The sequence below is a fragment of the Eschrichtius robustus genome, chromosome 14 (assembly GCF_028021215.1).
Source record: "Eschrichtius robustus isolate mEscRob2 chromosome 14, mEscRob2.pri, whole genome shotgun sequence".
NCBI lineage: Eukaryota > Metazoa > Chordata > Mammalia > Artiodactyla > Eschrichtiidae > Eschrichtius > Eschrichtius robustus.
In genome coordinates, this window is record NC_090837.1 from 86,087,688 (window position 1) to 86,231,866 (window position 144,179).

At 42.5% G+C, this 144,179-nt stretch overlaps 1 protein-coding gene across 5 annotated transcripts; it reads right to left on the reverse strand.

Annotated features, from left to right (window-relative positions):
- Nucleotides 1-36,738: 36,738 nt before the first annotated feature.
- RNF152 (ring finger protein 152) lies at nucleotides 36,739-115,583 on the reverse strand. Of its 5 annotated transcripts, none has more exons than XM_068563519.1 (3): nucleotides 115,489-115,583; nucleotides 114,230-114,353; nucleotides 36,739-44,842 (listed from the first exon to the last, which is right to left on the reverse strand). In XM_068563519.1, the coding sequence occupies exon 3, from the start codon at nucleotides 44,690-44,692 to the stop codon at nucleotides 44,081-44,083; it is 612 nt and encodes a 203-aa protein (XP_068419620.1). In that variant the 5' UTR covers nucleotides 44,693-44,842; nucleotides 114,230-114,353; nucleotides 115,489-115,583; the 3' UTR covers nucleotides 36,739-44,080. The 5 variants fall into 5 exon arrangements, with proteins under 5 accessions (XP_068419620.1, XP_068419617.1, XP_068419616.1 ...); XM_068563516.1 differs by having other exon boundaries at nucleotides 115,485-115,583; XM_068563515.1 differs by lacking the exon at nucleotides 114,230-114,353.
- Nucleotides 115,584-144,179: the final 28,596 nt, after the last annotated feature.

Consider the following 144,179-nt stretch of genomic DNA (forward strand, 5'->3'; position numbering starts at 1 on the left):
TCTCTTGGACAAAGAAGGAGCTGAACAGAAGTTATTCAGCCGACAATTTGTTTCCAGAATATGACACAGATTTGCTCTTGACCTCTGAAGCACATTTCCAAATTCTTATATGTAATAGGAATAAACAGCAGCACAGGAGGTTTAAGATAAATAAATCAAAGTGTCACCTTTATTTGCAACCAAGAAGGGTCACATGTATACATTTCGTTAAATAAAACTCCATGGTTATAAGAAAGCTTGCATGTGGTCAGTAAGGATATTTCCACAGAATCTTGACTTGTTTAAAGTCATAGGTGACTAATGGTAAAAAATGAGATTTTTTTTTTTTTCAAAACAACTCCTTGTGGCACAGCATATGGTGCCTTTGTATCACAAGGACCATGGGTTCCAGTCATTGGAATCGTTTTTGGAAATAGTGATCGTGTTGGGTTTTTGTTTTGTTCTTTTTTTAAAATACATTTATTTATTTATTTGTTTGTTTATTTTTGGCTGCGTTGGGTCTTCGTCACTGCGCATGGGCTTTCTCTAGTTGTGGTGAGTGGGAGCTACTCTTCGTTGCGGTGCGCGGGCTTCTCATTGCAGTAGCTTCTCTTGTTGCAGAGCATGGGCTCTAGGCGCGCGGGCTTCAGTAGCTGTGGCACGTGGGCTCAGTAGTTGTGGCTCGCGGGCTCTGGAGCACAGGCTCAGTAGCTGTGGCGCACGGGCTTAGTTGCTCCATGGCATGTGGGATCTTCCCGGACCAGGCTCGAACCCATGTCCCCTGCCTTGACAGACAGATTCTCAACAACTGTGCCACCAGGGAAGCCCAATTGTGCTGGTTTTTAAGCTGTTGCTTCTCTGCTCCACATCCACTATTCCGTACTCTGCTTTGTGATTCTAGGGTTGGGTTGCTGTAAATCCCATTTTCCTTTTTTTCTACTCTTCTAAAATAGCCTTTAACTGATACAGAGAGTTTCATTTTACTAATAACTATTCCAAATAAAAAGAGGATTTTGAAATCCATTACTTAGAGCATTTCATTCCCATCAAAATTCTCCCAAATGGGGCATTTTATGGAAACAAAATGTTTAATGAAGACTCTAGGATCAGAGATTGTACTCTCATTGGACTCCTATCGGCAGTATGGAGCACACAGTAGATGCGAATGTAGCAGATCTATCTGAGAAAGACTTCCACTGCTCATTCTACTAATTTCATGGTAGACAGATAAGTACACAAAATTGTTGCAAATCTGCAAGGCCGCATAAAACTGTCTATTCCCTGAGGTATCCACCTGTTATGGTCTGAATATTTGTGTCCTCCAAAATTCATATGTTGACACCTAACGCCCAAAGATAATGGAGTTAGGGAGTAGGCCTTTGGGAGGTCATGAAGAGAGGGCAGAGCCCTCAGGAATGGAATTAGTGCCCTTATAAAAGAGGCTCCAGGGAGATTTCTAGCCCCTGAACACAGGGAGAATTTGCCAGCTGTGAACCACGAAGAGGGTTGTCACCAGAACCCTGTCACCAGAACCCAACCATGCTGGCACCTTGATCTTGGACTTCCAGGTTCCAGAATTGAATGGACACTACTCCAGTTAACCATTCTGAGTAAGGAAGAAGTAACCACTGGGAGCTGTGGAAGCCTGCAGGGTCCAGAGGAATCTCTTTGAAGGTTTTGCACAAAGAGCACAACTGCTCAAGTTTCCATAAAAAGCGACCCAAGCCAGAGCCCTGTGCCCCATTCCTAAAGAGAGGGAAGAGGGCAGTAAAAGAGGATCTGGTGAGTCAAATGGCTGAGAAGACAAGAACCACTGGGAGATCAAATTCCAACTCCAAATCCCCAAATGGAAGTTGTTCATTTTCACGGGTTTTTTTTGTTTGTTTTGTTTTAATTTTTAATTTTTAAATTTTTTTTATACAGCAGGTTCTTATTAGTCATCCATTTTATACACATCAGTGTATACATGTCAATCCCAATCTTCCAATTCATCCCACCCCCACCCCCACCCCCCACTGCTTTCCCCCCTTGGTGTCCATACGTTTGTTCTCTACATCTGTGTCTCTATTTCTGCCCTGCAAACCAGTTTATCTGTACCATTTTTCTAGGTTCCACATATATGCGTTAATATATGATATTTGTTTTTCTCTTTCTGGCTTACTTCACTCTGTATGACAGTCTCTAGATTCATCCACGTCTCTACAAATGACCCAATTTTGTTCCTTTTTATGGCTGAGTAATATTCCATTGCATATATGTACCACATCTTCTTTATCCATTCGTCTGTCGATGGGCATTTAGGTTGCTTCCACGACCGAGTAATGGAAATAAAAACAAAAATAAACAAATGGGACCTAATGAAACTTAAAAGCTTTTGCAAAGCAAAGGAAACTACAAACAAGACGAAAAGACAACCCTCAGAATGGGAGAAAATATTTGCAAACGAATCAATGGACAAAGGATTAATCTCCAAAATATATAAACAGCTCATGCAGCTCAATATTAAAAAAACAAACAACCCAATCCAAAAACGGGCAGAAGACCTAAATAGACATTTCTCCAAAGAAGACACACAGATGGCCAAGAAGCACATGAAAAGCTGCTCAACATCACTAATTATTAGAGAAATGCAAATCAAAACTACAATGAGGTATCACCTCACACCAGTTAGAATGGGCATCATCAGAAAATCTACAGACAGCAAATGCTGGAGAGGGTGTGGAGAAAAGGGAACCCTCTTGCACTGTTGGTTGGAATGTAAATTGATACAGCCACTATGGAGAACAGTGTGGAGGTTCCTTAAAAAACTAAAAACAGAATTACCATACAACCCAGCAATCCCTCTACTGGGCATATACCCAGAGAAAACTATAATTCAAAAAGACACATGAACCCCAATGTTCATGGCTGTGCTATTTACATTTCCATGTTCATAAATTTTATTATATTGACATTTGTGATGGACAACACCAGAGATTTTTTCTTGAGTTCCGATATTCATAAATACTATTGATAATGGGCAGGCCACTGTAACATTTTCCCTATAAAATACATAAATGAAAACATAAAAAAACAGAGCCACATTGAGATGCAGATGCTTGGTAAGACACTCTGAACATGAGGAACTGGCCCCATACCCTGGTGTCCTAGGGAGGAGATGCAGATCATGTGTCAGCAACTTAAATCCCTAAATCATGGCTCTTCCATGTTATTTGCTAATGGTGCCCAAGAATAGTCTAGCAAATAGTCAAAGCCAAGAAAGTTAAATCCTCCAGTGCCAAAGGTCTAGTCTTTATATTGACTTTGGTTGGTCTCGTTTGATTAAAATCTAGTAACTAAAGTTCATTCAGAGTGAGAATACAACATGACGTATTGGAAGTAGAATGAAGTTTGAAGGGGGTAGGTTTTATGCAGAGGTCCTTGGGCACAGCATTTGGACTCCCTGAGCCTCAGTTTCCTCATCAGTAAAATAGAGCTAGTAATGATATTTACTTTCCCACATTGTTATAAGGATAAATGCAACATTTCATGTCAGAACACTCAACCACAAGGACAACTTTGATCCCAGGAAACACTTTAGAGCTCTTAATAACCCTTATGGCCAACATAGCGCCTGGCATATAATGTTCAAAAAATGTTCACTGACGACTGAATAAATGAATGCATTCCATGATTTACTGAAATATCCTGACAGTACCTTCATGCTACATAAGAGTTTATATAGCTCTTAAAAGAGCCCATATCAGGGAGAAGCTACACAGACATTGGAAGGATCTGGACCATTTGTTGTAATTTATTTAAATGTGATCCTTCTCCTGAGAAGCTTTAAGAACTTTCCAGCAATCATATCATTAATCATGAATTCTGGGAAGCTGAGTAAAGTGTATGCAGGAACTCTCTGTACTACTTTTGCAACTTCTTAGGAGTCTAAGATTATTTAAAAATTAAAAAAAAAATTTTTTTTAATGGACCAAAAAAAAAAATCATGAATCTTTCTGATAAAAAAGAGTGCAAGAAAAAAAGCATGCCATCTACAGCAGCTGTATGACAGCCATAGAAACTGAGGCAAAACCTGCTTCCCTGATCAGCTGTCCTGGGCCTTGGGCTTTCTGGTACTCAGAGATTGGCTGTTTCCAGAAATCAGCAATAAAGAATGGCAAAAATCTGCTGCAGATATGTAACCCAACCGCACTTCTGCTGGCTGACCATATTCTTGTTTCTTCTTCCCTCTTCTGGAAAGGAGAAAATAAATTGATGTTCTCTACTGATTCCTGGTATGCATAGCCTAGCTGTGAAATTTGCTCAGCAAATACAGTTGCAGGTTCTGGCTTTTCTAAAAAAACAGCCTCAATATTTAGATAGAATAGGGCATAGAGATCACTTGACCAATAGCCACTGAATTCTCTTAACAGCCATTCATTAGAAGCGCTGTGCTTCTAATGAGACAAGACCCCACAGCTTAGAACACTACAGAGGAAAGAGAAAGATTTTCTTGTGGCTGATTTCCTCCCACCACACCCCGTGCTCTGTTTCATTATCTGACACAAATACATTCCATGCCAGATGAATTTCCCAAATTCTATCAGTGAAAAAAATGTCCAGGAATCCAAAGATACTTATTATATTGCTTGATGCACTGGGGATTACATTTAAATGTTAGGCAAAGCCTATTTATATGTGGCATTATTCTAAAACACCAAAAATGACAGTACCACGAGGCCCCTCACAGCACCAAGAAAGGATAATTCAGTCCTATTGCCACCAGAGGCTATTCAGGAACATGAGATGCCATATCAAGATGTTGGCAATAGAAAGCAGGAAATAAACTGTGATAGCAGAATTTCAGAAAAAGATTTTTCCCGACCACCCAGGATGCAATTGAGGATGCTAAAAATAACAGTTTGGGGGTTGTGTCCTATAATCACTAGAGATTCCACCAATGTTCAGTGGTTCTTAATAGTGTACTAAATCTGTGACAATCTACCTTTGTGAGGCACATTACAGTGAATTGTCTAGATGCCTGTCATTCCCCTTGACCTTGAGTTTCTTGAGGACCTAACATATAGCAGATGCAGGGAGAATGAAAGAAACATTTAAGTAACTGCCAGAAGGGTCACACTAAGGAAGGGAAATCTCCATGGGAGCACCTCTTCTGAGGATGCAAAGGGCCTTCTGAAAGTCCTCTGAAGAGAGGACTCTAGGAGGGGCCTAGGGAAGCAACAGTTGGGACACATAATCATGTCAAAGGTGACCAGCCCCTTTGGAAAAGGAGCTCAGCGGTCTGCTCAGGATGGGGCAATAAATTACAGAAAAATATGTTTACATTAAACTAACATTTATCACTAACTCCAACATTGTGTTAGTACGTTCAGCCTGGGTGGCTTAAATATTTATTTGTCACAGTCCTGGAGGCTGGGAAATCCAAGATCAAAGAGCCGGCACATCGGGCGTCTGGTGAGGGCACGCTTCCTGGTTCATAGACAGCCATTTCTCACTGTGTCCTCACATGACAGAAATTGAGAAAGACCTCCGGGGTCTCTTTCATTAGGGCACTAATGCCATTCATGAGGATTTCACCCTCATGACCTAATCACCTCCTGAAGGCCTCACTCCCTAAAATCCATCACATTGGGGGTTAGGATTTCAACATATAAATTTGGGGGAGACATGTTCAGTCCACAACAACCATCCTTTTCAGGACTTGCCCGTTGATAACCAGTTCCCCCGGGCCTTCTAGACCTCGATGTTTCTTTTGCCTCCTCTTAGGCAGAGCAGTGAGTGAATCCCCGCAGGGTGGCATGGAATCCCAGATCTGCCATTTGCTAACTGTGAGAATGTGGAGAAGTTTCTACATCTGCTTGAACGTCATTTCCTCACCTGACAATTGGGATAGTAAAAACTACCTGGGGATTTTGTAAAGGTTAAGTGTCCATTGCAGTCACTATCATATTGTGGTATTCAGGCACTCAATCAAAAAGAAAAAAAAAACTATTGATTATGTGCTGTATTCTAGCAACTTCCTACTGCTGCAGGGCTGACAGCTGTCAGATTCTGTTACACACTTGGGATGAGTGGGAAGAAGGGTGGCCCAGAAGTGTTAAAAAACAAGGATCATTGCGGTAGAGTATATATCATCTAAATACCCATACAGAGCCACAGTTATCCCTCAGCGAGTATTTGTTTTTTCCTTTCTCAATGACAATAAATGATTATTGTCAACTATGACTTTTTAGGGTCACAGAGTGGTGATTCATCAAAGACTCATGGGCACACAACAGCCCCATCTCAGCCTGCAATAATTCAGATCAAAATCTGGCCAGTCTCATAGAAATATTCATGAGAAGCTTCTCTAATCTATATGCTCATCACTTATTTAAATAATCTCAACAGTCTGTTAGAAGCAGTGGGGAAGTACATCAAGGATCGGATGAGATCATGGGAGAATCCTTCTGTCAGAAGCAGGAAGACCAGAGTGGTACAGTGGGAAATGCATGGACCCTGGAGACCAGAGACAAGGGTTCCTCATCCAGCCCAGTTGTTACTGGTGTTGTGACTATAGGCAAGTTCCTTAATTTTGCTTCAGCGTCTATCTCTGTAAAATGGGGACATTAATGTATACTTTGCAAGGCTGCAGGGAGAATTAAATGAAATGAGGCTCATCAAGCCCCTGACCCATAAACATTTGTTTTTCTTCCTCTTGAATTCCCGTTATAATGGTATATCAGGTTTATGCCATATCATCAACAATTAGTGTATTCCATTCATTATAATATAGGCTGACAATATGTATTCTTACTTACAGACAGTGTAGACCATTATACAATAAGTAATTTGTCCAAAAGAATTAATGAGATCTACAATGGTCTCAACTGCCCTTCTATGACATAAGCTTCTGAAGGGCATGGTAAACGTCTTACTTATCTTCAGATCCCCCAGAGTGTCAGACCCAGTGCTGGTCACGTAGCAGTGCTCAGTAAGTATTTGTGGAAACTGGTCAGTTTGTCTCAAAACATTAAGATGTTCCATTTTACCAGTTCTACATGGCATCCCCCAAATAAATCAATATTTATAAGACACACATTCTTCACTGGTTCCCACCTTGAGTTTTTCAGCTCTTGGGTTTCCGAAGGGATCTATGGAAGCAAGAAATTTGGGAATCATGATGTCATTTGTTCGTTCCTTTTATGCATTCTTTTCTCCCGCATTGGGCAAGTCAGTGAGTAGACTCACCAGATGGTATCATGGTACCAGATCTGCCATTTTCTGTCTGTAGAACCGAGTGCATGCATCATCTCCTCACACCTAGATTACTATCCTGCTCGTAACCAAACTTATTGAATTAAAACCAAATGGCTGGATCTATTATTCAGGGATAATTGCAGTTTCTGCTTCTGGTTGTACTCTGCCTGGCAGAACAATTTTTAAGCATAGGTTAAAAAGGCAATGACTACAGCTCTTTGAAGTGTTCCCTCCAACCCACCTCACAAAAGAATATTTCCTTATTCTCACCAGCTAGCCTGGGATTCTAAATTTCCCTGCACAAAAGAGAGACTCATTCTCTGAGGTTAAGGCATTTTCCATCTACCATCCTCTCAGTCAATGTCAACAGTCAGTCTCTTGGCTTTGAGTTTCCACAACCAAGCCGTAGAGATCTTCCTTCCTTTAGACCTGAAGGAAGGTACCAAGCACTATGCGGTCTACCAGACTTTGAACTTCTTTCTCTCTACCTGGAAAACTATGTCCTGCCCATCCTAACTCCTGTCATCACTCCCTTTTCACTTGCTAAATGAATCCTACTTCTTATCTTACAGGTCCCCTCAGCTCCAGAAATCCCTCCCTTCCTTCCTATGTGTTCTTATAGCGTGTTTGTTTCCCCATCGTAGTCAATTAACATGCAGTGAAACAAGGGCTATTTATGACCGTGCATGCTCCAATACACTACAAGCCTCATGTGACCAGGGACATATCTGTCTTATTAATCACTGTTTCTCCAGTGCCTGCCCCAATCCCACTTACCGTCTATAGTACTCACTCCCATTCATGTTCCATTTTGAAAGGCAAACTGCAAATATTAAATGAAAACTTATTTTGTTTTTTGTATGTATTAATCACTGACATAAATAAATGTATACCAACCTCCAATAAGTACAAATTAGGTTCCTTTGGTTATAAGTAATAGAAATTATGACTCTGGCCATGTATTGGCAGGATATCTGGTGGCTCAGATACTAGAGAACCAAGTCTAGAAATTTGGATCTGGTGGGGATGGTGGGTCAGAGAGTCTAGATCACTATTTACAGTATTATCAGAGTGCTACCTCTGTTAACAATGTCTTTTTTTCATTCTGCTCAAAATTTAAACTCCAGGGTGGCTTGGGCCACCATCCTATCCCTCGGCTTGGGGAAAACTGGACAACTTGAGTAACAGTCTCGCCAAACTATATTCGATGGAGGAGAAATAATTTCCCACAAGGCACGTGAAGGCATATTACTAAAATATGTACTGAATTTGAGAGTCAAAAGTATTCTTACTTCAATAAAATATGCAGTGTTACCACATCCAGTCAATTAAGTTATAATCAGAAGCAAATAAATTTAACATTTTGGTTAGCCTGGATAAGCTTATGATGAATAATTTTCTCAAAACAAAAATCTATTTTAACACACTTTAAATTTAGCTTTGAGAAGGAGAAACTCAATAAGATGGAAGCAGAAAACAGCTCTATTCTTCTTCCTCACTGTCTGTTTGAGCTCTTTCTGCCCGCACTCTCTTGGATGAACTCTTGGCTAGATCCCATGTCTTTGTCAGGCACCCTTGGATAAGAAAAAGTTCTCCGGTCACTTTTAGAACCAAGGACAGCCTCCATTCAGTAACTAAAATTCTCTCTTCAATTTAACAAATAAGACTACAAACTTCATTAAAAGTTACCGCCTTTGCAGATGAGCTTTGTTTCTGGCTGGGAGTCTGCAGGGGGAAACGGTGGCAGGGTTGACTACTTACTGGTTTCTCTGCCTTTCCCTTCTTCTCCCCTAGTTGGGCAGCCTAGATTGCTGAATCCTTCAGGATTGTAGCTTGAAGGTGGGATTCAGGGGCCAGATACTGGGCGGGGGGAGGGGGGGAGCGGAAAAGACTGGAAAGAACTTACTTGGCAGCTACTGTCAAGATCTACTAACGTCTTCTGTGGGCAATTCCTTTGTTGACCCTCTCATGGGGGTCCTACTAGAAACATCCATTTGCAGCTCTCTTGACTGAAAATGTGAAGTCTCTCCTCCAGCTGTCTTCTTACGACATTCCGATAAGCTTCTGCGTCCAAAAGTGCACCTGGCAGGATGCCATTTCTCTGTGACCTATATTTAGCCTACAGTGTACCCCTGCCTTGTCACCAGCAGAAGCTCAGTCTTCTCCCAGTAGTGCCACGTTGGTGAAGGGAAAAATGCCAAAGCATGTCAACAACCACATCAAGGAAATTCTCTTGGCATCTTTGACCTCAATCTTTTTCTCTGCTTAAGGTCACAAGATAGGCTTATAGAAACCTCACTTGCAAGTCCAGCGTTAAGTGGTCTAGTACCCCACTTAGGAACATGAGGGTACTTACCTCATTTTGCTCTGAGTCTTTGAAAGAGTCCCATTTCAAAATGTTGATGTGTGAAACCTAATACATTTTCCAAAAGTTGATCATGCACCAGACACTGCTAATCGCTGGAAATCCAAACATGAATTAAGCTTCCTGCCCTCTAGAAGACCATAAGAAACATTTTAAGATAGGAAAAAGTATATTTTTAAAATGTATAGTAATCAAACACTCTTAGTAAGTATGATCTTGAAAAACAATTGGTCCTTTTTCATCCTTAGCTTCCTTACCTTTAAAAATAAGAGGCTGGTTCCTCAAAAGTTTAAACATAGAATCACCATATGATCCAGCAATTCTAATCCTAAGTATATACCTAAAAGAATTGAAAGCAGGGACTCAGATATCTGTGCACCAACATTCATAACAGCATTTACAAGAGCCAAAGAATGGATCTTTTGGCTCTTGTAAATAATGTGTCCCTCAACAGATAAACAAAATGTGGTGTATATGTACAATGGAATATTATTTATCCATAAAAAGAAATGAAGTTCTGATGCATGCTACAACATGGATAAACCTTGAAAACATGCTAAGTAAAATAAGTTAGGCACAGAAGGATTAAATTTCCTATGATCACACTTGATATGGTGTACCTGGAATAGTCAAGATCATAGAGACAGAAAGTAGAATGGTAGTTACCAGGGACTGAGTGGGCCTGGAAATGGAGAGCTATTGCTTAATGGATACAGAGTTAATGTATGGTATGATGAAAAAGTTCTAGAACTAGTTACTGGTGATGGTTGCAAAACATTGTAAATATACCTAATGCCACAGAATTTACACTTAAAATGGTCGAAATGGTAAATTTTATGTATATTTTATCACAATAAAAAAAAATGAGCTGGGCCTGAGAAACCCTCACAGTTCCATTGGGTCCTAACTCTCTAATTTCTCTGAGTATGGAAATTGCTGCTATGATGAAATTATTTTTGCTTGATTAGCTATAAATATTAATTTGCAAATTCTAATAGGAAAAAAAGGAAACTGCATCCACCCACCAAGTTGACCTCAGCCTTAAAGGGAAGAGTGTGAAAAGAGTCAGTTGACTGAGGCAAAATGATTCTTATTCTCAGAAACCACAGCTGGCAGGGAGCTCTTAATTTATTCATTTATTGACTGTGAAAACCATGGGTAAACGTCTGAGGTGCAACTTCTCATCCAGGAAGTCCAATTATATGCTGTGAAGCAATGAATAAAGTGAAGCAATGCTTTTTGTTGGTGGGGGGAGGCGGCGGGGAATGATAGTGAGGGAACCGAGTTTTAAATGGCTTTTGGGAAGTCAGCAGATCTTGGAGAATGAGACTTACAGACTGAAAAACTAAGAATGCCACCAAACTGCCACCTCGGATCTAGGGAAAGAAGTGGCTGTTTTATTTTGAAGGAAATTTTAGGAGACAGTAAAAATGAGGGCCCAGGAACCATAGAACCTGAGGTTTTTACCACCCAGATAATGTAGGCGACTAGCTCCTTGGAAGATTTATTTGACACTGAATATTTCACAAGTCTCATTTCAAAACCTAAGTGTGTTAAGGCCACGATTTTGGGAAATGTTACACCTCCCCTCCTCCGTGCAAAGCAAGTTTAGAAGAGGCGGTTATTGGAAGTAAAATCGGCCACAGAGGGAGAGGAAAGTGGAAAATGCAAACTACTGACAACATTCCATACAGAGTAAGCCCTGGCCAAAGGGAAAAGCATTTGCAAAAGTTATAGTAAACACACCACATCAGAAATCTCTGCTTCTTGCTGAATGCTTATGCCCTAAATCACTTCTGCTAAATTGTTTTTATTCCAGCTCACTATTGAAAGATTAAATTCTGAGAAGAGGTTTTCTCCTAAATGAGTCATGTTAATTGGCCTGGTCTGAAAGTAAGGGGGACGCCTGCATTGACTAACAGCCTTATCTGTGGAGAGCAGCCTCTCAGGACAGCAGGCAGATTTGTCGTCTGTCTGATTGCAGTGTCAGCTGGGTACACCTTTAATCGAGGTGTAAATTTATTTCCAATTCATCATTACCCTCAGGACATAGCCCTTTGAGTCTCAGCTTTTTGTATGGACCTCTATTCAAACACCCAATGGGTGGGACCCAGCTTTTGTCAAATGTTTTGTCAAATGTCCCCACAAGGCTTTGAAAACCAAGTTCAAGTTCACTCAACAGGAAATGTTGAATCAGTGCTCCACTTACTTCTATAGGTTAAAGTTTCTACTTAGATTTTGAGTATTCCTTTTTCTTGCTAGCTCATTGATGCATCTGAAAATAATTTTTTAATAGTTTCAGAGGCAGAGTCATTATGGTACCAAGTCCAGCATACTGCCAGAAATGGAAAGGTTCCTTTAATTTTTACAGGTTTCCAAAGAAGTGGAATTAATTTGACAGTGTTCACCCATGTATCTCATAAAATAATTCATAAGACTTTGCCTTAGTAACTTCAGGCTGCTATAGCAGAATACCATAGGCTTGGTAGCTTAAATAACAGAAATTTATTTCTCACAATTTGGAAGGCTGGGAAGTCCAAGATCAAGGCAACAGCAGATTCTGTGTCTGGTGAGGGCCTGCTTCCTGGTTTGCAGATGGCCACTTCTTGCTGTGTCCTCCCTCGCATGGCAGAAAGCAGAGAAAGATAACCTCTCCTAAGTCTCTTCAATAAGAGCACTAATCCCATTCATGAGGGCTCCATCCTCATGACCTAATAATCTCCCAAAGTCCCCACCTCCTAATACCAACACATTGGGGATTAGGGCTTCAATGGATGAATTCTGGGGGACATAAACATTTAGTCCATAGCAAGCTTATTGCTTTCTCGTGACCTTTATATGGTTTGATCTCAAGCAGCTGCATGTGTAGCTCTAAATCAAGAAGATGCAAAAGGTGAAAGAGAGTTCAATTGTGCTTTCTTGTCATCTTGAGTAAACTTTTAATAAGACATCACTCCTATTCCTCAGCCTCATCCCCCATCCATCCCCACACAGAGGAACTATTAAGATATTTTCAGACATCCTAACGTGGATGGAATGACTTTGAATTTCATTGCTTTGCGAGAGATGAATCTATCTATGAAAATATAAAAGATACTAATCTAAACGCCTTTTTTTCCCAGACCCACTAGTCTAAACAGCTTTAGACAGCTTTTCAAGAAGCTTGGCTAACTACATCATCCTCATAAAGCCCCTTTACGTTATGAAATCATGGAGGTTTAGAGTTGGAGTTTGTTACTTCAACATCTCATTCAATAGCTAAGGAAGTTGAGGTTCCAATACCACAGCTGGGACTAAATCTGCACCTTGTACATTGCCTTGCTCATAGGAAGCAACTTGGTTTGATTCAAGTGGCCTGAACCCCAGTCCCAATCTCTTTCCTCCACACCCCACTGCGAATATTCATACAACCCAAGACTTGCTCTCTGAAGCTAAAAGGGCTTTGTAATACAAACATCCCCCAGAGAAACTTCTTTCCATAACCTAATAAGACACATAGAAATATTGTTAATTTATGCTTTAGAGTGAATTTCAGCTTCTATTTTAGCTCACATCTCTGATTTGGCCACTCATAATTTTTATGTGCAATTTGTGTACTTTATAGCCCATTGAGAGCCTGTTGTAAAAATAATGTGCACCGTGCATTTATGACCAATTCATAGGCATTACTATTTTAATTAATTGAAGAGGTTAATAGTTTTGTATATTTGATTTTATGGCACATATTTTGCATATCCATTATTTATTTGATATTGCATTCTGGATAAGAGATGGAACCCCTAATTATAACATGGTTCCCGAGGGAAAAGATAACTTGTTTTATGACAATTACTTTACGACAACAATTTCTAGAAATGAATTATGGTCTACATATAATTTGTAACATCAAGTTTATGAGTAATGGGATTAGAACAAGTGGCCTGTGTGCTATAATTTGAGAGGCAGTGTCAATAGCAGCAGGATCTTGACAATTTTCCATGGGATAACCAAGATTTTGTGATAATTTGGTGGAGGAGAGGGGATTGGTTGGAAATAAAGCATTTAAAGAAAGAGTGCATATTATTAACTAGTGTGATATAAAATTGTCTCATCCCACTAATAAAGAGTGCTGAATTTGTTATTTTATAGCAGGCTATCTGTCTCCTAGGGAATACAATTATTGGTAATATTTTTAATGGGAGAAAGTAGAATGGTGGTTGCCAGGGGCTAGCGGGAGGGGGAAGGAGGGTGTTATCGTTTAATAAGAAGAGTTTCAGTTTTGCAAGATGAAAAGAGTTCTGGACATGGATGGTGGTGACGGTTGCACAACAGTATGAATGTACTTACTGCCACTGAGCTGTATATTTAAAAATTGTTAAAATGGTAATTTTTATATTAAGTGTATTTCACTACAATTATTTTTAAAGGAAAAAAAAAAAGATGACGTGACCTTATTCCAAGGCTCTGAATCCTAACATCTCCAGTCTTCTCAGGACTTTAACTCCATTCATCATCCTCTTTCTCTCTGGGACTTTCAAGGGCTTTTTTTTTTTCTTTTCTTTCTCTCTCTCTCTCTCTCTCACCACTTTCCAACCAATATTATTCAATATTATTCAAATAAGTGTATTATTTGTACACTTTGTAGAAGCTATTTTTTCATTCCCCAACCATTATCTTCAGACTTGCATCCTCTCCACTCAGTCAACAATCATTCCTTCTCCTAAAATGCAATGCATGCTTTTTAGTTCTTACTTGGCTGGACCACTGAGCAGCCATTTATCCTATCAATCTCCTCCTCTTCCTTTAAATTGTTTCCATCCCTCTGGTGTCACACCAGACTCATCTGCTACCTCAAGGTCTCACTCCCCTCCCTCCTCTTCAAGGTCCTTTGTAGCCATTCTTCCTGTGTGCATAAGAGCTGGACACCGGACCCCCAGTCCCATCCTGGGTACTTGTTTATTCGCACTTTGCACACTTTCTGGGTGGTTGCGTCCATTCTGGCCTTTTCTCCTCATATGCTGATGATTGATGCCTAAGTCCACGTCTGCAGTAGAGATTTCACTCCAGAACTTTACACCCATAATTCCTGGCCTTCTGGACCTCTCCACTTGGATGTCCCACATACATTTCAAACTCAGTGTGTTTAAATTTGAACTCATTTTGGCCCCTCTCCACCACACACATACCAATTCTCCTCCAATATGCCATTGGTTGAAATGGCAGAATTACCATTAAATACCCCAACCAGAAAGTTCACATCATCTTTCACTTCTCCCGCTCTCTCATGCCCATTTCTCAACAGTTATAATCAGGTCCATTTCACCTATCCAGGGAAATTAGAAAATCCCCAGGTAGGCCAGTGCCCCTGAGAAGAAACTTTATAATGCTCTGCCCATCTGGGAGGTCACTGATAAGTTTAATAGTGTGCCAGAAAGACATATTTTAATGGTGGTCTGATCTGTGTATTTGGAGAAAGGATTTGAATCTTCGAATGAATTGACAATCATTGGTATTAGGTATTTCACAAGGATGTAGTAATCCCCGTGCTGAGGATGCTCTCTACAGTCTGCTTTTGAAGCACTGGAATTGTATTTGTTGTAAAAAGTGTGTATTCAATATCGACAAGCATGATAAGTTACTTTTAGAAGCCCTGGGAGGAGCATCTCTTGCTAGATGATAAGGCATCAGTTTTAAAGCCCCAAGACCCTGATATGTAGGAAGGAGGCAGTCAGCTGACGTTTGCCAGGAAGGACTGGTTGAGGAGTCCTTGGCTCCCCCTCTGAAGCCTGCTGGAGGTTTTCAGAGCTCCTTTGAAGTTCAAACACTTGGCTCACTCACTTCCTGTGGGAAGTTGCATCATCCTACCTGCTCAGACCCTCCTTCCTTCACTGCTTGGAGGGAAGAAGGCATCTAGGGGTGATGGCAATAAAACTCATGAAAGTGAAACAACACTGTCGACTACTGAATAATCTGTGCTGTGACTGAAACCTCTTAGAGGGTGTTGGAGATTGAAATGTTTCCCCCCAAAAGATGTGTTTCTAGGATCCATGCCTGTGAACATAACCTGATTTGGAAATAGGTCTTCGAAGAGGTCATCAAATTAAGATGAAACCATTGCATTAGGTCCTAATCCAAGGACTGGTGTCCTGATAAGAAGAGAGAAATTTGGACACAGAGAGACACAGGGAAGAAGGCCATGTGAAGACAGACGCAGAGATTGGAGTGATGTGTCTACAGGGAATGCCAGGGGTTGCCGTCAGCCATCAGAAGCTAGAAGGGAAACAGGAAACAGATTCTTCCCTAAAACCTCAGAGGGAGTCTTGGTTTCAGACTTCTAACCTCCAGAACTGTGAGAGAGTAAAGTTCTGTTGTTTTAAACCCCCAGTTTGTGGTACTTTGAGGCAGCAAGCTTAGGAAATGAAAACACTGGGGAATCCCTGGATGGGACAGAAACAGGAGCCAAAAGGGAGGCCTCCAAGACCTCCACCACAGATGTAAACGGCAGCCGAACCAATACACAGTGTATGTTAAATAGCTCTCAGGTCCACCCACTTCTCTGAACTAGGCCATCATGCCCCCTTGGCTGGATTCCAGAATGGCCTCCTGACCAGTCTCCCTGCTCTATTCTTACACCAGTGCATCAGGGAAACCCCTACAGAATTGCCACATTTATTGAGAACTGTGTCCTCGACACTGTCTGAAGAGTTCACATAGTGTGTGCAAGTGTAGGCAGGACCCTAATGAGGATCCTAATCCTCTATCATCTTAACCTTCGCCACAGTCCTTTGTGATGTGCTGTACTATAAACCTCATGTGGGAGCGTGGGGACCCTCCAGCCCAGGGAAGTTGAGTAATTAGCCTGAGGTCACACAGCTAGAAATTGAACTCAGGTCTAGCTGCCTCTTTATACTCTATACTGTATTGCCTGGGGGGAAACCACAGTTCAAGGCTCAAAGGAGCAAGCAGAGCCCCTAAAAAAGACAGAGCACCCATCTGGAACAGTCCTTTGAAACTGGGAAGAAGAGACATCATCTTTATTTGTCAGTGGAGACACTGAAATCTGAGATTTGCTTTAGGTCCCCGTTGCAAGTCAGAACTTGGACCAGAAACACCAATTCCTACACTTTCTCTTCCCCCACCAACCCCCAGGCCTCCCCCCAGCCTCTCTTCACCCACCACCCCACTTCCATCCCCAGCCCCTCCCTGGCGCTTGCTGGCTCTATAGCCCGCGTGTTATCAGTAACTTTCCCAAGAGTGCAGTGAGAGTTAATGTTTATAAAGTGCTCTGAAAGCCTCTGATAAGAGACGTTAAATGGTATTAACAGAACACATTCTACAGGCCCCGCGTTTTGCTGGGCTTGATTGATACGCGTCCCTCTTGCAGAGGGTGGACTCTGCTTCGGATGACCTGAGCTCGTTAATTAGGATCCTGCCTGCAGTTTATTGTGAAGGATGCTTGGATATTAACGTAATTAGGATCCTCAGCCACCACTATCTCACTGCTACACGTGTCGGGAGAGGGGGACCGTCTCCTTGAACCCATTGTGCTCATAGTTGCTAAATTCAAGCCCATTATCTTGTACCAACAGGCAGCTGAGACTCTAATATTATAAAAAAAGGAGATCGCTAATTTCAACCGTGCTTTCTTTAGACGATTGGCATGTAAGCACAACAGTGATAAATGCATCACTTAATAGTGCTTCCCTATTTCCAGACATGAGCTCAATTCTGGACCTGTAACATCTCTCTACAGCATTTCCACTCAACATCTCATAGACATTTTAAAGCAAAATCAAGTTTCTTTACCCATTTGCAGTCAAGGGGCTCTTTGCATTAGCCAGAAAACTGCAGTACTTTTAAGGCAATTCTTTACAAAACTAGTCGCACATTAGAAACCTCTAGGGAACTTTTAAAAAATCCACATACCCAGGCCCCAGCCTCAGAAATTCTGATTCATTTGGTCTGGGGACCACGCATAAGGACATCAGTATGTGTGTGTGTGTGTGTGTGTGTGTGTGTGTGTGCGTTATTTCTTTCTTTCTTTCTTTCTTTCAATCAATAGACTTTATTTTTTTAAGAGCAATTTTAGGTTTACAGAAAAACTGAGCAGAGTCCAGAGTCCCCATATACCCATATGCATAAACCATATAGAATGTTTTTCAATGCCCGGAGTGATTCAGATGTGCAGGCAGGGCTAAGGATTCAGTTGTAGTGCTATCATTGCCTACACAGCTGGAATTCAACAGCCTTTTAAAAAATAATTTCTGATTAAACCACAACCCAAACACTTCCGGGTCTTCTCAACACCTCTCCTTAATGTAACAGCCCAAGCTTGAGAATGTGCTTGGCATTCACTCAGATGAAAATGACTCCACTCACCACTGTGGTTTGTGCTTTCAGATTGCATAACAAATGGCCTTATCAGTTATTACAGGCCTTGGAGGACTCTCTTCCTTGTTAGATTAAAAGAAATATAAAGAGATAATACAACAGAGATAATACAGTGGGCAATCTAGAACTCTTTGAAAATGGTTGATGATTTGCAGAACTGAAGGAAAATTAACATATTACTTCTAAAAAGAAGTTATTTAAATATTTTAACATTAGTAGTCTTACTGGAAAGATAATTAAGTAGAGTGAAGGCAACAATCCATTTGATAGAGAATAGAAAATATGAAAAAGTGTTTTACACTATCCAAAAGGCAGCTATGCACTTAACCAAGTCTTTTGGGTCCATATTCATTCATTCGTTCATTCATTTATTCATTAAACAAATATTTATTGAGCACCTACTATGTTCCAGGTTCTAGGTGCTGTGGATAAATAATGAACCAAACAGGAATAGAATTGCTGATGGCGTATTAGAATATATTCTCTTCCACTTGCAAAAGTATTGTTGAAAATGTCTAATTATCCAACTGTTGGATACTTTTGGAAATGTGAAATATGTAAATTCTAAACTTTATTAATATTGACGTCACTATGGCCTTTAATCACACTAACATCAAGATACAAAGGAAACTAAATTATGAAATACGCTTAATTGCTGAATTTTGACTTTAGAAAAAGCTACTATGCTTTGATATTGGTATGTTGTAATAATTGGATTGTTGAAGTATAAATCACAAATCATATAAAGTATAGAAAAGAAATAAATTCAAGTTCCTTTCATAAGGTTAACAGCTCATGCATGTGTTGGGTCTATTTAAGCTGATAAACATGTTTGCGATTCTTGTTAGGAGGAAATGGTATCTTTATTTATTGAAGGGGACCAGTATCTACCAGTTAGCTTATGCTGCATAATAAACTTCCCTGAAATGAAGTAGCTTGAAACAACCACCATTTTTTTTAGCTCACAGTTCTGTGAGTCAGCTGGAAGTTTCTTCTTGATTGGCTCAGCTGATCTTTGTTGGACATTCACATGTGCTGGGGTCAACTGGTGAGAGGACCTCACTCACAAGACTGGTGGTTGGCAAGATGGTTTGTCTAGGGCCCTGCAGCTGGGATGGTGCATCTCTTCTCCATGTAGCTTCTCATCCTCCAGTAGGCTAGCCTGGACATCTTCACATGAAGGTCTCAGGGTTCCACAAAACATAGGGAACAAGTGCCAGTGTTCAACTACTTTTCGAGTCTGTGATTGTGTCCCATTGATCAAAGCAACTCGCATGTCCAAGCCCAGAGTCAGTGTGAGAGGGAATGACTCAAGGGAAGAGAAGGAAATTATTTGTGCAAACAACTACCCCAATATCCCATTACTGGGGTACAGGTTTTTAGGTGAGAGTCCTCCAGAAATTGCTATTTTATAAGAGAAGTTCCCCATTGGTTCCGAGCTCCACATACACTCAGATCTGACTGTTCCCAGTGAATGCAATCCAGGGAAGATGGCACCTTGCTGCATCACTACCCATCATGCAGTTCTGGGACCTAGAGATGCACACTTCCTTCATCCTCTAGGCTGTCCTACATACATTCTACCTCTGGGGGCTATGCTTTCCTATCTTAAAGTGGCCTCATAAATTTCATATATATCCCTAATCTCCATGGGGACCAAACCCCTGCATCTTTAAGAGAAGAGAAAGATGTTTGTGATACTGTTGTGAATCTCTCTCTCCCAGGACTCAAACCCACACTATCTTCCTCTTCCTTATGCCAAAAGTATGAGTGAATCATTGTTAGAACCAGTTGTAGGGGATTGCAGGCTTGGGACTCATGGGGACCAGGTCAAAAAAGAGGTTCAGGAAAAAGAGAACAATATACCTCCTGGGCCAACTCAGATTAGAGCTCTTCCCTCAGAGACGAGAGCAAGTGTAACAAGGTGGAAAACCAAAGAATCTCTTTTAGCATCTACAGCTCTTAATTTGGAAAAGTCATTAAGAATTGTGTTTCATCTGGGCTTTGTTATTGAGTTTGAATATAATTTTCATGAGTAACTCTCTATCCTTGGGCAGGAGGAGAATAGCCTACTCGTTAGGAGGGCAGACTTCCCTGGAGTCCTGCTTCTACCAATGACTACTTATCACCTGTGTAACCTTGAACAAGTTAGTCCATGTAAGCCTCAGTTTCTCCATCTGTATTAGATATGGAAATGTGGATATGAATATAGGTATAGATACAGATATTTTAGAGAGAGAGAGAGAGATTTTGAGGAATTGGCTCACACCACTGTGGGAGGTGGCAAGTCTGAAATCTGTAAGACAGGCTGGCAGGCAGGATTCTGATGAGTCAATGTTGCAGTCTTGAGTCAGAGCTCCCCAGGGCAGCAGGCTAGAAACTCAAGCAAGCTTTCTATGTTGCACTCTTGAGTATAATTTCTTCTTCGAGGGTGACCTCAGTTTCTGCTCTTAAGGCTTTCAACTGACTGGATAAGGCTCACTCAAATTATGGAGAATAACCCACTTTACTCACAGTCTACTGGTTTAAATGTCTAAAAAAGTAACTTCAGAGCAATAGCTAGACTAGAGTTTGACCAAACAACCGGGCACCATGGCTTAGCCAAGTTGACACATAAAAATTAACTATCACATCACCCATCAAAAGGAAGAAAAATAGTACATACATCATAGAATTGTGATGCAGAGAAGCATACAAAGCAGGGAGAATGACTCCTAGCATTAACCTTGGTCGTCACTGTTCTTGGTCGTCACTGAACGTCTTACTGTTCATGGATACAGTAAAGGCTGGTCATTCATGTAAGTCGGGGCTATCTAGTTTGAAGAAGGGGTGAGCACGAGGTTTGGTGGATTTATGACAGGTTGTTTTATTCCTTACAGAACCAGAACAGGGCCTTTGGGGTTAGTTTTTTGTTTTTTTCTTTTGTTGTTTTTTTTGTTTTTTTTTAAATAAATAAATTAATTTATTTATTTATTTTTGGCTGCATTGGGTCTTCGTTGCTGTGCGCAGGCTTTCTCTGGTTGCGGTGAGCAGGGGCTACTCTTTGTTGCGGTGCGCGGGCTTCTCCTTGCAGTGGCTTCTCTTGTTGCAGAGCACGGGCTCTAGGTGCGCGGGCTCAGTAGTTGTGGCTCGCGGGCTCTAGAGCACAGGCTCAGTCGTTGTGGCGCACGGGCTTAGTTGCTCCGTGGCATGTGGGATCTTCCCAGACCAGGGCTCGAACCCGTGTCCCCCTGCACTGGCAGGCGGATTCTTAACCACTGTGCCACCAGGGAAGTCCTGGGGTTAGTTTTAAATTGATGTTTATTTTCAAAAGAAAAGGAATTTAAAAAGAGCTCTGATCCTTTAAGACTGAGCTATTGCTTTAGAGACCCATCACCTAGCAACAAGAAGATAATACTTTTCTCCTCCAACAGGTAAACCTCTGGCTTATCTAATTGAAATTTCAGGCTTCCTGCCTCACTCCTAAAAAACTATCACTTTAAAGGAATCAAACCTTACAAGCCAAACAAAGTCAGATTTGAATGCACTACTCTTCAAATGGCAGGCTAATGAGATTTTCTTTTGGGAGAAGAGATTTGAAGCTTTGCAGCTCATAATTTAAGTAGCTTTGTTCCACTGGCATTTGCTGAATTTCACAAAAAGAGTCTGCAGTAAAATTCCTTTTTTGACTCCTGTCTGGCGATCAAAGATAAGTGTTAAGAGAAGAAACAAAATATAAATTTTAAGAAAATAAAGAATTATCTAGACTTTTCACCAGGTTGAGTTATCTTTTATTCTTCCCTCCTGATCCCCTCCCCTCCCCTCCCATATTCATTGCAAATGCTATCCATTCTGCTCCTAAAATGACAGCTCCTTTCATGCTTTTCCATTCCACTGACCCTGCCATTGTCAGGGCTCCTAATCCATCTTCCTGACCAGACTGCCCCAATCTCATCTAATCTTCACATAGCTGGCTGGTTTATTTTGTTTAAGACACAGCCTTTCCTCTTTCTACTTTGCTCAAAAGTTTCAATAGCTACTATTGCTTCTTTCAACAAATTCAAACTCTTTTGCCTGGCATTTAAGAACATCTGTGATCTGACCTCAAATTCTCTTTCCAAGTTTGTTTCTATTCTTTCTATTCAGCAATTCTAGCCAAATACAAATGTCTTGTCCTCCCCAGACATGGCCTATGCCTCTTTGACTCCACACCTGTTTATACTAGAACTTCCTCAAATGCCTCTCCTTGAATCCTAGTGCAGTTGACCCTTGAATAACATGGGTTTCAACTGCATGGGTCCACTTATATCTGGATTTTTTTTCAAGAGTAAATGCTACAACACTACACAGTTGGCAGCTGGTTGAATCCACAGATGTGGAGGAACCTCAGATATGGAAGGCCGACTATAAATTATATGCAGATTCACCCCCATGTTTTTCAAAGGTTGACTGTAAGTCACCTAGGCCTTGGTCAAATGCCACTCCCTCGAAGAAGCTTTCCGTGATTTCCCTTCTCCTAAGTAGTAGACTCACCTTTTAGTTACAACTCTGTTGTGATATTATAACATTTAGAGAAGTCAACAGGGCACGGCAGTTAAGAGCACAACCTTGGAGGCAGAGAACTGGGTTTGAGCCCCAGCTCTGCTGCTTCCTAGCTGCGTTACCTTGGACAAATCGCTTACCTTCTCTGAGTCACACCACCTATGATTGTCTTTTTGCAAACTGAGGTAGCCCGTGATTGTGAAAGTTGAATAAGTTAAATCATAGAAAGTGCTTAGCACAAAGCCTGGCATGTGGCTGATAGTCAGCAAATATTAACTCCTATTTTATAAAAATCACATTATAACCTTGTAAAATTTGGGGGGAGTACAATAGATACCATAATCCCACCCTGTCCCATTTCCCACAGCGTCTGCCATGTACTAGTACTCAAAAAAATTTTTATTCAAAATCATGGTTCCTGTGGCCTTCCCTAGGCACCCTACCCCACACGCCAGCCACACTATCTTTTCAGTGGGCCTTAATTTCCCCATGACACTCATTATCATCTGAAGTTATAGTATATACTTATTGTTTTTGTGATTTGTTAATTTTATTGTCTATCTTCCCCACAAAAATGCACTTTCAAGAGGACAGAGCCTCTTCTGTGTGTTTTGATTATTGCTGAATCCCAGCACCTAGACTGCTTCACCAGGACTGAGGGATGGATTTGCATGAGTCCATAGTACTTTCTGCCCTTTTCGCAAGAACAGATAATTGGCCAGAAGATGAGACAGGATCCATGACCACAGGTTATGGCAAATGGCTTGACTTGCCAAAAGATGAAGTCCATGTCCTTGGCTACATGAGCCTGATGCTTTAACCAGCTGAACTTAAGAGTCACCCTTAAAGACATTCCCAAACCTATTGATTCATAATTGACACCAATCCAACCCATCCTTGATGTTAGAAAAATCAGACGTTTTAAGGTGTAGTCTATGTACTTGAGGGTCTTACAGTCTAGTTGGGGTCCAAGTGACTGTGTCTTCTGAAGCAGAAATAAGAGAGAATTGTGCAAAATAATTTTCTGTTTCAAAAAGTCTGGAAGTTTCTGTCATGTCAGTATTACATTATAAAAGGTAACACGTGATAATCCAAGAGTATTGTGGACACAGTAAGTGGTACAGAAATGAAGAGCTGCCAAAGGAGGGACTGGGCAAAATTTTATCGAGGAGGAGACAGAAAGGAAAACTAAGACTTGCATCTGAGATAGGAACTCAGACGTCCACAGGGCCAAGCAGAGAACGTGAGCTGAGTGACACTAGCACAGGAGAGAAATATTAATTCCACATGTCCACCTGCTGTGTGGGAGTGCGGGGCCCGGGTTACTGGACCTTCAGATTATTCAAGAAAAGGTAGAAATCCAGATATTTGTAAGAAATACCAGATTTTAAAATATTGACAACTAAGATAAACAGGATTGCAGGTCAAATAAAACGGTTTCTGAGGACTTCCCTGGCAGTCCAGTGCGTAGGATTCTGCAATTCCACTTCAGGGGGCATGGGTTCGATCCCTGGTCGGGGAATTATGACCCCACATGCCACACGGTAAGAACAGTTTCTGGCTGACCTGGATGACTGTTGTGCACTCTGACCCAGTCAGCGAGGTGGGCAGCTTGACGAAAGTTCTTTCTTCTCCTGTCCCCCGAGCCTCTGCATTTCAAGTGACTCATTTTACTCTATGCAGAATATATTTAGCCCTGGTTAAATTGATACTAGATGTAGTGCGCTGACTTTGCATAATTCCTTAATTTTGAAAAGGACATTTAAGATACACATTCCCCGCCCCCCATGATTTTGCTCTGTCAACAGTAATCGTCCTGAGCCACCACGCCCACCGTTCAGAGCTGTGGAAGAGGGGTTGGCTGTGATTAATTAAACTCTGTTTGCTGAGAGCAAATGGCAGCACCCTCAATCACGCTTAATGCCTCTTCAGCTGCCTCCAGAGGAAGCTCTTGCCCAGGATTATAAAACTGTTATGGCATTCCTCCCCATTTACTTTTTTTTAAAAAATTAATTAATTTTATTTATTTATTTTTGGCTGTGTTGGGTCTTCGTTGCTGCGCGCCGGCTTCCTCTAGTTGTGGCGAGCAGGGGCTACTCTGCGTTGCGGTGCACGGGCTTCTCATTGCAGTGGCTTCTCTTGTTGCAGAGCCTGGGCTCTAGGTGCGCAGGCTCAGTAGTTGTGGCGTGCAGGCTCTAGAGCGCAGGCTCTGTAGTTGTGGCGCACGGACTTAGTTGCTCTGCAGCATGTGGGGTCTTCCCGGACCAGGGCTCGAACCCGTGTCCCAGGCATTGGCAGGCGGATTCTTAACCACTGCGCCACCAGGGTAGCCCCCCATTTACTTTTTATTTTATTTTATTTTTTTATTGTGGTAAAACATACATACTATTTACCACTTTAACCATTTTAAGGTGTACCGTTCAGTGGCATTAAGCACATTCACAGTGTGGTGCAACCATCACCAGCGTCCATTTCCAAAACTTTTTCATCATCCCAAATAGAAACCAAGTACCCATTAAGCAGTAACTCCTATTCCTCCCTCCCCCTACTCCCTGGTAATCTCTATTCAACCTCCTGTCTCTATGAACTTGACTGCTCTAGGTCCCTTATGTGAGTGGAATCAGACAATATCCATTCTTCTGTGTCTGGCCTATTACACTAATCAAAAGGGTTTCAGATCCATCTGTGTTGTAGCAAATATCCCATCTACTTTTTATTTTGTTCCTTTCCTCATGTTTCCTTCACCCCTTTTCATATTTTAGTGGTAAATATTTACAAAAAGGATAATGCTATAGCATAAAACCCACCAAGGATAAAACATTCAAAGTTTTAATTCTCTTAAAGAGAAAGGATCCTGATTTATCCAAATCTATGGCTTTCAGACTGCCTGGATTTGAACCCTGGCACTACCATTAACTACTCATATGGCTCCAGGAATGTTATTTGACCTTCCTGTTCCTTAGAATCCTCATCTGAAAAACCAGGATAGTAATAATTCGTACGTATGCTAATATCTAATGTTATATATAACATGAGTATACATGAACACAGTAGCACCCATTTATTCAGGAAACTTTTAGTAATTTAATTTTCTTGAAACATAACTAGGACTGGTTATGTATATACATCATATGTATATTCTAAACAATCTTAAAATAATCTAAATAATTTCTTTAAATAAGTCCTTGTTAGTAAATACTATTTACTAACCAGGGACTGACAGGTGATCCAGGGCTACTAGAAGTAGAGAAAGAGCCCAGGCACATCTCCCTCTGAGATAGACGGAAGGTTGGGAGCAGAGGATACGGTACACAACAAAACCACAGTGACAAGTCTCAGTAAGAAAGTCAGAAGTAATACTTGGAAGGAATGAAGAAAAGGAGGGGAAAATGAACAGAGGGAGGAAGGGGAAAAAAGGAGGAAGCCAATCCATTGAATGGGGGCAGTAACCCTGACATCCTTCTTATTAGCCCCTGAGAGCATCAACGGTTCCACTAGCCAAGCACTGTACAAGGAGTCCAGGTGAGACAAAAGATACAACTAAGAACCCTCTCTACAGACCCCTTATACAGACCGATCACCATCCCTAGGAAAGAGAGGTGTGTAAGCCAGTGAGTTCTACAAGAGTGATGAGCACAGAGGAGAAGTACGTAAGATACTGGTACCACAGAGGAGGAATTGATGAACCCTCTCTCATACGGTCAGGAAACCTTCCTTGTGTCTATAACATCTACACTGGAAAACTGAGTGGGAGTTTCCTAGCCAGACGAGAATGGCTGGGAGGGAGAGACAGTGTGTGGACAATTGCATTCAGGGAACATTGAAAATCCTTTAACACTGCTGGACCTTAAAAATAGACTAGAGAAGTAGGGAGGGAGAGGAATGAGGAGCCCTGTGTGTGATGCTCGGGTACCGAGACCCTGGTCTTAATGATGAGACGGAGCCGGTGAAGGGCTTATTCAGGAGAGGGGCGTGCTCAGAGAACACACTAGCTTTAGTGAAGAGGATACAAAGCTAGTGACAGAGATAGAGCAGAAGACAGGGACTTTAGCCTTGGCTAATGTCGATTGGAATCTCCTGAAAAGCATCTAAACTGGGGCATTGGTGGCAAGGATGTAGAAGAAAAATAAACAAATGTGGTGCTTCTTTTATCATTCTTTCTGGTCTTTATAGTCATTCACTTAACAGGTGTTTATTGAGCATTCACTAGTAACCGAAGTATTTCATTAATACATGACCTATTTTTAAGCTTATTTAATCATTTCCACAAACTTCATTATCTTGTTTGATCCTCAGGGTAAGTATGTGAGGTAGTAAATAAGTTTTATCATCCCCATTTGACAGATGAAGAAACTGAGGTTCAAAGAAGTGAACTCAGTTTTCCCAAGGCTACACAGAGAGCAAGCTGCAAAGCCCCAGCTTAGACCCAAATCTTCTTACTCTGGCCCAGGTGTACCCTCCAACCCCATCCCATGACATCATAGTCCAAAACAATTTTATTATTTGTGGATCCCCAGGAAATGAAAGTCCACTTGGCAATGGGCTATCCTTCAGGGGAATGGAAAACTTCAAAGAAGATGAAAGTTTTAGCAGTCTGTAGAATTCTCTAAGTCATTGATCTAGACACAAATGGCCCAGCAAATGGGAAGGAATGCAGAGCTCTTTCTGGTTTGTTTTTTAAATAAGCAGTGAATCCACTTACCCACACACACCTCTGGCACAGTTAATAACGACAATTTATGGTGTGCTTGACAGGATGCTGTCACCTCCTCCTTGTGGTAGGGGTAAAAATCTGTAAAATCTCTGCGTTAGATGAAAAGACTGATCAGGCCATGAAGATCTGTCTTGATCACTAAGGAAAACCAAAAAGCATTTGGTGACCCATTTAGGCTTAATTTGCTTTCAGTCTCCTCTACCATCTGCAGAGCTGGGAGGTGAGCTGTGGTTCAGCCCATTTATACACACTAATTGTGTCTGGTGTCTCCATTCACCTGCATCCCAAACATGAGTCCCTTCAAAAAGGCAAAGTCACATCTTCCACCTCTTGCTCAGTTCGTCATTTATTTGTGGCTCCCAGACCTACCTGTCAAAAAATATTTTCCATTCGGAGTCAAATCTGGCTGATTGCGCCTGTGTATTTATATGAGTGGGTCTGTGTTTTATTGCTGTGAAAAGGGATTAGTCCTGCTGTAATAATATTTTCCATTTAGAGAGCACTTTGGGCTGAGAGCCCCATTCGAAGGCGTGCTGTTCTGATGCTGCTTTTCTAAAACCAGCCGCTTTATCGTCAAACTTTGTGAAAATGACAAATAGCCTCCAGGCGCACCCCCCCCCCCCCCAGTCAGCTGGCAGATGAAACAGCCTTAAACAAGGTTATTTTGGCGATTTATGTCCTGAAGCCCCATGGGAAAGACTGCCAAAACCTTGAGTTCAGACCCAAATCAGAGTCAACTGAATTAGTGGGAAAAGCCTGGCTGGAGAAAAAGTAGCCAAAGACTGGAAAGCACCTTAGAAATCACCCAGAAGAGTGATTTCCAGGTTTATTTCTCCAGCAGAACTCCTTTTACCTGACAAAACAGACGCCTGCTGGTGAGTGTGGCCATCCTCACCTTGGTCCTCCCCTGCTGGCTCCCAAGGGTCCCAGGGAACATTTTTGAAAACCCGTACTGCAGGTCAACTTCTTCATTTTACAGATAAGAAAATGGAGGTCCAGAGAGATGACATGACCTGCTCAAATGCTGACAGCAAGTGACAGGGACAGCGTGCTGTCCTAACGGTCTCCTCAGCCAGGGAGGGACTGAAAAGGAGGAACAGCGACAGCATCTTGGTTCCTCTTTGATGGTTTTGATGTCAGTGGTTTTCTCCTGAATGGGAACCTTCAGTAGAGCTTGCATTTGGGTTCTCTCTGGTTTGTTCCTTCCTGACCCCCTGTAGTGGGGACCAGCATCTTTCTTTTTTCCCTCCTTGAACTCAGATTGAAACTACTAGAGACCCTTCAAAGGCACACAGGTTCATCCACCCCAGAGCCTTTCCATTTGTGAATCATAAAATAAATAGACCTCTAGGGACAGAGCCCAGGCCTTTGTAGAAGGGTTGGGGACACCCTTCACTTCCGGGTCCCCAACTTTGCCCTGCACGGGGCCCCTCTCTGACTGCTCCACCTTCACCCAGGAACTTCTCTTGTTATGTATGTCAAATAAAAAGGCAAGCAGTGTGAACCTAAAATGTCAGGATCCAAGAAAACTGCAAGACTAACCTGCTTAACCAAGCATTTCTGGAAGGGAAGAGTCCTTTTGACGAATGCTTTTAGACTGTTTGCTCACTATCCATCCATCACCAGGTCTTGTTTGCCGATCCCAAGCAGATCATCTATACGTGCTGAGAATCCCTGGGTAACGGGCATGCTGTAAAAATAAATGGAACAAATAAATTAGTGCTTGAGCTTCTCAAATAAATCCAGTTGAATTAGACGCACCTAAAGTCACTCAGTCTTGAAGAGCAAAGTGGAGACGGTAATGAAATGAGAGACAGGCTTTTTGTTTCAGAAAAAGTAAGGAGAGCAGAAAAACCTCACTCAAAAGGCATGAAAAATTTCAAGAAATAAAGGGAGTCATATCTGCACAGAGAGTTAGTCATTATTATTTTTGAGGTTTTGTCTCCCAACTGCCTTTTTCCATAGCTTCAACTCACCTTATATTTCTAGAGCCCTCCACTGAGGTTTGAATGCGGGTCTTTTTAAAAGTGACAGTGACAGTTACTTGACAATTACTGTATGTGCCCAAAGAGAAAATACGGTTGTTACACCTCAAAAAGTTACCCCTCAGAAAGGAGGAAGTAGCCCAAATTTTCACATCCTTATTGTCTTTCCTAATATATTTTGAGTAACAAGTTTCTACTTGGGTTAGACACATGAGCTAGAAACACTCACACGTATATAACCATCCTTTGTTTTGTGTTTTTTTTTCAATCTAGGTTGAATATTTGCACTTGGAATGAGAAGACCCTTCTTTTTTTTTTAATTAATTAATTTATTTGTTATTTATTTATTTACTTTTGGCTGCGTTGGGTCTTCGTAGCTGCACGCAGGCTTTCTCTGGTTGCAGCGAGTGGGGGTTACTCTTCGTTGCGGTGCGTGGGCTTCTCATTGCAGTGGCTTCTCTTGTTGCCGAGCATGGGCTCTAGGCGCGCCAGCTTCAGTAGTTGTGGCACGTGGGCTCAGCAGTTGTGGCTCGCGGGCTCTAGAGCGCAGGCTCAGTAGTTGTGGTGCACGGGCTAAGTTGTTCCACGGCATGTGGGATCTTCCCGGACCAGGGCTCGAACCCATGTCCCCTGCATTGGCAGGCGGATTCTTAACCACTGTGCCACCAGGGAAGCCCCTAACCATCCTTTGTTGAGACCCCACAATATACCGGGCACTGTTCTAAGTCCAATATTTGCATTAACTGTTTTAATCCTCACAACAATCCTATAAATCATGCACTATTATTATCAGATGAGGAGACTGCTAGTTTTAGATTCTCACCCGATAGAACTGTTCTTTTAAGAGGCAAAAGAGAAAAATCACCTAGGATTTCGAATGTATTGTACAATTAAGGTAAATTACATTTAAAGTAAACATTTGACATCTATGCTTATAAAAGTTTATATATTCAAGTTGGCCTAAATTGCATTTTTCTTTTTTAGATCTTTCAACTGGGAAGATAAAGTATGACCTTGTAATTTGCATTATTTTCTACGTCGTCATATGCAGTATTAACTGAGCACGTACTTCGCTTGGAAGACTACCTTGGCAGCTGTGGGGGAAACAAGTGAGGTGTATTTGGATCTTACACTCAATCCAGTCACAGTCAAGACTAACACACACACATACACACACACACACACACACACCCTCCCTTCCTCCTCCCAGAGCTGGGACTAGGGTGAGGAGAGGGAGGCCTCTCAGAGAGCGTCTCCTTAAACAGTCTGCCCTAGAGGTCTCACTTGCATCACCCTAATCCAGGTCTTGTCCCCTCCTTCTTAAGCACACACCGTGTACTGCAATTCAATACAACAAAATAGAGCGAGTTCATGCATTCAAGCAAACGGACTATGAGGAATGTACAACATCTATAAGTGATCAGAGTGAGAGGGTCGGTGCAGACTTCACATCAGTGAATTCTGATTAACAAGCGAAGTTGCCAAGCCAGTCAGCCTTGAGCAGGAACATTTTGAGGAGGAGGAAATGACTTCATTGCAGGAAGACAGCTGAACAGGAACAACTCGTTAGAGTGGGTTTGATGGACAGGATGGAGGAAGCAAACTATTCCCCACAGCAATAGCAAGAATCTAAGTCCAGGAAGTGATGAGATCTGCAAAGAAGAGAGCTCCAACCACCCCGCATATCCCAGAATTGTCAGTGCACCAGAGCTTAGCGTTACTGAGTTATATCAGCAGACAGGACGACACATACACTCATTCATTCAGCGAATCCTTACAGACCATCCATCACTCCACTAGGCACTGGATGCAATGGTGAGTGCAAAGCATGGAGAGAGCCCAGCCTACCAGGGATAGATCCCAGGCAGGATCTACAGGATCTCCTCTGTCAGTGGTACCAGGACCTGAATCATCATCCCTTTGACCATCGTATCTCGCCCGTTGGTCACTTAGGAGCCATCTCCGTTATGGGATCAACTGTCATGGTGTCATATTGCTTGTGTTCAGGTAACCCTTATGCTAGTTAATAATGGCTCCAAAGGCCAAGAGTAGTGATGCTGGCAATTCAGATATGTCAAAATCAAGCCATAAAGTGCTTCCTTTAAATTCGCAACTTCATAAGGAAAGAAAAAAGCATATGCTGAGGTTGCTAAGATCTTCAGTAAGAATAAATCTTCTGTCCGTGAAATTGTGAAGAAGGAAAAAGAAATTCATGCTAGTTTTGTTGTCGTACCTCAAACTGCAAAAGTTACGGCCACAGTGCTTGATAAATTCTTAGTTAAGATGGAAAAAGCATTAACTTTGTACAATAAGATATTTTGAGAGAGAGAGGGAAAGACCACGTTCACATAACTTTTGTTACAGTATATTGTAATTGTTCTATTTTATTATTAGTTGCTGTTGTTAACCTCTTATTGTGCCTAATTTATAAACTCAACTTTATCATATGTATGTACAGGAAAATACATGGTATATATAAGGTTCAGTACTATTCATGGTTTCAGGCATCCACTGGGGGTCTTGGAATGTATTCCCTGCAGATAATCAGGGACTGCTCTATTACACTATTGCTTTCATTCCATGAAATTTGTATTTCTATTAAAATGATGTTCTATGAAATGGAAAAAAGATTTCTTTTTAATTTATGTGTTTTGAATATGCTTGTAAATTCCTTTGTTTGCCTAATTCTCTATGCAGTAGTTCTCAAGGTATGGCCCTCTGCCCACTGGGGGCATACTCTCCAATCCCAAAACTTTTTCTTACCTGCCTGAATGAGATCAACTCATTAATAACTGACTACATATGTTTTGCTAAGTTCAGTATTTTTAAACTAAAATTAGTGCTTTTGAGAGCTGAGAGAGTTTATGTCTGCCTCCAATTTAGTATTTTACTAATTCAGTGTTTTATTAACATTGCAAGGCTCCTACTGCACATGTGCATATGCAAATAGCTGAATTCCTACAATCTGGGGGAAGGATCCGTATTCATTATCAGCACTGCCTTGAATGATCATGTTCTTTAATTGCTGCTCTTCTTGCTTCTTAATAGCAAATTATTGTTGGTTTTGCTCATCATTATCAATTTAGTTTGTTGTGGGTTGTTTTTAACCCCACAGTAAGTAGTAATGAATATTTATGAATTTTTAGGCTATAATTTTCCAAAACCTCTCTGGTCTCTATGCAACGTGTTCAAGTATGAACCATCCATACCCTTATGACTACAGCAGATGTATACATACTCCCCCCCACCCCCCGTGATTTGCCAATGTGAGAATATTTCATTGGTAATGTGGGCAGTACATGGAATTTTAGCATGCAAACTGCTCACAATATACCATCAAGGTAACTCTAATACAGGTACTGGATTATTTTTACATTTGCATGATGTTGATTTAAAATAAAAAAGCAAACATGAGCTAATAGTTTAATTTTATTACATAATAATAAGCACTTAATGCATTTTGGAGGCCAGATTTTGATGATGTGCGGTAAGTCATAATTGTGAATCATTTTCAAGGTCAGTATTCCCCAAACTGTGTTCTACCAGATGTTAATAGGTATTCTGCAAACAATGAGTTTTTTACTCAGATAAATTGGGGAAAAGTGATGTGCATTATGCTCCCCTTTGACAGATTTGCAAGGGTCTTGAGCATATTATGATAGTTAATTTTATGTGCCAACTAGGGTAGGTCACAATAACCAAGTATTTGATCAAACATTGGTCTGGATGTTGCTGCAAAAGTATTTTTTATATGACATTAACATTTAAATCAGTAAACTTTGAGTAAAGCAGACTGTTCTCTGTAATGTGGGTGGGCCCATTCAATCAGTTGATGATCCTAAGAGAAAAAAGACTGACCACCCCTGAGGAAGAGGGAATTCTGCCAGAAGGCAGCCTTTGGACTCAAGCTGCGCCATCAACTCTTCCCTGGGTCTGCAGCCTGCTCTGAAGATTAGGGACTTGCCATAGCCTCTACAATTCCTTAAAATAAACCTCTCTCTAGATGGTACATACATACTTGCAGATATGTGTATATACTATGTATGATATATCTGCATATATAATCTATATGCATAGATATATGTATATATACACTCTCTCTATGTGTGTGTATATATATATATATACAGAGAGAGAGAGATCTCATGTAGATACATACACACTTATATGTTTGAACTGCAAGTGTTTCGATTTATACGCGGATTTTTTTCAATAAATGTGTACTACGGTACTACGTGATCCAGTGATCCAGGGTTGGTTAAACCCACAGATGGGAAAACTGCAGATATGGAGGGCCAACTGTAAAGTTATAGGCAGATTTTTAATCGAGTGGGGAGTCAGTGCCCCTAACCCCTGTGTTGTTCAAGTGTCTATATCGAGAGAGAGAATACACACACACACACACACACACACACTCTACTGGTTCTGTTTCTCTAGAGAACTAATACACATGTTAAAGTCTCTGAAAAGTTCTACAGTTAAAAAAACCCCTGCTTAACCAGTATTTTCCCCGTTTATTCAAATCATAAAACATTTTTCATATAACACCTACTAATCTCTCAAAATATAACTTGGGAAATGCTTTTCTCAACACTTACTTTAGACAGGTTGTCAGCAATATCAGGCTCTGAACCTGTTTGATTCTGAAACGAATAAGTATTGGGACATAAGATTCCATGTCCTCTTCTTCTGCACATGGCGAAGGCAGAAGAAAATAACTGCGTGTTGTGTGGGCACAAGGAGGTGAAATGTCCACCGTGGAGCCCGTTCCACACGGTGATGACAGATGAAAATATCTACCAGTGAAATGGACCCCATAGCTGTGCTTTTGTCAAATGTTCCTTTGTGGACGTTCTCGGGGACTGGGGAGCCATACTGAAATATCATCAATCACAGTGTAACACGACACAAGGCAATGCATGAATGGCAGGGGGCCTAACAAGAAAAGCCAACTCTGTCTCCATAAAAACCCGCATACCTCCTTTGTCCCTTATTGTCCCTTCTTGAAAGTCTTTCCACAAATGGTCCTCACTGACCCCAATTTATCCTTCAGATCTTATCTTAGAAGACACTTCCTCCAGAAAGGTTTTTCTGACTACATGCCCTACCATGAACCTACCAGGTCAGCCCACCTGCTTCCCTGTTACAGCATGTACATTTACACTGGACACGAACGTTATTTATTAATGCCTGTCTTCGCTACAAGGTTGTGAGGTTCATGAGGACAGGGCCCGTTTCCATCTTGTTTGTCTCAGCAGCCCCAGTGCGTGGCAATCAGTCAGTGGGAACTCGGAGCAAAGGAACGAGGGATTGCGGGGGAGCTTCCTTCTCCCTAATTTCTCTCATGATTCTACCCAGACTAGCCTTTCTTTGTAGCCAAATCTGAGTACTTTTCTCTACTCTGATCTTTCTTGAAAGATCTTCACTCTTTCAACCTTGAAAAAAAAACTATTCCAAGAGTCTATGAAATGTTCATATATATGTGTGTACACACACACAAGCTTGCATGCACACACGTACATCTATACATCCACTTACTCCTGTGAATAATAATGATAATAAAAACAAACATTGGGACTTCCCTGGTGGCACAGTGGTTAAGAATCCGCCTGCCAATGCAGGGGACACGGGTTCGAGCCCAGGTCTGGGAAGATCTCACATGCCACGGAGTAACTAAGCCCGTGGTTCACAACTACCGAACCTGTGCTGTACAGCCCCCGAACCACAACTACTGAAGCCCGCGTGCCTAGAGCCCGTGCTCCACAACAAGAGAAGCCACCACAATGAGAAGCCCGCGCACCGCAACGAAGTGTAGCCCTCGCTAGCCACAGCTAGAGAAAGCCTGCGCGCAGCAACAAAGACCCAACATGGCCAAAAATAAATAAATAACTAAATAAATAAATTTAAAAAAATAAAAACAATCATTTATCAAGTCTAATAGTGTGAAGAGAGATAGGAATGCAGGGAGCTGTAGGTTTGGGTAACGAGAGAGACCGAACCCAATTACAGCTGTATCACTTCTGGGTCAAGTAAAATTGTGCAAAAGTTTTCAAACTTATATAAAGAAAAGCAGAGGCTCAGTCTAATTCTTGGATCAGTTCCTTCCCCCCACCCCCTCCCGGGCCACTATTTACCTCAGTCTGGTGCTACATGGTGGACACTGGACAAGGGTTTCTCTTCCCAGAATTATCACTGGAAACAAAAGCATTAAGAAAGACAACGCATTGGCAGATAGACAGGCTTTCATGTCAGGAAATTTGGCTGGTATTTGGAGGGGTGTGTATGTAAGGATTGAGGGTGAGGGTGGAGTGCCGTGGACACCGGGCCTGGCTCCACTCACTATGTGTGCACCCTGCACCATCCCCATGGGACCTTCAACTACTCACACTCAGCCCCCCCTTTGCAGGGAGGGGCCAGAACGGTAAAGATCTTGGAGCTGACACAGGCTCACCCTCTCCTTCCAGCCCTGCACTACAAGCAGACCACCTGTGCCATCCAAACTGTGTCGTCTGAAGAGGTTGCCAACGTGGGTTATCCCCAGGCAAGACTGGCGTGTAGGGCTCTCCCGTGATTTCCTTCTCCTTCGCCCTGGCCCCCATTAAGTCTACAGAGAAGCCTCGAGATCAGACTATACATGGGATCCAGTCCTGGCTAAGCTCCTGGAGGAGCTAAGACCATTTAAAGGCCTTAAATGCCTTCTTCGAGTCAACTCTTCCTCTAGCTGACAGAAAAGCTCTGCTCTAACAGTAAGGAATCCCTCCCTGGCCCCCCAGCACACACACACACACACAGACCCACACACACACACCCTCTATTTGAGATCAGGGAAATCCACACCAGAAATCCTAAAAAATACTAAATAAATTTCACACTTTCAAAAATCTGGACTCCCTAAAAAAGGCCTGCTTTTTTGGTACAAGAAATGAGTATTGAAGCACAGTAACCTCTCATGTTTAAAACTATAGGGATCATTTTTTAAACTTCCCAGAGAGAGCCAGAGCACACTAACACTAGCGTTCATGCATATCCAATCATTGCTAACCCCTTAATTAGGATTAGGGCACCTGTTCAACTGAAATGCAATTCGCCGATGTGATCCCAAGTTATTGAAAGACAGAATGCTTTTACCCAAAAAGGCTGCCCCAACGCCCTCTGTCCCGCTGATAAAAACATTTGTTAAAAGATTCTTTTCCAGACGCAGAGCTAAGAGACCAGGTCATGGTACTTCTCACTACACAGGGACCTGAGAAATTGTTTTGCACAAGGTACTTAGAGATGGTCCACACAGCATCATTTCTAAATGGTAGAGGATAAAGTTGGGGCCACCAGAAGCCACAAAAACCCAAATTGCAAAAGCACACTTGGACTTACTCATTACAAATGCGTTCTTTGGCTTCTCAGAGGAGCCACTTGAAGGTCAACTCCACTTAAAATCCTTGGCTCAGAAGCAGCTTGTTGCTTTATGACCCAAGTCTATTAAAATTCTTAGAGTCTCTGATGATGAAAATTCCAGCCAATTTTTTTCTCTTCATGGGGTGGGGGGGGGAAAAACCAACACGAGTCTATTTGAAATCGTTTTATGAATTTTAATCATAGCAAATGTGTTTTAACAGTAGTCATAAAATCAACATTACCACATATACAAAGGACAAGACACCAGATTGGCATACAAAAATACCATATATTAAAATCGGGTTCATTGGAAAAACTCAGGACTTGCTAAGACACCACCTACAACAGAAAGAGCAAGCAAGAATGCTTTTAAGACATTCAGATTTATAAACAGCAGCTTGATACCCCCCTAACGAAGTCAATATTTGGCAACATTTGGACAATATTTTCTACACAGTCCAGCAGCTCATTTATATGTAGGGCTATTTGGCCCTTTAAAAGATTCTAAAATAAATAATCCATATAATTGTAAGTGAAACATGTCAAGGACTTAAGTTAACAGCCTCTGAGCAGCATTAATCTAGCCATTTGACTGGAGTACTAGTTATCAAGAGGGCCAGGGAACCCACCAGTGGAGCCATCCGAATGGCAGGGACCCTGTGCAGCAGCTGCATGGCGTATGATGGGAGTTTGTAACCACCCCAAGCTGAAACCAGCCTCCCCACCTGCATCTGCCAAGGGAGCAAAACAGGAACAAGTGGTGGAATAAAAAATATAATAAATGACCACAACCTGGATAGAAACTGAAATATTCTGAATGAGTCTTCCCAATAGTCTTAACCTACTCAAGTCAGGATACATCCACAGGCACGGGCGTTGCATTCCATGGTTAAGAGGATGTCATTAGTTTGTCTGCAATGACTCAGCAACCAGCTGCAGAGCAGGTTCTGAAATTGTCTTGTGTGCTGACACCCAATAGGGCCTCCTTGGACCCTCTCATCAGCTGACCATATTCCCTGTTTGTCTTCAGTTTAAACATCCTGAATTGAATTTGGTGGGCCATACTGGAATGACAAATTGTGCTTGGCTAAGTTATTCCCAGTTGTCCTGGGTTCCTTTCTTCAGCTGGTTTCTGCCACGATTGACCTTCATCTTCTATCTACTTTGTTCAGGAGTTATCATCTCATTATGGATTTCCCTCCCTTTATGCAAGTGTTTTCTCACTCTCTGAGGATATCTTCCTATCTGTTGCCATAGACCCAATGCCACATCTCCACCTCTACCATACAGGATCTACCTAAGAGCTGGGTTTTCTCTCAGCCAGGAAAATCCAACCAGGAATTTTCTGGAGCACAGGGTAAGACACCAACTATTGTGTCCTCCCACTTTTTAAATAGGGATGACCTAAATATCTCAACTTGTTCCCCTTTAAGGGGCATCTGCCTCATCTATTTCCTCCTTCTTACAGCCCATGCTCCTTCACAACCATCACATCCAACCATCTACCTCTGGATTCTCAAAAAGCAAATGTCAAATTAAAAACTGAGCTTCCCTTTGGAAAACTCTTGTTAGAATAATCCAATTAACATATCCCAGGGAGACCACAGAAGACTTTCACATGGGCTACTAGCCCTACATCCCATGGAGATGAATTTAGAGCAGTGTTCTAGAAGAACAGGGACAGCCATAAGAGAACATCCCCCAGAAAAACAAAGAAAATACATGCTGTTGCAGACTTCAAGAGACCCCTCAGTTCTTTGCCCCAAATATTACTGATTGTCTCTAAAAAGATCATAATATGAATAGTATCAAAAACCGTAGACTAGAATAATAAAGTCCAGCTAACGAGATGAGTGTTTTCAAGCACCACTACATCATGAGTGAGATTGTATATAGTGGGGTACCCCAGGCAGTGAACCCTGGAAAAAAAATCGTTGGCCTGACTGTGCAAGGAAACTTGTGCAGAAAAATCGGAGCCATTATTGCAAGAGTTCAAGAATAATGGTGCTCTACCCTCGACCACTTGAGCAGAGCCAAAAAATAAGCCATTTGGAAGACAGAAATTAAATGCCCCACCCACTAATATTCTTTAATGATCAATGGCTTTCCAACAAAATGTATATGGTAGAACCCGCCCCTTCATATATTTGAAAAGTCTCAAGAGCTTAGTTATATAGACACTCCCAAATATAGTTGGTTTGACAAAATGGATGCAGCCTATAACATTTGTTGAGAAATTAACATCTAAATTCACCATTATATAACCCACATTGGAAAACATTTTACTTGATCTTTTTAGCTTCAGTTATAGCTAAATCGTGTGTCTACATATATATTTATATCTATATGTATAGATATAGATATATATCTATATACAGTGAATCAATTGTGTCAGGAAAATAAATGGCTTGAATTTCCACTTATTTTTTTAGAAGACTTTCATGTTTAACAAAATTCAGCAACTTGTCATCACTTGTGAAATAGACTACCACTTTCAAAACAGTTGCTGAATTATCTTGACTCATTCTTCTTTGGAGTTTCTCTTTCAGTACGTATTACTTTGTGGGCAATGTTTTACTGAGAATGGTGGAAATGGTAAGGAACAGCTTCTCCTTCTAGGTCAAGGATGACAGATTGACTGACTGATGACACTTGTGTGAAAACAAAATGCTGACTAGTTGGCAGCATAATTTCTAAGAGAAGATAGTAATTCAAACCATTGGCATACCACTCCTCTCATACCAATAACCTTTAGCCCTCTAATTTCCTCATAAGTCTAAAGAAAAACTATCATTGGGCAAAAAAAATTTTAATCATTTTTAAGGATGAACTAAAGAGTCCTGTCCATTGATGAGTTCTCTATAAAAAAAAAAAAAAAATCAACCCAATTCTGCTAAATTGAAGCAAATGCATTTGGTTCACAGTATTTTTAGACAATGAAAAGCAGACTAACCAATTTAGACACAGCATAGCTTTTCAAATAAAACTATGAGAACTCTATAAAACCAAACCTAGACTGGAATAAATACTGGACTATCAGGAAGAGTCTGATCTTTCTATGAAATATATCTCAAATTCAATTTTCTGCTTCCCTTTATTCACTTAAAAAGCAATTTTAGTAACTTTAATAACCTTCAAGCCTTTAAATTCCATGGACAATTTTTTTTAATGTAAAACAAAGTGTCTTTGTGCAAGGCTTCAAATCTTCGATTCTTTCAGTGATAACTAAAAAAAAACAAACAGGACGAAAACAATGTCAAATCTCACTCTAAAAATAGTACCTATGTTTTTGTCTGGCATCTGAAAAATGATGCCCACCTATGCCCACCTCAAATACAATGACGAGCTGGCAGACTTCAAGGGCAAACCAAAACACTCCCCGTGAACACTGCAAAACCTGCTTGCTCTTTTATTTCATACGTTACTAGTGCAATGATGGCGTTTGGGTAAGACCCTGAAAGTGAAAAGGGATTTCATTAGGCTTTTTTTTTTTCTGTAACATTTACTTTTTGGTCACAAGACCCTAAACACAATTTTACAGTACAGGTCATGCAAGTCAAACGTTTTAGAGCTACTGTCTAACTACTATTTTTGGACAATAGATTCACATGCAGCTAATGATCCCAGAAAAGGGGGCTTTATCAAGCACTCTTTAAGCTTCATTGATTATTCCTTGGCCCAGAGTATCTAAGTAATAACCCTGAAGAGCAATTGATGCATTTTTACTGTCATACTTGAGATCATATATTTTTGAAGCCAACTGCATGTTACTAAACCACAAACTGTCTTCTTCGCCTTACTCTGTTTACTCCATTAATATTTTGATGCTAGATTCCATTGCACAACCCTCCAGAAGTGCACTGTCCAATATAATAGCCACTAGCCACATGTGAGTGGCATCTATTTAAATAACTTTAAATTAAATAAAATACAAAATCCAGTTCCTCACTCAAGACTAATCCCATTTCAGTTGCCCAGCACCCAATGTGGCTACTGTATTGGACAGCATAAGTTACAGAACATTTCCATCATCACAGAAAGTTCTATTGAACAGCGTCAATCTAGAAGATCCCAAGGTTGCACCAGCACACGGTTTTAACCTTCAAGGGACCCACTCAAGTCATGTGCAAAATTAAACTTAATCATATTCCTAAAGGAAATGCCTTATAGCTTTCTGATTGTAAAGTATGACTGGAACTGAGAACCCATTTGCCTTTTCACAGCTTATGCCCCAGGTCATTATACAAAAATGTTCCAAAGACAATGCTTTTTGACAGCATACTTGGCTCTACTTAGCATATTTGGCATTCTCTTGCTTATGTCAAGATCATTAATAAAGATGAAAATTCATGCTTCTTATAGTTTACTATTTACACAACACTCACTGTCCTTTATAGCTCAAGTGGGAGGGGGGGACCAATGTTTTGCAATTAAAAAAATTCAGATCACATGGTTCTCTTTAACTGTCTATACTCATCACTAAATCAACCCTCCTTTCATTTCCCAGAGAGGTAGATGCTAACTAAAGTGAATATATAAATCTACAAAAACAAAAAACTTAATAGTTGAGTTAGTAAAGGGTATTGATCCTCCCTGAAAGAGATCATAGACCAACAGAGAGGTCGACAGGTCTAGGAAGGAGGAAACTGCAGTACAAACTTCTGGTCCCCCTTTTGCTGTAGAATGACAAACGGGCTCGCACCTCTGGGGTCCCCAGCAGACTCAACTACAAAATGAAGCCACCAGAGGTTGCTTTCAGCTCTTTCTGTGCTTTCAGTTGTGAGTTTTTTCATTGATGTGCAACTGTGAATTCTGGCTGATTGTGTCACTGGACTTGAGTCACATGGGGTAGATGAGTTGTTAGTATCATGGGTAAAGGCCAAAGAGGCCAGAGCAATGGGATGCCAAAAACATTAAACATCATTAAGCCTATAAAAATCCTACCTGGCAGGCTGAGACATCACATAGATATGTGCACGCACAGGATTGCACACCCTGACAAGCAGGTACACAAATAAATAACTGCAGGCAGAATCCACATAAACAATTGTTCTTACGTCAGTAAGACTCACACGAAAAATTCTGATTTTGGTTGTTATTGTACCTTAAAATGTAACGTCAAGAATCTATCATAGAGCCGATTAATTTTGCACTGCTTAATTGCAGCTCTAGCACAGGGTTGTTTTTAAGTAAAAGGTACATGGACATTTGTACTCTACAGCTTTGCACTAAGAAACACAGGGCACTGTATCATCACATGTGTTAGTGTCTATATATAACCTACAGACCATGTAGAATTCTATCACACACTACACTCCAGGGCTGGTCATTTCATACCGGACATAAACATGTGTAGACATCATTCACAAAATTAATTTGAAAATGGCATGACTTAATACTGCAAGGGTAAAGTCCATTTGAAATGTCGAATTCTTAATGTAACATTTCTGTGGGGTTTTTTTTCCAAGAGGAATAGAAATTAGGTCAGACTTGCATCACGGCAGCCTGGGAGAGTTTGAGAAATTGAAACTAACCCAACAGTATATTAGGTTACATAATAGAGGATAGCATTCAGCTAATGGGATACCTAAATTATTAATACCAAATAAATCCTAGATTATTTGTTGTATAATGCCCAATAGCTTACACAATAAAATGGCATTTTAACCTAATTTCTAGTTTGAGCTTTCAAATACATTTCCTAAAGGTCTAATGACAAATTTGAAAGATTTGAAAAACCCATGTTCATATTTTTATATCAAATCCTCATGTCAATGAACAGGGTTAGCTTGGGATTCTATTCATTATATTGTCATTTTATCTCATTAACTCCATCACTTTAATGTGCATATTTTGTGCTGCTTGAAGGTAACAGTTAGCATATAAGTAAATTAAATTATCTCAGTCTTAAGGGCTTTTTCTAGCCTTACTTTTTGGAGCCAGTCACTGCTTATTTTTCTGTCCCTTATTTTCAGGGATTCAGTGGAACACAAACAGACATATTTATGAGCGGAGACCTTGGCACATACCACTTGCTTCATGAATTCTGTAAGAGAAACTAGAAGGGAACTGTAAAGCTCACAGCTATGTCCGAACGCACACACATTCAGGGATAGAAATTTATCATTTAAGACCAGCAGATCTTTCTTCATGAGCATCTGCAGGCCATTACACATTTAAAAACGTCTGAGAATTTATGATGAACTGGTCCACTTAAACTGGGAATGTGAGTTGCTACTTCACCTTGCCATTTTTCTCAATGAAAACATATTTTGAAATACAAGAGATAGTCTCACTTATACCAACAAGAGGAAACTGGAATTCAAAATGAGTTAACTCTCATGGAACAATCTCTTTCAAAAAATAATCATGGACTGTCTTAAAATGCCAGTCCAAGTTTGTTACTGTTTACCAACACTCATGGCTGTTACAATACATCAAAACTGGGAGAAAAGACAGGATCTTCTGTTCCTCTCCCTTAGTGCCTTACAGAATACAGGACTTGAATACACAGAAGAGGAGCAAGTTTGGAAGTGACGTGTCTGTGACACCTCGCTGGGTGGGTACCGGTGCCCTTGAGGTGGCCATCATTTTAGACCCTGGACTCATTCATGCCCACAAAGTCTTACTCCCGGGATTCTTCTGAAAAGATTCAAAACCTGAGGTAAATCAAATTACACCCACACCCACACACCCACACACACACACACACACACACATGCACACAAATACACAATATTTACATTTAAAATTCTTATTTTGTGAGATGGCTTGAGAAAAATTGGCATGTAGTTTTCCTGTGGGATTAGGCATTTCTCATTATTACTCAGTTTATTGCTCCCCTGTTGGGCTTTCAGTTTAATAAACACATAGCGAGCTCTAATTACAAGGGAAGAAAAATGGAGGTACGTGACAAAACACAACACACTGGAAACCCTTGTTCAAATATCCTCCTGAAAAAACAACTGTCCACTTCACTTATTTTAATTTGGGTGCCATTCAAAAAGTATAAAAGGCCTTAGCCACTAAATGAAGACTGGGTTTCATTTTTTTAAATAGGAAAGAAACCAGCACTGCATGTCATCACTGAATTTTTACATGGATTCTCAGATTTAATTCTACTTGTATACATAGCATCTTTGTTTTAATCTACCACATTTAGAGAAGATCACATTGTATGCACTTCCACAGTTTAAAATCTAAGTAGAATAGGTCTATCTGGCAACATGATTTTGAGAAATCATCAATTACAGTCCATTTAATACATGATTATGAGGATGCATGCGATCGTCTTGGAAGCTGTTGCCACCAATAATCAGAGCGCTCTGCCTGGTATCTTGCTGAGACCTCACATTCTGCCCTTCGTGTCTGTCGTGGGTTAATCAAGTGGCAGCCCAGAGGCCAGCACTCGGCACCCAATGATCAGCGTGGCCCCCCATCTCCTCACCGCGATCCATCACCAACACCTGCTCAACCCCTAGTCGGCACCCACAAGAGACTTCCGCGCGGCCCTCTTCAGCCACAGGATATCACAGTGAAGCGCTTAGAAATGCAGGACATGTTGTGGAGCACGATGCCGAGAAGGAAGACCAGGACGCAGGCCACCAAGATCACAGTGCACACCCCGGACCAGGTGGAGCTTTTCGCCACGCCCCGCCTGTCTGGCTCCTCCTCCACCTCCTCGGGCGGAGCCCCGCCCTGCAGAGGCTGCTGCTCTGCCGGGATGGTCACCACGGTGACGGCCTTCTGCTGGCTCCCGGGCAGCAGACGGCAGCCCATGTCTCCGGGCAGCAGCGCTCGCTCCTTGGAGATGGGCAGGGGCAGCATGTAGCACCCATTGCTCGGAAGTTTGATGAAGACTGGGGTGTGCTCGGAGGCGTGCGGGATGGCGATGACGGCAAGGACCTCGGGGTCGTCCGGGAGCTGGGACACGGAGAAGCCCGGGGGCAGCTTGGTGATGCCCCTGCACCAGGGGCACCTCACGTCCTTCTGGCTCGTCCTCATCTGCTGAAGGCACACCGAGCAGCACGTGTGTTTGCAATCCAGCAACTTGGGCCTTCGCCGGGGGCTGTAGTAATTGAAGCAGATCTGACATTCCAGCAAAGACTCTTGGGAGAGCGTCTCCATGGTGGACTGCGGGCAGGAAGGCCAAGGCCGAGGGGAAGGAGCTTGTTCTCAGAGCCCACCACTCCGCCAGCTTCTTTCTTCCAGTCTTTCCAAAGTCGCCGGGGGGTCGGGGAGTTCACAGGCATCTAGCATACTCAGGCGTGTTCATTTCTGAAGGAGACAAGAAATGCAAACCAACTTAATTACCTCAAACAAGTTGAGATGGATTTATACAACTGCTCAAAAGTCTTGACACCAGGTCAAAAGGGTAGAGTTTCCCACTTGTGACACTGTAGGATTCCCGTAATGCCCAGTGGGCAGTGACGAATTGTCTCCGCGAATACTTTGCTTATTTCTGAAGAAACAAGTATCTCTATGGGGTATACAGAGGGAGTCTGCTGTTCTTCTGGATTGTTCTTCTAAATACACTGCAGAAGTTCTCTCATTTCCAATAAGTTTGTAGCATTTCCTAAAAGTAAATTTCTTTCCTTAGATCCTCTGACCTTCTTTTTCTGACTCCACTTATCTTCCTGTAAGTATTCACTGCCAGATACAGGCAACTTTACAAATCCAGGTATTTCATGTAACTAGCTCGCTCACTTGATATGGGTTAGGACTGTTCCTCTCTCACAGGTAATTAAAATGATGCAACCAAACAAGCATCCAAATTATGTGTCTCTGGATGGAGCCATGATGACACTGGAAAGAACTATTCAACCACTATTGCAGAAATAATTGTCAGTCCTAGAACCCCACCTACACCCAGAAGCAGGAGCTAATAACACAGAAAACCTCCTTCACATTTTTCTTAAAAAGTGAACCTACTTTTTCTTTCCAATTTCCTTTGTGAAATTAAAAATGCACCCCTCCCCAATGATTACGATTTGTTAAAATCAAAATTAAACATGCAGAAAAAGTTTAAAGTCAAAAATAATCACTGATAAAAATTAATGTTGACAATCAAAAGAGAAACATTTTAAAATATTTTAGCTGTAGTAAGAGCACTTAAATTACTGAAAGTAAAAATTTAGTAACATAGCATTCAGAAAGCTCATATTATTAATATAATCAACTACTCATCTATCCACTAATTCAAGAAATAGTTATGGAATAGTTGAAATTTGCTAACCGTAGAACTTAAATGTTCTCACCAAAAAAAAAAAAAAAGATAAATATGTGAGATGGTGGACATGTTAATCAACTAGATGGGGGAATCCTTTCACAATGTAGACACATTTCAAATTACCGCGATGTCAACTTTAAATGTCTTACAATTTAATATGCCAATTATACCTCAGTAAAGCTGAAAAAGGAAATAAAAATAAAAAAGAAATATCTACTGAGTATCTGTTATGCACAAAGCTAGCCATGGTAGGATATTAAGATGAATCAGACCCAAATACTACTCTTAAGCAATTTAAAGTTAGGCAAGAATGAACTAGTGAATATATTTTCTCTTCCATTCATTTATTCATTCAAATTCTCATTGAATATTTACCATGTGTCAAGCATTATGATATTTATTTTTGTCCCTTGTAACAAAGACCTTGTCACCACTCATAAGAAACTCCCAGCCTGGAGGTACTTAAATAGTTATGCGGGTAAATAGTTATAATAGAAATACAGTGGTGCATGTCTTACTGGAGCTGGAGGAATAAAGGACGGCTCAGTGAAGAATCTGGATTAGGGAGAGGATTCAGACATGTAAAATCAGGGACAGGTTATTTTCAAGTTCAGAAATCAGCATGAGCAAAGGAAAAGGGGTGAGCAATTACAGAATTATTTTTATACTCTAGCTGTGACACCGGCTAGAAGATTTTTTTTAATCCAAGAGTAACTTATAGATGCCACCTCTAAGAGTTTTACAGTTTTAGCTTGTAAGTTTAGGTCTTTGATACAGATGCCTTCTAAAGAAACAGAATTCTCACAGAACTGGCAAGCACCCTCCCACAGGCCCAGTCAGGGAGAGCAGGGCCCACAGGAAGGGGAGAGGTGATCAGACCCAGGCACGGGCCACAGACCACAGACCACAGACCGTGGACAGCCTCGAGTGCCAAGGATGTGGGACTTTCTAGTGAGCAATGGGAAAACATCAGAAAGGTTAAGAATATGAGAATGATTCATCAGGTAGCTATATTCAGGATAGACTGGAAAGACCTGCTGGGAAGCTATTACAATATGAGACAAGAGATAATGAGTAGCTGAAGTCAATAGTGTTGATGAGACTGAAGAGCTGAAAAGTGCTGACAGGGCAGAGCAAGCAAGTTAGTGGGCTCACAGCCAGATGGTCTGGTCTGTGCTGTTCAATACGGTGTCCGCTAGCCACAGGTCCAAGCAGAAGGTAGTGTTTGAAGCTCAGAAAGGAAAACGCGTATGGACACTGAGGTGGGGAATGTGGAACGGAAGCAGAAATCCCCAAAGTGTCAGCAATGAGGGTGGAATTCTTCTAATTTTATACCCAAGGTACTGAATTTATTTTTTCTTAGAAAATAAAAACCGAACGCAGGGTTTGCTGGTGAATCTTAACCAATGCTCTTATCTATCCTCACTGTTAAAGCCCGCTGACAGAGAGCAGGCCATAATATTATAAATCATAGGAAGATGTGAATGTTAAAGGGAGGGTGGGGGGCAGAGATTGATCATAATGAACTAGGGTGGCAGAAATGACAAAATTGGGGAGGGGTATACAATAGCCAAGACATGAAAGCAACCTAAATGCCCATTGACAGATGAATGGATAAAGAAGACGTGGTATATATATACAGTGGGATATTACTCGGCCATAAAAAAGAATGAAATAATGCTATTTGCAGCAACACGGATGGACCTAGAGATTATCATACTAAGCGAAGTAACTCAGACAGATTAAGACAAATAAAATATATCACTTATATGTGGAATCTAAAAACATGATACAAATGAACTTATTTACAAAACAGAAACAGACTCACAGACATAGAAAACAAACTTATGGTTACCAAAGGGGAAAGAGATGGGGAGGGATAAATTAGGAGTTTGGGATTAGCAGACACAAACTACTATATATAAAATAAACAAGGAACTACTATATAGCACAGGGAACTAGACTCAATACCTTGTAATAAAGTATAATGGAAAAGAATCTGCAAAAGAAAAAAATATATATATACATATATATGTATATATATCTGAATCACTTTGATGTACACCTGAAACTAACACAACACTGTAAATCAACTATACTTCAATTAAAAAAACATTGGGGAGGGGTACAAAAAAAAAAGCACAGATTCCTGCCATTTTATGAATTTGGAGAAAGCTGTCCTTAACAATGGCACTCAGGGCAACCACCTTCTAGGTAAAGAGAGCTGGGAACAAAAAAATACTTTGTGACACCAATACAGAAACAGTGACCACCAGTTCCTTTCTTACCCTCCTCTACTTCCACATTAGTTACCTTCTTTCCATAGAAAAATGTGGGAAACAGCTTAGCAGAGTGGGAAGAATAGGGGCTTTGGCTTCAAAGAATCTTGGGTCAAATCCCTGTTTTGTCACCACCAGCAGTGCCACTGGAACAAGTCCTAAAGCTTCTAGAGCCTGCTTCCTCACTGGCTAATGAGGGGTGATAGAGTTTGTGGCTGAAGGTCAAGTGTGTTCAGGCACTGCCAGGTAGTGAAGGGCTCGGGGAGCCCTGGAGCTAATCCCTCCTTCCTTCTGACTTGGACTCCACAGGGTGCTGGGTGTGGTCTAGAGGCACTTCCTGGCTCTCAAAGTATGGCCGTGTGCAACAGCTTGGGCGGAGGAAGGCGAGCACTCCTCTTGGCCCTGCCCCAAGACCTGCCACACCATCATTTTTCAACAAAACCAACATGCAATTTTATTCATGAATTTATGTTCCAAGTAATGTTCACTTAATTGGTGTTGAGTTCCCTTAAAATTAGATTATACAACTCAATTTTCAACTCTATCCAAGTAAGTGTAGGCCTTACAACACAGGCTGAACACAGAGGCAGAAGGGGAAAACAGTTCCTATCTTCTGTGCTCAGCCACTCAAGTCATTCTGACAGCATGGCAGCTCTCTGATTTATACACTGATTCTGCCCATACTGAATTCCAGTTTATTTCCTGTAGCATAATTAGTAATGATGATGACTGTTTAGGTAAAGAGAAGAAAATTTATGAGGCTCTGGACCAAAGGTAGTGATGAATCTTCTTTCTCCCTTTCATCATAAACTCAAAAGATATGAGTCAACTACAGAAGAAACAAGTTCCACGTAAGCTAAAAAAGAAACTCGGAGTTCCTAGTCAAACACAGGATACACAAGCACACACTGGCAGCTGCTTTAGAGACCTGTCTTTGGAGTTAGTTTTCTTACAGGAGCAAAACATGATGCTCAAAGTAAATACTCAAATTCAAAACAAAAGAGTATTTTGGTAGAACGCATAAGAACAGGTGTAAACTGAAATATATTGGAACGATTTTTAACAGTTTATTTTGAAAGAACCTAAAGTAAAAGTTAAGAAAAAAACACACACAAAAACAGACTACAAAAAGAGGAATAGCAGCTAAGGGAGGACATTCTCAAACTAACTGTGGCTTACGATCTAGAATTTATGTTCAAACGTATCTTCATAAAACAGTAGTTTCAGGAATTCCCTGGTGGTTCAGAGGTTAGGGCTCCAAGCTTCCACTGCAGGGGGCATGGGTTCAATCCCTGGTAGGGGAACTAAGATCCCCGCATGCTGCACAGCACGGCCAAAAAAAAGACAATATATATTACCTTAATTAAAAATTACTTTAAAATAAAAAAAAAAAACAGTAGTTTCATAAATAATGTCAATTGTACAATTTACGAATTAAAGGCCTTGAATCATCCCTGAACTCAATACTAATGCACACTCTGGTTTTAAAATAGTTAAAAAAACTGAGATTTGTATAAATGGAGGAAGGTGTGACTTGGAGGGAAAATGCCAAAACCAGAGGGGTGTGTATATTGTAATTGTTGTTTAGGGGCAATGGACATTTGTTGCTTTACCACATCGATATATTTTCATAAAATTGGCAAAAAAGCAAAGGTCTCCAACACTGAATTTTTATAGTTCCAGTTGCTTTTAGAAGTCTCAGCACATGAGGATAGAAAAGCTGATGAAATATATCCAGTCGTCCATTGGTATCTGCGGGGAATTGGTTCCAGAATCCCCTCTCGAATACCAAAATCCAAGGATGCTCAAGCCCCTTATTTAAAATGGCCTAGGACAGCTGGCCCTCTGTATCCTGGGATATGAAATTCTCGAATATGAAACCCGCCGACTATAATGCAGGTAGTTTTACTGTGTTTATACTATAAAGACTCTTCATACGTTCTGATTTAGATCTGCATCTGTGACATCAACTATGAAGCCTCTCCCCACTTGTGACACGAACTGATATTAATTACATGTGGCTGACCTTGAATCATTCCATTTGATGGTCTACACAACGATCTTAAATTCAACGGTTGTGTTGAGAAAAATCTCTAAGTCAGAGACTAAACTAGTCACTATACTGCTCTTCTTATTCTCTTAAAATAGCATGTCTTTCTGACGCAGGTCATTCACTTAATTTTTCAAGAAAATGTAAATATTTGAATTGAGATTGAAGAAATTAATTACAATTCCATTTAATCTGGCATTTCAGCTGGCAAGACCGTTTAGTTATATTGGATCTTGACAAACACTCCGATTAATGGCAAGAATAGGAATGGCTGGCAGTGACAAGATGTGTGGCTGACTTTTGGTCCTCTGGTAACAGAGAGCAACCCTTTCAGGACACAGGTGCCTAATACGTGTAAAGTCCAATTGGTATAACTACACTCTGTTTTCATGGAGAAGGCAGTGGATTCCAGGACTCTGACAAATTTCAAGTGAGAATTTTATGGGCCCAAGCTTTAATAGTTGCCCTGTTTTCTCCTATGAGCATCATGGTTTGTGTATTTGAAGATGCAAAAATTCTGGAAAGTGAGAATGGTTACTTAAAAGTCTTGAGTGACCAAGGGGGACGGGGCAAAGGACGGTGACGGTGTTGGAGGCCGACTGGCCCCGGTAGCAGACGCAGGCAGGGTAGAGAGAGAGGTCATTGGTTAAATGGGCAAAGAGCAGCAGACCAGAACGCCATGGTTAGCCTGGGGACTTGCCACACAAAGGGCTAGCCTTGCCAGCACTGCCCAATGGGACAACCACGAGCCCGATGGACCTGGACACAGAGTAGGGGCCGTACCTCTGCACGTGCCAATCCTTTCGCTGCAAAAATGCAACTAACCAAGCACCTGAAACCGAACCACAGTTTCCAGAGATGTATTTACATAGGAGCATTTCATTTAAGTCAAGGTAGGGAAAAGATGAATGCATTTGACCTATCCACAGCTTGGTGATGAATATTTAAAATCAAAGTATATTGGAACCAGGACATTTTTAGGAAGTAAAGCCAAATTTCATTATTGCCACGACTGATAATAACCACTGGTTTTTGTTGGTTTGCTCGTTTTAATATCTATCAGATAATCATTACTATTAGGAATCAGGAGGTAAGGATTTTAGCTCTAATTCTGCCTATAAGTACTTGGGTTACCTTAGGCAAATCACCTCTCCATAAGCTGCAGTGTCCTCACCTCCAAGGACACTGGACTAGATGATCCCCTAGAGTCCCTTCTAGTAACAATAGTTCTATGACCTAAATAACTGCTAACCACACTCCTGGGTTTTCAACAACATGACAGAGCTGTCAGGCTCTTTGTTCTATAGTCATTACATCTGACAGATCATTTATACATATTAAGTGTCAATGATCTCATGCAGGTTTACGTGAGACAGTGGGCATCTAAAATAAATGGGAAGCATCTTACATATTAGAAGTTTCTTCCTTTAGGCCTTAGGTTTAATGAATGAGTCTAAAGAGAGCTAACACCCTAAAAGAAACAGCCACAACCTCTATTTGCAGCAACTATCAAAGGAATAACTATTTATGTTTAATCAATAACCCTCTCAGCTCAAGCCAAGATATTCCCATTATCCAAACTTGCTACTACGTGAAGGTGGTTCCAACTGTCCCTTGAGCAGAAGCCTGCATAACTGTCTGGCTCATAGAGAGGCCAAGGTTAATGCTGGAATCAATCAGACACACAGCTTCACCTTCACTTGCTCTGATCACCCAATGACGGCAAAGAGAAAAGTTGCAGATGGTCATAAAGGTAGAGAAGAGATATAAAGGACTGTCAGGGAATCCCCAGACTCCCTGGAGAGAGGGGATGATAAAAGATGCCATCAGACAGACAGGCACAGCAAAGGGGAAAAGATCAATTACCCCAACTCTTAGAATTCTGAGTAGAGCTGAAGGAGCTGACAAGCCAGGCACATAAGTAAAGTAAAGGAATGGAAAACAAACAAAATCCTAAGTCTTCCCAATGGCTGGACATCTACTAAGATAAAATACGTAGTAGGAGGTAAACAAATATCTACTGGGAATCCACCAAGTGCCAAGCATTACTCAAGGCACTGGAGTCACCATGGCAACAAGAGTCTCTGCCCTCAAGGACCCTGACTGTGCCACCTGATCTGTGGAAAGAGAAGCAAAGGCGAGGGGAAGGGTAGACAAAGCACTGAAAGGGAGACTCTTCTTCAAGTGATCATATGAATTCAATTGATCGTGCATAGGGCTTAGACAGAACCACTAAGCAGAAAACTATCATTGCCTGTTAGAGCCAGAAAGGATATTGGAACCCAAGGAGCCTAAGCTGGCCCACTGTTCTTTCCACTTCAGAGACATTGGAGAGCAAGAAGAGTTAGAGGGAAGGACACCGAAATTTCCTTTATTTGATTAAGCATTCCATCTGACCCATGTCAGCATCATCCCAGACAGCAAGGTGGCTCTGAGCTCACAAGTCTCAAGAGATGCAGGAGTTTAAGATGGTATCGCAAGGCAGCGATACCTTGCGATATCTAAAGACAGCCCAATGCCAGGGAAGCACATTAAATCGTCACTGGGGGGGGATGTTTGAGGGCCAAGATTGTGAGTTAAGGACTGAGGGGCTGTCCGAGTAGGCAAGTGCTCTGGGGAGCAGAGGCCTCTCTCTGTGGAGGGTCCCCTTTGCCCCTGCTCTTCATGTGCAGGGGACAGAGAACCTCTGAAGGCCCCTGACAAACTTCCTATGTAAATATTTGCATTTTCATAATATGAACCACACACGTGCATCCCCACTCCTATTTCTTACCCAACCACAAATTCCACAAAATCCAACCACTGAAATCTTAAGGCAATTTGTTTTTTAATGTTTTCCCATTATATTTCATCTACTTCAGGGACCCACAGCCTTCCTCTGTAAAGGGGCAGATGATAAATCTTTTAGGCTTTTAGGCTTTTCGGGTCATGAAGGCTCTCCCGCAAAAACTCAACTCTGCCACCAAAGTGTGAAAGCAGTCAGGTCATATGTCAAGGAGCAGCAGAGGCTATGTTCCAATAAAACTGCCTTTATAGAAACAGGCCACAGATGGGATCTGGCCAATAGGACATCATTTGCTGACCTCAGATCTACATCATTTCTCATCATCTCTGTCCTAAATCCCAGAAATTCAGTGTATTACTCCAGAGATACCCATCCTCAAATCATCTTATTGCTCTAACATGAGTTATCTTAACTGAGCTTTCTGTCAAGCTAGAGAATGCAAAATATTTTCATAGTTATTTGGGAAGACATTAAGGGAATATCAGCTTTACAGATGCATTGTCTTTTTGAATGACTATTCCCAGACACCAGGAGGAAAGAGAGTTGAACAAAGAACATTAACAATGACAAACATTTGCTTCTCTCACCAACAGCAAGTACCATTAGTGAGAACATACAGATAGGGTTCCAAACTTCCTTCACACTTAAAAATATGGATCCACTGCTTCAACAAAATAAGCAATGATTCTAGAAGTCATTATGACAGCACCAGATTGAAGACAAGCCTTCATCTGATGGAATGTCACAAAGACACCATGACAATGCCTCCTGATGGTCTGAACTTTGGATACAATTCTTGTGTTCATCTGCATAGTCATTCAGTAGCTCAACAAATTTAGATTTGGCCAAGTGAATCTCAGCCCTATACAGAAGCATCTTCTGATGGTTCACCTTTACCAAGAAGGGACAATGGGTACATTTCCCAAACATGTGGAGCATTCCTTCAAAGTGCCACAGAACATGGATGATTTACAATGAGAACTTCATTAATTTGAGGCATCTTAAGGCTGGAAGGGCAGGAAAGTCTTGGCTCAATTTTTTAAAAACCACCTAATTGTTAAGACTCACCTACTTTCACACATTAAAAAAAAATTTATATATATATATTTCTTTTTTTAATTAATTTTTAGGAGTATAGTTCCTTTACAATGTTGTGTTAGTTTCTGCTGTACAACAAAGTGAATCAGCTATATGTATACATATATCCCCTCTTTTTTGGATTTCCTTATTTCTTAAGAGTTCTTCAGGTTACCTGGAGAATATTCTACATTAAACATTTGAAAAAAGGATGGCACATTAAAAACCTGGTGGGTTTTATAGCTATCACTTCAAATAAGCCTATTCAAAAGGCATTCATGAGATTATTTTCTTTGAGCAGAGAGTGTTCATTGCTTCAACCTCCCTACCTACCCTCAATATCGATGATTCATCGCACGAGTTAAGCCTCAAACTGAAGCTGCAAAGAATTCCTAAAGGCATCGGTACTAAAATTAAGCGCCATGCGGAGTCAGCTGTCAGTCTGCTCATTACCTCTGCTTTTTCTTACTTCCGGCTGCAGTAACTCAATGAGGGTTGATTTTCCATTTAGGCAAGGTAAGAAGAAAAGAAAAAACGTACAACCTCCCAAATTAGATATTGAACAGTGCTGCAACCAAAGGCCATCAATCATTAACTCATCTTTCCTAACCAAACAATAAATCCAAAAGATTTTTCCTCTTGCTTTCTTATATTTTTAAGTCAACTTTGAGGTAAAGTTTATCAATAATAAAATACACATATTTTAAGGGTACAGTTCAATGAGTTTTGACAAATGTGTGCAGCTGTGTAACCGCTGTGCCCATCAAGCTATTTCCACCACCAAAGGTCCCTTTTGCACCTCATCCAGTCCATCCTTCCTACCTCCACCCCAGACCCCCGTCCCTCCCAGCCGCTGCTCTGCTCTCTATCTTTGAATTCGTTTGTGTATTTAAAACCCTACCTGTGGGCTTTGACTTAGGGGAAAAGAGCAATACTCCGAGGTTCCTTTCAGATGTCCCAGGACCATGACATTTGTATATAAGGTGTTTATTCAACTTCACAGAGAAAACCCTAGAGTAGCAAATACTACTACAAATGCATTCATTCAAATATGTATTAAGAGGCACTGTTCTAGGTTTGAAGGATCGAAAGAGAAAAAGATGGGGCCCATCACTGCAAAGACAACCATGCTCACAAAACTACAGCACAAGTGTGATTTGGGCTTAATGCAGGGGATGGGCAGGGGATCCGACAGAAACGGAAAAAGGAGCACCTCTATCTGTCTGGGGAAGCCAGGAAAGATTTTTTTCAGAAAAAGACGGCATTTTAACTCCAAGGTAAGGACACAGCATATGCAGAAGCACAGAGTTCTAGATGTGACAGAATGAGGGGTGGTTAGGAACAGGGCCCAGAGCCCAGAGCCACCAGCAAGTGACTCCAGTATCTCTGTAAAAGGTGATAATAACAGCACCTACCTCACAGGTTGTTCGGACTGAAATACATTAACACACGGAGAGCACTTAGAACAGTGCCTGGCATCCAGTTGGCTCTTCCAGGTACGATCGCCATCTCAGGAGGCAGGAAGGAGAAGGCTGGGTCCCACGCAGGGTGGTGGGGTTGGAGCAGTGCTAACTAGTCAACCGATGAAGCACAGTCCTCCCCCCCTCCAGGCTCTGAGCTCAGTGGAGAAGCAGATGACGAAGCAGGCGGGGGCTAAAACATGAGCTCGGCCGCATCGCGCTAAAGCAAGACTGGAGGAAACAGCCGGGCCCCAAAGCCCAAAGGCACTTCTTCCTCCTTCCCCTTCTGGTCCTAACGATCAGAGCAGCTGTCCCCGCAGGCTGGAAAAGGCCAGGTCACTAAGTGGCAGCAGGTGCAGCGAACAACACAAGCCCCCAAGGAGGGTGAACAGGTCTGAGAGATGGGAGAGGGAGGAGAGGCGGAGGAAGGGGGAAGGGTGGGGTGGGGGGAGCACAGGCCAAGCAGGGCCCCGTCTCCTCCTCCTTCCCGCTCTCAGCAAGGGGCTTGGAGGAAGGCCGAGGCCCCCAGGAGAAGGCAGAAGTGGGAGTTCTTATTTTGTAGGAAGAGGTGGGATTCCAAGGAATGGAACAGGGGCCCCTCCCTTCCTGTTACCCAGAGCCTGGATTTTATCTGGGAGGTGATAGGGCTCGTGAAGACTTCACAGGAGAGAGGCATCCCAATCACAACTGCATTATCATTATTATTTTGAACCATTTTAAAAAATATAATTCAGTGGAATTAAGTACATAATGTAGTGGAACCATCACCACTGTCTATTTCCAGAACTTGTTCATCATCCCAAACAGAAACTCTATAGCCATTAAACAATAACTCCCCATCATCCCCTCCCCCAAGCCCCTGGTGGCCTCTAGTCTGCATTTTGTCCCAAGGAACTACCTATCTAGGTACCTCGTGTAAGTGGAATCAAATAACACTTGTCCTTTTGGGTCTGGCCTATTTCATTATGCATGTGTGCCAAGGTCTGTCCATGTTAAAGCAGGTATCAGAATTTATCCCTTTTTTATGGCTGAGTAATATTCCACTGTGCGTTATTTTTAACAGCTCCCCTGGCAGCAGAGTGGGGATGAATTGGCAGGGGTTCAGCTGAAAGGGAAGGATGGGCAAGGCTGGAATGAAGGCCATGAGGATGGAGGAAAAGGGAAGAGAAAATGAAGAGGACTTGGAGATAGGATGGAAGTAGAGAGAGAGGGGAGACCAAGGGAGGAATGAGGGAAAGATTCCCAGTCTCTGGTTCAGACCACTGGATGGAGGTAGCATTTTTGAGGAGAGTGGCTCTAATGAAAAGCAGCGAGGGGTCTGGAGGTTACAGAGATGGCCCAATACTCTCTGCATCTTGAAATTTTCTAACTACTGAAGTTCTGACTTCCATGTGAAACTTAGACAACTATTGGGAAACTAGCTTTACTGCATACTTTTATTTATATGAAGTTATATTTCACCTAGCCAATTATTAGACAACAAAGAAATAGGTATTTTCATTAATAGGCCCTCTAGAAAAAATGAAGGTGGGGGAAGAGCACTATGAATCAAAAATGTTTGTTTCTAGAGATTAAAACTTAGCAGTGTTCCCATTCTTCGCACCTCTGAAAAGCTACAGTAAAATGCTTGTAAGGGGTTGTGCGGGGCCAGAGTGATTATTATTAGATCATCACATTGTCAAATAAGGACCATCTCTGGGCCCACAGCCATTTCTTGCCTCGTAAATTCCTTTCTCAATCAACACCGGGCTGTGATTATAGAATCAACGCAGGGAAATGCTAGATTCACCACCTCTCCCTTGGTTACTTGTTCATCAGGGCGCCTTCTTCCTCTGTAAACAGACACATCTTTAGATGGTTCATGGCAGGCACTCCTTTATTAAATGACACCACATTAAAGTGTACACTTACTCTCTTTTTATCTCAACTAAAATAATTCAACTTTCCAAGGAGCCCCAAATTGAAATGTGAGGTTATGGATTATCCAAATCTTTATATTCAAGACCGTGCACAAAGCATTTAAGCTGGCTGCAAGGAAAAAAATTAAGCAATTTAGGACACAATGTTCCCCCTACTCTCACCAAGTACCCTCAAAGCAAAAAACACTGTAAAAATACAGGCTCTATGTCAGATAAAAAAAAACGATTCATTTTATTTAAAAACTTTACATGTAAATGACTTCTGTTAAAAAAAAAAAAAAAGCTTTCTTGTTTAATATTAAAGCTTAAAGGTCCCATCATCAAATAAGGAACAATTTACTTCCAAAAACTTTTTTTAAATTATGTAATCTTTTTAGAATATTAATACATATTCTAAATATAGCATGTGTCGGGGGGGATATATATGTGTCATGATCTGTTAGTATATTTTTATATGTAGGCCACATAAGATCCAATTCATTTTTTTGAAAATAACAGAGACAGACAATTCTTACATCTTAAACTGGTTTTGTTATAGAATTATTGCAATTTTATCTCCATCACATCCAATACATTCAATTTTAGGGGAAGTAAAATATTTAGTTTTTTAACAAATTTATTTATTTTTATTTATTTTTGGCTGCACTGGGTCTTCGTTGTTGTGCCCAGGCTTTCTATAGTTGCGGCGAGCGGGGGCTACTCTTCGTTGCGGTGTGCAGGCTTCTCATTGCGGTGGCTTCTCTTGTTTCAGAGTATGGGCTCTAGGTGCGCGGGCTTCAGTAGTTGTGGCTCACGCGCTCAGTAGTTGTGGCACACGGGCTTAGTTGCTCTGCAGCGTGTGGGATCTTCCCGGACCAGGGCTCGAACCCATGTCCCCTGCACTGGCAGGTGTATTCTTAACCACTGTGCCACCAGGGAATCCCGAAGTAAAATATTTAAGTCATATTTTTCAACAATTGATAGTCAGAATACCTGAATTAATCAGTAATGACCAACACTTAAGAATAATTTCTACCAACGCCTTTCGCAATATCCTTTTGATATTTTTTTTGGTTGGAATAAAGTCATCCTAAAGTATTTTGGATTTGAATAAGTAGGGAAGTTGGTACTGTTATTCACAATATGTGGATATTTAATTTTTTTAAGTACACATGTATAGACACATTACCTAACTAAAACTACTTAAAACATAAAAATATGTATCTTTTTTTTTTTTAATTTATTTATTTATTTATTTATTTTTGGCTGCGTTGGGTCCCCGTTTCCGTGCGAGGGCCCTCTCCAGTTGCAGCAAGCGGGGGCCACTCCTCATCACGGTGCGCGGGCCTCTCACCATCGCGGCCTCTCCCGTTGCGGAGCACAGGCTCCAGACGCGCAGGCTCAGTAGTTGTGGCTCGCGGGCTCTTAGTTGCTCTGTGGCATGTGGGATCCTCCCAGACCAGGGCCTCGAACCCGTGTCCCCTGCATTAGCAGGCAGACTCTCAACCACTGCGCCACCAGGGAAGCCCCCAAAATATGTATCTTTATAGTACAGAATACTTATTTTCCAAAGCTAGCAGTTCAGTTAAATAAAATAATTGATAAGTCTTACTTGGTGAAAACTGCTATCCCAATTCAGTAAGGCAAATACATTTCCCAAATAGCCATGTACTACCCTGTTAACTTAAGTCTATTTAATCTACCAATAACTTACTGAGCTTCAGCTTTCATTTGTGAAAAAATTTCTCAATAACTCCTCTTTCTTAGAATAGTCATAAATTGTATCTAAAAACAGGAAGTTAATATTTTTTACATTATCCAAACTCTATCTTTGAGTTTAAAACAGTCTGATTTAACAAGCATTCATTTTTTAAGTATTGATAGAGAACAAATTAAAATAGAGTCAGGCCAGCAAATAAAACTGATAGGATTTTAGAAGCCACCCTTATATGGAGCCCACCTATATTAGGTCATGCCTGGTATCAAGCATGTGTTTTCAATCACCAAATGCTAATTTTCTATGTCTCCCATTGCTGAGCTTTTGTCAGTCTGTTCTTATTTTATGAGTACCTTTAATAACACGGTTAATCTATGTCTGCTTAATTCAAGATATTTTAGCAGAAGAAATGGTAAAGCATATTTCAAATCTCTATGCCAGTTATACTATGGCAGCGAGCTTCCTTGTTCCTGGTTCTATGTTTCTACTAAACTCAATGACTCTTACCAACAGAGAAAATAGCTGTTTCCTTGCTTCATGCATATTATGACACTTTTCATAGAGACATAATAAAAGTAGAAATAAAACAACAAATACAGATTTAAATGAAAATGGATGTCTCATCAGCCATTAGCCGATGTAGGTCACAGGAATCAGATTACGTTGGTTTATTGAGATAGCCGGTCTATTTCGGAAAATAATTCTCTAATGCTCTCAAGACATTGAGTAACTTAAAATGAAACAAGGTTGAATTTAACCTACATTAAAGGAGGGAAGAGGTAGCAAAGCCTTAAAGAAATTCAAATCTAAGGTGATTCACAGTGGACCCACTGCTACAGCTGCAAATTCAATTCCAGCTTCCGCCAGAACTCCTGTCCTTCAAATGATTGCTTGAATTGTCGCAATTCCTCCGTTTTCCAGTCTAATTTGGAATATCAATGAAACCACAGAACCAGACTCACACACAACACAATTTCCTGAGGAAGTCATTCTACAGCTAACATCACTGAACACAAGTGCTGTCTATTAGCCTAGTCCGTTTGTTTTTCTTTAGCTGATGGGAAACATTCCGAGGGCTCTCAGGGCCAAAAGGACTACGCATTTTTAAAATGCCATCTATCCCTGAAGCTGGATTATAATAAGCAGATAAAGAGACAGGAACATTGTGAAAACAATTTGAAGAGATTTTTCTTTCTGTCCATCAATCCAGAATGGGGCAATACATCATCCAGGTGACCCTTCCCAATTATGGCTACTTTCATAATCTGATTGCCTTTTGCATTAAAAAAAAAAATCAGCTTTATCCACAAGATAAAATATCAAATACACTGGGAACACCAATTCCTTTTATCTTGAATGTAGTTAGCAAAACACTAATGCAAAACTGCTCTATTCCACAAATCAGCAAGTTATCATTCATGCGATCAATCATCCAATGATTTATTTAACACCCACTATGCACCAGGCACTGGAGCAGATGATGTGGCCTGTGGTTACTTATCCAATCTTTTTGTCATGCCCTGGCTCGAAGCCCACACTTTAGCCACTTTGAGGCACTTACACTTCTCTAAAAGCAATGTGCCTCTCTCACTGCTAAGCCTTTGCACGCACATCATTCTCTTAGCTTGGGATGCTGTCCCTCCCATTTTTAGTATGGAAAAATTCAGCCCAAATGTCCATCACCAACTCCAAGAAGGCTCCCCTCATCCCTCTAGCTGGGTTAGATGCCACTAGTATGTTCTCTAAGGACCCCTTTCTATAATGATCATATTCTATTTACTTGTGTCTCCCCCATTAGAAAGTGAGTTCCTTAAGGGCAAAAACCTACACACACCCCATATTTGGCCAACCGAGGGGTTCAGTGGCCTCCTCTTTACCTGCTGTCTCCTCCAACCAGAATGAATACCCTAAGGACAGGATCTGGTCTGTCTTGTAGTCTTTCCTTAGTACCTAAGCAATGACTGGCATCCAGTAAGTGCTCAATAAATGCTCATAGAATGAATGAAAACTGATAGAAACCAGGCCATTTTTGAAAAATTAAGGATATATGGTCACCAGTATTTGTAGGCAATTCAGAAATCATGAGCATGATTAGATTCATGCATTTAACAGTATGCTTTCATTTACCTCTTCCCAGAACAGTAAGTTCATTAAAGGAAAGAGTTACTATGTTGGTAACTAAACTTAGACGTTAAACTAGTACTTCGACAAAATCATTTGAATCTATGCCTCATAAAGTCCACTGGAGGCTGAGCAAATCAGTGCCTGGGGGGTTTGGTTCCAAGGTAAATATCTGCAAAAAGCTCCCTGGGTGATTGTCATGTCAACTGAGGGTTGAGAGCCACTGATAATTCCTTATTCTAACTAAAAAGGGCTCTAATAATCTACCCCCAAACAGGCACTCTCGAACACTGCTCTTGAGAGAACAAATCAGCAGGAGGGGAATGCGTCATTATCTAATAAAGCTACTTATGATTTTACCTTCTACCCAGTAATTCCACTTCTAAGTATCCACTCTGAAAATACACCTCCATAAATACAAAATAACATGTTCACAGGTAATTCATTCATTTCACCATTATTTGCAATAGCAATATGCTGGAGAACAAATAATCTAAATCCCCATTCATCGAAACTAATTGATTTCTATTCCCCCGATGAGTAGCATGTGGTCGTACAAAAGAATGAGAAAGGCGGCTATGAACTGCTTTGGAATGACAGCCAGATTATACTGTCAGGTGAAAAGAAAGCAAGGTGAAAGATTAAGAAGGGGAGTAAGAATATATATTTGCTTATTTCTACAAAAACAAACTCAAAAGAATAAACCAATTAATGTAAACGGTCATCAGTAAGTGGAGGGGTGGCAACGGAGAGGAAGGATGTGCAGGTGCGGCCTCTCTCAGTATATCTTTTATACAGTTGTGACTTTTGAGTCCTGTGAACATTTTACATATCCCCCAAAATAATTAAATCAGAGAAGTAGAAAAAAAATCAACCCTAAAATTAAATATAAACAGAAACAAGTGAACTGAACTCAGATGGACAACATAGCTCCATTCATCTAACTACTGAGCATGAACACTCCACACACGCTTAGTGGGATACATTTCTTAATAATAATGATATCTGCCAAGCAATCTTTTTTTAAAAAATATTTATTTATTATTTATTTATTTTGGCTGCCCCGGGGTCTTCGTTGTGGCACTTGGGATCTTCACTGTGGCATGCGGGATCTAGTTCCCCAACCAGGGATCGAACCCGGGCCCCCTGCACTGGGAGCACGAAGTCTTACCCACTGGACCAGGGAAGTCCCTGCCAAGCAATCTTGAACTTTACTTAGTTGGTTTATGGTTGGTATTCGTGCCAGTGCCGTCGTAATTCTGAAACTATTTTGTAATATATACTACATGCTAGAACAAATAAGCAACTATATTGATGTTGTTAGGAAACAGGGTTTTCCCACTGTGGGAAAAGGGAGGTAAAAAAATACTGAAATCAGGGAAGGTAAGAGGGAATTAGTTGTGCTGAATTTTAATTGGAACCATCAAAATACAATCATGATTTAAAATAATAGATATGTATTTCTAAGTTTTGTCCACTGAAAAAGTTTAGAAACAATGATAGTCCGGTAACAATGAGCATTCTTCATTCCTAGATCTTGGTTTCTAAATACTGTTTCTCACTAAAAAGAACCTGAAATCCTTGGGAAGTGGCTGATTCCAGGTCGGGGCAGGGAAAATACAAAGTGAGCCTGGATCATCCTATAGTGCCATCAGGTGAGAATGATGGGGACATGTCAGAGGCCACAGAAGTCAGCTTGAAGGTGCTCAAACTGCACTGACCAAACTCGGCAACATTTGAACACGGAAAAGAATGATCGTCTGAACGTTTGTGTCTCCCCGAGATTGAAGCTTTAACCCCCAATATGATGGTGTTTGAAGGTGAGGCCTTTGGGAGGTAATTAGGTTTAGATGAGGTCATAATGGTGGAGCCCTTATGATGGGATCAGTCCCTTTTAAGAAGAGGAAGAGGCCAGAGCCCTTTCTCCACCAAGTGAGGACACAGTGAGAAAGCAGACACCAGCAAACGAGGAAGAGATCTCTCACCAGTAACTGAACCTGCCCAACCCTTGACCTTGAACTTCCCTGCCTCCAGAACTGTGAGAAATAATTGTTTCTTGTTTACGCCACCCAGTCTATGGTATTTTGCTACGGCAGCCCAAGATGACTAAGACAAAGGTAGTATTTTTATAAGACATTGAATTACAAAAAGGATCTGTGACTCCACAGTGATACTCAAAGGGAAAAACATACAGGAAGAGAAGGGGGAAATTAAGAGAGGAATTGGGGAGGGGGGGGTACTTTTTACATTGACAAATGCTGGTTTATAGATGAAAAAAACGATCGATTAAACTTAAAAAACACTGTTTTGCCATCTCCAATGTAGGAATGATTTAGGCAAAGATCATCAATGGATACTAAAAATCATTGGATGAAAGCTTATTGAAAGGCAGGATATTTACGTGCCTCACTCAAAGTATCGGCTCACAGATTGCTTATTAAACGGTGAAGAGGAAAGTCATCCTTACAATGTGCAGATCAGGCAGATACCACCTTAACCAAAAGTCTAATTTAGCACACCCATAATGGAACAGACTGATGTGTCATCGTCCTCCTGCAGTGACGCAGTGAAATATTGCTAAATATTGCTGTGCCAAAATGTTCATCTTGAACTTCACCATGAGGGAACAAGACATGTAGGGCTGGTACGGGCTCCTCAAAACTGTCAGTGCTGTGGAAAGGCAAACAAAGGCAAGGAGGCTGTTCCAGATTATAAGAGACTAAGGAGACATGGTAACTAAATCCAGTGCATGATCTTTGATGTGATCCAGGATTGAGGTGGGGGAAAACTCGACCGTGATAAAGGACATTTTTGAGCATGGACCGTATATTAGATGACATTACTGACTTAATGGTGAATTTCTTAAGTGTGATGATGTGACTTTGCAGGAGAAGGTCCTTGTTCTCAGGAGATACATGCTGGAAGTATTCCAAGGTGAAGGGTCATGATGCTGCAAACGTGGTGAAACGTTAAAACTCATCTCCATTCCACCTGTTTAGTTAGTCCTTCTATTTCTAAGATTATAGGTGAGAGAAAGCCTCAATACAGCTAAAGCAAGTCTCTCACACTTCTAGAAAAGCTGTCAATTGCCCTTTAAAAACTTGCATGAGGACCTACAAAAATAAAATTCCTTGACTGTTACGGGCTGAACGGTGTCTCTCCACCTCCCTACCCACCCCAAGATTCCAATGTCCAAGTCCTAACCCTCAGTACCTCAGAGTGTGACTGTATTTGGAGACAGGCCTTTAAAAAGGTGATTCAGGTAAAATGAGACCATTAGGGTGGCCCGAATCCAATGTGACTATGTCCTCAGAAGAAGGGAAAATTGGGGCACAGACAGATATTTTGAAGACCATGTGAAGACACAGGGGAAAGATGGCCACCTACAAGCCAAGGAGAGAATCCTCCAAAGAAGCCAATCCTGTGGACGCCTTGATCTTCGACTTAGCCTCCAGAATTGTGAGAAAATCAACTTCTGTTGGTCAAGCCACCCAATCGGTGCTTCTGATTATGGCAGCCTGAGCAAACTCATACACTGACTTGGTGCTTTGCTTGATTAATTTTCTCTTTTGCCAGGCACAGTTCCTGGCTCACATTGCCCAGATGCACTCTTCTCTCCAGGACTCCTCAGAGGTGGTACAAAAGGTCCTTCGATCTGGCCCCCATTAATCACACAGGCCCCATCTCCCACCCCCACCCCCTCCCCCAGGCTCCAGGACACCCTCCAACTCCTGGTTTCTCACCTCTGTGCCTTTCTTTGAAGAAACACACACACTGTTCCTCCTGACTTGAAGGTGTCTCTCCACAACCCTTACAAAGTTGAAGGTTCCCTCCTCCCCAGTTCCTCGGTCCTTTGTCAGCCCTTATTAAGCTCCTTCCCATGATGCATTAAAACTACTTGTTCACTCACAATTCTCACCCCAAGACTCTGGTTCCTCTAGAGCAGGAAATATGTGTTCTTTATCTTTGTAAAGCACAGCATTTAAGCACGTGCTAGGCATTCGTATCTTCTGTGAATTAAGTTACCATGAAATACAAACAATCCTATACAGTCAATTTCAGACTCTTTTGGCTTTTCACTTATTTGGCATGTTCAAGGGACCAGAGCAGCCTCACAAAAAGGACTCGAAAGATCAGCCCTGTCACCAAAGGCAGAGGAGTAATACTTAAATCCTCCCATCAGCCTGTACTTGGAGCCAGCCAGATTTTCATTAGCGTTAACAGAAATGAGTCTCAGAGAACTGAGATTAAGTGAAATGTACCTCAATGTGAGCTTAAAACCACCTCTCTTTCTAGAATAAACTGCTGTAATCCTTCTGAAGTCCCCAACAAACCACCTCTCCTGCCCAACTTGGCCCCAAAGCATCTGTGGATAGCCGCGGAGCGTCCCCAAATGGCACTGACATTCATGGCGAGGAAGAGGTGGAAGAGCCACCATTTACCAGGATGGCATTGGAGGGTCCAGCAAAGGACAGCACATAGATTGATGCACGTGTGCTGTTCAAAGCCCCTCTCGAGGTCCCTGCTTTCACCTCCACATCCAGATCTATCAAAGTCTTAGACGCACCCTTGTCTCAGGACTCAACTCCTTGCCTCCCATTTACTCCCCTCCTGGGGAACCCTTGGCATTACATAGCCTTTTATAGGCTGATGCTCCTTTATCCTAAACTGACAATTTCCCATTTGCTCCTTCGTCCTTGTCCCTACTGGAACCTGCTTTTCTGATAAAGACAACACAGTGTCCCAATCCACCTTCAACCTCCTCACTTGTCTGCAATCCGAGCTGAACTTTGCACCATCTTACACAACATCAATAAACATGATTACCCATAGGACCTCACATTGTTGCAAAAAACAAATAACTTCCCCTCTCCCCAAACCACTTGAAAGTAAGTTGCAGACCTGAGGTTCCATTACTCCTGTATACTCAAAGTATTTCCTACTTAACTGCAGTAGGACCATTAAAATCAGGAACTTAACACTTGTACACTACCACAGGCTTCATTCAAATTTCACCAAATATCCTAATAATGCAAAGGGATAGAATCCAGAGTCACATGCTGTATTTACTTGTCATGTTTCTTCATTCTTCCTCAATCTGGAACCATTCCTCAGTCTTCCCTGACTTTCATAAACTTGACAGTTTGAAGATTACCATAAATTATTTTGTAAAATATCCCTAAATTTGAGTTTGTCTGATGTTTTCTCATGAAGAGATTCAGGTTTCTTTTTTTTTTTTTTTTTTTGGCAGGGGAGAGGGGAGATATTACAGAAACAATGTTGTAATTTCCTCCTTGTATCTTAGCAAGTGATTGTGTTACAGTAACTTGATCACTTGTGTCTCCCAGGTTTCTCCAAGGTAAAGTTACTCTTTAATCCCTCTCTCTTTTGTATTTAACAAATACTGGGTTGGCCAAAAAGTTCGTTCGGGTTTTTCTGTAACAGTGAACCAAGAACCCGAACGAACTTTTTGGCCAACCGAATATTTTTGTGGAGATAGCCTGAGGCTATGTAAATCTTGTTCCTTATCAAGCTTTCACCCACTAATTTTAGCACACTTTAACATTTCTTGCCTGATTTAACCATTACATGATGATTGCCAGTGATGATTTTTAATTCTACCTTTTATTCTACATTTATTAGTGGACATTCTACTGAAGATAGAATGTTCTCTTCCTTATTCATTTTATTCACATTCGTATGGGTTCACTGATTTTATATTACTCAATGAATTACGCTCAATGGAATATTACGCTCAATGGAATATTACGCTCAATATTACTCAATGAATTACTCAATGGAATTACTCAATCCATTACCGCTATATTTATTTTGATGCTGAAAACAACCCAGGTTTGGCTGTTGGGAGCTTCGTCAACCTGGCTGCTACGTCCTTTTGACACGTCCCCGCCACTCTTTGAGCACTTCCTTACTTTGTGGCACAAAAAGGTGTTTTAGGCTCATCTTATAGTTCCCCTTCCCCAGGCCCAGAATCAGATTTCTCCAAGGAGCCCATCCCTTTTAGTTGCAGAATGGCATCTAGAAACCAAGATCTGGCTTATAGATGTGCTCATGGCCGTTGGATATTTCTACTCCCAGGCCCTGTAAGTGGACACAGCTAGGAAATATATGTAACCTCTGAGCTCCCCTGGAATGTCCAAAGTTTTGCTCCTATGAAGTAGACAAGCCTCAACATGAGTAAAATCTCCTAGAATCCTGCAACTTGAACTGGTCTGTATTTTCTTCATAACCCACAACCCCAAGGAGCTAAGCCTACAGAGTGGGGTCCTGTCTCTCACAGCTCTTCCTCCTCCTCCTCTTCCAAAGCCTCACACTCTGGTCTGGAAGCTCCTAGTTCCATCTGACGAGTCCTCCTTGGTCTCTCTCCTAGCCATATACTGTTTGCCTCTAACTTCTTGCCTTCATAGGTGAACTTTCAGAGTCCCTGGGTCCCAGGCAGCCCAAGAGCCAGGCTTGCCCTGAACACAACTCCATTCCAGCTCCCAGAACCCAGGACCCCAGGGACCTGTTTGTTCCAGTGGAGAACACCCCCAGTGAAAATCAGCACCAAAAAGTATTTAAATCCTTAATTGTAGTCCATCTTAGCCTACATTTATCTCTAATGGATTAAAAAATAGTTTTAGATTGTGAAGCAAAGTGATCTGTACCTTTTTGGGTTTGTGAGGATGATTATTTTTGTCCCAAGGTCAAAATATCTGTCCCAAGGTCAGACAGTCCTGCATTTCTAAGCTTTTCTTTCTCTACCTCTGACACCACGGTTTTCTAAAAGCACCATCGTTATTCCTCCCTCTACTGATCTGCACAACTTCCATCCCCAGAAGCATGTGTCCATCTAGGTAAACTTGACATGACATATAAATCGTCTGGTCCTAATACCTACTGTAGGAGCCTGATAGAGGGTAAGGAATATCCACAGAATACATGAAACAGCCATTCATAGGAAAGGTGATCAGAAGTCAGCCTCAGTCCATTTTAGATTCTGTCTTCTGCCTTTTAGAAATTCTTACAGGGTTCTATACATGATGGATATTTAATAACATTGTCAGGCTAACTAGCAGTGATTTCTAGTGGGTACCCATAAAAAGTCATTACAAAGTCCTATAATTTTGGACCCTTGGGCTTTCATTTCTCCAAGGTGGGAGAGGCAGGTAATAAATATCTCCAGAACCACAATGTGATATGACAATAGCTATTAAGGCTCAAAGAACCAATATCCATGAAATAGTCCCTTATCCATTAATAATAGTTACAAAATGTCATATCCTATAGCTAGGCTGTGCTGCAAATCTTATATTCTTTATTTAAGCATAAATAAATAAATGAGCACGAGCTGGGTCTGACTTTTATTGGTGTAAAGTAGTGAGATCTTCGTAACCATCACTTCAAACATGAATCCATGAATTCTGAGTCAAGGCCTTCCTTTTCTAGCCTAATGATTCTCAGCGATTCTGAGAAAAACAGAAAAGCAGATTCTGAGAAAGTGATGAAGGGTACAGACCCCTCCATCTCTGAGAGGGTAGAGATGCAGAAAAATACACATAAGCACACAAACAGAACTGTGCCTATAACTTCATGGAGTTTGATCACCAAAGCCCCAGATGAAGAATGCCCTAGGCCATTACTTCTCAAACTTTAATGTGCCAATGAATCACCAATGCTGCTTTGAGTGGCAAAGTTCCAGAATAGAAGTTAACACACTTTTTCTGTACAGGGAGAGATGGTAAACACTTTAGGTATTGTGGGTCTTACTGTATCTGTTACCACTACTCAACTCTGCCATCGTAGCAGGAAGCAGCCATATACAATACGCAAGCGGATGGACGTGCCTGTGTTCTAATAAAACTTTATTTACAGAGACAGGAGGCAGGCTGGATTTGGCCCAAGGACTACTCTGGAAGGTATAACTTCAAAGTCAGCACAAGGACTATAATAGCAAATCACAAAACTCAGCTCACTTCTGATATTTTCAAGGGCTCACATTTACTTTAACCACAAATTTTGTCATATTCACTCTGTTATTTACTTACCCAGCAATTCCCATTACTGCATTTTTTCCTACTGAACAATTTGTTATGAACAAGCCATTGTTCCATTTTTCAACCAACACAATGAAGATCAGAATAATTCCACGTTATAAACATTTCCTGAAAGAGCTTTTGCAGCCTAGTTTTCTGACTCTCAGCAAAGTTTTATTAATTGACAGCTGACCACACACACGATGCAAAAGCAGAACACAATCTTTCGTGTTCCAAGCCGCCTATGTCTCTTCTGGAGGCCGCTGTCATTTCTTTAACAAGCCTAGCAGCTGTCAGACTCAGGCCAAGAGTCACAAGGGCTTTGTTTCCCTAGAGACTTATTTTCACAAAAATTAGGACCCACAGGAGGTTCTTCTCTGGCTAATCCTTCCTTCATGGTAAAAGGTCAAATGCTTGCCTACCAAGTGCCTTCCTGGGTCAGCAAGCGTCACCCAGTCACTTTCTGTTTCCTGACTGGGTTCTGGCAGTACCCATCAACCACAGCCACCTGACTCCCCAGAATGGATGTGGTATAGATCGGTTTTCCTCCCAAGTGTCCTGCATTTTAAAGCTCAGGCCTGTCCACGTGCCTGCCGACCTGCTCTGTGGGAAGGATGTTAGAATGGTCCATGTGGGCTTGTACCAGGGGAACGTGGATAACCACTTCTGAGTGATTGGGAAAACTATTTTCTTTACAACTCATGCAGACCCTCACAGAAAAACCAGCTCCAGCTCGAAATGATTTAAGTCCACGGTGTATTGCTAGCCATTTCCACTGGTTTCTCAATCAAGCCTCACCAAACTAGATGTCAACTTTCTTCAGGATTGCAGCTATGGTATAAAACCCTATATGGTATTCTAGGTGTCTAAAAAGCACAGTGAAACTCTACAGAGCACAAATGGTATCATTTTGTATGAGAGTCAAAGTCAAATTCATGAGCAAATTTCTTTTATAAAATCCTAACTAATCGGAAGAGTTATCAGTAACAGAACACTGGAAATCATAAAAATGATAACCTACTGCCATCCTTCACATGGCAAAGGGCATCCATCACCTCGATCTGGTGCAGTAAGTCACACTCGCTCTGGTGGGTTCCGTGTACTCGTTTCGTTGTTCGTGTGTGAGAAGTATATTCGGGTCTGTAGTCTATTCATGCACAGCACGTCTTACCTAGAAGGTAAGCTTCTTTTTCTAAGTACTAGCATAAATGATCCAACAAATTATTCATCTTACATCTATCCAGTAACTCTGAGTGTTATGAGAGAAGAAGAGTAATGAAAGCATGGGTCTGTAGGCCATATGTGCTTAAAACTTGTACCTCCAACGAGGGCAATAAGATGCAGTGAAACTTGATTTCTCAAGGGAACATGCAAAATGCATTTTATCCTAGTTCTTAAAGGCTCTGATGAACTTTAGATATTCACAATGGCCTTGCAAAAAGGCATTTATTCACCTACTCACCCTAGTGACAAACAATTTATGTAGGGCAAGTAAGAAAGTGCCTATTTCATTCATTTTATTCCCTCTGTTCCTCCCAGGGACCATAAGTGGATCTGAGGGTAGAAAAATGTTGGTAACATTATAGGATTTTTATGCTAGAAAAGAAGCTGGGTTAAGACGATTTTCTTATTCAGTTATAGATGTGACAGCTTTGGCTGTGCTCTAGAAGAAGGGAAAGGCTAGGGAGGTAAGATAAAACTCGGTTAAACAATGACGATGGCTCAGAGTGCCAGATCTGTTGCCAAGTTCGCACACCAGCCCCACACCAGCTAGGCATACAGTGCATGCCATTCAGGCCGCCACTCAAAGTGACTGGGCCACGCAGAAGCTTTTGTGCTAGAAAACACCCACCTTTCATCTAATTAGGTGCTGAGATTTGACGTTTATAGTCACAAAAGTTTCTTCCCTTACAGCAGATTTTGAGAGTTTTTCTATCATCTCATCTCACACGGGCAGATACATTCATTCGTACTTTCAGACGTTGCCCAGTTTAGGTGACTACCCTCTAAACACTCCCCACTCTTTGAGAAACTGTCTTCCCATAACAGAGGTAGCTCGGCTGACAGTCCTCCCAATTAAAACCATCTCCTAATAATCACTTGCATGTGGTAGACCTGACTGTAAGCCCACTCAAAAATTTAGCCAACACACACTTTCATGAGTCTCAGTCCAGCCATGCTGGCTCCTGTCTTTGGCTTCTTCCTAACCTTTTAAAAAAAATCCTCAAAGATTATTTTGGAAAGTGGCTACAATATCATGAAATGAAAAAGTCAAAAGGAGGGTAGAGTCAAGATAGTGGACAGGAAGACACAGAATTCGCGTCTCCACACAACTAGGGCACCTACCACGCACCGGTGGGGGAACACAGACACCTAAGGGGATGGGAGTAACCCACAGCGACTGGTTGTTTCAATTATATTTTTATTTTTCCTAATATATTTTTTATCTTTCTAATTTTATTTTGTTTTTCATTCTTTGATATTGTACTGCTTCCTTCCTTCTTTCTTTCTTTCTTTCTTTCTTTCTCTTTTTGCCATGCCACACAGCTTGCAGGATATTGATTCCCAGGCTGGAGGTCGGGCCCGAGCTCCTGTGGTGGAAGCTCTGAGTCCAAACCGCTGGACTAACAGAGAACCTCAGACCCCAGGGAATATTAATCAGAGTGAGGTCTCCCAGAGGTCCTCATCTCAGCACCAAGACCCAGCTCTATCCAACTGCCTGCAAACTCCAGTGCTGGACACCTCAGGCCAAACAACCAGTAAGACAGGAATACAGCCCCACCCATCAAAAAAAAAAAAAAAACAAGAAAGAAATGACAAAAAAATATGTTACAGACAAAGGAGCAAGGTAAAAACCTAAAAGACCAAATAAATGAAGAAGAAATAGGCAACCTACCTGAAAAATAATACAGTGTAATGATAGCAAAGATGATCCAAAATCTCAGAAACAGAATGGAGAAAGTACAAGAAACATTTAACAACAATCTAGAAGAACTAAACAGCAAACAAACAGTGATGAACAATACAATAACTGAAATTAAAAATACTCTGGAAGGAATCAATAGTAGAATAACTGAGGCAGAAGAACGGATAAGTGAGCTGGAAGATAAAATGGTGAAAATAACTGCCAGGGAGCAAAATAAAGAAAAAAGAATGAAAAGAATTGAGGACAGTCTCCGAGACCTCTGGGGTAACATTAAACACACCAACATTCGAATAATAGGGGTCCCAGAAGAAGAAAAGAAAAAGAAAGGGTCTGAGAAAATATTTGAAGAGGTTATAGTCAAAAACTTCCCTAACATGGGAAAGGAAATAGTCAATCAAGTCCAGGATGCACAGAGAGTACCACGTAGGATTAACCCAAAGAGAAACATGCCAAGACACATATTAATCAAACTATCAAAAATTAAATACCAAGAAAAAATATTAAAAGCAGCAAGGGAAAAGCAACAAATGACATACAACGGAATCCCCGTAAGGTTAACGGCTGATCGTTCAGCAGAAACTCTGCAAGCCAGAAGGGAGTGGCAGGACATATTTAAAGTGATGAAAGGGGAAAACCTACAACCAAGATTACTCTACCTAGCAAGGATCTCAACAAATTAAAACCTTTACAGACAAGCAAAAGTTGAGAGAATTCAGCACCACCAAACCAGCTTTACAACAAATGCTAAAGGAACTTCTCTAGGTAGGAAACACAAGAGAAGGAAAAGACCCATAAAACAAACCCAAAACAATTAAGAAAATGGTAATAGGAACATATATATTGATAACTACCTTAAATGTAAATGGATTAAATGCTCCAACGAAAAGACATAGACTGGCTGAATGGATACAAAACAAGACCCGTATATATGCTGTCTACAAGAGACCCACTTCAGACCTAGGGACACATACAGGCTGAAAGTGAGAGAATGGAAAAAGATATTCCATGCAAATGGAAATCAAAAGAAAGCTGGAGTAGCAATTCTCATATCAGACAATATAGACTTTAAAATAAAGACTATTACAAGAAACAAAGAAGGACGCTACACAATGATCAAGGGATGAAGCCAAGAAGAAGATATAACAATTGTAAATATTTATGCACCCAACATAGGAGCACCTCAATATATAAGGCAAATGCTAACAGCCATAAAAGGGGAAATCGACAGTAACACAATTATAGTAGGAGACTTTAACACCCCACTTCCACCAATGGACAGATCATTCAAATGAAAATAAATATGGAAACACAAGCTTTAAATGATACATTAAACAAGATGGACTCAATTGATATTTATAGGACATTCCATCCAAAAACAACAGAATACTCTTTCTTCTCAAGTGCTCATGGAACATTCTCCAGGATAGATCATATCCTGGGTCACAAATCAAGACTTGGTAAATTTAAGAAAATTGAAATTGTATCAAGTATCTTTTCCAACCACAATGCTATGAGACTAGATATCAATTACAGGAAAAAAACTGTAAAACATACAAACACATGGAGGCAAAACAATACGCTACTAAATAACCAAGAGATCACCGAAGAAATCAAAGAGGAAATCAAAAAATACCTAGAAACTAAAGACAATGAAAACACAACAACCCAAAACCTATGGCATGCAGCAAAAGCAGTCCTAAGAGGGAAGTTTACAGCAATACAATCTTACCTCAAGAAACAAGGAACATCTCAAATAAACAACCTAACCTTAGACCTAAAGCAAGTAGAGACAGAAGAACAAAAAAGCCCCAAAGTTATCAGAAGGAAAGAAATCATAAAGATCAGATCAGAAATAAATAAAAAAGAAATGAAGGAAACAATAGCAAAGATCAATAAAACTAAAAGCTGGTTCTTTGAGAAGATAAACAAAATTGATAAACCATTAGCCAGACTCATCAAGAAAAAAAGGGAGAAGACTCAAATCAACAGATTTAGAAATGCAAAGGAGAAGTAACAACTGACTCTGCAGGAATACAAAGGATTATGAGAGATTACTACAAGAAACTATATGCCAATAAAATGGACAACCTGGAAGAAATGGACAAATTCTTAGAAAAGCACAACCATCCAAAACTGAACCAGGAAGAAATAGAAACTATAAATAGACCAATCACAAGCACTGAAATTGAAACTGTGATTAAAAATCTTCCAACAAACAAAAGCCCAGGGCCAGATGGCTTCACAGGCAAATTCTAAGATTTAGAGAAGAGCTAACACCTATCCTTCTCAAACTCTTCCAAAATATAGTAGAGGGAGGAGCACTCCCAAACTCATTCTACGAGGCCACCATCACCCTGATACCAAAACCAGAGAAAGATGTCACAAAAAAAGAAATCTACAGGCCAATATCTCTAATGAACATAGATGTAAAAATCCTCAACAAAATACTAGCAAACAGAATCCAACAGCACATTAAAAGGATCATACACCATGATCAAGTGGGGTTTACCCCAGGAATGCAAGGATTCTTCAATATACACAAATCAATCAATGTGATTCACCATATTAACAAATTGAGGGAGAAAAACCATATGATCATCTCAATAGATGCAGGAAAAGCTTTCGACAAAATTCAACACCCATTTATGATAAAAACTCTCCAGAAAGTAGGCAGAGAGGGAACCTACCTCAACATAATAAAGGTCATATATGACAAACCCACAGCCAACATCGTTCTCAATGGTGAAAAACTGAAACCCTTTCCTCTAAGATCAGGAACAAGACAAGGTTGTCCACTCTCACCACTATTATTCAACATAGTTTTGGAAGTTTTAGCCACAGCAATCAGAGAAGAAAAAGAAATAAAAGGAATCCAAATCAGAAAAGAAGAAGTAAGACTGTCACTGTTTGCAGATGACATGATAGTATACATAGAGAATCCTAAAGATGCTACCAGAAAACTACTACAGTTAATCAATGAATTTGGTAGAGTAGCAGGATACAAAGTTAATGCACAGAAATCTCTTGCATTCCTATACACTAATGATGAAAAATCTGAAAGTGAAATTAAGGAAACACTCCCATTTATCACTGCAACAAAAAGAACAAAATACCTAGGAATAAACCTACCTAAGGAGACAAAAGACCTATATGCATAAAACTCTAAGACACTGATAAAAGAAATTAAAGATGATATGAACAGATAGAGAGATATACTATGTTCTTGGATTGGAAGAACCAATATTGTGAAAATCACTATACTACCCAAAGCAATCTACAGATTCAATGCAATCCCTATCAAACTACCAGTGGCATTTTTCACAGAACTAGAACAAAAAATTGCACAATTTGTATGGAAACACAAAAGACCCCGAATAGCCAAAACAATCTTGAGAAAGAAAAATTGAGCTGGAGGAATCAGCCTCCTGGACTTCAGACTATACTACAAAGCTACGGTAATCAAGACAGTGTGGTACGGGCACAAAACAGAAATATAGATCAATGGAACAGGGTAGAAAGCCCAGAGATAAACCCACACACATATGGTCACCTTATCTTTGATAAAGGAGGCAAGAGTATACAATGGAGAAAAGACAATAAGTAGTGCTGGGAAAACTGGACAGCTACATGTAAAAGAATGAAATTAGAACACTCCCTAACACTATACACAAAAATAAACTCAAAATGGATTAAAGACCTAAATGTAAGGCCAGACACTATCAAACTCTTAGAGGAAAACATAGGCAGAACACTCTATGACATAAATCACAGCAAGATCCTTATTGACCCACCTCCTAAAGAAACAGAAATAAAAACAAAAATAAACAAATTGGACCTAATGAAACTTAAAAGCTTTTGCACAGCAAAGGAAAGCATAAATAAGACGAAAAGACAACCCTCATAATGGGAGAAAATATTTGCAAACGAAGCAACAGACAAAGGATTAATCTCCAAAACATACAAGCAGCTCATGCAGCTCAATATGAAAAAAACAAATAACCCAATCCAAAAATGGGCAGAAGACCTACACAGACATTTCTCCAAAGAAGATATACAGATAGCCAACAAACACATGAAAGGATGCTCAACATCACTAATCATTAGAGAAATGCAAATTAAAACTACAATGAGGCATCACCTCACACCAGTCAGAATGGCCAGCATCGAAAAATCTACAAACAATAAATGCTGGAGAGGATGTGGAGAAAAGGGAACCCTCTTGCACTGTTGGTGGAAATGTAAATGGATACAGCCACTATGGAGAACAGTATGGAGGTTCCTTAAAAAACTAAAAGTAGAACTACCCTACGACCCAGCAATCCCACTACTGGGCATATACCCTGAGAAAACCATAATTCAAAAAGAGTCATGTACCACAATGTTCACTGCAGCACTATTTACAATAGCCAGGACATGGAAGCAACCTAAGTGTCCATCGACAGATGAATGGATAAAGAAGATGTGGCACATATATACAGTGGAATATTACTCAGCCATAAAAAGAAATGAAATTGAGTTATCTGTAGTGAGGTGGATGGACCTAGAGTCTGTCCTACAGAGTGAAGTAAGTCAGAAAGAGAAAAACAAGTATCGTATGCTAACACATATATATGAAATCTTAAAAAAAAAAAATGGTACTGATGAACCTAGGGGCAGGACAGGAATAAAGACACAGATGTAGAGAATGGACTTGAGGACACGGGGAGCGGGAAGGGTAAGCTGGGACGAAGTGAGAGAGTAGCATTGACATATATACACTACCAAATGTAAAACAAATAGCTAGTGGGAAGCAGGTGAATAGCACAGGGAGATCAGCTCAGTGCTTTGTGACCACCTAGAGGGGTGGGATAGGGAGGGTGGGAGGGAGATGCAAGAGGGAGGGGACATGGAGATATATGTATGCATACAGCTGATTCACTTTGTTATACAGCACAAACTAACACAACATTGTAAAGCAATGATACTCCAATAAAGATGTTAAAAAAAAAAAAAGACAAAAGTACAAGAGTCAGTACCAAAGAGTGGACCACTTCTATCTATTGCAGGCTCCCTTCTCCCTCTCTACCCACTGCATCTGTGCAATCTCATCTAATCCAATCTCGGCCCGACCTCAGGCCTTGGTTGGTGCTGTTCCTGCAGCAAAGAGCCTTTTTTCTATCTCTTTGGCTGGACAACTCTTCGGCTTAGAGGCTGAGGTGGGGTGAAAGGTGGTCCCAAAACACAGACACACACACGCAGAGCACGGCTCCTTTCTTTGCCCCCCACACTTCTCCCATGTAATTCCTTACATAACGTTTGCTGGAGTGGAAGCCCCCTGAGGACTTGCCACCTCCCACCAACACCGAGCACACAGCAGGCATGCACCATACGTCCCAGTAAACTTGTAGAAACATTTATGAAAGAAGCATGAGGCACAGAAATATTACTACTGCTCACCTCTTCATCAGTAGGGAGCCAGACAAAGCAGTGAATGCACTGATATCCAGAAGCACTAAACTGCCCGAAGAGAGAACTCTGTTTGGACAGAGTTGAAGCCCCCGGGGCCTTGGAAATTCACTAATTGGAACTGGAAACTCATCTCTTGTGACTAATTAGCTTCCGGCCTTCTGCAAGTCATTTAGCCTCACTGATTTCAGCTTCCTCGCCTGTTAAGGAGGAACAGACATACCTATCTCCAAATATTGTGTTGAGGATTCAATGGGTTAGGAAGGTATCCAAGGGCCAGCATATAATAGCTGCTCAAGAAACACTGGTGTTCTTTCCCTGACTCATAGTCTAACTTCAATTTGGGAGCAAGAGTGACACTGCCAACAAGAAAACAGAACTTTTGGAAATAAAGACGTGGAGAGAAAAGCACAAGGAAAAGATACCAGAATAACACTGAAAAGCAAGAACATACCTAAAAGGGCAGCAAAGCTTTAACACACCAGCAAATTGGGGCTTTGGTAAATGTGCGCTTTCAATTTGCATGAGGTCTGCTTTTGTGGCTGGCTTGAAACCCTCATTGCATGATGCCATAACACGCAGCCCTGCTCTAAAAAGGTTTGGTGTTGTTATAGCCAGGCGGGTAAAACAGTGCCCAAAGTCTCTTGGCTCAGAATAAATTCCCACAAGAGTCCTGAAACTGTTAAGTATGCAAAGACGGTTTTGCATCAATGGAAAATATAGGCATTGCATATTCTGCCTTGAGGCTTACTCTCAAAATCACTACAGCCACGGTTGTAAATATTTCTTTTTCCTAAAACTCACCTCAGAGAAAGCCAGCCACCAAGGGTGATATAATTGGAAACTAAAAACTACCATTCAAACATTGACAACAGTCACACATCCGAGATCACCACTGGGGTTTCTCATAGACTTCTCACAGTTAACAGGTCCAGAATGGAATTCTTGGTCCCCTCCCCCAACCCACCCCCAAAGCTGCTCTCCCCACAGTCCTCCCCATCTCAGCTACTGGCAACTGCATCCTTCCAGCAGCTCAAGCCAAAACCCTCAGCAGCCTCTGGGTCACCTCTCTCTGTCACACCTCATATTCCATCTACCCCATCAGCTTCACCTTTTAAAAAAATTTCCTAAATCTACTTCTGTCTACTCCACTGCCCCCACCTTGGTCCAAGCCACCACCCCTCTCACCAGGCACACTGGCACTATCTCGGTCTGGCTCCCTGTCCCCTTCTTACGCCCCTACCGTCTACTCTCGGTACTGCACCCAGAGTGATGGAGTGACAACCCAAGTCAGAGCAGGCTACGATAACCACCTTCTGTAAGCCCTACAAGAGCCACTTGTGTCACAAGAAGTAAAACCAAAGTTCTTGCAATGGCCCACAGGGCCCCGCACCATCCGACCCCATTGTACACTAGGGCCCCCTTCCCTTGCCCACCCCTCCCCTTGCCCACCCCTTCCCTTGCCCACCCCTGCTGCCTCTGCTCCGGGCCTGCTCTTCCCTCTCCCTGGAATCTCTTCTCTCAGATACGGATGTGTCTTTCCTCCTCGCCTCCTTCAAGCCTGTGCTCAAATGTCAGCTGCATTTTCCTAAGGAGTATTTGAAGAGAGTTAAGGAAGGGACTGTCTGCGGGGCTGTGCAGGGTTGAGAGTCCTATCAAGACCCCCAGGGATTAGCAACAGTGGAAGACCCCACTACCTCCAGGACTGAAGGGCAAAAGAAGGGTGCTGTCACCAGAATCAGTAAAAGTAGTCATGCAGTCTACCAGGAGGAGCTAAGAGAGAAGTAGAGAAATGGGGCTCAGGGAAGGAGGGAACAGGGATGTGTTTTGACTTCTCTCTTCTCTTGTCCTTCCATCTCCTGCCAGTGGCACAACCCAACCTGAAGCCAGAGGGCAAGGAAGCCAGGGTGATGCAGCCCAAGAAGGTCTGGGAAGATGGGAGAATGATCTGGAGGGATGAATGGAGAATGTCCAGCACACCCTTGTTAGCCGATGGAGATCCTAGAGTGCAGTCCAGGGAAGAGCCTGGAAGGGGAGCCTGGAGACGGCCATGAGCTTTCCTTACCTCCCCTCACTGTGAGCTGCTGATGCACTAGGACTTGGAAGCCGAGTCTCTGGAGGGAAGTCCTGCCCAGGGGGGCTCAATAGCTCATAACCTAAGTACTAAGTCCCTTGTCCAAAGTCGGTGGTCTCTAGTGCCCAACACACAAAAACTGAGATGCAACTGCTATGTGGTATGGCAGAGTTTCCATTCCTGCTACCTTGAAGTTGACCCTGAAGAATTCCCCTAGACCCATGATTACAGTTTTGAGAGCCCTGCTCTCTCTTCCAAAGTTATTTCAAATGCAGACTAAGTGACCAATCACTGAGCAATTATAGCAAATACCCACAAAGTTCCAGGTGCCATTAGCACCCACTCCTCCCAACAGCCACACAAAGGAAGGATTCATTGCTGTGTTTAAGAAGTAACTGCCCAAAGCGACCTCTGAGTAGACTCCAAAGCCTGTGCAGTATTCTAAAATAGGAAAAGAAAAGAAGTTTTAGAATTGAATCCAAATTGAAAATTCTTAAACCTCTGATTTCAGATGATCCAAAACATAATGGATCTCTCTGTCATCCATGCAACTGAATTGCTGTAGGTTGTGCAATTGTGTAAACTGACTCTCCATCGAATGAGGTGGAGGAGGACCCAGCTTCTGGATTAAGTTCTATCAATGATTTACTTTATGACCTTAGGCAATCCGCAGTTTCTCAGCAGCTCAGTGTCCCTAGCTCCAAGATAAATATGATGCTTCCTCATCCAAACCTGTCAGGGACCTATTGGGGTGAATTAGCTAATATATCCTTCCTGTCTCCTTCAGAGGCTCTTCTCACCCAACCTCCTAACTGTGGATTTTGCCCAAGGAGATAATAAAGTAGTGTGGAAAGCACGTCTGAGTCGGACTCATTTGGAAATAAAATGCTAGACCCTTCACTGATGAGACATTTGAACTTGGACAATCTATCCAACCCTGTTGTGCCTCAGTGCCCCTCCTCTGTAAAAAGTGAAAGCCAAGAAAGCACGACCTCATACAACTGCTGGGTGATAAAATGAGAGTATGCGTGCAAAGCCCTCAGGACATTGTCTGGCATAGAATAACCACCCGAAAGCAAAATGCAATCATCGCAAACATTACCATCATTATCATTCTCAATACCATTTTTCATAGGCAATTCTAAGTGGGATTGGTGAAAGCAGAAAATTTCTTTGAGTACTCTCTAGAATTTTTCTAAGTCCTTAAAATAATTCTCTTTTTTAGTCTGGAAAAGTAGAGTTGAAAATAACACAAACAGTTATTATGATCACCACCAAACTTGATTAATAGCTCTAATCACTAACGAAACATAAGTGGCTGAAAAGCAGGGCCAAGCTACATAGACTTGATTAGAGCACAAGAAATTCATCCTAAGAGAAATCTTGGGAATAGAGGATTTCGTTTTGGAAAATTTTCTATGAAAAAGGTATAAATTTGCGATAGTAAGGGAAACTTGTTTGTGAATGGTACCCAAAAACTAAGTTAAAAAATAAATAATTTCATGAACCATAAAATACCCAAATGCTTCTTTGAGCTCAGGGATCTGGTGAAAGCTTCCTAAAGCTCCTACCTGGCATCCACACTGTAAGTACCCCACCCCTCAACTGTGAAATCTCCTGGTGCTCAGGGAGCTCCATCTGGACAGGGACCACGGACCCTCAAGAGCTGGCACAGCACCGGGCAAACAGAAACGCCCAATCACCATGTTTGCTCTGACACATGACTGACCATACGGCCAATCAGATCAGAGAACCGTGTCCTCTCCCCAGGGGACCACTTGGAGCATCATTCCAATGACCTTCCTCTGCCCTGGTCCCTAGGACCATCAACTGATACCCGTAATTGCAAGGAATATCTTAGGACCTTACTCTGGTTGGTGCAGATAAACCATTTGAAGTCTTACATTTCAGATCTATCAGAAACAAACAGGTTTTACTCACCCAATCCTACCCCATCACCACTTTGTACCAACATTTTAAATCGAACTTTCAAACCATTAAAGCTCTGGACAAGAGTGTCTACTTTGCATAAACATTGTATCCATGGCATAGTTCCTAAAAGTAGTAGGTGTCCAATAAATATTTATTGAAGGGACAGGAGGAAGGAGGAAGGAAAAGAGGAGAAAACACTAACCCATGCTCCTGAGCTGCCCCAAATTCAAGGGTAAGGATGTAGGCCATGGTGACACACCCAGGATGGGTGCCAGGTTTTCTACATGCCTTAGCCAATCCTTACGGCAGCCTTCTCAGGTATCTTATTTGCCCATTTTACAGATGCCAAAACTGAGGTACAGAGAGGTTAACTAGCTTCCTGAGTATCCCCCAGACAGTAAGTTTCAGAGCCAAGATCTAAACTGAGACAATGTAATGCAGAGCTACACTGAAGTACCACCCTACTGTCTGGACACCCAAATTCACCTAGGGCAGCCTTAAGCAGTCAAGCATTAGTGTTTCCATTTAGACGAGAAAATTAAACCCAACTGGTTAAATGACCAGTAAGAAATCACATGACTTTCACAGGTACTAGAGCCAGTGCTTCTCCTTGGTCACTTAGGACCCTAGAAAATAAGGACCCCATCCGTTCTTATCATGAATAGAATGAGCTTATGCTACAGGCTTTCTATCATCTTTATAACCTCATGGCAGACTGCACACTCAAAATACAATAGCAACAATGTATAGCACCTTGTGATTTATCAAAATAATTTTATCTGTAATACCCTCCCTGTGACATACATAAGGCAGATAATGTCACCAGCCGTCAAGGCCAGGGTGCCCTCAGTGACAGGGGGCCCAGAGACGCCTGGAAGCACACGACAGCTCACGGCAGCCAGGAACACAGGGAGACAGCAATGGCAACTTTCAACGCTTTCACAGCTTCTGACTACATGGCTCCAAAGGAAGAAATTTCAAAATGATTATTTTCTCCTTCAGGCGGGAGACATAGGATTATTTTCTCCTTCAGGCGAGAGACATAGGAGACATTATTTTCTCCTTCAGGCTTCTGACTACACGGCTCCAAAGGAAGAAATTTCAAAATGATTATTTTCTCCTTCAGGCGGGAGACATAGGACATACAGTCCAAGTAAAACAGTATTTATCAGTTTTCAAGGGCTCGACCATTTGAGGAGAAAGCCTCAACGTCTTCCTTTTCTCCCCACAACCATTGCTTTTAAAAACCCTTGAGCGAGATGAGGAGAAAAGTACCTGTTGATATCGTGTTTGCCATCAGCGCACACGGATCTGTTTGCTGAACCTCTCAGGAGTGTTGGCTAATACTTGTGTATTTCCTACTGGAAACACACCACAGCTCATAAACTGATATGTTAATATCATCGAAAGATATAACAGCGAGTCCTCGGCACAGTATTTTCCCCCAAACTCAAAAGAACATCTAGCTACATCAGGCTTCAAAGAGAACTGATTTAAAATCTTGCTTAGCAAACACAGCACCTCTGCAGTGGATCTCAGCCTGGGCTGCCTGCTGCAGTCCCCTGCGGAGCCTTAAAAATCACCCACGTTCAGGTTCTACCTGCAGAGGTTCCAATTTAATCGTCCTGGGGTGTGGCCTGGACATTGGACTTTTCAAAGCTTTCCCAGTGACTCTAATAAACATTCAAGGTTTAGACGCACAGGTGCAGAAAGTGAGGCGCATACCCAGAAGCTCACCTAAAAAGTGACTCACGGGTGTTAATAACCATGAACAATTTCACAATTAAGAATTATTTGATAACACGGATTTAATTTTTCAGACACAGTTTGTTCACTGCATAACTGAGAAGTCTTGATTCTTGTTCTCTGGGTCTTCCTGACCTACCTTAACCAACTTAACCTGGAAATCCAGATGAATATAAAAATTCATTTCAAAAGTACTAACGTCCATGTAGCACTTTGAGATTTGTAAATATAGAAATACAAAGTCACATTTAATCATTACAAGAACTATGAGGTACGTAACGTAAGTGTATTCGTTTCCTATTGCTGCTGTGTGTGACAAATTATCATAAGTTTAGTGGCTTGAACAATACGAGTTATTTCTATAGTTCTTGAGGCCAGATGTCCAAAATCAGTCTCCCTTGGCTAAAGTAGGGTATGGGCATGGCTGGTTCCTTCTGGAGGCTCTCAGGGGAGAATCTGTGTCCTTGTCTTTTTCAGCTTCTAGAGACCACCTGCATTCCTAGGCTCAGGGCCCCTTCTTCATATCTTCTGTCTCCCTCTTATAAGGAAGAACCCTTGTGATTACACTGGACCCACTCGGATAATCCAGGATAATCTTTCCATTTCCAGATCCTTAATCACCTCTGCAGAGTCCCTTTTGCCACGTTAAGGTAACATTCAACAGTTCCAGGGATTAGAACAAGGGCATCTTTGGGGACCAACATTCAGCCTGTCACAGAGTAAGGCAAACGTCACCAGCGTCACCACTATGCCTATTCCCTCTGCCCACCACCGTCACTTTTCAATTGAAACTGAGGCTCAAGGTTGCATGACTTAACCAGGTTCCATGTCTGGGGCGGGGCTGAATTTAAACCCGATCTCATAACTCCAAGCCCCACTCCTTTCGGCCACTCCTGTTGCCTCCCCAGATATGGCAATGCTTGCAATATTATTTTCTTTTCCAGGCTCTCACCATACTGTTAACAAGAAGTATTTCGACTCTGCCCCAATCATTATCTCTGTTCCTCAGCCAACAGGTGCCAAGTGGAAACTTCCAGTTCTATTACCCCTGCTGGTAACCCTGTCTCAAGTCAGCCCCCTTCCCTACGGTCCAGCAGAAGCAGCAAGGCACTGAGGCAGCAATTCATTATACAGACCACGATGTCACAACTATCTGAGAGATTAGTCACACAAGAAAGTATACGGGCGAGGGGGTGTGGAAATGACAGCTCTCAGTTTTAAAAGAGCAAAACAATCTGAACTTGCGAAGACCTACACATACCAGTAACTGTCTCAAGAAAAATTTATAATAGGTGACATCCCCATCCTCCATGTTTGAAACAATCTATTTAGAATACATAGGAAACCGTCCTCTCAGTGATTTTCCATGGTTCCTTTCTCTCTTGCTCTCCAGTGAGGGAACTAGAGAGGGCTGACGGGGTGGTATTTAGAGCCTTAGTCTGTGGTCCCCCGGCGTGTGGTGTGTTGCAGCTGGGGTCATCAGAAAGGAGTGGGCAAGGCTTCCTACATGAAGGATATTCTAATACGATAGTCACACTTCCCTTGATGCCTGGGATGTGCCATCCCCTCCTCTCACTTGAACATCATGGAGAAGAAAAGAACCCAGTGTTGAGTCATAGGCACTTTAACAATGGGAGAAAATAAACAAGCCAAGCAGATATCATTGCCAAGCTTACACCTTGCCTGTGTCTATGTGCAATCTGAAGTGAAAATGGTAGTGAAGAAAAAAAAAAAAAAAATCAGTGCCACATCAGAATGCAACTGGTATAATATCAGCAAGTTACATGGTTTTCCTGGACTAAGATAATTCATTGTTTCAGTCCCCAAAACTATAAAATAACAGTGAACAGGGCTTGTAAAGGTCATGCGGAAGAATTCAAGCAACCAGAATATTATATTTTAAATAAGCTAACGTGGTGGGGAGAAGGGGGGAGGGCAGTGCTGGAATACATTTTGTGGCTTGTGTTCATGCCAAATCCATGCTCTGAAACTATAACCCTATACACTTACAACCAATATTTGGAATGATTCTAAGGACAGCAAGATTCCCAGACATCTAAGAGTCAGTTTGGGTCACTATTTCAGAAAACTGAGCCAATAAACTTTAAGTTTTTCAAAAAGGGTAGCATCATAAGGGAATTCTGGTTTACCAGGAGTGAACAATAAACATGTTAATAAAATTAGGATGTTCTAATCCACGTGATGCATTATTTTGGCGATATCATAGCCTCCAGATAACCTGGCTAAATTAAAAGAGGGTACACCTGCTAAGGACGCCTTACTCCATACTTTATAGGAACACGCAATGCTTCCAGATAGTTAAAGAGCCCTGGGTCCTTGTCCTGACTCCGCCACTAACTTGCTGTATAACCTGGACCCGTCGCTCAATTTCTCTGGGTCTCAGGGTTCTCATCTGTAAGGTGAGAGGGTTGGTCAAGATGACTTCCAAGGGCTCCTCCAATTCCAACTCTAAAAGCTTGCAAAGATCCATTAACAAAATTTACTGGCTGACTCATCTGAAATTAGATTCCGATTGAGTTGGTGAGTAAAAAGAAGATAACGAAGCTGAAGTTTGAGACTGTTAACAACTAAAAGCTGGAAAACACTGGGAAGCTGGTAAGCAACATGGTGAAATACACATCGGGTTCCTCTCCTGGGAAAGCTACAAAGCCTGGGGGTCCCAAGAGTTTATTGCAAAACGCCCGGAAGGCGCTTTACTTATCTGCAGGAGGGTCCTCTTCATTCATGCTGCCTCCTGCTCAGCAGTCTCTCAAGTACCCGCTCAGAAGAGATGGGTGAGGTGGGGTGTTACCCTTGGGACTCAGATCCCACACAAATATCATCGCTAGGGGCCTTCTGGCCACTGAACATAGCTTTCAAGGTCACTCTGATCCAGGGATTCATTGCCGCCGGAAACTGAGCGTCTGGGGATTTGCTACGCCTTCGTCCTCCTGTCCTTACTAGCAGCGGGGAAGGGGGGCAAACTCTGCCCTCTTGAGGGCCCGCAAAATTAGCCACAGAAAATGAAAAGTGGATTCAAAGAGCTATTGAGCTCTCTCAGGATTTAGTTCCCTCAACAGCTCTCTCTACGGAACAAATATGCTTAAGTGGGAAAACCCAGAAAAAAAAAAAAAGTGACAGGAAAATTGAGGACTTACTATAAAACTCATCTTTAAAAAGCCATAATTATCACAATAGTGTCACCGAAACATTATTTACAAACGTCCTTCAGCACAATTCCCCCTCTTTGAACAGCCCTCACCTAGATATAGTGCTATCACTCAGGATAGCATTTTAAATTATTTAAGTAGTAAAACAAGGAAAAACCAGCATTTTTCAATCAAAACTCTGGAGTGAATATAATTAAAATCGATGCAGGGAAACAGGCATAAAAGAGAGAGAATCTGACTTTTTACCTTTATGCTGATAACTCCTACTTACCAATTGCATAATTAAGTCAGTTTTCAAACACTGTTTTGTGCATTACTCGCTGGATAACCCCCAACACTGTAAGAGGAAGAGAGGGTAGAAATTCTTCTATTTTGCTGAACAGAAAACTGAGACTTAAGGATATTAAATGGTAAGCCCAAAGTTGAGTCACAATAAAAACCCAGATCACCATATTTCTTATTTCAAAGTCTCCTCCAGGACACCACACACTGTGTCCCGGTGACTTCATCTGCATGGTAAAACCAAAATAATTTTTATATCAAACACTGTCATATATTTTGCCTGGGCCTTGCTTTTGAACTTTCAGGCCCTCAGAATACTCTAGTTTGAATCTTGGCAAAATGAAGCAAATTTCCACCTGGCACATAAATGGAGTTTTCTTTACAAGCAGCTGCAGGCAAGAACATGTCCCTCACAGTCTGACGTTATTACTGTAGTTCACCTCTTAACCCACTGTTACTCCTTTTAAATGACCAGGCCTATGGTTCATGGCCGTATTCTGATCACACAAGGGCACAAAAGTAGCAAATAATCCCACAGTCCACTTCCAGGCCCTGGCCAGCAATCAGAAATCTGACTGTGGGTCTTTGTTCATTCTATTTTTGGATGATACCATATCGCAAAACACCTCTCAGCCTCAGCCCTGTTAATCAATAGTCATTTAAAGTAAATTTGTCATGGAAGTGTTTAAACATCTACATTCAATAGTGTTTGCCAAAATAATGCATTTGCCCCGTGATTATAAATGATCGAATAACTAAAACAACACAGCAGCAGCAAAATCAGCTCTAGTCTGTGCTGAGGTGGTGGGTATGAGCTTAGCTTCATTTCTGGGATCCTCACTGTTACTAAATCCACTGAAATAAATGAAGCGGGGCTAAGACCCAGAGCAGGGCTGGGTAGGGGGATGCTCTGTCCCACACATGGTCTGTCCCAACCCTCTCTTCTCATAACTGGAACCCCTCCACCCACCCATCCACCCCAGTTTCTAGGACCAGCCCTAACCTTAGTGGAGATGTCTGAGTAATTTTGGTACAACCCTCTGGGACCCCACCCAAGTCCCTCCAACTGCTGGCTTGACTGTGACTTCCTGCCCAGGCTCCTCTACCTACACTTGAGTCCTTTCTTGATTCCTTAGCCCTCTGGGTCTGAAGTTCCCTGGACTCCTGGCCACCCTTCCATCCCTCAAGCCACCTGGACCTGCTGTCCCTACAACCATGTACCCCAGGACTGGGAGCCTGTCCTGAGATACTGCCACCTCTGGAAATAGTCTTCAGTTCTGTCTCCTTCAACCTCCTATTGCAACCCATCACCCTGAGGGGACCCCCTCCCTTCCCCAGCCCTCCTGCAGCTCCTCCATTTTATCTGGAAGTGGACTCCACCCATGGCCCCCACCAGACAAGTCTACAGCACTCCTTCCGGACCTGGCCAGACCCCAAGAACAAGACCAGCAGGTCCTCAATCAGCCCTCTGCATTTCAGACCTTGCTCTTACCTAAATGCCTCTGTCGGAGCCTAACATCTATTTATTCGTGGAGACAGAGCTCGAGAGAGGCTGTCCTCGTCATCACCCTTCACTAGTTACTTGAGATCTGCCAGTGGCTTTCACACAGCCACCTATTAATTGCCTTGCAGACATCATGATGCAGCAAATTTCACTATTTTCACACAGAGATGAGAAACCTGAGATCCCATTTTAATAAGAAATGTGCTTAAATTCAGTTGGCAAGACTGGGGCAAAACCAGGACTAAATGCAGGCTGACCTGGCTTCCTTCTTACTGTATGAGTCCTACTTGGGGAAGCCCTATGTTTCTCAGGCACCAGGTTATGTCCATTACCAGCTGCAGGAGGGCGGAGGAGGCACTTTTTAACCCACGTGGGGCGATCTGATGCCCCTTGGCCACAACCCTGTATTACTGATGAGGACTAGGGCCCCCTGGCATCCCAGTCACCTGCACGCACCATTCAGAAGCCACCTCGAACTCATTCCACCTCGCAGAATGGGACAGCGTACGCACTTGCTCAAATTCCCACTTCAGTGCTTCTGATAAAATCAATTGTTTCAAATAAAACTGGAAGGACTTTTGTACTTCCCACCGGTACCATCTAAGCTTCTTGGTTTCAGGCTTAGTTGACTTAAGTGAAATCAGCAACAGAGCACGAGAGGGCTGTTTTGGTGCTGATCCAAACTCTAAGTTGCTTCCAAAGTGCTGCGTAACTCTCACAGACCATGTTCCCAGGGGCTCCGTGCCATAGTCATTAGAGACACAATGTCACAGCCAGCAGTTCTGGAAAGAGGCAGGAGCTGCATCCCTCTCCAGGGGGGCATATGCTGCTCTCTGAAAATGGGCTTGACGCTGTGGCGTGAATGAGCATCAAACTATCTGTTGGGGGCGAGACAGGGATGTTACGGGTTGAACTGTGTCTCCAAAAATGGTGTGTTCAAGTCCTAACGGCCGGTACCTCAGAACGTGGCCTTATTGGGAAATAGGGTTGTTGCACATTCATCAGTTAAGGTGAGTTCACACTGGATTAGAGGGACCCTTAGTCCAACACGACTGGTGTGTTTAAGAAGAGAAGAGGGGCTTCCCTGGTGGCGCAGTGATTGAGAGTCTGCCTGCTAATGCGGGGGACACGGGTTCAGGTCCTGGTCTGGGAAGATCCCACATGCCGCGGAGCAGCTGGGCCCGTGAGCCACAATTACTAAGCCTGCGCGTCTGGAGCCTGTGCTCCGCAACAAGAGAGGCCGCGATAGTGAGAGGCCCGCGCACCGCGATGAAGAGTGGCCCCCGCTTGCTGCAACTGGAGAAAGCCCTCGCGCAGAAACGAAGACCCAACGCAGCCAAAAATAAATAAATAAATAAAATTTAAGAAGAGAAGAGACACATGAGGAGAGAAGGCCATGTGATGACAGAGGCAGAGATTAATGATGCATCTACGAGCCATGGGTTGCCGGCAACACCAGAAGCTGAAAGAGGCAAAGAAGGATCCTCTCCTACAGGTTTCAGATGGACCATGGCCCTGCCGACACCTCCAATGTGGACTTCCAGCCTCCAGAAATGTGAGAGAACAAGATTCTCTTGTTTTAAGCCGCCCAGTTTGTGCGACTCTGTTACAGTAGCCCTAGGAAATTAACACAAGGGGGAAATGAACAACTGAGGAATCACAAAAACCTCTTGATTGAGAAGCAGCATCAAATAGGAAAGAGAAAATACAGACGGTCCCCAGCTTAGGATGGTTTGATTTAGAATTTTTCGACTTTACAGTGGTATGAAAGTAATATGCATCCAGTAGAAACTGTACTTCGAATTTTGATCTTTTTCGGGGCTAGCAATTTTCAGTACGATCCTCTCTTGTGATGCTGGGCAGTGGCAGTGAGCACAGCTCCCCATCAGCACGCGATCCCCACAGTAAAAACCATACACTCACAACCATTCTGTACCCAGATGATCATTCTGTTTTTCACTTTCAGTACAGTAATCAATAAATTACATGAGATAGTCAATACAATAGGCTTTGAGTTCGATGGTTTTGCCCAGCTGTGGGCTAATGGAAGTGTTCTGAGCTCGTTTAAGGTAGGCGAGGCGAACCTATGGCGTTCAGTAGGTTGGGTGTATTAAATGCATTTCTGACTTAACACATTTTCAACTTACGATGGGTTGATTGGGACATAACCCCATCGTAAGCCAAGGAAGATCTGTACATATTTGTGATCAGGAACATCTATCACAGCGTGGCCGCCTGCCTGGTGGAACTGGAGGAAGATAGACAAGGCCCGGAGTCCCTAGAAGGAACCTTCCTTCCCCTACGAAACTAGACCATCTAATTCAGGTCCTAAGTAGGGGAAGGAACGGGCTGGGGGCGGGAACAGTAGAAACTGAAGCTTTTTTCCTCCCTGTTTACATACAAAGTACTCCCTCCTGCATCCTGAGCCCCGGAGTCCCTCTCTGCCTCACGTGCTTACAGAAAGGTACTAATAGGTGTTTTCACAGCCATGATCTCATGTCATCTTCACAACCATTTTTGCTACAGGGAAGGAGGGAAAGTATCACCCCTATTTTACACACAAGGAAACTGAGGCTCACACGAGATCACAGATGAGAGGACCATCCTGAAAAGAACATCAGCTGACAAAGCAAAAGACCTTTTCAAAAAAGGTGTAGTGGAAGTAGGAGGTGGGGAGTAAAAAACAGCCCTAAATCGTGTCTTAAAAAAAAAAAGATGAGTTCAAGAAAAGTTCTAGAAGCCTCCACGTCCAAAACAAATCAAATCTGTTGGCCGTGAAAAGCAGTCCCTTTACCTTTTTCAGTAGTTGTTCAGGTAATATTGCTTTGGACACAATCCACTGATTCTCTGACCATTTTTTAAAGTGTCTTTGAGGGAAAACCCCAAACACATTTTCCAGGCTTGAAAATGTAAGGATTCTGGCCTTTGGTGTTCTGTCTCATTCGGTGCTTCCAAATCTTCACGCACTCCCGTGTAGCCACAGGGAACTTTCACAGCCATCAGCCCACACAAGCTGGGCCTCAGAGAGCGTTTGAGAGGCTGGAACCCCACAGTCTCACGTGCAACAAACTCTTGAGACTGAATGGACCTTTTCCCAAGGCAACACTGGATAAGGGGAAGGAAGGCAGGGACACAGCGGGGTGGCAGGCGTCCCAGGAAAGGACAGGACTGAAAGGGTTAAGCCACAGAACACTGGGGATGAGAGCCTGGGTGGAGAGCTCTGACTGCAGTCAGCTGCCTTTTCCATATATTTTCATCTTTCCCTCCCTGGAAAACATCCAGTCACCGGTCACCGAGACGTCTTGACTTTCACACCCCCAAAGATGCAGCCAAGATGTCAGGCGCACAGACCCCAGGACCTACCGCTCACCACTCGGGGAAACTACCTCTGCGAAATGCCGTTCCACGTTTTTGTCAGCTTGAAAATATTAAACACCACTGAAAGAAATTTAAGGTTTCTTTTTCAGATTTAAATGTCTACTTATTTCAAAATGAATTAGTAGTTCTCTGGGTTTCATAATGTTTAATTCATTAATGATAACTACAGCTCCAGAATTTGAAAGCGAAATTGCTTCCAGGATAAAATTAAATGCGAAACTCTAAGCAGTGATTCACGGCTGTTCCTATCTAAATTACTAATCCATGTGACAAACCCGGTTGGCAGCACAAAAAAGCAATACTATTTTCCCCCACTGCATTTATAGACTTCGCTGAATTGTTTTGCAAACTGTCTAAACCCAAGTCCTAGATAATCCCCTGCTAGCAGCCTCCATTTCATTGTGGCATTTAGTACTTAGTGTCTCTATTGCCTCAGAGAGGTTCAGAATGGACTAATACTTCTGTGCCTCAGAAAAGAGTTTTCTCAACGTACAGTGCAATGGATTTCCAGGGCAACTCATTTTAAATTGAAGGCAAATATCTCCGTGATATCTGTCCACATACCCCCAAAAGAAACCTGCATAAGACTCTAAAAATGGCAATTTTCTTTTAGTTTGCAAGGAGGGCTAGCCAGCTGAGATTCAATTACATATCTCCCTGTTGGAACGATTGGGAACTAGAGTAAACCCTGTGGTCCAAAAGACAAGATAATATAATGTTTCCAAAGTTTCATCAAGCCCAGGTTATGCTGCCTCCTAAAATTTCTCTCAGGTCTGTTCCTACAACCACTGCCTGGGTCCACACCTTAGTCCCGGGTGGAGAAGCAGGGATATTCCTGACCATGTGGCCACCACTTGCAAAGGCGCTCAGAGGACCAAGGTCCCACAGGGCACACCTCACTGGGAACCGCTGTCCAGACCACCACAAAAACCCTGCCAACCAGGTCCATCCCCATCTCCAATCTCCCCCTCACTCCCACCACCCTGTGTACTGGTCTTAAATGGCAAGTCAGGTCCCTGGCAGCCCTCAGGAGCACTACCCCATGCCAGGGCTTTAATATGATGATGGCTTAACCCTTGGGACAATTCGGGGAAGGTGCCCTCATGGTCCCAATACTGCCGGGCAAGAGACGGCAGCAAAGACACTCAACACACTTGCCCAGGTTACAGAGCAAGAACATGGCAGATCCAGGATTCACACCCACACTTTCTGGCCAATTTCCCATCCTTTGAACCATCTGAGCACGCCTCCCACAACTTCGAATATTCTACTTACTCCTTATGACCAAGGGAGTGGGGCCCACATGCTCACTAAGGTCTAAAGATCCTTTGGTGATTTGGTTACATTTCCTGCCTCATCCGACCCACACCCTCTTCTCCATCTTCCCCCAACTCTGGCTTTTCCAAACTATGCATGTGCTGTTCCCTCCGCCTCTCCTCCCAGGAGGGCTCCCGCAACCCCCCTTTATGCCCCTGCAGTGCCACATTCATCCCCTTCGTCAACCATTCACTATTTCTATTGACACTGGGGACACACGTGTGTCTCCCCCGAGTCCGTGACCTTCTCCAAGGAGACAGCTCTGGGTCTTCCACAACCAGCCCCTGTGTGTCCACAGCAGGGCCGCAGTGAGCTGGTCCTCAAATCTTTGGAACTAATGAATGTGCTATGACAAATGTCTTCAAAGCAAAAGCAAAACCAAACAACAGACTTAGGGGCTTGCCCCAAATTGACTCAGGACCCTTAAGAGTAGGGAGGAGGAGATGGGAAGGGTTTATGTGCCCTTTTTAAAAGCTCTGCCTGTCAGGGCATTTTTTTCCACCAAGCATTCAAACATGGCAACCTCATGATGGCAAACACACCTAGCTATCTGCTCGCTAGCTCAAGGGTTTATGAAGCAACCCTGTTTTGGATTTTAAATCAGCAAGAGATAATCTTCAGGTGGGAACTCAAGAGTCACCCATGCGTTACAAAAGCAAAGAGATGACAAACTGAATCCACAACTCCGCCTGGTTTTTATTGTTGTTTCCTGGCAGCAGGAGGGAGAGCAAAGAGATATTTGGAAGAAGGGGGTTTTGTTGTTGTTGTTGTTGTTTTTAATTTTAAGAAGGGAGGGTACCTATTCCGTACATCTCTTCTGTGGACCCTACCACAGGGTGAACCAATGTAAACAAGGCTGGACTCCCTGTAGCACCAGTCTGAACCATTCAGGCCTCTATTCCTGACCATGAACTTGGCATCAAATAAACCCAGATGCCATTGACAATGCAGCATGAAAAGCAAAAATAACAACCGTAACTCGCGGTAATCACTTAAAATATAAAGTAATGTTCCTAAATCCCTTAGAATGGTTACCAATGTCCAGGGCATGCAATTTCCCCGAGGAAGCCCACGGTACTGTGAAAACACACAAAATGCACATAAAAATACAACTTCAACTGATATGCTAGCTAAAACAAACAATACATTAAACCAATTTCACTCCCCTTCTTAGAACTTAATGAGCCCCTGGGGGACAATCTGGATGCCCTGTGCCTCCTTCACAAAACCTCATTCGTGGTAACGCATGAAGCTGGGCTTCCCTTTCGCTCCATTTCCCTTGCAGCCAGCACAGGCCTTCAAGTGTTGCTATCAGCTTATGGCACCTATCTGCGCCACGTTCAGGGGTGTTTCTCCCAAGGAAAAGCATTTTAAAAATATTTTCCAATGTTTCTCTTTTCTTCCCAGTTTATTCAATGTCTCAAGAGCAGCCACGCCTGCTCAGTGTCAGCTTGGAGACCACAGGGCGGAGGGAAGTCCAGCCTAGTCACCCTTAGCTGACTCTGCAGGGCACTCACTACCCTGGGCATCAGAAAGGCCACCTCAGGGCACAAGGATAAGTATGGGCTTTAGAAGCAACTTCAAAGTCGTCCACTAAATGAATGAGAAGCATACATCAATATTTTGCTGTGTAGCTCTGTGGAGAAAAGACGCAGAGCAGAAAAGTGTGCGGGAAAGTCAGGACCAGGCATTGTAAAGGCAGCTGCATGAAAAGGTCAAGGACATACAGGATTCTTCACAAGTGACTTAAAAGCAAATTGATAAAGAATTGCCTATTCTTGAGTTTCTTAGGGTTCCCACTTTAATGATTAAATACAAAAACTAAAAAGCATTCATTGTTCATAAGAATGTAGATCTTTCATAAGCATTTGAGGTTCTTAGAAAAGATTTTTAGAACATTCTAACATCTTGGTAATCTCGTTTGTTCTGGGAATATCTTACGTTCTCCATTTCTTTGTAAGTAAGACTAGCTAAAGTAACTCCAGTCTTAACCACTTCAATCACCACAAAATTCTAATTACTGAAATCCATAGAAATGGGAAATGTCTATCCTCAAATCTGAACGGCTAACAGTACAAGAAACAATGATATAAAGACAAAATAAGAAAGCAGAGGTACCTTTGGACAGGAAGCCACGACAGTAACCGTGTAATTAGGATTCACGATAAGCATTTATATTTTCTGATATAGACTTGCACGCTGAGCTCATTCATTCTGAATTCAACCCATGAGGGAAAAGATGGGCAAGTCTACCAACTCAAGTTAGGCATCGCCATATATGTTGTCCTATCACATCCGTCCATTTCTTCCAAACCTCCCCCTCTCTTGGAAAGAAATAATTGAAAATATAGAAATATTATTTTACTGGACCCGTATCTAACACTAATACCCTGCTTTTAGGATTATAAGGAGGCTGGAGTTGGGGGGGGGGTGGGTAGGTGTAGAAAGCACAGCAGGAAGCCTTCAGTGGCCAAATTTCACTGCAGCCATGATGTGGCCTGTGTACTCCAAACAAGCTTTACTTATCACAGTGTCTGAGGATGGGATTTATTATTGCAAATATGCACAAGCAATGGTATTTTTTAAAAAGCCTCATGTCATGCATCTCCTTGTCTCCCACAGAGCTTGTGTCTACTAAGTGCTCTCATCTGCTCTGGTTTCTTCTACCCAAGGAAGAAAGGGTCCCTCCCCAACCCCGGCTGACCCTTCACCCCTGGTTCTTCACAGCTGGCGTGGTCCCCTGAGAAAAGACTTCACATCTCTGCTGGCTCCATAGCCCCAAAGTCCTGCCCCATATTTGTGTCTTGACCAAGCAGACCCCAAACCCCACTCCCTGAAGGTTCTGCTTCAGGACGTCACTCTTCTTTCTCTCCCTTCTTTGAAGGATGTGGAAAGAAGAGTTCTTTTAAGGTTAACCAAGAAAGAAAAAGGGTCAAAGTCCTATCAGCATGTTTGTAGACCTCACTTCTTCAGATCCAAGAAAGAGAAAAGTGAAGCCAAAGTAAGGGACCACCTCCATCCGAGGCAAAAAGGTCCAGTTTAAAATGAGCGCCCACTGCCTTTCCCTATCCATATCCGTATCCGTATCCGTATCCGTATCCGTATCCGTATCCGTGCCTCCTGCCTCATTGTGATGCTCACCTTACTCCTCCCACCACTCCCGTGGTCCCTCCCACCACACCATCCTCAAGTCTTAGCCTACCTGCCCAGATCACGTTACAGCTTGTGGTCCTCTTTTTCACCTTCCCTCCATCGGACCTGCACCTGCTTCTCAGAGGGGTTAAAAGAAACCTGATTCACAGGATTAGCTACTATACCCTTACGGAGGTGAATGTGTTATCCTACCCAAGGGCACTCACATTTTAGCAAAGGACTCATGGATATAAAACCCAAAAGGAACAGCAAAAAGAACTAATTTATACTGATTGTCTATGTACCAGCTCCAGCTCTCAGATACATCATTTAACTTCTCTGGGCCTGCCTCTGATTCCTACCTCAGACTATCGTTCTGAGAATTAGTGAGGTGACATATATATAACACTGAAAACAGCACCCGGCACCTTGCAAGGAAAGGCTCCGTGCACATCAGTTATCAGGATTAACATTCACAGAAGTGACCCTTCGAGACAGGTACGGCTGGCCTCATCTTAAGTGAGGACACAGAGTGATTTGCTCAGGATCACAAGGCTAATACCTAAGTAGCAGAGGAGGGATTCAGCCCTCAGTCCACTGAGTAACCACAGTTCATGCTGTCTTCTCCACACCACAAGGAATGAATCTCTAATGGTAAAGCCAAGGACACTGCAGGCCAGCAGATTGAAAGTGCATTAGCGGGTCCTGTGGTATGCTGATGGCGCCCCATCAGAAGGAAAGGCTGGACGGCTGGGGTGCGCATTGAGTGATTCCTGGAGCACGACTGGGGTTGAACAGGATGTTATGTTCGCTCCGGGCTGATTCAAGGCCTACCTCTGAACTGCAGAGACCTCAGTCTATCAATTCACCTCATTTAGTCTCAGGTTTTCCCGACTATAAAATGGGAACAAATTTACTTGGGAGGTGGTAAGCTCCTGACACCGGGAAGTGTTCATGGCAAAAGGTAAAACTTCTCATGAGGGAGGTTCCAGAAAAGGATCCTGAGGTCAGGAGGGCAGCAAACCTGATGTTGGTTACTCCCAACATTCAGAACGGGGAGTTCATAGAACAGGCTAGAGATGAACAATGTTTATTAAAAAAACTTAATACCAGAGCCAAAAAATATTGCTAATGACCTTGATACTATCTGGTTAAAAACTCTGAATGAACTCTGGGCGGTCTGGTTTTTGATCTCCAAAACATTCCTGAAAACTCACCCATTTCCAATATATATTACAAATCCATAATTATGCCCCCTTCCTCTCTGGCTTGTCCTACATTCGAAAAGCATTGGCTATTCTACTAAAGTGGACTTCCCTCAAAATAACCTCACTATTCTCTACTTCCACATAATTTCAGCAGCTACTCTTTGCACTATAATCTCCGGATGGATTTCTGGTATAGAAACAAAATAGCCACAATAAGATAAATTACAACTCTATTGTGACCAGAGCACAGAGTGACTGAAATTAAAACTCTAAAATTTTTAGCATTTCATTTTTAATATTATGTTCATTGAAGATGCTTATTGTCAGTATATTTTGTTTCTGATAGCAATTACTTTTTATCGGTACTTTTCAATACTGCAAAGTTTTGCAAGATCACTGTATTATAATGAACTGATGTACCAATGCTACTACTGAGTTTCTATCCTGGTTCTGCCACTTGACAGCATAATCTCGAGCAAGCTGTTAAACCTCTCCGTGCCTCAGTTTGGTCATCCAAAAAATGGGGACAAAAACCTACTTCTAAATTATTTTAAGAATTACATTGGGTGACTATGTAGAGTTTTACAAGATGCTTTGGATTTAGTGACTGCCAAGTACATATTAGCAATTTTTTTTCACTTATAAAATTGTGAGTCCAATTTAAAGATATTTAATACTTAAAATTTTACCCCAAATTTTGCAATCTCCGTACTTAAAAACTGGCAGGCCTTACCTCTTACAGCACTGCAGCTAACACCACCACTTGCTTTTTTTCTGCCAACGTACTAAACTCTCATTACTCAAAAGTTAGTTATGAACGTCAGCCCACCTAAAATTCTCTGAAGGAGGAAAAGCTCTTTTTCCATAACCCAGAGAAAGTGGACTTGTTTTCTGAGAAAATGGAACAGGCCAGAGCCCAGGACAGCAGATTCTAGCTGAGATTGTATTGGTAAACAAACATCAAGAAAGGAAAATTAAAGCTGCTTTACTCCCCAAAGTATTTTCCTAATCTATCTTAATAAGCACAGTTTCTTTCTGTTTACTCACAACCATTTTTCATACATTACTAAATGAATTTTGTCTGATTAAGTTAATTTTAGAAACATAAAAACTAATTTCAGGCTGCTACTACTGTTTTTACCCATTTGGGCTCTGAGTATATTTTGGTTCCTGAAAACTTAACCCAACATCTTACCTTAAAACCAAAGGCAGGGCTTCCCTGGTGGCGCAGTGGTTAAGAATCCGCCTGCCAATGCAGAGGGCACGGGTTCGAGCCCTGGTCTGGGAAGATCCCACATGCCGCGGAGCAACTAAGCCCGTGCGCCACAACTACTGAGCCTGAGCTCTAGAGCTCGCGAGCCACAACTACTGAAGCCCGTGCGCCTAGAGCCCGTGCTCTGCAACAAGAGAAGCCACCGCAATGAGAAGCCCGCGCACCGCAACAAAGAGTAGCCCCCGCTCGCCGCAACTAAAGAAAGCCCGCGCGCAGCAATGAAGACCAAATGCAGCCAAATAAATAAATTAAAAAAAAAAAAAACCAAAGGCAAAACTACATGGCAATGTGCCCCGACACTATCTCCTTGCAGCCACTGCTTAACACCACATTAAGAAAAGAATCAATCAAGATGGTCAATACGTCTTTTGAATAGTAGACAAATATAAACGAAGTCAAAGGTGGTAACTAACATGACACTTCTGATTACAGATACAAGATTTAGCTGTCAAGATGCAGTGGCCCCAACGAGGAAAGGAAACTTTCTGATGTTACAGCCCTTAATCAACCAGTACCACCAAGATACCATATCCAAAAAAGAGTGTGGGAAATACAAAAAAGCATTAGATCTCTGCAGTCCTCAAGGAGATTAAAAACTAGTTAGAGACGTAACAGTTCACACTAACATTTACTGGTAAGAAAAATAATAAGCTAGGTCCCTGGAATGCAAAGATTAGGTGGGCTCAGCCCTCAGCCCTGATCTGCCCTTGGTCAGCAGCTGGCTGTCCCCAGGACCTACATTAAGGTCTGCGAGACAGAGGAGGCAGCAAAGGCATTTTCAGCTGCGATTATCAGGGGTTCAGTGATGGGATCTGAGCAGGGAATTAAAGGAAGAGTTATGATTTGAATAGAAGGGCAGAGGAAGAGGGAGCAGGCTGGCCGGTCCCGAGCACATCTAGGGGCTGGTGAGTGAACCGGCTCAGATGAGGAGAGGGTCTTCCAACCAGGTTCCCAATATTCCAGGCAGGGTCCCATAGGGAGCACTTCTCATGCATGGTCCGTAAAACATTTCAAATCTAGCAGAAATCATAACCAATTTAGGAGCAATAAATAGAAATCAAGCTACACGATAACGTGAGGTCACATACCACTTTGAGTTTTCAATACGTGCAGGTCTCCTCTGCTCCAGATAATTTTTTTCTTTTGTTCCTACCATTCTTTTCACCTATGTCCTTTCACAGCCAGCCCTCGAGAGGTTCTCTCTCACACTGGGTAACACGGTTCAAAACCCAGACTCATAATGACCACCTGGATGTGCATTACTCTCGAAAGAACAGCTCTGACCTCGCTACTAAATGCATTTCCAAAGTGAACTCTTGATTTCTCCCAAATCTGGTCCTTCCTCTACAATTTTATATTTGTTACCACTATTCACCCAGTAGCTCAGACTTGAAAACCTGTTTACTTCTCACCTCTCATTCAATCGGTCTCCAAAATTCTAACTTTGTCTCGGAAATGCTTCTTGCTTTCATTCACCCTTTCCATTCCTGTGGCCTCCCCTGGAGTCCAAGTCTTCCCCACATCTTCTCTGGACCCCAACTGGCCTCCCCACCTTTGTCCTTTCCTGCCCCGATCCACACCGACTGCTGCCAGATTAAGCTTCTGAAAGCACAGCTTCACATCCACATCTTTCCTGCCTCCACACCATCAATGGCTTCCTGCAAAATAAGTGCCAAAGTCCCCCTCCCACCCACCATTCTAATCCTTTTCCTACAAGTCCTTCTCACATGCTCCAGGCTTCAGTCAGAAAGCATTTTTTGTTGTCCAGAGGACAAGATCCACCCTCCCTTACCACCTTGCTGCTGCAGAAATGCCACTCCCGATGTCCAGATGACTACCTACCTTTCCAGGGAATTGGCAAATGCTACTTCTTCCATGAAGCCATTCTAAACCCTCTAGCAGGAAGTCATCTTTCCCCCTCTGAACTCCAAGGCCACTTCATCCAACACCACCTGGCACTTGAGTTCCTTGTGTCCATGTGTTCTTATTCCTACAGAGGTAACCTCCTAAAGGAGTATCTCTATATAAAAATAATCAAACCAATGTGCTAAATTAGCACTTTCTTACAAGGAAGCGTTGTGTCAAGAGTTATGGAAGACACAAGGCCATCAGCTGACAGCTTAGTAGGGAATTATGCTCAACCCATGCAAAAATAAAGCAATAATATCATGAACTCTTTAATCATCATATACAGATGTTAGCTGAAGTCATAAAAATACAGGATATCTCAGACAAAGCTAGTCTCCTTAACAGAATGAAAAATCTGAGGCAGCATACTGCAGTGGCTTATAGCATAAACTCCGGAGCCATTCATGGCTGGGTTCTAATCCCAGCTCTGGCATTGCTTATTTTGTGACCTTGGGCAAATCATTTAGCCTCTCTGTGCCTCAAGTTCTTGTAAATGAAGAAATCAAAATAGAGATATTAGTAGTACCTTCCCCTTAAGACTATTGTGATAATGACGCACATACTGTATGCAAAACACTTAGAGCCTGGCACATAATTAGCGTCATCCATATTAGCTACTCTTATTCTTATTCTTGTGCAAATGTTTTATCTGGGGATAAAAAAAAAAAAAAACACAGAAGAATCAGATATTTGGTAGTTAAGATGCCAGCAGGATTTTTTCTAGAAAGAGAGACTTTACCATCTTAAAATCCTCAGGCCAGATTTGTTCTATTTGCTGACAGGGAGTCTTTCATTGACAGGTAAGGTAAAATTCACCGGGGGTGGCTCTTTGTACAATGGACTGAACGCTGTGCAAATGGGGCAGGCACCAAGACCACTGACTCAAACACAAAGCTTTCAGCCAACGAAGGGCTCATCCACAATCAGCCATTGTCTCCCACAAACAACCCCACTGTTGTCATCCAGAGGAGTGCCAAATGAAACCGTTTGACTTACGAGTTGCAGACAGTGGCTCTGCGTAGACCTAACCACAAATCCAATTAACTGCTGCAAAGGAAATCTAGCACTAGGCATTGAATTTGGTCTGATAAGCAAGCTTTGGGGTTCAGCTTTTTAAGGGACACTAATCCACATCATTCAGCTGGACTAAGCATATAGGAGTCCGTTTCAAAGCCCATCACATCATATAGAGTGACTTATTTGTTAATGGTGTGGGGAACAGCTGTGACTGTAGGGTATCAACATCTGTCATTTTCCCCCCAAAATATGAAAACGCATTAAACATAAATTGCCACAGGTATCTCAACTTGAACTTGCATTGCAGACTCATATTCATACACAGTGAAATGAGAACCGCTGGGACATTCGATGTTTTATTAACTTTTTACTAAAAGTATTTATAGCTCAGAGCTGCCTGTTAGTCACAGGTCAGAATTATTAGAGTGGTGGAACAGCAAATTCACATTTATCATCCTCTTATTTTCTGATAAATTTTAGAAATTAAAAGAATTATAGCAATAAGACTGATGCTACCTACACAAGAACAAACAAATAAACAAATAAACTCTCTCTTTTGCCGTGGCTAGAATGTCTGATTTTACTCACTGCCTGGAATACTGGCACGGTTGCTTCAGCAAAGTCCCTTCTTCCCAAGCGTCAGGGAAGGTTAGGGAAGGTAGACTGACTGCCAAAATACATACCCCCAAATCTCACTGGCCTAACGCATGTGGTTTAATTTCTTCACATTGCATCTCAATGCAACTTGGTAAGGGAGGCTCTGCTCCACACGGTCATTCAGGACCAGGGGTCCTTCCACCCTGTGACTCCATCATACCCCAGGGCTTCATAGTTCTCCCCGGCACCCCCTGCAGCTGGCCAGCAGACCAGAAAGACAGCAGATATGCAAAAGGACCCTCACTCTTAACTGCCTCTCATTTCCACACACATCCTTTTGTGAGAACCAATCTCATGGCTCCACCTAGATACAGAAAGTAGTCCAATACAGTGGTTGTCAACTGGGGGCAATTTTGACTCTCAAGAGGCAGGTGGCAATGTCTGGAGACATCTCTGATTGTTACAGCTGGGTAACTGGCATCTAGTGGGTAGAGTCCAGGGAAGCTCCTAAACGTCCCCCAGTGCACAGGACAGTCTCCCCACAACAAAAAGTTAACCAGCCCCAAATGGCAATATTGCCGAGACTTTGGTAAGCATCTAGCCACTCTCCACAATCGCACATATGTCAATGCTCAGATCCACCACCATTTTCCACTACCATACACTCTAATCAATCCCAACAAATCCACGTATCGATAGTCTGTTCGTTCATTTGCTTGTTCATTCCTCCATTCATTCATCCAAGCTCCAAGCTCCTAAACAAGACAAGGTCTTACAAATCAAAGACCTCACAGTGGAGCAAGGGAGGCAAGCATATGTAGAATTATCAGACATGGGGGTCAGTGGGATTTAAAGGAACAAATGGAAGGGCAATTAATTCCGGCTGAGAGAGTTGGAGGAGAAGCCATAGGGAAAGTGGAATAGGAAAGACGTCTTGAAGGAAGCATATAGTCATGGCTTTCCGTCGAAATGTTGTGGGGTTTTTTTTGCAGGGCGGTGGAGAAGAAAAAGGTGGTTCCAGGAAAAGGTAACTGTAAAAAGGAATAACAATATGAAAGGATATGATTTATTCCCTTTTTGTTTAGGGGAAGAAATAGGAACTAGGGGAGGAGGGGTAGTAAAAAACTCTTTTTGGTTCAAACATTTTTTAGCAGTGTATTCATGAAAGTCTTAAGCTCCCAGCCACACACACTGGCTTTCAGTCAAGTGGCCCTCTGAGAAACAATTCACACCACCAGGCTTCATAGAAACTTGTTAGCACAGGGCAAAGCCCAGGTAATAGCTGGAAATCTCACTGCAAATTTCCCAACAGGACCTGTCACAGAGTCTTTCAAACCATGCTACCTCAAAGCCAACATGAAACTGATTCAGGCAGATGGTTGACCAAACGCGTCCATCTTTGTTCCCCAAAGACAGGACAGTGCAGAAGTCAGATCTCTTCCTAAATTATGTAACACTGAACCTGTTGGGTTAAAAAAGAAAAATTTTTGCTTCTTCTGATCTTTAATTCCAGTTGTGAGCACAGACTGCCCGGGTTCATATCCTGGCTCTGGCATAAATTCAGTGTGTGACCTTAAAGAAGTTACCTAAGTTTCCAAGATCTACTGCCTCCCAGATAACGTGCTTAAAGCTCTTAGCACTGAACCTGAAGCATATAATAAACACTATCTCTATCTTTGTACCATAGCCATCTCCTCTGCCCCCCAAAATTGTCTTTCGGTTGTCATAAAATACATTGTGGAATCTGACATAGTAGGGAAGGAAAATATCTGATGAACTTTCATGTTGTTTTGTAGAATATTATTAATAGCGACTTCAGTTTGCTTGGGCCAGATGCTATTAATTACAAACCAACATCACCATGTAAACAACGGTGGTTCTTAATTTTGAAGCTAAAATTAAAATTTTTAAAATACCATACTCCGACACAATTATTTACCCCCATCATTCTCATAATCACGCTTCCTCCCTCAAATTGTTGCCTCTCTCTCCCTCTAACTCTTACTTTCACTGTGATCAGCTTCCGGAAAACAAAGTGTATCTAGTTGTTAAACAAAGTGTATCTAGTTGTTAAGTACTATAGATTATATCCAACGACACTAATCACCTAGCACTAAAAAGCCTCATAAAAGGAAGAAATTTGTTTCTTTACAAGTCAATCTCGAAGGAGAAGTTAAAAAGAGGGAAGCAGCCTCCAGAACCCGGAGAAGAGTCAGCCTGTTCCGAACTGCTTCCTCCTACGGTGAGGGGGAGACATCTAGGGTCTTAGGCTAAGTCAAGTCCCATCCACCTTCATGAAAAGTGGAAACAAAATTGAATGGCAATGCCTTTTGCAGTAAGTCAAGAACAAGGAATAAAACAAAAGTCAAGCCAACCAGAAGAACTAGGCTGAATCACGCTTAGGCTTCAAAATTGATTATCACTGCCCTCCTAATTTACAAGGAATCCTAAATTGTCTGGACAGTGTCTTCTTCAATTTCCATTGCAGACTGGACTTGATCCCAAGAGAATGTTATTTTAAGGAGCACATTAAAGAGAGGGTTTGGCATGTGCATGGACAGATTTCAACAAGTAAAAGGTGTAATAAGTCTGGAGTGAAATCTGTCGTGTTCTTTTTAACTTCTTAGTAAAGACATTTTTCCTTGTACGTCAATGAACTTCTTGTAGGGAAGTATGACCGCCCTGAGATGCAATTCTCAAAAACGTTATTATTTTGATATAAACTCAAGGCGTATGCACAATAAATTTGACAGCTCTGACTCCACTGTTGGGAAAAAAAAAAAAAAGTTAACTATGGACTCTGCAAAGAAACACTCTCTTTGAACTAATATTTAGTATTTTGTGTATAGAAATACATAATGATGACATGGGAATCTGATGCGAAGGGTGATGTAAATGTCTGGCAATTGCCCTCAGGTGCCCTGTGCATGAGATTTAGAGAACTGGTAACCAGCAAACTAATAACTGTTTCTGGCAATTTGTTGCAGGTCCTAACATCCCTGGATAAACAGTTGACACTTCTCAGGAAGAAACAGAAGACAAAGGATTACCATTTGAAGCCTCAGCTAAAGACCAGAAAAATCTGTGGCTTATCTAAGAGCCTTATAGGTTGCCATCAGTCCTCCGTGTTAATAACGAAGATTCAGGAAGAGGGAACGCTGACAAATGGGAGCCCGGCTCTGGACCTCTCCACCCAGCAGGATGGAGCCAGGCCTGGTCCCCTTCCCAGCCCCCACTTGGAATTCACAGACGCATCAGGAAATCCCTCCCATATCTTTGGGAGGAAAGCACTGAGCACTGTGTACACAAGCGCCCCCATCACAGCCCACACTACCGTCACATTTACAGCACGGGCACGTTCCAGAAGCATCCTAGCTGCAACCAAAAGACAAGGCAACCCGTCTGCTGGTGTCGTGTGGTTTCACCGAGAAGAAAAAAACACAAGTCGAGAAGGGCCTAAGCTCCTACATAAATACACTCCGGATATCAGCACAGCAAGGAATCTGTTCGCAACAAGAGCAGATCTGGGTTTACACACTTTCAAATTAGGTATCAAAGGCCCAGGCTCAAATCCAGCCTGAACTGGAACCCAGCTCTCAAAGCTATTTCTGAAGATTAAATTGATTGCAGCCTTCCTTCAACAAATATTTACTGAATGTCTGCTATGTACCAAGTTCCATTCAACAGCCCCACCAGGCATAGCAAATACCACTGTCTAGGGGAAACTTTTTAAAGATTCCATTAACTTTACATTTTGCATTGTACAGTCTAGTTTTTGTGCCTTTATTAAAGAGCTCTCTTCTTTAAAATAATACTAATACTAATAAAGATTCCATCCAAAAAGCAGATTCAAATATAGATTGACAGCCACACTGCCTTCTCCAGTCTTATCCTGCCCCATTCTCTCCTGCCTCCTGTCTTACGATGGCTGTGTCTCTAACGATGTGAAATGTCTACAAAGCCTGCTTCAGGATGCGAACAACAATCATAGAACAAGGACAGGGCCCCTAAGTAGGGTGACCAACTGGTCCCGGGTTTCCTGGGACTGTTCTGGTTTTAAAAGGGCAAGTCCCTCAACCCAGGTACCCTCTTAGTCCTGGACAAGCTGAGTCAGTGGGTCACCCTACCCCCAAGAAGCCAGACCTCAGCAAAGGGAGGTACATTACTTCACTTGCCTGAGGGAAATGAGGCCATAGGAGAAAGGCGCCTGGTGCCCTTTAAGGAAGGCCTGGGTTGCCTGTGGGCTGTCTTAGAACCTCACAGCTTCCTCCTGAGAAGGCCTATCCTTTTAAAATGCCACACCATTTAAGCTTTACAAAGACTTTCCAATGACAAGACTCCAATGACACGACATACAGAAGAAATCTTCACATAAATGCCGAAGGCTGGAGTTATTTGGATGTGGGTATTTCCTTGGCTAGTTTAAGAGCTCCTTCAGTTTAGACCATAACTATTCACCCCAAGATTTCCAGAATCCAGCACCAAGACTGGTGGATGGAAAATACTACATAAAATGGACGTTAATAATAGCTGCCATTATGCAGGGCTTGCGATGTGTAAGACAACACACTAAGCACTTTATATAAATGATCTCACACTCACAATAACTCAGTGAGGTTGATTGACCTCCATTTTCCAGAGGAAGAAACCAAGGCTCAGTCAGACCTTATTTACTCAAGGTCATCATGACAGAGCTCATGTTTGAACCCAACCCATCTTGCTTCAAAAGTTCCATGTTTTCAACCAGTCAATTGAATTAGGTTCAAGTAAGGTGAGCATATATAGTAAGGCATCAAGAACTGAGAGAGGAGAGTATCAGATACATTTCTTTTATTCTCTCCACTTTTAGTGTTGCCATTGCAAGAAAAAAAAAAAAGGCAGAAACCAAATCAATTATGAGTTAAGCTCATACATTAAGCTAAGGCAAAGTAGGGATTTTAGTCAGAATTGGGCAGAATTGTGCCTGGCAAACAGTAGGCACTCAATATTTGAATAAATGTAACAAATACAATTGCATACCTAATATGAGGTTTAAGTTATTGATGCTCAGTGTTTCAAAGGCTATTTTACCCACCACCATAGGTGAATAGATGAACTCCAACCTGAAGCTTCTGAAGGGTTAGTGTGATGGAGCAGGAATACATGGACAGGTACTTACCCCAGTTAAGGACGGCTGGCACTCTACCTGCATAGTAGAGATCTATCCTCCTGCTCTCCAACCACTTTTAATTTCATTTAACCTGAAAGGAAGCAATCTGCAAACCTACAGAGCAACACAACTGCAAAAGAACATCACACCAAATACTTTGTTTTTGAGACATTTATCTCAGCTCCATTCATTATCCGTCAAACTGAGAACATTATTTTAATGTTAATGTATTCCTGGCCATTTTCTCCAAGCAGCTGAACACATTTCCTCTTTCATAATAACACTATCCATAATGATCGAGCATTCCGAGGGCTAAAGAAGACTTTCTATCATGTGAATTATTCCAAAATCAAAAGAGGTGAGGTAAACCAGATGTCCCTCCCAAAGGCATTTATGGCCAGAAGTTAATTAGGAAGGAAGGGGTGGTAGCCAGTTGTGGGAAACTGTCACCCACTCATGTCAAACCCAAACAGCACAATCTGCTCTTTGAGTTTGTTGGCTGGCTTGGTGGAGTGTACAGTTCTGATGCTGCTTACTGTATGTCACCAAGAAGAGGGGTTTTTTGTTTGCTTTGTTATTGTTTTGGAAGAATCAGCCCAATTCAAGTTGAAAACCAGGCCACCAATGACAATTCATTTTGTTAGAATGATGACCCTCTATGAGAATGTTCACCTCCCAACCACTGGTATGCACACTGCAGCCTGGCAACTCTAATCTGATTCAACATTTACTCATTATTAATGCGAGTAGGGGAAGCTCTTAAAAATAATTTTCTCTCTTCTTAACTTCAATTCTACAGGCCAGAAGCATATATAATTCCCTTACCACAGTAAGTCAAAATCATTTCTGTGTTATCAATGATTGAGTATGTATGGAGCCCTTAATTTGTACAAACGTGGTAGGGAATACAAAATAAGGTCAAACCTCCTCCAGTCTTCATCTTTAAGGAACTTGCAAGAGAACTGAGATCCTGCTGTTTTAATCTCTACATCTACCAGCCTGCAGGCCCCTTGGAAAGAACTGTACGCCTTACCCTCTCCCCCAGCTGAGCAATGACTTGTGATATGTGGCTTGATGGCAAAAGACACCCTGGGACATCTTGTCAACACACCTCCTGTTACATGAACTAGCTTTAGTGGGTTTCTATTCTTTGCAATTAAACAGAAAGAAAAAGACACTTCCATCTTAGGTGAAAATACAGGACAATCTATGATAAGTGCCCTTTGTAGAATGAATGAATGAATGAATGTTAAGTGAAATGAGAGAGGTAATTTTGCCAGAGAACTGTGGAGGCATCAAGGATTGCTATGAGCTAAAATGATGGAGTTAAGTTTTTTAGGAGAGTTAAGAGCTGAGTCACACCTTTAATGATGGAGTATCATGAGGCACAGGAGACTGTAGGCCACAGAATATTCCAGGATTAAGAAACAGGGCCATGCAAAGCATTTTGGGGGACTACTGGGCTAACCATCCCAGCTAATGTTGTGTTTTAAAGTCACGCAGAGCAAAAGTCAAAGTTGGACAGGAAGCTGGGGCTGGGAAAGCCAGGAATGAGAGAAATAAGGTTCTCAGCTAAGATGTGGCAGTGGGGATGGAAATCAAGGAAGATGTGGGAACTGTCACTAAAGATGCTCAGTTCACTATTTACAATAGCCAGGACATGGAAACAACCTAAGTGTCCATCAGCAGATGAATGGATAAAGAAGATGTGGCACATATATACGATGGAATATTACTCTCCATAAAAAGAAACGAAATTGAGTTATTTGTAGTGAGGTGGATGGACCTAGAGTCTATCATACAGAGTGAAGTAAGTCAGAAAAACAAATATCGCATACTAACACATATATATGGAATCTTAAAAAAAAAAAATGGTTCTGAAGAACCTAGGGGCAAGACAGGAATAAAGACGCAGACGTAGAGAATGGACTTGAGGACATGGGGAGGGGGAAGGGTAAGCTGGGACGAAGTGAGAGAGCGGCATGGACATATATACACCACCAAATGTAAACTAGCTAGCTAGTGGGAAGCAGCCGCATAGCACAGGGAGATCTGCTCCGTACTTTGTGTCCACCTAGAGGGGTGGGATAGGGAGGATGGGAGGGAGACATAAGAGGGAGGGAATATGGGGATATATGTATACACATAGCTGATTCACTTTGTTATACAGCAGACACTAACGCACCATTGGAAAGCAATTATACTCCAATAAAGATGTTAAAAGAAATAAAAATTTAAAAAATAAAGATACTCAGTTAATCTGTTAATAAGCGGAACACCAATGTGAATAATAATGGTCCCTATTTCCACAGTATCTATTTCCACACATTCTCTCAAAGCTTTTACCAAAATCTCATCAGTTCCTGTAGAACCTCAGTGAGGAGTACGTTGCGTGTGATTATCTGGACTTATTAATGGAAAGTGAGGCAGAAAAGTTACACTTCCTTGACAGGTAGGAGTAAGACGGGGATGGGGGAGCAGAAAGAGAAAACACAAGCACAGAACACTGTGTTCGGAGACTCCATTTCCTCACGACTTCCTCTCCACCAGCAGTACATCTGCATTTGATCAATCCCTTCCTTGCACGAAGTCTGCTCCCCCAGGAAGCCCATGTGATGTTACAATAATAACCTTTACCATGCAGGATGTTGCAATGAGTTTCATCCATGCAGGAATTAATAAATCAAGTGGTGAATAAGGCATCCTTTCCTACTCAGTCCCTTGACTCCCAGCAGCTCGCAGGTACCACACCCGCCCGCCCCCCTCCCCACCCCCCCACCCCCACACAACTCCACAAGGAATGTGCTCCAAGGCCTGCACAGCCACATCAGGTCTCCGCCAGGAAATCCCAGGCCTCAAGAGCTACCCAAAGGAAATGCAAATCGCATATACACTACTTGAGGCCTCCCTCCTGAAATCTCACAATGACAGTAAGTCAACTGGAAATAGAAAATCCTTAACCATAAAACAAGTACTTGTTTTATCCTGGAACATACAGTGTAGCTCCCAAAGCCCTGAGGGAAGGATCAGGAAAACCAACACATTCCTTCCTTCCTTCCGGCTTCCAGGACATTGCGACCACATCATTGTGACCGGCAGTGCCAGGAACCACGTTCCCTCCACGGGGGTCTTCTACCTAGATGGCCAACTTCACTATGAAAGTAAAATGGTAGGAACTCAGAGGCCAAACAAAACATAGACATGTATTTTGGAGCTTCCCAAAGATATTTCAAGACCAGTCCCTCCGGGCTTAATTTTCTCCCTCTCTCAGTCTGCGCCTTGCCCTGAATTAGTACCTGGAGGTCTTGGATGGGCTGCATCTGATCTCTCTGCCGGTTTCTCAGCTGCTCATCTCCACCTCAGAACTCCTACGGGTGCAATACTTTGTCACTCAAAGAAAGCTGGACTAGGGGGCAGCCTCTGGACTCTTAGGCCAACACTGAGGTCCTCTGGTCACTGACTCAGAAGCTAGCAGTCAGTTTACCATATCACCTGCCTACGGAGAGCTGTCTGTAAAAATGACTTCAACAAGGTGATTACTGACCCAGAAGCCATACTCTTTTGTTCAATTCCATACTTATGCTAAAGGTACATATCAAATCCTAAACGTTCTAATCCATGCACGCATTTATCACAACAAAGATTATTTGTGTGACCAGCACTCTGCACAGCAAAATCTCTCAACAAGCCACCAGCCGCTTAATCCACAGCCCCTCACAACGTCTATTCCACAGAACCCAACTATTTTTAGGGAGGGTGCGGCAAGGAAGGCTTTAAAACTTACCACCCTCATAGCCACCCTGGCTGCTGATGAAAGTTTGAATGTCCCAGAACTCTCAAGGTGTTCCATTAGCCCTATGACCAGAAAATATGTCTTGTCCAAATTCCTTTTTCTAATATCAAAGCAATAAGAGGATGACCCCAGACTACCCCACACATCCCCTGCCCCCTCTAGGTCTTATCTGCCGTGTTGGCTGAGGGAGGCCACATCCCGGGTGACGCTAGGCCCACCATTGTTCTTTTTCTACCCTGGGCTGCTCAAACTCAGGAAGTCTTAGACAAGAGGCAGACAGTGAGGGAGAGGAAGTGTGTAATCAACACCTCTCTATTATATAATGCTAAGCACAGAACCTCCTAGAACCAGCCTTGGAAACATCTCCTGGCCTATCACTTCAGAACAAAGAACTACTCAAAACAGGCAAAAAGAGAAAATAATTATCATTTTTTATTTGATGACAGGTGTGCGGTCATATTAGCAAATATAATACCAACATATTAGTAACGAACAGGCTGGAGTAGGACAAGATTCTTTAAGAGACGTATCATTTGTTCATTCAATCCATACTCGTATAACACTCAATGCGCTAAGCTAGACCCCATAGGAACACACTAGGCCACATCACTTGTGGAAGGTCATTAGTGCTACTCACCTATATCCGGTTTTCCCTTTTTCAGTACAAGAAATATCAGATTGTGGTTAAATGGGGTCATAGGACTAGTCTGGTGAAGCAACACAAGTCACTTCCGGGTCAGATCATGTCATTTTGGACCAAGATCCTCTGGAGCTTCCTCTCCCATGCTGCAGTGATCTTGTGACCTTGATCACACGTCAAGATCACACCCCCACCAATTTGGGTCGTTGCATGACTAAGATGAGCAGGGCCCACCTGCTGACCGTGTTGGACACACAGTGTGGGAAAGAAAGAAACCGGACCACTGAGACCCGGAGGTTATTTGTTACGGCAGTATAACCTAACCTATCTTGCTGATACATCACTGCTTAAAAAAGAGAGAAATCTGCAGACGTCCCCCTCCCATCTGTTTTCTAATTCAGAAAAGCAGAATTTATTTCAAAATTCAAGTGCAGCAGGGCCTGAATAATGCGTTGAAATGTAGAGGGCGCCAACAGGATAGACAGGTCTAAACAACTCTGAGAGAATAAGGAATGAAAACAGAATAACCTCTCAACAACGGTGAAATCTACCCATTCATGCGGAATTCAGCAGCGGAGCTTAAAGACTATGAAGAAAAGGTCACCTTCTGACAACAGGTCCAGACATTTGTGAAGCAGTGAGCACCCTAATGAAAGAGGCATTCAAGTAGAGGCGGGATGATCATAAGCTGCCTCCTCAGAAGTCCAATACCCCCTCTTTGTTCCTCTCTCTCTAGCATCCACTGCACCTAATTAGTCAGGTCTTCATTTCTCCATCACCCCAGAAGCTCTCGGAGGGTGGTTCGCCTTTGTGTCTCCACACCCCGCCCCAGCCCACCCCTTGGCAGCTATCAGAGAACCCAGTGTCTATCAGGTGCTCCATAAACATCTGCCAAATGAATTAAATGAACACTGTAGAAAGGACTCAGCTCTGGCGGAAAAAATCGGTCTCATCACCTCTAGGGCTCCTTCAACCTAAAACTAAAACACACTACTGCCGACATCTGGGAGTGGGGAGCATCCACCTAAAAGAACAAATTAAACATCAATACAACACTTGATTAGGATTTATTACAAGACACAATTGAAAACCAGATTGAAAGCTAGCCCTGCGCTACGGCTTTGTTCTTGGACGCGCATTTACATGTGCAGGCAGCTGTTTTCCCATGTGGAATTTTGTGAGTGAGGTATTTATTTTTTCTATTTAAAACATACACACACACACACCCTTTGTTTCTATTGCATTATTACACTCCCTATTATCCCATCACGTGGCTTCCCCTCTTGCAGGAACACAGCACACACCCTGCATTATTGCTGACATAAAAACCACTTGTCAAAATATCTCTACCTTAGCCCCACTACAAAGCTGATCTTTCCAAAGCACTGGTCTTTGTTTCAGCTGGGACAGGTTGATAACTCATCTACTTTTCCTAGTGATACTTGAATGCTCTGAGTCAAAGAATAAATGCCAGCATCACTGATGTTTTGTTAAAAGTCACGTTTCCAAACAAAACTACCCTAAAGGGGAATGACAAATCTTTCAAGTTTTTAAATTTTATTTTTTAAGGGATTTGGGGGAAAAAATGGTGAAGGGAGAATCTGCCCCGGATACCATGCTGTTGCTATAGTGCAAGAGACAGCACACTGGCCTCTGGTCCTCAGCCATCCCTTCTTCCTGCAAAATAAAACTTGAGTCTATGTCCATACACATTCTTCTTCCCTGCTTCTCGTGTAGGACACCATGACTCTGTCCTCTAGGAGACAACACCAACACCAGGTGTCCTGATCCATCTGAAGGTTAGGCTTTCACTGAGCTTTATCAAGATAACCCCAGACCTGGTTAGGTTGCCATCAAAACAGAACTATCCTTGGAAAGAAAAGAATAATGGGCCAGAGTTTTTGGAAAAGAACCAACACCTAAAGATAAAATGCAGACCGAGGGCCTAATGGTTCATGGCTATATAAATGGAAGCTTAACTGAAGCTCCATTTTCTGCTCCCCCAACTGTCCTCCCTCCCGCCTCCCAGTAACTTACTTCTGCACGTCCCTCCTGATACTGTGAACACTATTACAATAAAGAGAGGGGGGGAGAGACAGTGTTTCATAAGAAGGTGAACAATTAGGACATTTGACCAATACCTTTTCGACAAATGATATCCCACCTACAGACTGAAGCCAAAATGTATTACTACAGATAAGAAAGCAGACACATATCCAAACCCCACATTCAGATACAACTGCCTATGTGTGGATTATATCAAAATTTCCCTCAAAGGGAACCAGGTGGAATTTATACAACCCCAAACGCAGCCTGCCCTCAATGACTTCTTCAAAAGGAAGGTTTCAAGTCATTTGCAATTTCTTTCTTTGAATCAGGAGTTTCAGCAGCCCCTTCTCCTCCACACAGATAGGAATGCATGGTGTGATGCAGAAACCACCCAAATAGCCCCCCTGCAAACGCCCGTTGACCTAAATGACCCAGAGACACCCAGGAGGCTCCCCAGATGATCGGTGGTTACCTGAATCTGTCACCGAGTCCCTTTCACCCCCTTCTGCGTGATGACATCAAGTGGAAATGGTACGCGTTTGGGAGGCAAGAGGCTGACAAGCAGGCAGCACAACTGAGCCCGAGCTTTGTTCAGCCTGCAGTGAAATACATGCCGTGAGGGTTAGATACGCGCAGCAAAGGAACCCAAACGACCTCCCGGGCAGAGCGGCGGTGGCGGAGCGGGTGCGCTTGGGGAGGTGGAGGAAGGCGGCGGAGGTGTGGCGGGCTGGCGGGCCGCTGAGGGGCGTAACGCTGCCTAATCGTCTCCACGGGACAAATCACCACCTCCCCGACTCCTCCGCAGTCTCCCCCGCCCCTAAGTTATCCTCCGGTTGTGGAGCCTCCACTGGCGACGGTAATCCCTCAGAAAGAAAGAAAAACGAGAAGGCACAGCATAGCACCGTGGAGCACAGGCGAAATATCCTAGGCAAACCCGGTTATGCGGGAACGCGGGGCGCCCAGAGAGACACACCAGCGATGCGTTCGCGAGCATCCTTCTTTCCGACGCCCCTGTCCGCCACCTCATCAAGTCCCGGTCACTCTGTTTTGCCGATTTCTCTACTCTCTCCAAAACCTTGCGGCGCTGCCCCCAGCCTAGGCGGAACGGGGGACCGCCGCCTCCAGAGCAGCGTCCCACGAGTCCAGCCTGCTTTGTGCTGCCGCTGCCCTCCCAGGAGCGAGCGCCCCGGACGCGTGGGTGCGCACAAAAGACCCCCAACATCTGGCCCTCCACTAAGCCCTCTCCTCCCCGGAGGGGCCCGGGGACCGCAGAGACAACTTCCGGGGAGGGGGGGGGAAGCGCTCGACAGAGGCCCTGCCAGGGGCCGATCCCGGGGGGCGCGCGCGGCGCGGCCACGAGACCGGCTCCCTCGGACAGGAGCTCCAGAGGGCATCCGAGGACTCGGCGGAGCCGCCGACAGCGCCGCTCCCGAGCCCCAGCCGCGGGCGCAGCTCCGCCGGCGTTCGGAAGAGACGCAACTCCAGGGACCCCCTCCCGCGCGCCCCGGGGCTGCCTCGCCGCGCCCCGGGCCCCGCTCCCCGCGACCCCTGCGGCCCCGCCACCCCCCTTCACAGTCCAAAAGGTGCCCCCTCCACCCACCAGGCGGCACCTCCCTTTCCAGCTTCCCTAGCTCCGGGCGCGGCCGCCGCGGGGGCGCAGACATCCCTTCGCGCTCCTCTCGCCGCCTGCGACCCAGGAGGGACAGAGCCGAGAAACCGAAACTCACCGACCTCTCTCCGCGGCGGGCTCCGGCGCTCCCTACAGAAGCGGCGACGGCGGCGGCGGCGGCGGCGGCTGCAGCAGCATCGCCGGGGGGTCCCGGCGCGCCCGCCGCCCGCTCGGCCAGACGCGCGCCGAGGGCTGCGGGGCGGGCGCGGGGAGCGCGGCGGCGGCGGCGCCCGCAGCCCCAGCTCCCTGCTCGGACCCTCGGGAGGCGCCCCACCTGCCCGGCCGCCCTCCGCGCTCCCAGTCGAACACCGCCGCTGGGCGCTCGGCTCGGAGCGGGAGCTTTTTGTGTCACCGCCCAGACTCGGGCACCGAAAGGGGTGGGGGCGAGAGGCCGGGCTCCGCTCCCCGCGGCACCGCCCCTCCCCGACGGCTCCACCTCCCAACCCCCTTCCCTCCCACCTCCCCGCTGGTCCAGGACTTCTGTCTATCCGTCCCGAATCGCAAACCACCCACGGGCTGAGGAGCCGCCCACCCTCCCCCGCGCGCTCCCTCGGCCTTGCCTCCAAGTGCCCGACCTCGGCCGGGACCTCGACGTTGTCCCCTCCACGGCGCGCGAGTGGGACCCGAGCTGGAATCAGGTGTGAAAGGAGGCCGAGCTCAGCCGGCAGGAGGGCGGGGCTGAGGCAGGGGCAGAGGCCGGCGGGCACCAGTCTGCAGCTCGGGACCTGGGGACCGAGCGAGGGGGGAGTCGAGATCGTCACGTTTCCAGAAACTGCCCTGGGTCCGCGTCACCGCTGGTACTTTCTGGCTGCACCTAAGAGTTCATGTGGTCCAGGCAGGGCAGGGTCTTGCTTTGGCGGAGGGGAGGATGCGTCCAAAGAAGCCTGAATGACACCCCACCACCTGGTTCCCTAGGATGGGGTGCAGGGAGCAGGGACAGGGAGGGGCCAGTCCTGAGGGTTACATGGCAGTGCGAATCCCCGGGACCTCGGAGCCCACCCTATTCTCCACCTTGAAACCGAACTCCTACCTTAGGGACATGCTTAGAATGTCTAGTTCCTCCAAGAAAATCTAGGCGTGGCTCTTGTGTTAACTGCAAAATAGGAGAATGGAGGAGGGCGGTCGCTGGTAGAGGATGGTGTCCGTGCTCTCTGTTGCCTTTTTAAAGGATTTCTTTGCAGAATGGAAACACAAAAGTCTGTTCTATGACTCTAGTAAAGTGAAGCCTGCCAATTTTCCTGGATCTCCAGCACCAGGGTTCAACTGAGCGGTCCCTAGTCATCCAGCAGAGCGGGCAGCCTTTCCGGGCCGCTGGAATGGAGCTGTCTTTATGTCCCTACTGTCTTGTCCACGAGAAAAGAACTCCCATTCTAACCTCTCCCGATAGCTCATGTAAACGCTTCTGCCAAGATTATGAGATGGAAGCCCTATGAACCACGCTATGTGACCTACTAAAATTCAAAGTGTACTCAACGGACCTTTCTTGTCCTCAAATAAAAACCTGTTAATAGTGTTCCCAAATGTGCGGTCACTCAGCACATACAGAAATCAGTCACCAAGAAAAATAAAGCTTGATGGGTATCAGGCTTCTCTAGGAGCCCAATTAAAATGTTCACCTGGCTGACCCATGTCCTTTTGTTCCCTGAAGTTATATCCTCTATTGTACACCTGGCAGGAATGAAAGCGATATGTCTGTTTTAAAAGTAGACATATATTCTTGGAGTAGAAAACTTCATTCAGGAGTCTTATTTTCAGGCTCAACTTCAGGAGCCAAAAAAAATTCTTTTCCTTGTTGTTGTTGTTGTTTTAATGAGAAGCTAATAAGAGTACTGAAAATGCTGATGTTGACCAGGAGCTTTGAATAGGATGATGAGTTACAACACACCAAGCTTTTACTAGAAAAGTTTAGCCTAGAAATATTATTATACAAGAGTGACTTTAAAGACTACGTTGAGGAAGCTACTTTCAGGGATCGCTAATTATTACAAAATGTTTAAAATCTTTTTCAGCTGCTTTCCAAAAAATTCTTTAGGAGGATTCAAGCATTCAGCATGGTGTTGGGTAAACTCTAACACCCTTAGTCATTCATTCCCCCTGACTGGTATTTTAATTCACACTGCATCATGGGTGTTCTGCATTCTGTCCAGTCTTGTAAAGCTGTCACACAGAGAAGGTTAATTTACTGGGGCAGACCGGGATAGGCAGTTCTTAAGATTAGTTGGGGGCCAGCGCCAGGGCAGGCAGCCACGGTTTGAGTCTGGAGAGGCACAGGCTACATGTCGAAAAGGATTCTCCAGTGAGACACTTCCAGGATCAAGGCAGTTAAGAGCAGGCAGTGTTCAGAAGCGCACGCTGGCAGGCAGCATGGTCAAAGCTTCAGGAAGGCATCACGCTCCAGACTGAGGCGCTGTGCCCATGTGTGGGAGGGAGGGAGACGAGATCAAGGCAGCACCCCAGGTCTTGAAGAACCAGGGTTATCAGGATGGGGCCCCCGGCACTGGGGAGTAAGATAGGATCAGATAGTCTTTAGTTCATTCAACAAATACTCCTTGAGTGTGGACTCTGTACCTGGAACATGGCCCTAGATTTAGGACAGAGAAGGAAACAGACCCACATCCCTACCCTCACAGAACTTTACATTCTAATGGAGGAAGCCGGGAATACACAAGATAATAAATACGTGAAAGAAACTGTGTGCTGGGGAGGGAAAGGGAAGGGAAGAGGGGAAAAATCAAGCAGGGAGGGGGGTTGTGAAGACTTTGTATTGGATGGAAGCTGAAATTTTAGTTTGGTGGCCAGGGAGGGCCCCCTGAGAAGGTGCCTTTTGAGGGGAGAGCTGAAGAGGGAGAGACTTCCTGCCATCAGACAGGATGTGTGTGTGAGGGGGCGGGCTCTAATATCCCCACTCCACTGCCCTGGGCTGAGTCGAGATACTGGGATTGGGTTACAAGGTTAGTCAGACCAGTAACATTTATTGATGCTTAGTCACTTGAGGTTGAATGAAAACCGCTTAAATCCAGGCAGGGATGAGTTCTTATTCATCTTTGTACCCACAGCATCAAGCATAGGTATCCCATAAATGTTTATTGAGCTGAACCCTTAAATCTCCTAGAACACGGGGTGGGGCTGAGATAAATGTGACCCCATGATTCCCAGGACTGCCCTTCTATCAGGATGACACTTCCACAAAACAATGTGATAATCTTTTGTTATCACTTTTCATGACTGTCTTCTTGATCTTTGAGGGCAGAGAAGATTATATTTCAACTTGTTCCCTGAGCACCTAAGAGGCTAAGAGGGAGGGAGAGAAGGAGGAAATACAGGAGAGAGGCAGAGACAGAGGAGAATTAGGACAGGGAAACAAGCAAACCCTGCCGGGTGCTTAAGACCCCTAAAGATCTTAATCCAGCCCAATAATGAGCGTGAGTTTTCTGTTTAACATGTTTGAGTTTTACATATTAAAATTGCATCTTGAAACTGACCTATGGTGATAGTCGTACACTTAAAACAAGTGGATTTTATGGTACATAAATTATACCTAAATAAAGCTGTTAAAAACATTGAAGTAGGAGCCACATTTAGACAGCTTTCATGTGCTGTAAATAACCCAAAGAGGCATATTTAACCAAACACATTACCATCCTTCCTAATAGGTGTTTAAACCAAATAGATTTGTATGAAATAATAGAAAAAAGTATATATTGGTCCACACCCCCAGTTCCTGGCACAGAGCTCCTTAAACCCTTGTCATTGTCTAAGTGAGAAGTACACTAGGAGCATATTTTATTCTAATATTTGGTCTTTGATGCTGGTTCCTGACATCAAGGTGATAGAAATGTCTTTTGTTCTAATGAGGTCACCCTGGGTGGGCTCCTGGATGGGGGCTGGTCACCAGAAAGACCAAGATCAGAAGCTTGGAATTTTCAGCCCCACTCCATATTCCCCCAAAGAGGGGAGAGAGGCTAGAAGTGCAATTACGGATCGATCATGTCTATGTGATGAATCCTCCGTAAAAATTCCAAAGTACAGGGTTCAGAGAGCTTCCAGTTGGTGAGCACGTGGGGGTGCTGGAGAGGGGTGGCCTGCAGAGGGGTGGACGCTCCTCACCCCTTCGCACACACCTCGCCCTGTGCACGTCTTCCATCTGGATGTTCAGCTGTATCCTTTACTGTACCCTTTTATAGTAAACTAGTAAACTGGTAAACAGTAAGTAAACGGTGTCCCTGAGTTCTGTGAGCTGCTCTAGCAAATTAATCAAACCTAAGGAGGGAATCTCTGATTTACAGCTGGCTGGTCAGAAGCACAGGGGACAATCTGGACTTGTGATTGTCGTCTGAAGTTGGGGGGTGTGCAGTCTTCTTGGACTGAATCCCTCACCTTTGGGATCTGACGTTATCTCCAGGTAACTCCAGTTCTCCAGTGTCAGATCTGAGTTAAATCATAAGGCCGCCCAGCTGGTGTCACAGAGAATTACTTACCTTGGGGAAAAAACCCACACATTTGGTGACCAGAAGTGTCAGAAGTGAAGTATTATATGTGAAAGTAAAGGAGAACCAACCAGGAGAAAGAGTGAGTTTTTCTTTCTCAATTTGCAAATTTACTTTTCCCTTATGTGATTTTTGCCACCTTAAAGTACACATAGTCTTTTTAAAAGTGTAAAAAAAAACAGTCTTCAAGTACATATAGTCTAAGATAGTTTACTGTTAATGATTGCTAAAGATAGTGCACATTTCAAGACTGGTTTTTATTTGGGGGCCTTACATAAACCAATCTCAACAGACTAATTATTCCAGTAAGGTGTTCTCTAAGTGAGAGAGCTACTATATTTGAAACAGTGTCTAATCTCTTACCTATTTAGAACCAGGTACTATCTATGGACAATGAAGCCTCATCTGGAACAAAATAACTGAAGTATTCTGGAAACTCCAAAGGATTTCATAGGAACCATATCCAGATTGCTTTTCTAAAAGTGGCGATGGGTTGAACAAAGCCATCTTTTTTCTTAACCTCATCTTATTAAAGACGTACAATACACATTCCCAAACTGTTGGTTAGAATTATGTGGCCACAAGCAGGGATGACAGTCAACAGCTATAGGCATAGGCGTCCACCAATCAATTTGGATGGTGACCATAAGCAAGATGGCCATTTTGGTGCGTCCTGGCTGAGTGTCAGCTTACAGTGTGACGCCATGGTCCTCCGGACACCCTCCTCAGCAGCAGGTATCTGCTGCTTTCTCATCACACTTGTACAGTTTAGGGTTGAGTGAGATCCTCGCTCCCACCAGTAAGTTGCTAGTGTCTTTGCTATAAGCTTGGCGGAAGGAAATCGTTATAAACTGAACTCTCGTCCTTGTACAATCAATATGAGACACTGTTCTCGCTGACTAATGGGTTGGAGTGGCCACAGCTGATCAGCCAGGAAAGGATTGGAAAGCGTAGTTCCTTTCTTACGCCCTTGTGTGTCACCTCCATCTTCTGTCCTATCCTCTCTCCCTCCACAGCACCTCCACCTTCTATCACCCGTGCCATTCCTACTGCCTTCCCTGTCTTTTCTTTCCGTCAGCTGTCAGGTTCCTGGCATCCATTTGGCCCCTCCCCTCACTTGGCCACTAAATCTGCTGCTCCGGCTGCCAGTTAGGGCAAAAGTGCAGCTTTGAGAAAAAAGGGAAAAAGAATGAGGATGTTCTATCACCATTTCTCAAGACCCAGCTCTGGATCCAAGGCCTTGTTCTGTGGGTCCCCAAAGCTGCCTCCAGACTCTCCAGGATCCATTCTTCTGTGCTCCATCCCTAGCCTTCATCTTACCCAAGTTGACCTGGCACCCCATACCTGCTCCAGGTCCAGACCTGGCTTCGCCCACCCTCTTCTTCCCACTGTCTCTGTTCTCAGCCACCTCCTGCCCTAATCATTCAAACTCAAAGGAACCAAACATCTGTTTCTGTGCTTCTGGATCCAGAGGATCAAGTCAGAGCACCCTCTAGTGGTCAGGAGAGATGGTGCCCTTGACATCCCCCAGAGGTCAGACCTTTCAGAGGTCAGTGAAGGATGATGCCAAATAGGACGTTCTTCACGTACTTCCTGCCTCTTCCGGCTTTAATGTATTTCCTCTGCTGTTACTTCCCTCTCTTCCCAGTGGGTGGAGTGTGCTGGGGGGGGGGGTCCTGGAGTAAAGGGCCCCCTACCAGATCCTAAACCTTCTCCTTCACTCTCTTCTGACACCTCCCCTGCTTCACAGGGTCCACAGCAGTTTGACAAGGTCACATGTTCGTCTGTTCTAAAGAGCACAGATTATTCTGCCACAGGGCGAGGGAACTACAGGATATCTATCAAGTCCAAAATCAGTAAATACCTATAATCCCTTTTTTGTCAGTGAACGGTTATTGAGCCTGTGTGCAGCTGGTGTCGCTGACCATTTTCCACTCATCCTCAAAAGAACCTTAGCAGCAGTGTGAACGTCTCCACTTTACCGATGAGGACGCTGATGCCTAGACAATTTAAGCACTTTGCCCAACTTAACATGACCAGTAAATGGTGAATGTAAACTTGACCCAGGTCTGTAGAACCCAAAGCACCTCCCGTGAATCTCTGCACCAAGACTCCTCCCATCAACCAGGATCAAGACAATTCCGTTTGATTTGGTTTAAAGGCATCTGTCTCTTCCAAGCTTCCTCAATTGTAGCTCAGGGTTAGCAAGTGGCTTCTAAGCCTCACTGTGGCTCACAATCCTGCAGGGCCCCAAGGGGCCCCCAAGATTTCAAGCAGACCCGCTCTTTCTTATCCTTACCCTCGCCATTTCTTTGTGCAGTTACATGACCTATGTTTATCATTGTAATCCCCAAAGATTCAGTGCTTTCAAAGTTTCCAAGGGTATTTACATCACTGCCTCTCACCCTGACCCTCCGTCCCTTCAAAGCTTACTCAAATTTCTCCAACCAGATTCATTTTTACCATCTGTGCATGAAACCCTGTGAAGCCCTCCAGGTACAAATCCTTTCTTTGTCCCCCATTTCCTGTTAGTAGTAAATAGGCTTCATTCACCTTCCTACACCTTCCAGAGCTCCAAAGAGCAGATTCAAACAGTTGCTAATCAGAGAGGGGAAGGAATGCAGAAACAAAGGAGGAACAATCAAGAAACAATAGTTTAGAGATGGGGCAGGGTCCTGGTGCCTCCTCAAGGAATATACATAACAATATCTCTGATCTCTTCTGCAGGAACTAAGGCCCTCACCCAGGTGGAGGATGGTAATTTCCAGGCTGAGCACAGGATTCCTGAAACACCACCCTGTTCCCTGCCCACCAACCAATCAGACAGAGCAAAGTCACACACCCTGTAGCCCTCACCCCAAATTTTGCCTATAGAAACTTCTCCCCCCAGTACCATCGGGGAGTTCAGGGTTTCTGAGCATGAGCCACCCGTTCTCCTTGCTCGGCCCTGCAGTAAACCTTTCTCTGCTCCAGACTCAGATGTTTCGTTTTTTTTGGCCTCACTCTGCATCCGGCACATGAACTTGCGTTCGGCAACATGCACTCTTAGGACCCATTGGTTGTTCTTTTATTTAGCACTTCCTGTCTTCTGCTTTACATCATTGATAGCTTCTCACATATCTACATCATCAGTAGGTCCCCAGAGACCAGAACTTTTGTTTACTCATTTTTTCCACCCTGGCATACAGCAGGCCCCACAGCATCATGCAGAATAGAGAGCCCATGCCCTGCACACAGTCAGGGCTTAATAAATGTTCAAAATGACCAAACAGGCGTTTCTTTTGTCCATTCCAGATTCATGCTCCCTACAACCCCTGTCAGGGGATCTTCTCTACGTTTTTACTTCACAAATCTGTTACAACCCCGTTACTCCAGCTTAGCCAGAGTGGGATTTAGGGTTATTTCCAAATCCATTTAAAATAAAGAGTTTGGGAGGGGGATGGCTGTGGGTGGGGTGAAGAGTTCCGACCTGACCTGAGAATTCTCACCCTGTGCTTTTCAGGAAAATAGATCCCCATTGCAATTCTTACTGTATATTATGGGTTGAAATGTGTCCCCTCAAAATTTGTACATTTAAGTCTTAACTTCCAGTACCTCAGAATGTGACAGTGTTTGGAGTAGGGTCTTTGCAGAGGTAATCAAGTTAAAATGAGTGGAAATTACACTTTCTTATTAAAGTGGTCCCTAACTCAGTATGACTCTGGCTCTTATAAGAATGGGAAATTTAGACACAGACATGTACAGAAGATGATGTGAAGACACAGGGACACACCTTGATCTCAGACTTCTAGCCTCCAGAACTGTGACACAATAAATTTCTGTTGTTTAAGTCCCCCAGTTTGTGGCACTTTGTTTTGGCAGCCCTAATAAACTAATACACCCTAGGACTCACAGAATTGGACTCCACAGCCCATGGTGGACTATCCAAGTGCCATTTATTTCCTGAGTGTTTACCTGCATTAGGTAAGCTAAAGAAGATAGTCCAGGGAATTCCCAAGAAGACAGCCCAGGGAATTCCCTGGCGGTTAGGACTCCACGCTTCCACTGCTGGGGGCCCAGGTTCATTTCCTGGTCAGGGAACTAAGATCCTGCAAGCCTCCTCGCAGTGCAGCTAAAAAAAAAAAAGAAGAAGCAGATAGCCCAGCAATTGTGCATTCACACTCCTGGGAGAAGAAAAATAGTCATGACAGCTACCATTTCTGAAGCGTTTAATGCGTGTATCAGTAATGAGATAATGATCAATACAATAGTGTGTATAATCACTATACTAGGTGCTTTGCAAACACTATCTTAGTTAATCCTCCCAGCCCCCCAGGCGGGCGTTGTTATCCTCAGTTCACAGTGGTGGAAATTGAGGCTCAGATATGTTTAGGTAAGTTGCCCAGGATCCTGCTTCTCAAGGCTTGACTGTGACCTGTTGGAGGTCTGTTGTGCTCTTCTTCCACGGGGCACATCCCCCTTCTTTTGTTACAGCGTCCACCCCACTGCATGGGACTTTGACCATCCTGCCTAGTCCTGTGGTCACTCGTGGTGGTGCCATTTCTCTCTCTGGTGGTTTGAGGATGAGCATGTGACGAAATTCTGGACAATGAGACACAGAGGAAGTCGGCTGGAAGGCTTGTAGAAAAGGGTTCTTACTATGCAAAAGTTGCACCAAGAAGAAGCCGTTCATTCTCTGCTGCTGGATGTTACTGATCTGTATATGATGTCAGGATGGGGGCAACCATCTTGTAACAATGAGGGGAGGTCCCCTGAGGAGAACACTCTAGAGGTAGAAGGAAGGTAAAGGGCCAGGTGATGACTTCAGTTCATATTTCTCATTTTCTGAGGTCATAAATCTATTTTGTGTTGTTTTCTGCTACTGATAGCCAAAATCATACCAGTATGCCACTTCTACACATATGCTTTGATTTTCCACTGTTTTTATATTGTATTATTAGAACTAATAACCTTACATTGACTGCCATGCAGAGTTTCAAAGGCCCAACAAAGAGAAATGGCATTTTTTTCTTATTGAGGTAAGCTATACATAACATAAAATTTCCCATTTTAACCATTTTCAAGTGTACAGTTCTGTGGCATTAAGTACATTCACCTTGTGGTGCACCCATGACCAGCACCCACCTCCAGAGATTTTTCATCGTCCCACACTGAGACTCTGCACTCGTTAAACAATAATTTCCCATTCTTCCACCTCCCAGCACCTGACAACCACCATCATACTTTCTGTTTGTATGAATTTGACTTCTTGGGTACCTCATGTAAATGGAATCATACAGTATTATCCCTTTGTGACTGGCTTATTTCACTTCACATAATGTCCTCAAGGTTCATCCATGTTGTAGCCTGTATCAGAATTTGCTTCCTTTTTAAGGCCGAATATATTCCATTGCATGTATAGACCACATTTTATTTATCCATTCATCAAATAGACATTTGAGTTGCTTGTACCTTTTGGCTATTGTAAATAATGCTGTTATGAACATAAGTGTACAAATATCTGAGTCCTTGTTTTCAATTCTGCTGAGTACATACCCAGAAATGGAATTGCTGATTGCTGGATCATATGGTAGTTCTTTTTTGTTTTGTTTTGTTTTGTTTTGTTTTAGGAACTGCCATACAGTTTTCCACAGCAGCTGCACCATTTTCCATTCCCACCAACGGTACGCAAGGGCTTCAATTTCTCTGTATCGTTGCCAACATTTGTTTCTGGTTGTTTGTTTGTTTTTATTGCCAGTCTAATGGGTATGAAGTGATGTCTCATTGTAATTTTGATTTGCATTTCTCTAATGATTAGTGATGTTGAGCATCTTTTCATGTGCTTCTTGATCATTTGTAGATCTTCTTCGGAGAAATGTCTATTCAAGTCTTTTGCCCATTTTTTAATTAGGTTGTTTGGTTTTTGTTTGAGTTTTAGGCATTTTTATATATTCTAGATTTTAATCCCTTATTAAATATGTGATTTGCAAATATTTTCTCCCAATCTGTGGGATGCCCTTCCACTCCACTGATAGTGTCCTTTGATACACAAAAGAGAAATAGCATTTCTTTTGGCAGGTTCTCTAAATAATATGGAGAGCCTATCTGTTCTTCAAAATACCCCAAAATCTATCCTTGAATTAAGTCAGACCAGCAGAGCTAGACACCTATTTGATTCATGTTGTCCCCTATTATTCATCCATTCACCCACTCAGCCTTATTCAGTACTGAGCCCCTCTCATCTGATAAACCTTGAATTGTGTGCTGATACTGTGTGAGGTGTATTAAAAGAACTGGACCTGGGCTTCCCTGGTGGCGCAGTGGTTGAGAATCTGCCTGCCAATGCAGGGGACATGGGTTCGAGCCCTGGTCTGGGAAGATCCCACATGCTGCGGAGCAACTAGGCCCGTGAGCCACGACTACTGAGCCTGTGCGTCTGGAGCTTGTGCTCCACAACAAGAGAGGCCGCGATAGTGAGAGGCTGGCACATCGCGATGAAGAGTGGCCCCCACTTGCCGCAACTAGAGAAAGCCCTCGCACAGAAGCGAAGACCCAACACAGCCAAAAATAAATAATAATAAATAAATAAATTAAAAAAAAAAAAAAAAAAAAGAACTGGCCCTGTGACAGGTGTTGCTGGGTTCATGGTATGGATGTTGCCAGTAGTGTTCCCTAAAGACTTTTGTACCGTGTCCCAGTTAGGAAGACCCATGAGACAGATTTCCCTGTGGTCTCCTATCAGGGATATCTGTGCTTCTTCCTGAGCCACTGACCATGGATACAGCCTATCATTCTTCCCTCCTCACAGTGGCTGCTAGAAAGTCTTCAAACCCCATTCATGTGCAACTTCTAGCAGGCAAATTGGACTGCTAGAAGCCCATCTTGACTTTAATGTAATAAACTCAGTCCAGCTCCATCTTAACTTCCTAATTTTATTTTTCCTTTGCCTCAGTAAAAAGCTACTTATCTTCCTCCATTTTAGTCATCATTTATGCTGCCTTAAATTCTTTTTGAAACAATAAAACAAAAATAACATAAATGAATAATCAAACATTGTCACTCGCTATCAGTACATCCTATATAATTTGTAGATATATGTATACGTATAGCTGATTCACTTTGCTGTACAGCAGAAACTAACACAACATTGTAAAGCAACTCTACTCCAATAAAAAAAAATGAAAATGTGGGCCCCCTGCCCCAAAGTTATTAAAAATTTCAAGATGGTGACAGCAGAGCATTAAGCCAAGCATGGGACTCTTCAGAGTGTGGGGTCCCGTGTGACTGCACAAGTCACACGTCCCTGAAGCCAGCCCAGCCAACTACCGTCATTCTCAAAAAACATGGGTAATAGACACCATTTATTCTACCAGTTAGTAATGACATTATGTTCGCTTATCTCTTAAAGTTTGTTCAAGAACCACTTAAGACCCAATTTGCATTGTGTACACTGTTGCATTGGAGAATGCAGAGGCAGAGAGGTGGGAAAATTAAAGATGTCTTTGGAGATTATATTTAACTAAAACTAATTATTCTATGAAATTATTCTCGGTCAGCTTCTCGGTTCACCTATCTCTGATTCATCTTTGCATTTCTCCGCAGATAGATGCTGCCATACGATAGGATCTCCAGCGTTTGCTAGCTGGCTGGCTGGCTGGTGGTTGGATGCAGATAGGCTGCATTTAGGAAACAGAAGAGGAGGTTAGGAAAGCACTTTGGGTTTTGATTTGAGGATGTCTAGAGTAGTAGACTTGGTTTGGTAGGAAATGAAAAGCAGGATGGATTTTGAGAAAGACTGTGACATGGTAAAGCTGATCTGGCCCCAATATGAGGATGATGAATTGAAGGGCAGAGATGCTGGGGGCAAGAAGCTCAGCTAGAGAGCCCTTACCCAGGGCCCCCGAAGGTGATTAGGACCTGAATTAGACTGGGAGCAGTGAGAGTGTGACCATCATAACAACAGTACCTAACTTCTTTACAGCTATCATGCCTTTTCACCGCACTGTTTCATTTGCTTCTTCAATAATCTTGCTAGGAACCTTTTATCACATTTTATAGAATTGCAAATTGATTCTCAGAAGGTGTGAATGATTTCCCCAGGTCAGCATAATTAAAGACCAGGTCAGCATTATCCCTCAAGGCAACGCTTTTCCTTGTCCACCAGTGGAGTTCCACCTGACTACACAGTAGAATCTTGGGATAAACTTTTAAACAATAAGCTGTCTAGGCTCCACCCCAGATATTCTGATATAATTGGCCTTGAGTGAGGCCCAAGGGAGTTTTTGAAAGCTCTCCAGGGATTCTAATTTGCAGCCAGGTTGAGAATCTCTCAGCACCATCAGGACCACTTAGGGAAGGGGGTCTGGCTGAAAACGAGAGACAAGGGGAGATAAAATGGATGAGACTTGATGACTAATTGCAGAAAGATACCAATGGGATGACAAGGTTTTTAGCCTAAGGACTAAACTTCTCAGTAACCTCATCTACACTGCCCAGGATGGATACACTACACCTAGAACAGCTGCATTCAGGGTTAGAATGAAAGGAAAATGGCTGCTTTGGATGTGATCTAAAACAGTCATCTACAAAGGGTCACAAGGAAGCATATGACATGTGTACATGGGGTGAGGAGTAGCAATGTGGATGATGCTTCCTCTGAATTGTCCCACAGGCTTCCAATCAGTGGCACTAAATTGTGTCCCTGGAGACATCCCACTAGAAAGCTTCCCTCTTGGATTCTCGCAATTCTGCCCAGATGAGTGGTCCAGGGAAAACAACCTGGGTGGCGTCAACAGCAGCAGTGTCATCCCTTACATTTAAGGCAGTCAGTCAAGGAGGATGGCTGGAGAGGAAGATGGATTTAGGAGGCAAAACATTTGAGAGGCCGGTAACGTATCCAGGAGGAAAAGATCGGCAAGCAAGTGGAGATGTGAGACTGAATCACTAAGGGTTGCTCTGGATTAGATTTTAAAGCAACCCAGGTAGAAATTGGTGTGAATGAGATCACCAAGGAACTCCATTAAGAAAGAGAAGAGGTCCAAGGACCAAACCATGAAGAATGGCTGTCCTTAGGGGTTTGGGCGAGAAAGAGGAAGCACACAGGTGCTTTCTTTGTAGTGCTAGCCCACCTTTCCTGACTCATCTCCCACCAGTTTCTGACGTGCATCACAGAGGCAGATCACTGACACTGCCCTCTTTTCTGAACATGACTTTCACTTTTCCATCTCCTTGTTCTTTCTCCTGAAATGTTACTTCTCTTCTCCATATGCACATACGCGCCCAGTTCTCTGCAAGACCCATCTCAAATGCCACACACCTCCATCGGAGGCTTTCACTCTTCTCCCACAGGGATGTGACTGCTCCCTTCTTTAGCCTTCATTGTACCTCTTTGCAAAGCTCTAATGCACTGTTATAGTATGGACTGCTGTAACAAATTATACCCAAATTCAGCAGCTTAAAAAAATATCTGTTATTGCTCCTAGTTTTGGGGGGTCAGGAATCCAGGAGCGGCTAAGTTAGGTGGTTCTGGCCCAGGATCTCTCATGTGGTTGCAAGGTGTCAGCTGGGGCTGAGATGGGCCAAGATGGTGCCCTCAAAATATTATCTCTAACACAGATAAGGCAGGGGATCCTGAGTGCATCAAAAAGGGTGATGTGTCCCCATAAGTAGATGGAGAAGAAATAGGAACCCCACCCTGGGTGGAAGACCTGGCATATTATCAGCCAAACTTCTGGATCTCTTCCCTGGGTCCCAACTACACCCAGCTGAAGAAACAAAAGTTTTCGGCAGCTTCATAGATGGCTTTCTCTCCCAGCTTAATGGAGACTGGTCTTGCTCTACACTCTTCTACTCTCGAGGCCAGAGACGCTCAAAGCTGTCAGCCTTCTCCTCCCCACTCTTATTCTCCTGGCAAAGGTGAAAGAAGGGAAGGATGTAATAAAGCCTCTACTCAGAGAAGTCATTCCTCTATCTTTGTTTTACACCCTTCCTAACTAGCCGTGGGATGAAACTAGCTTCTACCAAGCCAAATCAAAGAACCCTGATGCAAACTTTGGAACTCAGACCCAACTCAAGCTCTTTGAGGTCATGGATCTCATGGATCACACCTCTACACCTACCACAGAGGGTCCTCCATGAATGTTTAAAATTTTCATTTTTTTTCTTTCTCTTTTTTAAAAAATTATAGTTAATTTACAATATTGTGTTAGTTTCAGGTGTATAGCGAAGTGATTCAGTTATACATATATATGTATATATCTATAGTCTTTGTTTTTTCGATTCTTTTCTATTATAGTTTATTACAAGATATTGAATATACTTCCCTATGCTATACAGTAAATCCTTTTTGTTTATACAGGTTTGAATTTTAAGAAAGTAAAGAGAGGCTGAGCAGTGAAGTACTGAAGTTAGTAAGTGTAGCTGCCACTTCCAAATACTTATCAGTGCAGGTAAGGGGCGAGCCAGGACCACTTCGAAGGAGTAACGTCATTGAGAGAAGTTTCCAAGGCTGGGAGAGACACTGAGAAGGAAGAAGATACTGTAGAGTTAAAAAAGAAGTCTAGGAACTATTTATTTGACCTATATATTTACTTAAGGTTGACCTAAAAACTGAATTTGTTTAAAAATGTAAGTTCACAAGCATTCATGGGACACACACACGCACACATGCACACTTATATATACATGTACATGTATGTATGTATACACGCACACACAAATAGTTAAATATGTAGTAAGAAAGAAGATAATTTCAATAAATTCCAGATAGCAAAAATTGTATAGGTCCTAATCTTTTACAACGACAATTGAAAAAAGTAATAAAAGTTTAAACGAAAAACCCTTCACTATTTGACAATAAATACAGTTCTTATTATGTTACCATAAAAATACAAACTATTTAGAAGAAACAGAAATTAGAACCATACATATTAAAACTTAAGGTATTTAGCCAAAATTGTACCCAAAAACAAATTTAAAAGTTTTAAAAACTCTCACTGTTATTCAAGAAAGGTTGAAAAGAGAAAATATAACCATTTGAATTTGGAAGCTAGAAAAAGATCATATGATACCTAAAATGAAAAAAGGAAGAAAATAAAAGATGTAGAAATCCCAAAATAATAACATTAGGGACTGGTCAACAAATTCAAGAGCTTTATATTTGAGGAAAAATAAGCAAAATAGGCCATGTTTTACAAATTAAATGAAGAAACAAATAGAAATAGCACAAATTTAGAAATGATAAAGTAAGCAACAACTAACATGGGAGGAAATTTAAATAGATTAGCATAGACATGCATATGAAATTCTCATACCATGTTCAACTCTATGCTAATAAATTTCAAAATCTGGCAATTTGCTGAAAAAATGTAAATTTGAAAATGTAAAATTGAAACCAGAGATAATATAATGTACTAGAGCAATAACAATAATATAAACTGAAAATCCTATTAAAGAACTACTTCCCCCCAAAAGTTCCAGAACCAAATCATTTTACTAATAGATTCTTTCAAATTCTCAAGGAATGAAAATTCACATCCTCCATGATTTGTTCCAAAGCAAGTAAAAAATGGAAATTACTCCATTTGTTTTGTAATCCTTCCCTTTGCTTTCTTTTACCCCATCTTTCACCATTTATTTATTTTATTGGTCTTTTACACTCAGTTAACCTCATATTCTATCAAACACTGCCTCACAAAAATGGTTTAAAAAATGTTTTTGCTTCTGAGGAGCATTTAATAGGCCGTGAAACATGTTTATAGATAAGAAGTAAACAGGAAGATGTTTTTCTCATCCTTTCCAGAATCCAAACTTTCAATAATAAATATCTACAATGTGGGCGACACCTACCCTGCTTTTTAAGAAAGGCAAATAGTTTGTGAATATTATGATGTCTTTTTGTATTTTAACTTTAATATGTAATTTGTTTGGCTTTGTTTAGTTTATTTAATGTCTTTCCTTTTTAAAATCTCTGCTGATACTCAAAGGGGAAGGCCAAAATCTTGACTTTCCAATTCTTCCACTTGCAATGACTTTATAACCATGAATGTTGCTCCTTACCAATTCTTTTTCCTGAATACCAACTGCTTAATATTCCAGATCAACCCTCAATAAACAAGTCAGAGTTATGAGCAAGTGAAGAAAACTGCTTGACTCCAGGAAGAAGGTTGCCATCATGCTTGGCACACTTGCTGGAAAACTGAACAACCTGGAAACCTCAGAAATAATTTCTAATTTGCAGAACTGTGTTCACCAAGTTCAAGGGCAAAACTAGTGAGAGGAAAATTTTGCTACCATAGTTCTCTGTTGTGCCTCTTCCATGGGGGCTGTAAGAGGAGTATTTTCGCCAACCACCCATCCAGAAAGATTTGAATCCTTCCAAAAGGGAAGGGGCACAGATTTGCTGAAAGCATTCATAGTTAATTCAATGCAGCCAAAATCATTCATCTTTGAACTTTTCAGCACCTGGACCATGGATAGGTATTCCCTTCCTTCTGCCTCCTTTGAATTTTGTTCTTCCCATGGACCCAACTGCATTCATTTTAACACACACAAATGCACACACACACACTTACACATACTCTAGATGTTTGCTGGAAGGTACAGCTCAATTTTTTGTTCCTCAGGGCCTAAAACAGTAACTAGCACATAGTTTACACTTAGTGAATGTTATTTGAAACTAAAGCAAATCAAATTGAATTGAATCTAGCTAAAATAGAAGTATAAAGAAAAAGCTATGGGAGCAACAGAGGAAAGCAGTTTCTAATCCCACCTGGGGGAATTAGGAAAAGTTGAAACAAAAATAACACAAAATGTGTCTTGAGGAGTTATACAAACCATGTGACAATGCAATTTAATTGTATGGAGCAAACATTTATTTAATTTTAATAATAAATGCTTACACATCTTTACACAGCACTTTAATCTCTGAAACCCTTCCAGACACTCAATAATTGAATTTTCTAGATCACATTCTTCAAAAATCATGCACATTGATTTAATGTTCCCAACAGAGTAGTCAAATGAAAATAGAAACAAATTAAAGACAGCACAAAGTTCAGGACTCCCCTTCATATTATTCGGACCACCCACTACACAAGAGGTGGAACCAAGAGGAGACAGCTGGCCCTGATTCTGCCTCTGAGAAATGGGAACCACTCGAGCCAATGTGGACACCAACATCACCTTCTGTGCACAAGGGAGATCGTCTAAGAACTCCTCAGATCCTCTGGGCGATACATGCAAAGTAACAGCATCAAAGCTCAATATTGGCTATTCTCCTCAGCACTTACTTCTATAGTCATTTCTTTCTTTCTTAGTAAACTAAAGAACTCCCAAGAATTATATTAGGCTTTGAAGAACTCTCTGATCACATGCAGTGAAGTTTCTGCCCTGGAATATACCTGTGCTATGGTCTATGTATCTGTGAACAGATGTTTAATGGGACTTTCTGTGTTGAAATATATTATGAGGACAGCCCAATGCTGAGAGAAATCAGAGCAAAATCCCTATCGTCCATCTGCAGCTTAAGTAAGAAAGACTAGAAATAGGAAAGAATAATTGGAGAAAGTTACTAAGTGGCAGAGGGAGAGCTTCCTCCCACTCCAGGCTGGAAGTGGGTGGCCATTGAGAGACCCCTCACAGAGGCTGGGGAGGGGGGGTCTTCAAGAAGATGGTGGGAAGGCAAGGAAAGGGGAAAGAACCAGCCCTTCCTGACTGTGTCTCTGAGCAGAGGTGAGGCCAGAGGTGGGGAAGGAAGAAGCTTTGGATTGAATGGGAGAATGAAGTTTTGCTTTAGACTACAGCAGACATTTTAACTCTTGAAAAATGAGTCACAGCTACCCAAGTGAGATGATTCTTATAACTGAAAGCCACCCAAAAGCCATGAGACTTGTCCGTGGTGCTGTCATAGGTCAGGAAATAGAGAGCTGACAAAGCCGTGAGGGGAAAAATAACTAATGCCATATCCTGTTTGCATCCACTAAGATTATCCCATTCAGTAAACTGGTTACATTGCCTTAAAACATCACCTCATTTGTCCTAACGTGGCCAAAATAAATACGCTGCTACATGGTCGATTCTGTTTGCTGTTGTAATGATCCAGTTGGCTTAACCACGCAGTATTCCAAACAATTGTGCACACAGAAGGTTGACTGAATGGCTGTGTATAGCTGCAGCTTTTGACTTGTTTCCCTTTTTTCCCATAATACAACTCTCAATAAAACTAAATAATGAAATCTAGATCAAACTGTCATTAACTTGACATTACGACTTATATGGATAATCAAAACCTGGCAGACATTCAGCATAATTGTTGTTTTAAAACACTTTGGTTTTCCACTCAGAAACAGGCCAAGGGACTAACCTCCATGATTAATAAGGGCAAAGCTTAGCTGGAGAAACAAATTTCAGCCGAGCCTTCAAATGTCCCGGGTTTAAACTACATTTTTACACGGACAAGAGGCTGAAGTGGTATATTCCAGCCCCCAGGTGCTTGTGGAAATGGCCTCTTGATTTTGAATCACTGAGACGTGAGACGCCCAGGTCTCATCCAACACCTGCGAAGAAACTGGAAGGGGTTTCTTTCACTATGAACTGCTTTCATTTTCACCTGTTGGAAGGGTCAGCAATCCTGACCAAAAAAAAGAACTAAACTGATCAGGAGATGGCTAAATAAATTAACTAATAAACTCTGAAATGCTTTGTAATCGTACCATAATGACAGAATGTACGATAATGAAATGGCTCACAATTTGAATTTACAATCCCTACTTACTCCTTAAAGCCCTAGCATTTTAGAGACGAGATTATCTATTCACAAGGCTTCTGCCCAACTCATGTAACAGGATTCTATTATGGGTAAACTGGAGATAAAATGAGAGTTTTAATATGATTATAGGTCAGTGGTTTCTGAATTGTTCATGTATAAAAGACCCCAGAGGCATAGGCTGTATATAGACCATGAAAGACAAAATTAAATAAACAAAAAGCAATTTACAAGCTGGAAAATATTTTTTAGTTCTCATGGAACATTATAACACATGTCCTCTAGCATCCAACTTAACAGGGCTGAGCTGACATCACAGAAAAGAGGAGAGTGAATTAATTTTGCTTCATAGGCCCAGAACCTGAAAGAAAATGGTTTGTGGGAAAGCATTTCAAAATTGAAAACGTGAACCACAGGAGCAGACATAATTCCTGAGGGTGTGGAAGCTTCTTGGAATGAGATTCATCCTAGTGATATATTACAAAATAATGAAGATGAGATATATTTATCTATGTGTTTATTTATGTTTGCTGTACCCTGCCCACTTCCAGAAGGGATTTGTAGTGAATGAGAAAATTCTGGGAAGTAGGGGACATATTTTCAGTCTGGATCGGGCAGTATTTTGAACGTATCTGCAAGGCTGTCATACTAAGTATGGTACCTATGAGAGATGTTACACGCAGCTTCCCCTTTTGCGGTTCAAGGATGACCTTGGCCATGGTAACTAACTTCTTTATTTTCTTGACTCTTGGTCCTGTAGTTGTGCATTTACGCCATTGATTTCTCACCCCGAGATGCCCATCTGAAAACATCAGTCCAGAGGAGAGAGATGGCTCTCCTTATCAGTGTCACTGCACACACACCTCTCCCTGTCACAGACTAGAAGCGTGAGAAACTCTGTCCGCACTTCTAGTTAATGGTTCAGAAACCAGAGACACAGTGCTGGTTGGGGGCAGGGGGATCAGGTTGCAAAACTTATCAGAAATGGTCCTTATAGACTCTCAGATTCTCTGATTCTCCGACTTGGCTACAAATTCTGGGTTCCCATGCCCCCGCTTTCAGTTTTGATCATTTGCTAGAATGACTCACAGAACTCAGGAAAATGCTACTGCTACAGTTTATTATAAAGGATACAAATGAACAGCCAGATGAAGAGGGACACAGGGCGAGGTCCAGAAGAATGCTGAGCACAGGAGCCTCTGTCCCCGTGGAGCTGGGGTGCGCCACCCTCCTGGCACATGGGTGTGTTCACCAACTTGGAAGATCCCAGGACTCCCTCATTTTGGGGTCTTTTGAAGGTCCCATTACACAGGCATGATTGATTAAATCACTGGCCATTGGTGATTGGACACAAACTCAAGCCCCTCTCCCCTTCTCAGAGGTCAAGGGGTGGGGATGAAAGTTCCAATCTTTTAACCAGGACTCTATCTTTCTGGCCGGCTCCCCCCTCCAGAAGCTATCTAGGACCTCGCCCAAAGTCACTTCATTTGCAAAAATTCAGGCTGAATGGTTGAAAGGAATCCATTATGAATTAAAAAAGATGCTCCTATCACCCCTAAACTCAGGAAATTCTATGAGTTTTAGGAGCTCTGTGCCAGGAATCTGGGACAAAAACCACATATTTATTTCTTATCATACCACACAGGCTCTGTAGCATTAAGCTTAAAAAGGCTCTTTGAGATCCTCTAATCCAAACCAGGCTCATTCCCGTCCTACCTCCAGGAACCCTGCAGTGCATTCAGTGGTGATTTCAATTTTGTTCATGAACAATGCCTATGAGCCATTTATGAATGTTAGGCACTGCGGGGGTAGAGGGCACTCCCGGAAGCCAGTTCCTACCACGGGCTGACATTGAACAGCACTGTCCCTGCTCTACCGCATTCAGTCCTGTTAACTCTCCTACAGAGAAGGACCCATTCTGCAGATGCGGAAACTGAGGCTTCGACAAGTTAAAGAAGGCCAAGGTCGCCTGCTAGAAAGTTGTGGAAATGTCATTTGAACTCAGGTCTGTCTGACTCCAGGGTTCAGGTTCTTCACCACTCTGCCTCCCAGCCATCACGAGAGAGCAGACTGCTGTGGAACAGACCACAGGCTCAAGACTAAAATAGCCAGCAATGATCCCAAATAATGTAAGAGTCCAATATAATATAATATAATATAATATAATATAATATAATATAATATAATATAATATAATATAATATATATAATATATAATATAACGTATGTCTTAAAAATGATGTCCCTGATAGTGAGACCCTCGCAGTGATAGCTTTGGTTCCTCTGAGTGGCACTTTCAGTTATTGGAGACATTACAGATGCAACTGCAAAAAAATTTTATGTAATCAAAACAAAATTTTTAAAAAGTAAAGTTTCACTCAAAATAAAACCTCATTAATTCAGATGCCGCTAATTCATAATCAGTATTATATTAATAGGAACCGAGCTGAATTTTACCTTTGTAGACACTTTCCTAATAAATCAAGAGATTAACCGTATTGTTGTATGAGATTTATATTCATTATTGGGTTCCAGAGTACTTTAATATTCTCAATTAAAATTCTGCATTGCTATTTTGACTATTATCATCATTATTCTTCTTCTTAAGCCACACTTGCAAAACTTCATAGAAAGGCAAAATATAGTTTCTAGGGTATCTAATATAGAGTGTAGATATTAGAAATATTTATGCAGCAAATATTTGCTTATTTTCCAAAATTTGCATAATCAATTTAGCAAGTTTCTGTTGTTTAATGCATGTATACAGAAAAATCTACAATTTTCTGGCGTAGTCAACATAATACTTACAAAGAATGAGGTTCAGGTGGTTATTCCCTAGGTAATGCTATCATTCATAATAAAAACTGCAACTTCTAAGACTCCAATAGTATTGGGATTTAAAAGTTATTTAACAATAAATTTCTAGGGGCACCCCAAATGTTCTTCCAGGCTATAAAATGTGTTCAGTTGCTTCATAAGAACAAAACAAATAGTCTTCTTTATGGAGTATTTGTTAGACTAAAGGATTCTTTTTTCCTTACTTCAGGTTCATGTGAGATGTGAATCTCAACGTCTATTTTTAGCCAATGAACCACATGGACCTCAATGGTCCCACTGGAAGAGTCGGGCCTCTAAAGACTTGAGATGAATATAAACACATTTGAAGTCCCCTATGTGGGCTTTCCTACCCACCCGCCCTGCCCCCCCTCCAATTCTGTGAGTCTTACACTGGCTTTTAACAGTGTTCAAAAATTGCCAACAGTTGTGATTGAAATGAAGTTGGACCCTATAGCAGACCCTGCTAAAATGGAGGGCAGGTTTTATAAAAATAGAAATAAAATTTAATAACAGTGGTTTAGCAATGAAAGAAGGGAATAAATAACAAATTTCTGTGGGAAGGCTGCTCCCAGGACACAGAGGAGGTGAGCACAGTGGGCGCACCCACCCTGGCTGATGCCGCAGAAGCTCACCTGTGAGGGCTGATGCCGTCCTTCCTTTAGTTGTCTCAGGACCTCATTACAGAAAAATCTCATGAATTCAGGTTCAGCAAATCTGGAATTTGAGATACTTCATGAAACCATAAAATGCTAAAGGTGAGGGATCTGAGTATGTCATCCAATCTCCTCAATTCACAGACGGTACAAATGAGAAAACAGGACAAAAGATGTTAAGTGACTCGTCCAAGGTCATACAGGAGGTTCCTGGAGAGAACCTTCTCCTTCTTGCCACCATCCAAGATCATGTTCATGCTCACTGTTGAGGGTTAGATTGTGTCCCCCCAAAAGGTATGTTCAAGTCCTAAGCCCTGGGATCTGTGAATGTGACCTTATCTGGAAATAAGGTTTTTGCAGATGCAATCAAGTTAAGATAAGGTCTCACTGGATTAGGGTGGGTCTTAGTCCAATGACTGGTATCATAAGAGGAGGGAAATTTAGACACAGCGACACAGAGAAGAAGGGAAAGGGTGACAACAGAGGCAGATTGGAGTGATGCAGCCAAGGAACACACACCAAGGATTATGAGAAACTACCAGAAGCCAAAAGAGGCAAGGAAGTATCTTCCCCTAGAGCCTTCAGGGGGAGCACAGCACTGCCGACACCTTGATCTTGGATTTCTAGCTTCCAGAACTGTGAGATAATAAATTTCTGTTGTTAGAGCTGCTCAGTTTGTGATAATTTCTTACAATAGCGCTGGGAAACTAATACAATCACATTTATGTAAAACAACATCAAAGCCCACTCTATACTAAAATGGTTTACAGTGACATAAATCCCCAGTGACGATTCACAACCAACCTTAGCCACACATCACGAAAAACATGTTTATTAAGCATTTATTATTTTCTTAAGTGTCATACTTTACCTCGTTTAATCCTCATGATAACACTATGGTATATAATTTGCCCTATTTTAAAGATGAAGAAACAGAGGTTTGAAGAACTTTCAGGAATTTGAGCAGTGTCAATAAACTAGTAAATGCTGAAAGTTGGGAATCAAATCTGGACCTGGAAAGGTGTACCTTGAAATCCATGCTCTTAGCACTACCTCGGACCGGCTGCATATGGCAGGTCAGCCTGTACACTGAATGCACCGGAGTTGTGCAACATGGCAGCCCTGCTGTGGACAATGGGAATGCAGCCACTGCAAACAAATCATCTAAGGGAAATTGCCAGACATGGCAGAGGCTAATATGCCACAAGAACATCGGATAGCGATCTGACTACACTAGTTCACCTTCCTACCAAGCACTCCTTCATAACCACTCGGCCACGTTCATTCATTCTTTCTTACAATAAACATACTGCGTGCCTTCATATACCAGCCACTCCCTTGAGGGCCTTCGTGGCCACTCAAAGAATAGAACACTAACTTTGCCCTGACAGAACTTATAGGGAAGTTGTGGTTGAAGTTAAAAAGACTTTAGTTCTTGCCTGAAAAGGAGTCGAAAACTTCCCTGTGGTTTGTGGACTCTAGCCATGTAGTGAATTTAGGATTTTCTCCTCTAAGGAATAAAAATGTAGCTCAAAAGACCCAGGGCAGTGGACCACTAACTGGACCCTGTGAATTTCTTCTCATTCACCCAAAGGCTTGGTAATGAAAGCTCAGAAACAGGAGACTGAAACAGAAGAGCACATTACCCAAGCATGTTCTTCACAGCTGGATTTTTCAGGCAAATGAGTGGTTTCAACAGGCACAAGAGGCATGGAAATCACTAAAGCAAAGACATAGGAGGCACGGAAATTCACGAAGTATGTAGAGAGCTATGAGGTTAATACAGCCAAAGCACTCTGTGTGTGTGCGTGTGGGTGTGTACGCATGCGTGTTCACCCACATCCAGGTATATGTGCACAGATGTGCACACACATGGGGTCGTAGGGCAGTGTTGGCTGACAACTCTGGAGAGGTAGATGGGAGGAGCTGAGCTCAGGTGTTCGCTAAAAAGGCACACAGAACATGTAGTTTGGGAAGGAGCAGCTTAGAAGGGTGGCTGGGAAGGAGCCCTCAGACATAAACCAGTCCTGCATTTTAAACAGCCCCAGCCCTGGGGGATACGAGTAAGCTTTTTCTATCTTAACAGCAGTTTAAATAAAGAGGCTAGTAGAGGCTAATATCTGATGCCATTAACATTAGAGCCTTATTCTTAAACCTGATCTTTCCTCTCTTCTGCAGGCATCACTAATAACCTGACCCAAATATAGAGAAGCTTCACAACTTTCACCACCAAAAATATATATATTTTTTAATTTTAAAAGTTCTTGGGCTTCCCTGGTGGTGCAGTGGTTGAGAGTCTGCCTGCCAGTGCAGGGGACACGGGTTTGAGCCCTGGTCTGGGAGGATCCCACATGCCGTGGAGCAACTGGGCCCGTGAGCCACAACTACTGAGCCTGCGCGTCTGGAGCCTGTGCTCCGAACAGGAGAGGCCACGATAGTGAGAGGCCCGTGCACCGCGATGAAGAGTGGCCCCCGCTCACCACAACTAGAGAGAGCCCTCGCACAGAAATGAAGACCTAACACGGCCAAAAATAAATAAATAAATAAATAAGTAAAATTAAAAAAAAAAAAAAAAAGTTCTTCTAACTATTACAAAATTAAGATCTCTTTTACTGTGAATTTTTAATAGAAAAAGAATTTTCCCCCTATACATATCCATGTTACAAACTTCCACCGAGGGTAATTTTGTCCAGCCCAATGGTTACCTCTAGACTAGAGGGTGGCAGACAGTTTCTATAAAGGGCCAGATAATAATATTTTAAGCTATGCAGACCCTATGATCTCTGTCATACCAACTCTAAGGTTGTAGCATGAAAAAAGCTACAGAGATTAGGTAAATAAGCAAGTGTAGTTGTATTTCAATAAAACTTTATTTACAAAATGAGTCAGAAGCAGATTTGGTACGTGGGCCATATTTTGCTAACTCCTGCTCTAGACCAACATAACTTTCTCCCTTTACAATCAAGAAATGTTTAAGCCATTTTTGTAACTGGTCAATTTTTTTTTTTTTTTTTGGCTGCATTGGGTCTTCATTGCTGCCCGCAGGCTTTCTCTATAGTTGCAGTGAGCGGGGGCTACTCTTCATTGTGGTGCATGGGCTTCTCATTGCGGTGGCTTCTCTTGTTGCAGAGCATGGGCTCTAGGTACGCAGGCTTCAGTAGTTGTGGCTCACGGGCTCTAGAGCGCAGGCTCAGTAGTTGTGGTGCACGGGCTTAGTTGCTCCAGGGCATGTGGGATCTTCCCGGACCAGGGCTCGAACCCATGTCCCTGCCTTGGCAGGTGGATTCTCAACCACTGCGCCACCAGGGAAGTCTGAGGCTTTACTTTGATGTTTCAATAATTATCTTTTTATCTTTCTTTTCCTAGTCTCTTTCCCAAATCTTATAATAGCAATATGTGAAACCCACCTGATTTGGCTCTTGCCCATAAAAATGTCTTCCTGACTTGATGCCTTGTGAGCAAAACAGTCAGAAACAGCCCAGCCAGCCCCATTGACTCTGGCCAATTAGTGTTTCATCAGAGAAGTATTTCTTTTTTTTTTTAATTTATTTATTTTATTTTTATTTTTGGCTGTGTTGGATCTTCGTTTCTGTGCGAGGGGTTTCTCTAGTTGCGGCAAGCGGGGGCCACTCTTCATCGCGGTGCGCGAGCCTCTCACTATTGCAGCCTCTCTTGCTGCGAAGCACAGGCTCCAGACGTGCAGGCTCAGTAGTTGTGGCTCACGGGCCCAGTTGCTCCGCGGCATGTGGGATCTTCCCAGACCAGGGCTCGAACCCATGTCCCCTGCATTGGCAGGCAGATTCTCAACCACTGCGCCACCAGGGGAGCCCAGAGAAATATTTCTACAATAAGGCAAGGGTTCTCTATGCCTTCCAGACTGCTGTGGGGAAGTAATAAAACAGTAAATTAAGGCTGGGTGAAGAACTCGACTTTTGTCTTTGATCCTGCTTCTCTGACAATAGCCAACAGGCTTCTCTTTGTGGTGGATTGAACTTACCTTGTTTTCTTTTTTCCCCAAACAGCTGCAGTTGCAAGTTATTGCTTGCCAGAACTTATTTTTCTCATACCTGTTCAAACATCTATGAGAGACAAAAAACTGATGAAAAGGAAAGAACACTTTGCTGTCCTCAAATTATAGGTGACTAAAGAATTGAATTCATACTGGCCCCAGGATAGGATAAGGGATATTTTTTCCTACACTTATGTCAGAACTAGAGAGTGAAATAGAATGCTGGTTGTGGATATAAATATATGTGCTCCATGTTCTTAAAAAAATTGTGTGCATTATTTGTAACTTCCAAGTCTATTAGAGTGTGGCTCATCACAGTCACTGTACTGTAATCATCCTTCAAAAGAAATGCATGTTTTACTTCGTAATCAAAATTCCCAAGGTGAGTCAGTGAGTTCATGAGTATCTCAGCTGGTGGATTTGCACAACTGATCCTGGCCACTCAGCTGCCCAAAAGTCCAGACACCACCATCCCAGTGCCCAGTTTGAGTCTCTTCCCTCTGGGTGCTTACATTTGTGTCCTTCTTGCCTTCTCAGTTCATACTTTAAACTGAGATTTTATAAGCCAAGCCAAATTGGTGCATTTCAAGGGTTTATTCTAATCTCTTCCATTGTTCTATAATTATGAGATGGGTCCAAGCAATTCAGAATTGTGTGCCAATCCTGAAGTTATTCCAAATTGCTTATTTTGATAATGAGTATTAGAAAGTCTGGCACACAGTAGGCACTCAATAAATGTTTATGGACTCCTGGTATATATACATGGTATTTTTTTTTAACTGAGACAAAATCTACTTTCAACAGGCAGTAGAAGCAAGATGTTCCTGGCACGTGACACACTGACTCAGGTCTCTGTGATAAGAGGGAGCACTATACAGAATTCCTGGAAGAGACACATTCTCTCAGCTTCCTTATTATCATGTCATCTCCCACTCTTAATTGATTTTCTCAAAGATCCACAGATATAAGAATAAATATGCTGGAGCCTTAGGGTTATTTAGTCCATGAGGATATGGAATTCAGTAATCTACCCAAGTCTTGTCACTACCTGAGCTACAAGGGCCTTTATAATACACACCTTTTTATGGACTCAAGTACTAGTATGATAGATTGACCCTAGGGGTTTTCTTTTAATAAAATGAAAGAAAAAGAAGAGGAAGAAAAAAGAGGGGGATGGGGAGAAAAGAGAGAGAGAGGGGGTCTCCCAACCCCCAAACTCAGCATATTCATATGAGCATATAAGACCAAAAGGATGCGATGTCAAAATTAAACTTGAAAAATTCCATCCTAGGAGAGGTTTTTTTTGTTGTTGTTGTTGTTTTTTCATAAAATGAAACCTTCCTATCTCCTTATTCTGGTGAAAAAAAAAATGAGAAAGATTGATGGAAGCACCTTTCTTTCAAAAGTCCTCTCTGTCAGTTCAGAGCAAGGAAAATTAAATACCAAACAAATTCATCCATCATGATAGGCCTCTTGTTTCCTTTTCATCTTTCTTCTACTTTCTAGATTACTAATTTCTCAGTCACCTTGTTTTTGTTCCCTGTCTGATGGTAAGCATATTTATAAATCTTAATAGTTGTTATATCTATAGATGCTAGTACTTTAGTACTTAATATTTGCCATATACCTAGGAGCTCAAAGAATTTCATTAATATTAATTAGGTATGTCAATCTATTTCAGAAATTAGAATAGGTAAGGAAATCAAGCTTTAGAAAATCAAAAGGATAACGGTTGTCTCTAGTAAAAACTTGAGGATTTCATCCAGACGCTGGGGTCCCTGTCACATTTCATCACTGGCTGCATGACCAAAGGCAAGAGTATCAGTCAGTATAAGTTAGGTTATGCTGTGGTAACAAACAACCCCAAAACCTCAATGGTTTATAACAACTCAGGTTTATTTCCCACTCACACCACATATCCATCATAGGGTGGTCATGGCTTTGTGATAGAGGGAAAAGAGCACACAGAAGATAACATGCTGGCTTCTAAAGCTTTCTCCCAGAAGTGGCCCACGTCACTTCC

What these genes read in the sequence shown, in the direction of transcription:
- RNF152 (XM_068563515.1), bottom strand. Translation starts at nt 44,692, where the DNA reads ATGGAGACGCTCTCCCAAGAGTCTTTGCTGGAATGTCAGATCTGCTTC.